Raw genomic sequence first — 144,179 nt, 5'->3', positions numbered from 1 at the left:
ACTCCCACTGTAATGTCTTCGTGTATACTTTGAGGTATCCTCGTAATAACCACATGGTATAACAATTACCCTCCTAGGTATTATTTCTTGGTTTGATGCCAGTGTAGTTGCGCCAGTTTATCGTGTCTGTATGGTACTATTCACGTTTATAAGTGATAGCGGAGAGTTCATTTGAATAAAGACAGAAATGTGCTATGCGTATTAGTCACATGGAAACTATCTTATCACGGTCTACATTCTGTATTGTGTTCCTGGTTCTGTCTGACTGAAATCGTAAATCAACGTTCGAGAGGAAGTTTGTTCGTTTGAGTTATCAGCCATGCATGGATGATACCATAGCGCCACCTACGATGGAAATTATGAATTATTTTGTGAATGTCAACATGCATTACTTTCTTTGAATTAAAATTGAAAAATATGAGGGCGTACTTCGATACAATGCGCAATTTCCATCGACATTCACTTTACATTATGCTTTATGCGAAAATAGTCATTATGCCAAAGTACTGAATTTTTTAATAACAGTAATCACTATCCCACGTCATCATACGCTATTGATAAATATATACTAATCACTCGCAGACAAAAAAACACGTACGACATTGACATTACGTCATCACGATCGTCATTTGTCAGAATTCATAAATTGACAGCTGGGTTGTGTCGTGACAAACATCGAAAAGCTACACAAACTCAAAACAGTCGGATAAAGGAACGTTATAAACTGTTATCGAGGCCAATGAACGAATATTATAGACCATAGATCGTATAGATCATAATGATTTTGGCATTGAATTAATGACGGTGAATTATAATTATTATATCAGAGCTACATTATGTAATGTTACCTCGGCTGACTGCTTGTGTGAGTAAACATCGAATAAAGTGGGACGATCGGTAACGAACGAATGTGTGTATTTCTTGTGGACGAAACCGGCACCTCCACGTGTAAGTATCATCCGCAGTTCGCCGGAGTCCCCTTTCTTCGACGCCCTGTTCACAACACGTGACACACATATTATTACGTAGAACGACACTTGTAGTTAAAAAAAAATTGTCAGGCTACACCGTCTTGTGCAGCCCGCAAATGTACACCAAGCTACGGCAGTTTTTTTGGTTATTGAAGCACTATTTGGCATTGATCGAATACATTAAATGACTCATTGAACAAAACATACATGACTTCTTGACTGTAACTAAATACTATAACTGACTGTCTGAATAGTCAATATTCCAACTGTGGATTGAGAATAACCTTTCGGGTACAATAATAAAAAAATAACAACTTGGTGTAACCTATGCGAAAACTACCCGTAGTTTCGTTCTGTGTCAAAGTAGGTTCTGAACCACAAGGCATGTACCCATAATTGTACCGTCTCTCTCAGGCTGTTATCGGGCTGTTAGCAAGTGTAACTCTAATAATAATAATAATAATAATAATTAATAATAATAATAATAATAATAATAATAATAATAATAATAATAATAATAATAATAATAATAATAATAATAATAATAATAATAATAATAATATTACACATATCATATATCTCGTTAGATGCAAGTTACATACTACAAAGCATTTTTGGTTCTTGACATTTAATTACATAGTTGACCTTGCTTTGAATACGTAGTATATATCGGATTACATCATTACCTGTTCTTCGATTCAACGGTTACAATTAAAAAGAAGATTTGAATGTAAACTAATGTGAACTTCGCTGTAAAATAACAAAGTTGTGTTTCATGTGTTCAACTTTTTCTTATTTCCAGTCGACTATCAATGCTATATAAAATTGTTTTGTTCAATGACGGAATGATGGTATAGTATAGAGCGTTGTCGAAACGATTAGATAATCAGATTTTTCAATTTTACAATAACCGAGTTACGGTCAACATAATTTTGAATTCAATAGTCAAAATAAGGAAAGTGTTTTTTAAATAGGACGAGGCTACTATATTCCCGTTTTTCAAGATTGTATTATTATTTATTCCGCAACTAAAAATGATTTGAAATCATACATGACAGCGCGTGAAAGCAGACATTCTGCTTGTAGATTACTAGTGTCACGTGATATACACTGATAAGTATGATTAGAATGAATAATGATATAGCTATTAGAGAAAGTAAAACTGATAAATTACATAACCGAGAAAATACATTGAAAATGCTTTCAGAATCACAATGGAATTATAATTTATAGAATAATGAATCATTTTGTTTAAATACATTTAGTAAATTATACACATGGAAGAAACATACAATGATTACTTTGCAATAATAATTATTTTATATCGCGATTCGAATTTTACGTGAATACTGTACATTTCAAATCATTACTGAGTCGATTTCATAGATTAATACCCCCGCGTGTAGTTGAGTTTAATCAGCGACCTTATGTTAATAAATTGATATGTTTTTATTTCGTGTGTCATAAGAATGTACGGTTTTATAGTTGATGGAGATAAATCGGCTACTCTGCAAATTATTCTTAGATCTTAACAAAAATTGGTTAACTGTAATTTATAAGTATTAAACTGTGAGACTTTTTTTCAATTCACTTGATAAATATCTCGAACAGCACGTTTTTGTAACTGTTTTATTTTGTGTAATTGATGTTAATATGATGAATTACCTCAAGCTTAAATAGAATAATTGAGATATAGTATAATAATGGCACTATCAATCATTTTCGAACAGTTGGTGACAAGATGTATGCAGTTTACGCAAAAATATGCTTTTGCTGTATTCTTTTGTAGATACACATGATTGAAAATTTAACCAATGTTTTGTAACGGATTTGTTATTCATACCCAATGATGACACAGTATAAAATATTTTTAGAAAGAAACCAGAAAGCATATAGTGCTGGGGATAATGCGCATATGTGATGCTGAGGTATTTTAAAGCAATATAAACAGAAAATTTAATTTAAAAATATAACTAATATTCTCTTTTTTTTAACGTAGTAGCTACTTAAACTAACGATAACATATAGTGCAATGTAGCGGGACATTATATGTACATTCTCATTAACCTTCGATAGTTGCGTCATTGCGTAAAAATCAATAAAACGTAAACCCATCCTAAACTTATTCTATTTAATACCATCATGTGTTTCTGCGTTACACGTGACACTATTTTATATTCGATTAGGTCTCTGGTTTCGAATTTCAAACTATTTGATCGATATACTCTGTAATTTGAACCGAATCATGAATATACAACACATTTACATATCCACCATCATAATAATAATAATTTTGAAAAGATCAATTGCTAAACAGTACCTTCCAGAGAATAAAACAATGAGTACGGCTTTTCAATATCGTATGACTTTGCAAAATAATTCACTCATTGCTTGAGAATTCCTTTTTTTCTATAAGAACTTAAAATTGTATTACTTTCTCTTCATGTATCCATAATCGATAAACTGCGATTCCCATTAATCGCAATCAATAATATGCTGACATGCATTAATGTGAGATGCGACAAGTTCCATGTTATGCAAATATATTTATTGTACCAAAGATGCACACTCATTCTAATGCCCACGTGTTGCTGCACTGTTGCTATGTGATCAATTTGAAAGCTATATACGAAAAGCACCACCAGTAAAATGCCATGCCAATCAAACAACTTCAATTTCGCGTGATTCAATTAAAATGTCTACGAATTTTGCGAGTCGGAAAACGCTGCGAATATTTCGTAGCTGTGTACATTTTATGTAAGGTCTTTTTATGTGCTTTTTCAAATTGCCATCCCCACAAATGCCTTTGCATCGTACAAGGTGGATACTAGCGAGACAGGTGAAGGCGAAAATACAAAGAAGAAAAGCTGATACATGTGTTGTCTTGACCGAGATTTTAAAAGACATACCAATATCGTTAAACGAATATTATTGTTCGACGGCGAAAGCCATTCATTTTTTTCATCCCATATAATAATATAGTGACAATGAAGCGACAGCGCACCTTACTTTAAAAAGTAGTAGCGATGGATCTCCGGGACCCTAACCACTTATCAAATTGCAAACAGATGCGAAAATTGTATTCATTTTGCAAACCCACTAAAAATTGCACATTTTATTAAAATTTACGGGCTTGCTCGTGCCCTGAACTATCAATTTGCATATTAACATAGTGAAGTATAGTGCTTACTTGCATTTAGTGAAACAAACTGTCAACAAGCGACCTGTAAGTGTGCCATGTCAATCAGAAAACACGACTTGGTAAACCTAAACACATTTCCTAAACGTAGTTTAGACAACGTTTGAAAAATGGTTTCAAACACCAAACTAAGCCTAAACCTAAACACATGTCCTAAACGTAGTTTAGACAACTTTTGAAAAATGGTTTGCAAACACCAAACTAAGCCTAAACCTAAACACATTTCCTAAACGTAGTTTAGACAGCGTTTGAAAAATGGTTTGCAAACACCAAACTAAGCCAAATTACCCATTTTCTTTATACGGGAGAAAGAGAGAACAGTTTTTGGATTCGGTGAAAATAATAATTATTCCTTTTAAATTAGTTTTAAAAAGTGACATACTTTTTTATGCATATTTCTTTTCTAATTCATGAGAACTTGGGTAGCAAGAAACCAGACTTGTGTTGATGAACCTAACAACAAAGAAATGCTAACGACATAACTAACGACATTATAGATCACTTTACTAGTAGTTGAAAAATATAACTTGATTAAAGTGCCACCTGGGGCCGTTAAATACAGCGTGTGTGAAATATACATTGTTTGTTTACTCGAAATTCGAACCTGAGGACTGCGCCACTATAATGAGAATACATGGCGAGCAACAGATCTTGACAGTATGACCACGTGGGACACTTTCGTTAAACCAGATGGGCGGTTATTTTAAAACTTTTTAAACACATACAACATACCACTTTCCCAGAAGTAGCGAGTCTGGGGTGAAAAAATACGACTGCTTTGTCATGGCGGGAAAAACAAACATAATAAGTTTGCTGATATTCGATAGAAGGGAATTTTATGTTTGTGACGTCGGTTGGACGTTACATCTCATATTCGGAATGCGCGCGCATGCAAAATGGCGCATCTTCGACTTCCGTGAACAGGATCTATGAAAATAAAGGACAGTACCTACTGCTACCCGCTAATTGCAAGTTGAAAATTCAATATCGTTTGACTCTGGAAACCGACATGTTGTTGTCAATAGCCACGTTCTGACAATTCTAATTAGGTGAGTTATTAATAAAAAGTAAATCTGACTAAACATACAACCTACAATTTAATTGATTTTGATTGGAAACTAGTGCGAAATCGACACATTCGACTGATTACATGGATAAATTGCACTATGCCAATTTGGTTAGGTGATCTCATTAATATGCATAAATGCGATTCTGCACGAACTGCTATAGCTATAAGCATACAATCAAATTTTTATGAAAACTTTGATGAAACGGTGTCCGATGCGCATATCCAGTGTACATGCATTAATTGTTAACAGTATTCTGTTTATTTGCTATAGTGTTTTTACTGAAAATATGAAATTCTGAATAATACAAGAAATATCATGTGATTTTATATGAAACATAAAAGAAACCACATTCCCGGAAAAAGACATCACCCGTGTTACGCTTGAAGCTGTTATGCCAACTGCAATATCATGTAACATAGGCTGAAATGATTTCCGAACTGACTTCAATGTGATCTGCTAAAACTTGTACTTTAACGGAAATAACTATTTGGTATGTGACCACGTAAGACGCAATAATCATCCGAAGAAAGATCCCGGATGTTGCCACACCCGTCCCATTTGATCGAACACAAGCTATATGTCACTGCGCATTCTATGTTCGACGGCGTAAGGCCATGATCACGACTGTTTATTCGTAATGAGAACCACTGTAGCCCGGTATGGACATATTAAAGCCGATTTAATGAGAAAAAAACAAACTGGGACATCGTGACATACACAGCGCAGTTCATTTCATATCCACCAAACGACGTACAAGCACGTGATCACGAAGCGGTTGATTAGTTGATGACATTTCCCATCATGACCGCTTTCTATGCCTTAATTAACTCGTAAGCTGTCATTAATTTTCAAGCGTTTTAATAATTAACTGGCCTGAAATATTGCAATTTTAAGTATTTTTAAGCATGAAAACGTTACGCAATGACTTTTGACGAAGCACAGTCCCACAACAACCGGTGTTGAGGGACTGTGTACGAAGTAAACGTTGAGTTAAATGTAAGCGAAAGTGCACTTGCGTGTTCGATTTTTATTCATCAAATACTGCTATGTTTTTATTGACAAAACAACGCACTGATTTTTGAGAATATAATTAAGGATTGTTAAAAAAAATTCCTAAATTGTCACTTTAATCATGTACCTTGTCTAGTTTGCGAGGGCGCTGTCACTGACACCGAATGGATATACTCGTGTGCTGGGCTGACGTAAAGTGATCTGAGGTGACCATAGTTCTTGAATCGACAGATGACTATAGAAATGAAATAAAATAAAATAAAATAAAATAAAATAAGTTTATAATTAAGTCCAAAGGCCATTGTAAGTACGATTTCCCGATTTTGAAAGCCGACAACTGAACAACTGTGACTGTCATATTAACGTCCCAATTACGTAAGATTCCCCTTACGTAACAAGAGAACGCAGCCTTATTAATTCTGTGAATAATGGATTTAACAAAGCTATAAAGACACTTAGTCTTACCAATATTGACACACTATTACTCCTGACCGTATACACGTCAATAATTAATCTAAGACCCGCCAGTTGGATTATGATGCACTCCAAAAATAGCCTGAGTAAATGACATATACGATTAGAGATTAAAATAAACCTACAACGACACTCAGATTTCGAATTTATGGGGTTGTCACAGGTCGACCGATATAGATATTGATTAAGAATAGTTCTTTCCTCTGTGTCTACGCACATTTTTGGACGTCATTGCATTTTAGAGCTGATTATCATCCGTGAAGAGGGGCCAGTTATTTTTCAACATATAACATTGCTTTTTTTCTGGAAATTGGAAAGCACGGGATGCTTCGTTTACTAACGTTTTTTTTAAATCAATTTAATTCAAAGACGTTACGTCATTTCAAAACGAAAAATAGCATTTAGTAATGTGTATTGCATTTATTACTGTATGATATATTATGAATGAAAAAGATCACGATTTCTAGCATTCATTATCAGGATTCTTGTAACAAAAACATTTGTCTTCGCCATATTATAAAGTAGGCAGATTACACTTTATCTAGTATGATATATTATTTGTTCAATAATAATTATGATGTGACTATTTAGAGAAAGTATTTTCTCCTTGAAGAGTATCTTTTGCTGAAATATTTTCCAAGGATACTGAGAGAAATTCACCATTCTTTATACGCAACACCCCGGAAAGACCTAATATAGTACCTAACATAGTGAGATTGCAGAAACATGTGTAAACTAGTTTCATTCAAGTACATAGACATGAAATTACACAAGGTGGTCTCATATGGAAAAGTTAGTGTAATGGATATTACTAGTATATCTAAAGTTTGGATTCTATTGTAACAGAGAATACAACGCTTTCCACTCTGTACCCCCAACATTAAATAAAGATTAATGATTTGCCTCTAGCAGGTACAAAATAGGACACAGACAACAATCTGCGGAATACCCTGCAATAAATGCCACCCTGTAGTCCATTTTGAATAATCATACAAAGGAGATGTTTTTTAAAGTATAGATGCAGGTTCGTCGGCACTCGGAGTGTTTTTTTTTCTTTTTTTCACCCAGACACTCTTGGCTAGATAGTGTTAAAATTTCGGAGCTCTGTCAATTATAGTGGAACATACTCAAAACACGATTTAAAAAAAATAGGAAACCGAGGCACGCGTATGTGATTAAAAGTCCCGAAAGTTTGTTAACGTGGCTCTTTGATTGACAAGTCACGGTACAGCGGTATGTGACTTCATGTCCTGGCTCCCTGATTACTTACCTCAAGCGCGATCAACTAGCCTTGCAAACTACATAAAGTAGACAGACAAGACGTAGACGCTTTCAGCATGCCAAGCGGAATGAAAAAAAAAAACACAGTTGTAAATGATAAACTTTATTCAATGGATCTTATATTGATGAGCTAATTCACGGTGTTCTGATGAATACAAGTGACACATGGCGATATGACTAGTGTAAAATATCGCATAATTTAAAAATGAAAAAAACTTTATTCATTTTATTCCGTATTATCCTCAATCAGAACCGTGCTATTCAATACTCATAACCTGTACACTGTCAATGCCATTTGTCATAATTTGTAGAACTTTTGTAGAACCAGGATTTGAGAATCCAATCCACTATATCAATATATATAGAGAGATTGTAACATACTGTTTTTTTTTAATAATACAGAGTTGTACTTCATGGCATTTTGAGAAAGATGTTTTGGCTGCATGTAGATGAGCTTCCAACGCCCACTTAACTATTCAGAACACTCTACTGAACAAGATTATACAATCGTTTAAGCAAATTAAACGCCGATTAGTATCTTATATCTATCTAGGCCCTCTAACGTTTTCTTCTTATCAGAATACAGAATAAAAAAGTTGCTACACTGTCATACTATCTGATATTGGAAGCGATCATTAATTATACATGGAGATTACATAAATATCATGAGTGCATCCAATAACACAAAGTTACATCACCAATACAAACATAGTAAAAAAATAAATAATATGATTATAAAAATGAACAATGTAAAGCAAAGAACACATCAAAGAATACAAAGTGAAAATAATAAATAAATGTAAAATAATAAAACGTCCGACAATACACAGTTACTAGGGAAAACAATAGAGATCTTAGAACCCATAGTGACAAAATCAATATAAAACAATACAACATCCGTGAACGCACAGTTACATAACTATAAAAAACAATTGAATTCCAAGAACGCACAGTTACATAATTATAAAAAACAATTGAATTCCAAGAACGCACAGTTACATAACTATAAAAAACAATTGAATTCCAAGAACGCACAGTTACATAACTATAAAAACAATTGAATTCCAAGAACACACAGTTACATAACTATAAAAACAATTGAATTCCAAGAACGCACAGTTACATAACTATAAAAACAATTGAATTCCAAGAACGCACAGTTACATAACTATAAAAAACAATTGAATTCCAAGAACGCACAGTTACATAACTATAAAAAACAATTGAATTCCAAGAACGCACAGTTACATAACTATAAAAAACAATTGAATTCCAAGAACGCACAGTTACATAACTATAAAAAACAATTGAATTCCAAGAACGCACAGTTACATAACTATAAAAAACAATTGAATTCCAAGAACGCACAGTTACATAACTATAAAAAAACAATTGAATTCCAAGAACGCACAGTTACATAACTATAAAAACAATTAAATTCCAAGAACGCACAGTTACATAACTATAAAAAACAATTGAATTCTAAGAACGCACAGTTACATAACTATAAAAAACAATTGAATTCCAAGAACACACAGTGACATAACTATAAAAAACAATTGAATTCCAAGAACGCACAGTTACATAACTATAAAAACAATTGAATTCCAAGAACGCACAGTGACATAACTATAAAAAACAATTGAATTCCAAGAACGCACAGTTACATAACTATAAAAAACAATTGAATTCCAAGAACGCACAGTTACATAACTATAAAAAACAATTGAATTCCAAGAACGCACAGTTACATAACTATAAAAAACAATTGAATTCCAAGAACACACAGTTACATAACTATAAAAACAATTGAATTCCAAGAACGCACAGTTACATAACTATAAAAAACAATTGAATTCCAAGAACACACAGTTACATAACTATAAAAAAACAATTGAATTCCAACAACGCACAGTTACATAACTATAAAAAACAATTGAATTCCAAGAACGCACAGTTACATAACTATAAAAAACAATTGAATTCCAAGAACACACAGTGACATAACTATAAAAAACAATTGAATTCCAAGAACACACAGTGACATAACTATAAAAAACAATTGAATTCCAAGAACGCACAGTTACATAACTATAAAAAACAATTGAATTCCAAGAACGCACAGTTACATAACTATAAAAAACAATTGAATTCCAAGAACACACAGTTACATAACTATAAAAAACAATTGAATTCCAAGAACGCACAGTTACATAATTATAAAAAACAATTGAATTCCAAGAACGCACAGTTACATAATTATAAAAAACAATTGAATTCCAAGAACGCACAGTTACATAATTATAAAAAACAATTGAATTCCAAGAACGCACTGTTACATAACTATAAAAAAACAATTGAATTCCAAGAACACACAGTGACATAACTATAAAAAACAATTGAATTCCAAGAACGCACAGTTACATAACTATAAAAAAACAACTAAATTCCAAGAACACACAGTTACATAACTATAAAAAAACAATTGAATTCCAAGAACGCACAGTGACATAACTATAAAAAACAATTGAATTCCAAGAACGCACAGTTACATAACTATAAAAAAACAATTGAATTCCAAGAACACACAGTGACATAACTATAAAAAACAATTGAATTCCAAGAACACACAGTTACAATAATCAATACAAAAATCATGATCGCAGTGATAACCAATAATGATGGCCATAACGTCCAAGAACACACAGTGACAGTAACCAATCAAAACATAGAACATTAAACAGTGCACAATGACGTAACTAATGTAAAACAATAGAACAAGCAATAACGTACATGTATATGATAAGTAAAAAGTAATGTAGTAATCTAACTGCCTATATTTCGGCAATCAACTATTTCATGGTATATTTTGTTCATATGAGGGTGCAGCGAATTGTATAACTAGTTTGTTTGTTTATTAATTGTATTTAGTTGTGGCAACTTTGCAAGGCTTTACCCGTGAGACGAACCCCTGGTATTCACGTGGTCGTGCCAACGACTGCAGCGATTAGCTGGTCGCATGTTTACTCTGTCACGCGTTCGAGTTTTATGATAGAGTTTGTAATATTTTGGAACGACAGAATGAGAGAAGGGGGAAACGTGGCGTGACCTCAGCTGACGGTTTAGATGAATAAAGCTGGACTATCTGTAATGAATTAATGTGTATCCCTAACGTTGGATCGAATTTGGTATCTTTGCATGTGTAAGTGTTAAGGCTTAGTCTTTTCCACGAAACGAAACCCTAACCCTAACCTTAACCTTAAATTTTGAACGACTTCAAACATCGCCACGTCACAGAAATAAATTTGTCGGGAATATTTAGTTTCCACCTCTTTTCTGCCTGCTTTGCAGCTCGATTCATTTGTGCTGACATGACGTGACAGCCATTTTGAAATTGTGGCACTGGTGGCGCTATTCATTTCGTGTTTCACAGTGTGAAATTTTCTCAGATATTATTAGGCCAATGAAAAAAAATGCGAGTACAGTACCAGCTTTCGGGATAACAACTTATTCAAAATAATGACGCCTCAAATCAAATAAACCAAATCAACCAGAATTGTACCATTTCAGATATACCGAGCAGGAGTGCAAATCACATGAATACTAAATCATGTCGATCCGTGACCAATAGCAACCATCGAATAATGTTTGAGAATAATCGATAATGTATATCACATAAAACATGACCCTTTAGCCACTTTTGAGTGTAACAAAGTAATTTACATTTTATTACCATCTTGCTGCCGAAACTTTCTGTTAATGAAACCCATATTTTTGTAATGAGGTCAGTGTCTCTAGCAGTGACTCGGACAGTATTAATATTCCTTGCATACCATTGGCTCAATGTAGAAAATCTTAACTGCTCACACTGAGTGCCAAGCAAGGATTAGCATAACGCTGTTGAAAACAAGAGTAAATCGGACAAGACGAAAACACCGACAGCCTATTTGGACTTAAACCATGACCGTGATGTCACCTTCTTGTGTTATGCTGTATCACGGAGAATAACCCCCCAACTAAGGCCAGTACACTCTCCAGAGGGAGTTCAAGAACCACAAGGAATATTTTCTACTAGACTTTAAGACCGATGTTGATCTCCCATGACGACACCCGGCCTTAATACTGAAGTTAGAGTGCAACAGTTTCTTTGATTAAAAAAAATGACTATTTTCTAGTATCAAGACACGAACTCGGTCTCCTTCGATTATCGAAGTTATGCAGCGACAACTCTACTGACGGAACTAAGTAGGCGAGAAGTGAAAAATATAACAAGTGGGCTGTGATTACACTTGCATATATCAGGTGTGTCTTTTACTTCTGATAATCACTCAATTGTTCATCTACACAAAAAAACTCACAATCATATTTATGCAGCAATGTTCAACCAGACAATATGTAAATTTAAACAGCAGCCAGTGCTGAAATAGATCAAGGATTTCTAGAAATCTGTCTATCATGGCATAGCCCATTTCAATAAATGGGGTACAATTTAAAAAATAAACTCCATGGGCAGGAATGAATCTTATATATATTAAAACTTGTAGTTTGTAATGTATTACAGCGTTCTGTGTTGTGTTATATTAGTTCAGTTATTGAAAACGCGTAATATTGTGGTTTAGAAAAGAGAATCGCCTCCCCCTCCAAGTGTATGACTTTAGAATCGCCGTGACAATGCGTCCCACGACGATTCTAAGCCAGAATCTGCTCGGTGTTGATCGGTCTCAATTACCTAGGCACATCATACATATTAGCAATACAGGCATGATGAAATAGAAAGCCACGTGGATGTACAACAGAATTACGTATTTGGGTAGGTATATTTCATTGATACGTGCAATACACTAGGTGCGATCAACTATGCAGCGTAATCCAATAATCTATCTGTCCCTGTGTGCTCGATATGATGTGTGTCGAAACGTGATTGTTACTCAGATGAACAGACTGAGCTTTAACGAGCGGAATTAAAGCCACTGCTTATTTTTTTTTAAAAGACTGACGTGACAGAGATATCAGCATTCATCCTACGGAAATCTACTGTTTTGCTATTGACGCCTGGTTTTTAATATTCAACGTAAATTGAAGGCAGTAGCATAGCATAAGATCGATAATTTATTGCTCCCATGTGCTGATAGTTGGAATAAGCGAATGACACTTGCATGCTTGCTTGTTGCGAGGCCAATAACACTCTCTACAACAATCGGATAATAATCACACCGAGCGTAGGTAAATGTCCGCCCGAAATATAGCGGATATCATGTTAAACGGAACATAATACTTCAATTCTTAGCGCATGATTCGTCCTAGAAGAATATCAATATTAATTTAACTGCGAGATCTCGCGAGTTGCGTGAAAGACGCCGCCGAACGTCTGCCGAAAAAATCCAACGATTTGATTTTAAACTCCAATTTCTTTATTTCGTAGCCCACAGTCGAAGGCCAATCTCTGACAGGGGAATATTGAGTTTGAATACCCTTACTTCATTGAAATTGACCATCATCAAATGTGTACAGCACATTATTAAGCATGGAAGAATTCCAAAAAATACTTTTGCGCTTGTCGAATCCCACGCGATGTTTGTCGCCACATGTTTTTACGTTCGATTTCACGCATAACGCGGGATCTCGCAGTGAACGGAAAATGGTCTATTATCAATACATTCATTAGAGAAACGCGCACAGACATTTTTTCTGTTTGATTGTATCCACCGCTCCAATGAAATCACATTTTCGAATAGGATGTGCGCAAAAATAATAAGACCCGTACTCGAGATGAATAATGTGTCGCTGTTATTACAATATAACGACCAATTTGACAGTTCTTAACATATTATAAGTAATTGATGCATATATGTAATTAATTAGCTCATTTATTCAGCACAGGTCATTATGAATATTACCATTATTGTTGAATATAGGTATCACACAAGTATTGAAAAACTATATCAAAATGTTGTAGTTTTCTTAGAATATTACATACAATAGTTATTCGACAAACACAATCAATGACCCACCGATTGACCTTTAATGGAGGAATTAATATTGTCGATTTAAAAAATATAATGATTTTTCTTTACCGCTGTCTGTTAGATGGAGTTGATTGATATTAGAAATCAATGAGGAACTGTATACGCATTGTGATACGATAAAAGAACTACTCACGTGAAACGATTGTCAGTATGACTGCGTTTGATAGGATCTAAATCAGTTTCATTAAAGCCATTGTCAGTGAAAGCGATTTGGGGACAAAACTATTAATGAGAATGACTACTTACGACGTAGGAGTCATTAATGTGCATGTACGCAGGTGAATTCATTAACTTGCAGCCAAGTTCATCACATCTCATTGTTTCTTGAAAGATATTCACAATAGGCCTGAAATTGGCTTCCACAATTCCAAATAAAAGTTTATTGTAAAGATAAAAACTAGTCAATATGAAGTTGAGCACGCATGGTCGAGAATAATATATCGTTCCATGGTATTTTATAAGCAAAGTTTTTTTTTTTTTTTACGAAATGTATCAGAGTTAATATCCCAACTGTTTTTAGAGGTAACTTTTGCAAAATAGTCAGTGAACCTTCAAATAATTTTGCAGATCTGTCAAAATGATTGTTTAGTTGGATCTGTAAACTAGTTTATTATGTTAGGAAACAGTTAGGACATCTTAAATTTGAAGTAAGAAGACCTACACTATCTGACAAGATATCGCTTGGTACAGGGTAACATGTGGACGCGAAGAATCATCTATGCATTAGTTGGTCGGGACTCTGCTCTTACTAACTCTACTCCCGATAAGATGCAGAGTGTCACCACTTCTTAACAAAAACACACGTACAAACATTTCACATCACAAGAATATCGAATTTTGATAGATAACATTCTATTTTTTCTTATATGCGCATGGTAACTATAATACACAGGTAATGCTATAACTGTCATAGGAAGGTTGTTTGCTGTGATATTCGGGGATTTCAATTAATCCGATTTACAATTTGTGATACTAGAACACCTGAGCTCAATAATTTATTTAGCTTCAGATGATAGAGTGATTTAATTTCATTGCAGATTCGTTATCCTTATACTGGCGTCATGTGCGATTATTAGTTTGTACTTCTATATCGTATAAACACGGTCAACTGTACAATGAACATTACTACTGTACCATTGGTAGTATTTTGTTATGGTTAACTACATGCGACTATATGAAGTTTTACAAATCACAAAATATAAACTTTTTATTTTTGCCTTAAACTGTCAGCTGCATGTAAAGTTCGAAATAAATGTGCTTAATACATGGTGCTAGTGCGTAATGTCACAGTATCGACAAGACATAATAATATTGAAGTGATACCGGGCGCGCTGGGGGTAAGGTAATTTAAGGTAAGGGGTAAGGTAATGTAACCTGCCACTGAAGAGAACGATTGGTATGTGATTGTAGATGTGTTTATACTGTTTCAACAAACGAAAGAACATTGATGTAAACGTTAATAATATCTCACACTCCAAAGTGATAAACCCATGGGCATTGAAACTAAGGATATCCTACAAATGTGAGACACTCTCGCATCACTTCAAAAAGATTATTATACTGAAGAAACATAATACTGTGGTTAAATGCAAGACGGTTGTTATACAAACGTATTCTCATCCACTAAATACACAAATACCAAACAGCTAGATACCAGACAAAAATTCACAATTTTACGAATCAGTATGGACGAATACGGATTTATTCATCAGAATCTGTTTGAATCCTCGTTCGCAAAGGCGAAGATAACCACAGTTTCCAGGATGCGCTTGGGTCCGGGTGGTGGTGCTTCCGATGCAATAACAAACTTACGATATATTCTGAGACGTGTTGCGTGATTGTACTCTATTATTACCAAACCAAAGGTTTCTTTCAAAACCGTTTCACTTACGCAAATGAGAACAGAATGCGGGAATCCATGGCCCCCATCCCGATGTGTTCACACTTCCGGCGTTTACGGATGTAATAATCATAATAGACCACTTTGATCGATGCACATCACAAAGCGAGACTGGCCGGCAACTGGGTACAAGCAAGACGTCTGTTGTCATGGAGGCAAATACAGACATGCCAGCCTGTTCATAGAGCTCTATTTTTTTTAGCTTCATTGTCTCGACTGTTGGTATTCGTTAAAAGAGAATCTTTTTTTGGGATTAGTACATCCACAAAGAGCAGGAAAAATGTAATACTAAAAATATTAAAAATTGAGTTTGTCCAATTGAATGCTCCGCTTATCAATGGCCTTTAGCACAGGCTAAGACAGGTTAAGAACGGGATAAACCTGATCCGTTTTTGAGAATCAATCTAGATCATTAGCACGAGCTAACGAAGTGTACGCTAACGCTTAGATCGGATAGAGCGCCCAAAACGCCAATGTATTCAATTTTCGTTTGTTGATTTACTATTCATAACTATTCATTTCGGTATGGCCGATTTTATGCTTCACGAGAAGCCTGGAATTGATATGAGCTGATAGTATGGGCTGGTTGACAAAGACGGGACCCTTCAGAAGAGTTGGTGAAGTCAATAAGTCCGGGTGCAGAGCCGAAGCACATCACCATGCATGTTCAAATTGCATCCCACATTGGGTATGGCGTGCAAGCGTAATTCCGTATATCTGACTTCCCCGGAAAGTGGTATATTCCACAGATCCACAGGATGTTGCACTACTTTTAGAACAATTTTAATTTAAATATATAGTAAACTGTTGTAATATTGTATCACCGCAATCTGATGAGAATACCAATGCACAACTTGCAACTGTGTTGCGTTACCATCGTATTGAAAGAGCCGTATTCTTTCAGCATGATATCTACAACTCCATTTAAGAAAATGGAAACTCAATAACTGAATTCAATAACATCAAAAAAGATTCAGCAAAATAGTTCTGTTCAAATACAAGTAGGACGCATGATTTAATTGCTTAGCCTGTTTGTTTATGTGTGTAAAAACACAGTTCCTAATGATTCTAATATAGACGAGGAAATGTTTTGAATTACAATTGCACTGTTTGAACAGCTGATTAGGATGTAAAAAAGCGAAGCAAATAAATGAAAACGTTAAACACCGAGAGAAGTACATGTACAATCAACTCGAATTCGTTTCTGGGTTGCAAATTACATCTAGGGAGTGAGTGAATATATCCACCACAACACGTAAAGTAAATAACTTTATTGACAACGAATCATAAACATCACCTCGCTTCTCCTTCAATGCAATGCAAAACAAATTGCAATGCCCTGTATGTAGTGATGGACCGTGTCACGAATACATATAGAATAATGGCGCATACAAAGAGCGATTCAAGTGTTGCTGAACTGTCTGTGTATCGTATTAGTCTCCGTTTAATAGCAAAATAAATTGAAGTCCCACAGCTTAGCTATTACAATTTTGATGGGTTCTATGGATTTATAGTCGAGCTTACGTGGTGCCGAGTGCTGAATACTGAAATGGAAATGTACTACGCGATACGTGAACTGGTATTGATTGAGCTGGCGGTGGTGCTTTTTTGACGCATCACGTCGTGGGAATTTAATCATCACATTTATGTTATGATTCCTGCTTCGCTGGGCGGCGGAGTGGGTGGGTTGGTGTGAAGGTGTGGGTGGATGTGTGGGTGTGTTTGTTTGTGGGTGAGATGGTTGAGCGTCCATAACCCCAACACGTATAATCCATTGCATGAATCTCCGTGCCATCCATGTGAAACTACGCCTCGTTCGACTACAAAATTACAATATGTCTTGCACAATACCGATTTATTTCTAATATTATCACTATATATTTTTTTCTGAAATAACCCTAGGAAAAGGGGGAATATTACGTGGATCTTATTTATATCATTTTCACTAAAACGGACGATACCACGGCGTGTCAATGGTTAATATCGTAATTCGACAAATTTGGTAAAATAAAAACGTGTTGCTTAATGAAATGACTTCGCACACCTAATTAATGTATATTAATATGACTCTGTTTCATCTAAAAGTCGGTCAGTAGCATCAACATATATAAAAGATAATTAGTCGAGATCAGTTACCATATCAGATCGTAGTTATGAATATATATTTGAATTCCATACATGACACGCAGAAACGTATATAAAATATCATCCCTAAGTGACACCAAATCATTTGCACATGTCTGCGTTTACTAGTTTATCATACCTCTGATAAGACCCTATGCTTCTTTCCTCTTCATTACTTGATAAATCAACCCAGCTTAGACATGCCTACCTAGACGATGGACTCGATGTGTTCAGTGTTATTATCACGTTAATGATGACAGACACATGAATTCCCCATGTGCTGTTAAAGAAGATATATTGTCAACACGTGTAATCAGTAATTAACTTCTTATCAGCTACGCGGCAGACTTCACGCTCGTGGGCGCCAATCTCGATCGACGATTACTCCAATATGTCGAATACTCTTCCCGATACAATATAACAGTTCATATGTTCTCAGAAGAGCAATCATTATCTTTCCACGGAAACATATTTTCTTTCTTTCTTCTGGGCAGCGTCGTGTCAAAAACCTTCGATTTGTTTGTGGCATGAGTCCCACAGAAACAATGTTTCGTATACAAGTCCGGGCGACCACCATAAGCGCAACTCATCAAGTTACGATAAATACCGACCATGTGTACTGCAAAAATCGTCAAGTTTGTCATTGAATAGTGTATGTCAATACAAAAACCTTAATTAATGTTGCATCAAGTTGAACAAGTTTTTTTTTCGGATTTTTTTCTACCGTATTTTCTTCTGTTTCAAGCGATTCATCATCGACAGTAGTATATGTATGGCTTGAAACGTTCTATTCCCTTAATGTTATAACCGCACAAAACAGTATTGACAATTAAGTATGTGAATGCTGTCGTTCGTTAGAACTCAAGATTAGTGTTAAGGCAGAGATTAACTCTGATAATTCCTTGCCTCATAGGCTTAATCTGTGAATATACTGATTACAGTTCTGAGCTGCGATAAATAGATATTGATGCAATTAACACGCAAGCACGTCGCAACGATTCTGACATATGTTTTTTTTTAAAAAAAAAAAAAAACATTTCTTTTTGTAGCGAGAACAAATATACACAAGTCGGTGTCCAATAGTTTAATGTAGTTTTACAAGAGAAAGCAAATTAATTAAATAATCTGTAATTGAGACATTCACTGAAAGTTACTAAGTATGATTTTATAACAACCTATACAATGTCTGAAAGCTTAGATATAGACAAATATGGCAGTACATATGACGAACCAGTGTTTGTATAAGTGATTACCTGATGGCAAATTCTGCTGCAATAGTCATTTAGTCGTAATTGACAAACAAAAGCAGATACAGAAACAAAACCGACACGTGCTTGTCTGGCATATAGCATTTCGAATGTCCTTTGCAATTCTTGTGTCATTCATTTGACTAAACCTTGTATTTATTCCCTGTTGTTACCTAAATATATGTCGCTGTTATTATAACAAAGCGACGCGACATGACACCATGAACATCAAAATCATGAACATTTGTTTTCTTTGACCTTGGCTGCGTCTCACTCTGTCTCTGATTGAACTCAGATAAATGTGTTTTGTAATTTATTTACGTAATACTCTTTTTATCGAAATTATCACAAAAAACAAAACAGATATGTCATTTGCAAGTTGAAATGACCAAAAATGCATCTTCATTTCTGGACAACCCCATTCGGGGGGAATTCCGTCACATGGGATTGAAAATTGAAAAGCATTCAGCTTGGATTGCAAACGTTTTAGTTTATTATTCACTTTTTAATGAATTGACAGAGAATCATCTTATTAACCTTTTCAACATAAGCTTATCGCGCAGTCTTGTGAATGTCCAGTGTATAATTATATTGCCACTCGTCACAATATATAATTAACTGTTACATAATATTACTACTTTTACGATTTACAATGGTTTGGTGCGTACTAGTCTCGATCATAACACGCCCCCCCGGAATGACACAGAGATGGCAAATATACAGAACTAATATATAATGCTAACCGAGGAACCTAACAAATTCATATGTAATTATCAGAACAATCTATACTTGATTTATGACTTCGTACCTAAAGTTCTATATACAACTGTATTTCATCTTCGACTTTGCATATACCATGACATTTGATAATAAATTAGGGAAGCATATAACCGTAATATTATGCGTCAGATAAAAAATGAAATAGATTACATTGCTTCATCTACATGATTGACTGCGATACGCGATACCGTATCATTTGGCATCGCAAAGAAATTGCATTATTACAATTCAATAGATTTAATATTTAAAGGAAGATGAAACAATGCATATATTGATTGGTTTCTGCTATGTTTATGCAGTTTAGTATAACAATATATTCGAAAGAAAGAAACGTTTACATATAACGTTAATATATTCTATTTATTGTTGAAATATATTGTTTTCCTCAATGTATGAGGTTTGATTTGTTTTTTATTTTGGTTGTACATTACTTATGCATATGATTTTTAAATAATATATCTGCAAATTAATCTGGATGCTGTATGGTGCAAATAAAATATCTGTAGATCCGAGTTTGAAGCAGCGAGAAGGTGTTTTTACAAATGAGGAATCAACTATTTCAGAGCAGACCTCAAGTAGTGTTAGGAATCGAGGAATACTATATAGCGTCACACATGAGTATGCTGCCTTTTTTACACTTCACTGCCAACTGTATAAAGAAACACCGTATTCGATATAATTTTAATGAATACCATGCCAGGTTTTACGCCTCTTAAGTTCTTCATTACATTTTCACTATGAATAAAACCCTATTTAATCCCTAATGTTCGTATTGCTCCATGATATATGCTATCTGTTGCTGTTATAACCAACATGTATACCAATTCATTTACTCAGAGGAACTGATTAGTATAAAAATATATATTCCAGTCAAATACGTTTTGGAAAAAAATATCCATTATCCACTTTACAATGCTCAAAGCTGTTTATGTCTCTACCATTGATCTGCACCTGTGGGCAAAGAACTTTAATGCTCGGAATTTACGTTTCTAAATTAATTTGCCCAAATGGAATCTGCGTTAATGGGCAAACACGCCGACATTTATGATTAGATTACTGACATGATCTTATGAACAGCGATGACTTTGTCATTGTGAAATGAACAATCTGTTTGCATGGAATACGACAAAAGGTTCACTTATTGGTTACTGTGATTATTAATAAGCAAATCCACTATATACTTTATAATACATCTAACGTCTTTAAAAAAACGAGAAGTATAACAGTGCTATATTTACTATAATATTTTTTCCTCATCAATGCTGGTCGGAAAATCAAAGGTGTATTCTATGTATAAGCAGTACGAAAGGAGTTCTAATCTCTTTATATAACACGGGACTTAGCGCATCTACAACATTTTAAAATGTTTTTAACGTAGACTAGATTTGCTAATGAAATTTTAGTCAAGCAACATCACTACTCGAAACACCTCATTGAAAGAAAGGAGAACCATGGGTGCCTTTCACCAATACAAGCTGTTACAACTTCGGAATACGTGTATTTACATATTATATTACAAATATAACTGAACTAAGTAATATAATACCAGTGTACCTAACAAGGCGCAAAACTGGATTATATGTCTGGCCACTTTTCAATGAGAATGCAGAAAGAAATGAAAACATTAATGATGCATTGTGGTAGATATGTTTCTTAGTATATTTCTCCCTTCCACTTTTTCCTAGTAAATGTATTGTAACTGAATACAATGCTGACGGAGATACATACATATGACATATAATTAAATGTGAATTTAATCTGGCGAATTTGCATTCTTTTAAGCATATTCATATATTAGACGGTAATTTAATAATTACCTATCAGTATCATACACTTTTTCTTTGAAATTCGTTTCGCAGCCCATGCCATGTAATAGGCGATACATTCATATTTTATTGTTGCTTCAAGTGTCCAGTGATTTTATTGGAGATTTATTTCATTGTGCTTTTCACACACCTAATAGTAACGTGGGTTGGTAATGAATAATTTAGATGACCAGAGGGTAATACCTGATCCAAATAAATTCAATTAACGCGATGACACACTGCTGATATCCATTTATACTCCGAAAAGGTCGGATGCTTTCATCTACTTTTTTTTCTATAGTGCCGAAAATTTATCGCGCGGGTACGCTCGTATGATTTATGCAAACATCCGTGCTCTTACTCAACATGCTTTGACGCGTGATCAACCACGATGAAGAGACAGCGGTCACCGAACAATGCTGTTATCGTTTACTGACACGCTACACGTTTTTAAAAGATTTTGCTCTTATATTTCGATTAGCCATATGTCTACATCTCATATACTGTAAATCGTATTTGATAGAACAACTTTTTAGGAGTTTTATTGCAAAAGAATAAGTTTAATTTTTCCGCCATACTATTTGATCAGTTAATTGCATGTGCACATTCTCACAAATAAAAGTCATCAACGATTAAAAAATTGCCGTGACTTTTAGTACTATTCCAAAACGACCATTTAGAACCATTAATAGTACACATATAATTGAGTTAAACTTGTTAAACAACTCATTGTCTGCTATAGTCTGGAATGCAATAAATTATACAATTGTTTTGTATTCTAGATAAGACATTCGTGGGCAGCATAATATACATCCATTTCAATACAGAGAAGCGAAAAGGCCAAAAAGAGGTCTCGTAGCGCTCTCGTTCACAGCGAGATAGTGGCAGCCATTTGTCTCTCTCTCTATATATATACGGTATTAGAGGAATTAAGACACAGCTACATGATCATTGACAAATTCAACCTATCCCCTCTACATATACTTTGTATTGAGCACTTTTGTTTTGGAATAATAGACTCTCATATCTACACTACACTACACTATTCACTCACAGTTCAGGAAGTGACGTATACCAATTGCTTCACTGTGTAGTCGCAAACGAGATATATAAACATTAACTACATTTCTAGTTTTTTTTCTGGTGGTGTTTCACCTCGGTTCAATGTGAAAGTATAAATGAATGGCATACGATATTTCAAATATATCTTTCGACATTACAAAAAGTTAACCTAAGATTTCTTTGCGACAATTACAAATTGCCATTCCATTCACCATTCAAACACCGTTTACGTACGTTTATAACTAAAAAAGGTGTTGAACTTGATGAATTGACATTGACGAGCTTAATCTATGCCTAATGGGTTTTGCACCTTGCGTAAGTCTGTATTACACGCGCAACAAACACACGTCTCGTATGGAGGATAATTATGTGATTCTAATTTCTTGTGGAACTCTCATTATCGCATGCAATGACGTCACTCTGCAATACATCTGGGAATCTAACATCTATTCCCCCTGTGATTAAATGGCTTAACTCACTCGAAGCTTTGAAACGTATTTTTCTCGATAACATATTGTGTTTTTCAGTCGCTTACACGACATATATAATATGTTCACCCGGCAGACAATTCCCGCTGCTTCCCGCCGATAACAGGCGTTATGAATAGTGATACGAGCCATGCACAGACGGTCTGTAAGATCAGCAAGGCGGCGTTGTTCCCTGGAGTACGATTCATCCATCTTGTCTGAATAAGATTTGCATAGTCTTGGAGTGTTGTAAAAGCATACAAAACGAAGACGGAACGTAATTGTGTCTCATCTTTAGGGTAATCAACTTTGCACAAAGTATGACTTAAGTTCTTGCGATCTCAACAAGGTGTAAACAAATTTAAAGCCCCACGACGGAGAGTATACACCGGTCCATTATTATGCCCCGTGGGCCTGACAGCCAATAAGATTCATACACGCATTGTATTCGATTTTCTACCTCCCGGGAAATGTCATTATGATATCTTCGCCATTTCATTCCAGATCTTTAGTTCTTGGAATCATTTCTTCGGAGATATCAAAGCTTTTCAAGAGCTCGTGACTTGTTATCACAAAACCCCAATTGGATGATAGTAAATCTTTTAGATCAATTACATTTAGACGATCATCATCTTGGTTTTAATGCAAAATGGACAACCATAAACCGTTTTAGACGTTATCGACAGCACATGCGTTGAATATTTCGCTGATAATCAGCTGTTTTTTATTACATTTTAAAAATTGTGCACAAAAAGACATTTAATTAACATCATTCGTTTACGCGTACGCATGCGAAAAACTGATATACAAATATGGCCGCCATCGTGGTTGCAGATAATGTCGTATCTAATACAAATCGACTTGCGTCAAAGAAGACAAAGTGTGCCAGAAAGAATGCACTAACTCATTTTAGCGATTACTTGTAGCAGAATTTCATGTCTGTGTTTTGAAGTACGTCTTGTATGATGTCTAAACATATTCGTAGTATTCTATTGTTACAGTAGTTTGGAGTTGCCAATGAGCGCCCTCAACTAACCAAGCTCATGTCCATAAATGCATTTACCCTATGACATATAATATACGTGCGCCACTTACAGTTGTTTGAGGTATCGTTTAGTTTGAACTCATCGTGTGAATATGTTGATTATTATTATATTGAGTTCAGTTGGCGATACTCGTGTGTTCGTGGTATGAGCACATTGGCGTAATAAGTTTAAAGTACTTATTTAATATTCAAATATATGTATTAACTCATGGATTGAAATCCAATCGGACATGCTATTACGAATACACGTTTTGTAATTCAAAGGATCATGAGAAAGATACATTATTGATAGACAGGATGGAATTTACATACGAATGCCACTGAAGCGACAAATTGATGTTTAGCATGGGTTAAGCATTTGTTAAATTACGTAAGGTGTAAATCACAAGCCTTGAAATTAAAGCAGCAAAAATGTGATCCTCACACTTAAAAATTGGCATCAACCGGACATTTTGGACGCCTTGCTTAGGGGAGTAGAAACTCCAATACACGAAATACATAGCTGTTCATACATTGATTAAGCTACCTGATAAAATCCATGAAAACATATCTTCTAAGTATATTACATTTCACATAGGCCGTTTATAGGATTCATCAAGCCATCGACACATACACAGTAGGTCGGGTTAGCTTTGCCTTTGACTACTTGCGTTGGAATGTCAGATAAAGCTGAGATTTGACTTAGGTACACGCGATATACAACTATAGCCCGACGTTTGAAATGCGCGAAGGCCACATCTAAAAGTCTTCGTAGTGCATTGCGACATACATCCATAAACCGATTGCAGTTCACGATATTAGTGATGCCGACTGTTCCACGCATAGATATAGGTTGTGTGTGTACATTGATGTACGAGTTCCATTAAAAGATAACTACATGTTCATCATAGTGTCACGAATGATATACAATTAGTATCAGTTATGTCATATCTCGATATCTAAGTTAGTGAACAAGTATTTTTTCTTGTTTAGATCTTTGAATGAATCAGGTATTTGAAATCATTAGCCATCTCCTAGTTAATGGATCTGGCATATTGATCATATTATGGAATGTCCAGCGCAAAGGATCACGGGTAGTATACAGCTAAATGCCCAATGCGGTTGTTCAAACTATCTCGCTTTCTATCTCATATAGCATTAGCCACCGAGTGATGGATGTGCACATTAAGTGGGTGAGCTGATGCACTGGTGAGTCTCAAATACTTTGCACAATTAATGTAACAATCCTATATCTATTCGATACTTAAGACGACCAATTTGTGAATTTTAACACAAGCGAACCACGATCCGATCAGTTTGTAATTTTTCATGTTCAACGCCATTGTGTTGTATAACTAACAACGGAACATTTTCGAGGCGAATAACATATTATAGCGTGCTTTATTCACTTAATATGCTGATGTAGAAATTTTACAGAATCCAGATATCAATCAGGTGAAAATTATTGTTAACTTATACACGTGTGTTCGCTCGGTAGACTTAGCTTCATATAAGTAACTGTACTCAACTATTCAGAATTGCATTGTAATTATACGTAACGAAAAAAAATAGCGCAATCGATAATCATATTTTAAAAGCGTTAAACGAGTTTGACAGGTATGTGTTTGACAGGTATGTGTTTGATGAGTAGACAATATTTATCACATTCAGTATCATGTAAGCATTAAGTTTTATTAGTCTACGGAAAATCCGAAAACCATTTAAATTCATTAGGCATATATATTATTGGAATGGTTTACCACTAAGGCAATTTGTCATGATTTGTTATTTATGCAAATTGCCTGATTACGATGCTGTGTTCGTACATTTTCTATCTCCTTCTAAACTAAAAATTATTCTTGTAGATGTGTGCGTGCTATTCCTAGCTATAATTAAAATGATTTGAACTGAAACATGTTTAATATACTCAGCTGTTTTTGCTTTGGCTAACAACGGTGAAAGCTTTATATTACATATTTAGTCGTAAAATTTCTCTAGTAATCGATACTGCGATTTAGTACCGCAAGCCTTTTATTTTCAGAACGCCGTATGTAATTTTTATCACAGCAGTCAAGCAATACCATATCCAAACAACCATGTTGACCAGAATGATATTTTGTGCGTGTAATTTTCGCTAACCATTTTTTTCTATTACCGATCATTAAAGTTATCGGTAGCGTAGAGAATATCAATCACAGTGACAGTGAAGCATCGACATTAACGTCAACAATACTTCTTATTAATACGGAATGAAAAAAAAGAACACATTTCATTGTGTCTCATAAACGGATGTATAATGAATGCATATGTGTATCCGTTTTGTCTGTCCTCCCGCCTACACTGTCATATTAAACCTTTACGCGTCAAAGTCAACTTTTGTAACCATTCATTAAATAAAAACCCATTAATTGTTTTCATATTTTCCCCATCATTTACATAAAGACCTGTAACTTTTAGAAAAGTATGACCATATGGTACAAAATTACAACAAAAAATACATAAAAACAGGTAAAATTTTACACCAAAGTCTAGGTGGGGAGAATAATGGCGCTCAAGGGGTTAATACATCGGCGGTACGCCAACTGCTCGACAATTAGTTATCTTTGTAGTAAACACCTTCTTATTATTTATTTAAAATATGGAGCAATAATGAATGAATGATGAATTAATGGGCACGTGTTCTTGCGATTAATGTGTCTGAATAACAATATGATTTACTAAACTAAGAATCACATCTACGATATTTCGATATGATTTCTAATTCACCCGCAAGTATACGGTGAATAAATTGCATGTTACAGACAACTGTGTGCGTCCCGGTTGTAAGTCGATTTCAACTAATGTACGTGAGGGACTGTTTTAGTAGACCGCATTGGATTCAACTAGCGAAGCCCGCGACTGAATTACTTTCCGTTACGTCAAAGGGAGTCTGGGAAGTGACGCTAGGAGTATGTTTTCTCACAAGCCACTATTAAAGACAGTGAAAGCACCGGCTTTGATGAAAGACAATACAGAATGCCTTGACTTTCTGTAAGGAAGATAACAAGAAGTCGCTCTTCGCCCACGTAACAACGCGATATTCGAATATGATCAGGCATAGACAAAGCTAGTGCAAGAATATATATATGTAGAGCGTTTTTCTCCGTTCATGTGCAACTATCTATCGACGTATGCCATTTTTGTACGTAGACGTGTGAACGTTCATTTCCAATATGAATCCATTTCGACACGTGAAAAGCAAAACACTACCGCTTCGACACTAAACAGCAAAAGCAATTATACAACACAAAGAATTAAAAAAAAAAATGCCACGCGTTTTCAGAACCAGATCTTCTTTCAATCAAATACATGTTCAATTAGAATAAAAGGAGCTTTATCTAGTTGAAAAAATGGAATGGTGAAACTTCGCCGGCAAAATGCGGGCTTTGAACACATACTCACGCAACCGGCGCACGCTGGATAAATATGATGACTTGAACGACCCTGTTATCTGATGAAACATGTAGCAGCTGACATAGTAATCAAGAATAAGACCAAGGTCCGCGGTCACGTATACTAAAAATATTCCTAGTGAATATTTGAACTTTAGATTTCAAGTTAAATTTCATTAAAAAATCTCAATCTTTAATTTCTCCGTTTTTCAAGAGAATTTGCGTTTTCCCAACACAACCCAGGCAATATAGCTGCACTTCCTACATGTTTTGATCAAGTGAATGGTGCTCCGCTTATACTGTTTGTTGCCTTGCAATGATAGCAACAATTTTCGACTAAATTACCACTTGTTTTATTCATATGAGAATTTCTCCCACTTATTCAAGTTCAAATGCAGTGTTATTGTGCAGGTGTGAATAAATTGGACTATTATTTTGCTATGACGCCTGAAACACATATTTTAAAGCACACTGATAACATACAAAGATGTAATTTGAATAAAAGTCTATAATTTGCCAAAAGTATAAATACTTAATAACACCTCGCTTACAATGTGCACCCTAAGAGTTTCATGGTATTCATACCAGTTAAATAAAAATACATTACTTTATTTTGTCGCGTTTTGAAACACAATTCCACGTCAGACATGATACCATTGCTTGGAATGTGCATTTAAAAATAATGTGTACTACGCTTGTGATTAATGCTCTTCGAAGAGAGTATCAGAAAAGAATGAACATGAGACTGCTGCATCAAACGTTGACGTTTGCCCTTTTTCCAATTTAAAACAGGAATCAGAAACCATAAAAGCGTCTAATTAGTCACCATGACAGTGATGGACGAATGATATCATCTTTAAACTTAAACTCCATGTGCACTCAAAAGTGAACAACACAATTTGCGAAATCATTCCATAGTTAGGGCAGTCTCTTGGATCTCGGAACATGCCATAAGTCACTCACGCGCTATCAATGACATTTAGATCGCTGATTAGCGGGCAAATTACAAAGCCAACTAGGGAATATTTTCACTCTGAAATTTTAATATATGGAAATGTTGAGATGGTAATATACGACCACATTCATTTATGACGTGTTCGGAACTGCGTGCTGTTCATCTAACCCGGAGTGTGTACTGATAAAACATGTACGGAAGCATCCGAAATATTTTAGTCTTATATGATATTAAATTAAATTCTACTCTATCCAATAACCTACACAATATTAGAGGAGGCTTCCCACAGTAGGTCAACTGACAATATTGATCATCATAGAGGATTTATTTGTCGGTCTTTTAAAAATAATAATCGTAAAGTTCAAAGGATGACAATTACTCAAGTCCTGGCGTGAATTACCCTGAGTAATTCTTAATATCAAGCGTGCCTTACAACATAACAAATCATACACGTATCCCGAAATGGTGATCTTTAGAAATAGTAAACTTAATACTGATATTTGCATTTTTTTAAAAAAATGAGCTGAATTTTCCTTCTGTAAACTCTTCTCACTTCGACATTTTGAGCTTGACTATAAACTATTATATCTCGGTAATTACATCCAAACCGTATTGCTCATTATTGGCAAGGAACATTTCTAGCGCTTCACAGCCTTCTTCAAAACCGCAACGGCGCCTTACATTTGTTTATGCAATTTAGCGCAATTGTGAGAAATTAGAGAAAAATCACGCGTCACATTGTGAGACGAGAGCGCATTGAAAAGAATTCAACCCCCACAAGTCAGTTTGAAAAAATAGACGGAAAGTGGAGACTTAAACAAAACTCAATGACCAGCCAATTTTCTTGAAACGCTATCTCTTTTTAATGGAGACGTGGGTGACTGTTAAATACGTATTTGGGACTCGTTAGCTATATAATATACAAAGAAATAAATGCCCATAGTTTGCGTCATACAGTTAACTTATAATAGGTGCATATATCTCTAAATAGCAGTGAAATGTCACCTACTTGCTTACCATTAGCTTATTTATTATAATTGCGCTCATTCACATTCGTTGAATCATATGTCTGTAATCGTCCATTAAAACCCAATTCAAGCCCCGTCTTAATAGACTTCCTGTCATTTTATTCAAATTACAAAATGTTGTTACGCGTATTGTACAATAATCACTGCTAGAAAGAAGAAAGTAAATACAAAACTCTATATCTTCGTGTATGTCTCTAGTGTATGCTTTTAATTGTAGCGACTTTTAACATTACGGCTATTATATCACATGAGAATTGACATTTGTATGGATATATATGTTATCATTTATATGGCCGCACCGTTAATTATTTACAGATGCGCTTTTCCCATCTGCAATCGATTTATTTATTGATTTGATTTATTGAAAAGAAATTTTTGGCAATCAATCTATGAAACCTTGACATTTAAAAATGTGTACTTTCTTGGATTCAAATATAGGTGCCACTTCGTCAACGTCTTGGCTGACGTGTTTATAACCACGTATACACATTGTCTAATCTATGTGTATCCAACTCCGTAACTTTTTTCAACACTGATCCGACACATCACATGTACACGTGTATATAACCGAGATAGGAACCGCGAACGGTGTGATTTAACATTAAACAGCTTGTTGTAAAGCATGCGATTCTATAAGAGAAACAAAACTAAATAGTTTTGTTCATGCTTCTATTTTTTGGTGACTTTGTTAAACCCGTTACGAAGAACGTATCCGACTGTAAGTAGTCTGCTATTCAATTATATAAAGCATGGTATTCAATGCGATTAAGAAAAAAATGAAAAACATATATTAGAATTGACAAAACGTTAATGCAGACTGAGACGTAAAGTTGGATGTATTCATAGTTGACAGCGTGTGACTCTTTGAAGAGTTGAACTGTATACATATGGTAACAAATTAAAGGACGATGACGTTTTGGTTGAGATATGAACTGTGTATTGATCATAGTTGTTTGTCACGTATTTTCAGGCTCGATTAGCGTCATTTTGTCGCTGAACCACAGAAAAAATAGAATTCATACACTACAATATATATCACCACTAAATAATTGTTGCTATTGTTGTTTTGAAAGAATACACGCTACTGGTCACTGGTAGCATAGTGGTTGTCGCTCCAGGCACACGATCGGTAGACCCAAGTTCAAATCCTACCTTAGGCTGAACATCAAAGGGTCAACCCCTACCCTGGGTGAGTGTGCCACAGACTCAATGGGAAGGCCAATTCCACTGGCCGAGATTCATTCACTAATGAATGCGACTTTGCGGCTGGCTCGGAAGATGAATTCTGATTGGCTAAAAAAACAAAAAACTTGTGGCGTTGAATGCAAATTCAAACTAGCTAATCATTTACAACCTTCCGAGCCAGTGCAGATTAGCCCCGACTTTGGGGGAACTTTTGTTAAGGTCCGCATGTGCTTGTGTTCGACCGAGCCTGGTTGACGCCCGGATAGCGCATTAAAATTGCCATTTGACAGAGAGATGGCCACACAGCCCTGTCATGTAGTCCCAAACATGAATATAACTTCTGTGGCAAATGCACTATGTGTCAGCACTAGCACTTGCAATTTGCACATACAAAAACAAAGTCAGGAGAGACAACGGTGACATTTAATGTTCAGAACTGTCGCCTGGCACAAAAAAAAAGAAAAAAAAAGAATGCATGCTAAACGAGGTGCCTCAGATAACCCAACAGTGGTATCATATAGTACACGTCTTTATGAGTTCTGCGGAGCTTGTTAGAAAAACGATGTTTGCTCCGAGATGTTTGAGACAATCATAATCGATTTTAACCTCTGATCAGTATTCCTGATTACACGTGAGAATGTTCTCAATTTTACTATCCGTTGTCTGAAGTCTACAATGTGCCAAATTATCTACCGGCTAGGGGCAGCTATCTGGGATTATAGGTCACGGGAGTATAATACAGCCGATGATTAACCTAGCAAAGTATAGTTAAGCTCGTTATGATTGAAGATAGCATGCGCTAAAAAGGTTAGGAAATTGACGTCAAGACAATGCCCCTGATATGTATATTGTGTCTGTCCTCCATTCAACATATAATGAACAATCGGAACTATCAGTGGAACATTAGGAACACGTACATATATATATAATAATATCACTATTACTTCAATAACTGTTCTCATTTCTACAAACATTTGACGGTTTGGTCATTGCATCGAAGGCAATCTCTTCTGAATATTCTATGAACATCCATTATTAATTGTTTGGTATAATAAGTTTTGAGTTATAAATGAACAATCATTCCCAAAATTTCTACAATGACGAGCAGGCTCACATTTCCAACAAAATATAATCGATTAGTCTGTGTCAAGGGCAACCCTTTCTATCTATTTCAGACTCCATCCTTACGTTTTTGAAGTATAAATAAAACGATTATTCCAAAAACTACTGTCACTATGTCAACTGTATCCATTTCTGTACCGAAATCTCATCGATGTTCTCCATGTTCATGGCACGCCCTCCTGATAATGGCATGAGAAACCATCCATGACCGTTTGAAATAGTAATGAAAAATCATTCCTGAAATTTCTGTTTCCATGGTAACCATATCAATATCCGTACCAACATTGAATGGGTTCGTGCCCGCATAAAGGGCAACACTCTCAGAAATGTTATGAGAAGACATCCATAACTTCTTAAGAAACAGTTGAAAAATCACCCAGAAATTGATGTAGAGAACATTCAATTGGTCGTGATTGTATCAATTTCAACCTTCTTAGAATCCGAACATACCTTCTGCGTTATGAATAAAAAAATACATTCCCAACATTGCTGTTTCCCTAGTAACCGCAACAATTTAATGAATTCGTGCTTGTAGGGCAACTCCTACTGAAAATTATATGAGAATTCACCCTTAACCTTTTGAATTATAAATGAAAAATCTTTCCCGAAATTGCCGTTTCTATGGTAACCGTAACCATATCTGTACCAAAATGTAATGAGTTTATGATTGTATCAAGGGCAATCCCTCGTAATAATTCCATGAGAATCCACCCATAATTTGTCAAAATTATCCTGCGAACAGACAAACAATCAACCCAACCAACAAACCACCGCTACCCATTATATAATCACTTTGGCGGAGAGAATGAATGTCCGTAATCGAAGTCTTAGAATTTCGAAAGACGAAAGTGAAAATCACTGAACTAGTGTATACGCTACGTGCTAGAACGCGAAATCTCCGCCTGTTGCAGGTTGGTTCAAGTTCAATTTGCCCATAGGTTGCATGTTCTTTAAAATCATCCAATTTGGCAATATTGAATACACTTTCGGGCAGCGAAAAAAAATTAAATAACAGTAATTATAAAATATTTTCAAATTTTAAAATGGTTGAAGAAATGCGTTTTAACGTTGCTTGAGAACGCCACGGATATACTCAAGAGCAAACAAGCTTCTTGAGTTAAACATACGGAATGTGACTATCAGTAGTGTCAATGTAAGGTCAGTACTTATCAATAAAGGTGTTACTGCTCCCCTCCTTTCAAAATGCTCTTTTAAAGTGTAAAAAAATCTTCAAATTAATTTGCATAATAAAGGTTCAATGGAATTGAATGTGATTGACTGCCTGGAGTGCAATGCATATACAAGGCAAGTGAAATTTTATTTTAGTCAGTAGTCACGGTTATTACTATACTCGTGGCGGTTTTTCATTTGACATTATATTTCAACTCTGTTACTATTCGTGACACTTTTGTCTCATTGTTTAAGGCTTGAATAGGTATTTGCAATGCATGTCCATAACACACAGGATGACATTATTCACATACTAAACGGTTGCAACCTGCTTTTAAATTAGGCCATTCAGGATCAAATCAGCCGAACAGCGACAGCACTGTTATGCGCTTATATACAAACATATAATGTTAGATATCTCTACATACAAATTATTTAAATAATTATTAATTGAAAATAATACTATTAATCACAAGAACAATATTTACAAAAATAACATTTAATAGGGTATTTGCGGGAGCTGAACACAAAAATGATGTCCGTTTGAATGACAAAGAACTTTTGATGTTAGGCCTCCATCTTGAAATTGATATTGTTCTAACAATAATATGAATTCTTATTCAGTTGCAATCACAAATTTGTTTATAGTGTTATGTACATAAAAATATTATCAAAAATCAAATAATTTGTTATGTTCATACTCATGTTTTCATATTTTTTACTAGGAGTTGCGCACTCTGGCGTCTAGTGATCGTAGCGTTACTAACTCCACGTGGTGATGCGATTGTCATTTATAATATTCTAACACTGGATCGGAGTAGTTCAATGTTCCCCGAATGCACAAAAAATAGTCGAAATCAGGAATGCCCGAAAAAAATACCCAAATATGCAAACAACTGACAAGAAATGTTTCATATATTGAACAGCAGAACGAAACTACGAACTAAATAAATACTACAATAGTTCACCGGGTGCTTATTATTGATTTGGATGTGTACGTTCTTAATTTCTTTTTGACAATATATTTTAGAAATATCCATTCTGTATTGTTAGTAGTCTCAGCAAATTTCAAATACTAGAAGGAAATATATTCAAAATAAGATGTTAGAATTGGTTTGAAAAAAAACTTGGGAACTATAATTTTCATTTTTTTTCTTTACTGACAATTTAACAATGTATTATAAATTAAAATAGTGTTGTTTACATTGAATATTTCAACGTTTCATTATTGAATGTCGTTTCCCATTGTGTTTGGAGTGACAATAGAGACACATGATAAATGTGACCTCAGTTGATGACCCCGCAAAAACGTGTGGTGCCACGTGTCGCGAGGTGACAAATACCATTGTTCACTAACATTCACTATCGTTGAATTTGCGCGCATAAAAATGACGTTCATGTAACAGCTTACTGAAGCACGAAATACAATACAACGAAGTATTGGGTGAGACTAGTGTCAAAATGAAAGATTGTTTAAATATGCATATATCACCTGTTCTGTTGTCATTCATTATTATTATGTCATTTTTATATTATTTTATTAGATCATTATTTAATCATTATTATGTTCTGTTTATGATTTCACAATTAATCTGATAAAATACTTCATAATTAGATTACGCAAGGGAGGTTATCTATCACGTCTTTTTCTGTTACATGAATTAAGTTTCAAAATCGGGTTACGTTAATGTGTTTCAAATTCAACTTTACGACATATTTCGTTCTTGACAGCGTTGTCACGTAAATACGGCCCCGGCGATGACCAAAGATCCCTGGATGTTGTGGCACTTCGAGGAGATGCTGGAAGCAGCTGAACAGCGCAACAGCGTGGCGGCCCACACAACTCACCGACAACTACATCAATAATTATTTATACTACATGTATATTTCGTACTCACGCCCAGAGAGTTTACACATACTAATAAATAAATTTACCAAAACGTCTCATCTGTCCGTAGATTGCAATATTACATTACTTGCTAGAAATTCTGCATATGGCCTCAAATACTAGTAATGTTGAAATAATAATAAAATAATTTCGTTATGATAGAATAATCTAACGATAACCAAATCAAAATGTAGACACGACATATTTATTGCGAAATAATGACATAATAGAAGAGTACGTTAAATATGGTAAAATAATAGTTAAATAATGGCATAAATAAGGTGCAACGAGACCGAATAATGATAAAGTAATGACATAAGAAGTTTGAAATAATATAATCAGGACATTCCCCCAATATTGGTGAAATGAACACACAACATTAGCAAATAATAATAATAATAATAATAATAATAATAATAATAATAATAATAATAATAATAATAATAATAAGTGAGTATATTGAATATTATTCCGCTCTCAAATGCGCAAACCGTAAGATCAAACTTATTTATATTATTATTTAAACAAATTACAAACGAAACTTCATTCAAGGATTTCTGGTATTATGTAATCATCATGTTATAAATCCAGTTATAAATTTATTTTTAATATGTTTCTCAGCACCGGAACATATGTGTACCGACATCCATTAAACGTCAGAATTATATAGAATAGTGACAACGACGGTAAATAATCGTGCTAGCTCTGACAGCTCTGCCTGAGATGACAAAGAGTGCCATTAGTCACGTGAGCCAGAACGGCACTGCGCGAGATCTCGTCATTAAAGGAACATCCCCTATTGTATTTATCTGATAATTTACACAAGTAATAAGCACACTATTTCATCCAAACTAAATAATATAATACTAGTAGTCATTGTACAAATAACAGGTAATTATTCCTAATTACCCATTCGCAAAAATATGAACTCAAATTATATGAGGCATTTTCCAAAACATGTTTTAACCTTGCCCGTGCTTGAATTTTGATTCATATACCATTTATTACAAATTGAATTCTACCAGATAGAAGCTTTTTTTAGATTTAAAAATAAATGATAACAGGTAGATTGTATGCAGGCAACAAAAAAATATATACGTATAAATAAAAAAAAAACACAGTAAGATATCTCGACATCACATAGCAATGTAAATTGTGCTCCACTGGTTGTAACTAAGATGCACCTAGCCACAGAAATATTTTAATTAACAACTTCTATAGTTGTGTAATACAAAAGTTACTTGCTCCAAACATGGATGATGTATCTAATGATTTTCCGCTGAACCATCTTTGTCTAGACATCCCGACAAGGAAAAGCAATTTGAGACATTTCGACGTTAAATGCCCAACACTTATTTGTGTCAGACTTTCAAATACATGGGTTTAATATTAAAATACGATTTAAATGTTTAAAACTGAACATCCCTAAATAATCCCCAAACATCGTATTCGACAGGATTTCCCCCCAATTGATAAGATATGGATGCCAGCAAGGTTTAGGCTGGGATAAACCTCATTCAATTAGACGGTGCGAACATATGTTTCGTGTATTAATACCGCACGTAAATCACACAGAAATAAATGCATATTTTACCGTTACTCAAATAGCTATAGTAATTGTACGAACGGGGTAGAATCGAACATATGACTGATATAAAAAAACAGAATTCTAAAAAAAAAATCAAAGAATTTTGTTATCTCTTCGCCTGAACGAACCTTGCTTCGAAACAACACGAAATACACTGAGCGTGCGATGATTGTATGGCGTTATCACAGGTAAGTATCTGCGAGTAAAACATGTTTTCCATTAATCTGAAATCATGACCCTTTTTTAGATGTTCACTTGATACACTCTAATCGAACGACCTGATGAAAGAATTATCTTTGATCAGTGTATGAACCAACATCCATTAAGAAATGTGGAACAGTAGTATGTAAACGTAAGCAAACGGTCAATGTCAAATCAGTGTTCTTGTCAACCATGGATCCCCTCAAACATCGACACATGTTCAAATAAAAAAAAAAACAGTTTTCTGTGTGCATTGTACACCAAGTCCATTGTTAATTGAATTATGATTATTGAATCATCCTAGCATCTTTTAATACAGCTATCGCTTCAGACTTCGAGTCGTGTATAAAGTAGGTGATGAATCGAAAAGGAAAACAAGAATTCACGTGAGTTGAGGTTTGAAGTGGTCCGCTTGTCAGGTTATAATCGCCAAGTGTCGATGTCATGCAATGCATTATTCAAAGTGTTCACGGTATTTTCACTTCCATTTGTCACCAACCAAATCGATGTAATAATATGAGACATACCCTGAAAGAAAGCGTGATAACAGAAAACGAACAATTTCCGGTTTTACTCCAATTATTCCCCGCGTTAGTGGAATGCACAAAGGTTGCCATCTTGAATTTGTGAATCGGTCGATATACCCTACTTTCATGTCCAGTCACATACTGATCTCAAGCAATGTCATGTCCGGTCTGCAACATGATCAGTGATTTCGGTAATTATCACTGATTTTAACTTTTAAAATCATTGTCAAAACTTAAACACACTACTTGGAATAAACTCGAGTCCATATTACGCTGCTGTGCGAAAAAGACATTTCGATTTTTGCCACTGCGTGGATCACGGACGTATTCGCGCACGTGGATGTTCCGAGAACTTAGCAGCCCACGCTAAAATGCACACGAAGGGTTGGGAAACATAGTTGACATGACAGTTTCTGTGAATACAAACTCCAAGGAGGCATAATTTATACAGGATCACCTGTGACAGCGCTCACACAGAAATCTAACTGTAACGTTTTAGCAGAGAAATCAATGCGACCTACTGTCTAAGCAGCAGAAGTGATATACACATAATTTACTTTTTTCACAATTAATGTATTTCTGTTAAATTATAGGAAAATACAGAAGTGTTTAAAGTGTCTATTGACGTGGATATTTGAGGAATCGGAATGTGCATAGTTTGGTCTCGCGGGGTTACGAGAATGACATAACTCATATCTCGGTAGATGGGGTACTAAGTCGGGATGACCAGCGCACAATTCCGGAATACTACGAGCATTACAGTTTATGTCGAACAACTCTGTAGAATGTACATAGAATTTGATAAACCAACAAAAAATGTGAATTGCTTCTTATAATTTCTCAATATTATTAATATAACTTAGTTGTAAATGGTCTCCGAGACATAGTTTTTTTTTTTGGGGGGGGGGGTTAGCTTATCGACTGGTGTTCTCTGACATCATCACATCCGCTGTTAGAAATACAACGGAGAACATTCGGCGCGATCCACGGAAGAGAATATTAAAATAAGCACTGTTTGAATGAAAAAAAGTCGCGCTGTCACTCACATACAATTTCAGTTGCCATTTGCGTGTAATGGTATATTACCAGGCAGGGGATGAATGATAAAGTACGATGCCTGCACTGCCAATGCGACTTACTATTCAGAAAACAAAAAATGTCTATGATCTTTGTGAATGTCGCTAATCAATTATGCTTCGTTGTATATATGGCACAGGTGCGCCAGACTGCATATTTCACTTTCTACACAATCGTGCTTTTTAACCCCTATACGTATATATACACACAGACACACAGACACACAGACACACACACACACACACACACACACATATATATATATATATATATATATACTGTAGAAGGGTTAATTATTAACTGGGTTTTATTTTTGCTTATTTCGCTGACTGGAATATGCGCTAAATTAAAACCCAGTGAATATGTAAAATTTAGCATAGAACACATTACCTAAATGATAAAACTGTGAATTTAAATCCCACTGAATATGCCTGAAATGGTAAATCAGTGAAATTTAAACCCAGTGAAAATTAGTCATTTTACAGTATATATGTATGTATGACGCAGACTCTTCATATAGTTTGAGTCATCATAGTGCTAACCACCATCCAAGTAACTCATTTTAGCGACATGTTTGCTCCGTACCCGCACGTAAAATTGCACCACTTTTACGACGTGTGTTCTGATGCCATAAAGCGATAAAACCAATTCGGCAGTACGCAGTAAAGCACACGAGAGATTTGAGGTCCTTAAGATCATATACTGCTCCGTAACTTTGGGTTTGTACAATCGTTCCGTGTCACGCCGTTTTATTGTATTATTTTACGAGCGCAATGTTATTAATTGTGTAGTCTGAAATTACTGTTAGTATGTAAATTTACCGCGTGAGCCACTACGTAAATCGCACATACCGGTAAATACTATTCTTGGAAACTTCGATCGAGAATGAAAACAAACAAACATTCACCTGAATTCTATGACTCATTATTTCAGCAGTCTAATATACTCGATATATAGAGTATGTATCTCATTGGTTCATATGGATATATGGTTACTTTCACTTCTGCCTTGATGGTCTGACGAAGCGGAACCGCAATTTAGGGTTCAAACCACGAACATTCATCAGCGGTTCTTTTTTTTCTTCAAAGAGATCACTCATGATGATCAACAAGCCCACGTGACTTTCAGATAGATCTCAATTTACCTATGATTACGGAAGTATCCATGCGATTATCTTGGATGGTTATCTCAGATCATTAGTTACGTGACGTATAGCGCTTACCATGACAACTGTGGAATGAAGAATCATACCCAGACATCATTTGCTGACAAATCATATGAAATTTGTATATACAATTGGTGGGCTGCTAGGGGTTTAATAAAACTCAAAGAGTTCTTGTTTAGTTCGATACAGTAATGCAGAATGTTCAATTGTAAAGTTAAATTATAGCTCACAACAAGGGAAATGATGAGTTGTATCCTTGATTCTGTACTGGCATCACTAAGTTCTGTTTATGTATTCACATAGTGTATACATGTTCCCAAACTCAATTCTTGACTATTTATTCATTTTAATTGTGATTTTTCATTACTTTACAGCGCAATTTTGGTAATAAGTATATGTTGCTGTGTTGCGGCGCATATATCATTTCCTCGACGGAGACCAATGACTGTAGACAGCGGCGTGTGACGTCGGAGCCTCCGTGGTATATATGTGAATACGAACAGAGCACACCAATTAGAGTGGGGATTACCGATACCTAGAGCGTATCACCGCCATGCCGCACATAAACTATACAGCCGTCGTCACCATGGTTAACTCGTCACTATTAAATACTAACAACTGGAACTGTGAGACGGTTTTGTGTTCGACGGGGTCCTTACTACCTGACGATCTCGGACCGAATGCCACTGACAGTTACACCGGTCAACATCTGGGCCCAGAAGCTATAATCATCCCAACTATATTCGCTCTCATTTTCATTGTTGGTGTGATTGGAAATGGTACTTTAGTACGCATTGTTATTATGGACCCTTCGATGCGAAGTGTACCTAATATATTCATAGCAAGCCTGGCTATGGGAGACCTTCTACTGTTACTTGTATTCGTACCTTTCAACGCCATTACCTATATGACTACGTCTTGGCCGCTCGGCGAGGGAATGTGCAAAGTCATAAACTGCGTTCAGGTGGCCAGCACCGGTGTTTCAGTGTTTACGTTGACGGCGTTGAGCGCCGATCGCTACCAAGCTATTGTTAACCCGATCAACAAGAAGGCCACGGACATGGTGCAGCGTACATACACAGTGGCGCTTTTGGTCTGGGTGATATCGATCATGTTAGGCATTCCGACATTAGTGTTGGCAACGCTGGTTGAGTACGAAAACCTCGATGGTACGACTGTCACATACTGTCAAGCTATTCCCATGGGGATGACTGTCACCATCCAGCTACACACCGCGTTGATGTTTGTGTTTTTATATCTGGTGCCGTTGGCCATCATAAGCGTGTACTACGTTCTCATTGCCATTAAATTAATCGGAAGCACGAAACGCACAATCGGCGAAAGTCTGCGGAACGAGAACAAACAGCTTCGTGCGAGAAAACGCGTTGCCAAAGTCGTGCTCGTCTTTGTCCTTATATTTGGAATATGCTGGTTACCATATCATATTTTTAACATGATGTTGTTTTTCAGTAAAGACACGAGGTACATGGAAACGTACGGCATACTCTTTCTCAAATTCCTGGGCACAATCATGGCTTATGCCAATTCTTGCGTAAACCCACTGGCCCTTTATTTCTTGAGTAACACGTTCAAATCCTATTATAACAAATACATCTTATGCTGCTTCGTGAAAAATAAACCCCGAAACGGCCCGGCGAAAGAATACAGGAACAATAGTTCTTTCAAACGTTCGCCTAGCCGTACCCTGACACGACTAACGCAGCGGACGATGGTATATTCTGTTTAAGTGCATTAATATTCCAATCAGCTTATGACCAATTTCGATGATATTAAGAAGTTTAATTACTATACATTCATCTAAATTAGTTTAGTGTTTTAAATATCATATGACGGGGTTGTTACTAATTTGACTAGACATAATGACACACAATCATACTAAACAGCGTCTTCGTTCCAGCAACCGTGATTTGTAGTTTTAGTATCGGTGAGATCCAATATAAGTAATACATGTATATACTGAATCTTAAATAAATTATATTAAACCATCAAAAGTGCCCTCATGACATGAAAGAGGCGACGAAAAGTGATAAATCATTTCGATTCATGTTTTATGGTAGTGTGATTACGTAAATTATTTAACATCGTGCAGAATTAAAAAAAAATATATTATTAAGCACAAATACATTAACTTTAATAGTTAATTTGGTAGTCACGGTAGTAAATATCAAAAATGTATTTTACTTTTAACTTGACTGCAATGTCCATTCCAATTTAACGAAACGCTGAAATTAGCATACGCGTTTGTTTTGAAAGAATTGCGCCTGGTTATACTTCATTGAACAGAGCAAACATAACACTTTATTGTATTCAGTGCGAAGGCTCATGCATTATATATTAACGATGATTGTATTTTAGGCCTCGCTGATTTCTGATAACTTAAGTTTGACTTTCATTGCGTATATACGGTTGAATATACTCACCGCTTCTGTACTTGACGGACTGTGTCAATGAGAACACGATCAACATTCAATAGAAAACAAATTGCATTTTAATATTAATTGAGATCGTTTTGATTGCGAGAAGCCGGAATCGATCTTGTGTGGATCAGCTTATAAGGTTAGTGGCGGAGAATTTGATAAATCCACCACACCACAAATATACACAAACAATCACTAATCATAAAAAATGCGTTATTTTGATCATGGGAATGTTTCAATACAGACAGCGAGCGGAAAACAAATCACCACTATTAATGAAAGCATATATATATCATAGCAATGTTACCACAATGCAAAAAATGTTGTTACAAGTATTTAGTCAATTCAAAGGTAGTGCTACTAACTGAAAGCAACAGTGTGCATGTGTGTTGGCGTTACCGCTTGTGTGATTTCACTTCCAAATTATTTTGCTAGATGATTGTAAAATATCGTGCATTTGAACCGCAGTTCCAGACTTCTTAAGATACATTTACTTTTCACGGATGCTCGGGAACGTTAAGATATGGTCTGCATTATGAAATAAGTAACTGATTAAAATTCAGGCTCAATATCCGGCATGTCATTAACAAAATTACTGCATTGTATAAATTTATAATTGTAATTGCGATGGGGATAACCATCGATATATTATATATTTTTCGTGTCATTGTTATATTTCAGGACCCTACTTTTTGTAAATAATTTACGGACGCGTTTTTCAAGACATCGGAAGAGAATACGTCTTAGATGAGTTTTGTGTAAGAAAAAAAAAACCGCCATCTCTCGTGTATCTGACGAGTTTGAGTACAGAATAGTAAATGATAAGAATACAGTATGAGAATATCATTTCACACGGACAAACATTGTAATTGATCGATTGTACACAGGGAATATGCGACTCGCGTTCTCCATACTGTAAGATGATGGGACACTGTTTAATTTCTGGTTAAAGTCATCTTAATCACTGAACTGAAGCGACAGAGACGTACATTAATTAGCGTTGCTGCAGGGACAGGTAGTGACCGAAGTGACCCTTTCTCAGATGGCAGCTATAATTGCCATTAACTGACCTACGTTTGTTCTTGTACGTTATCAGGAAATCCAATACGCCAAAAAAAAACTTGCTTCGTCAAACAACGCGTCACGTGTGGCGCACACGTATTTAGCTGCGCAGTTCGACTCAAGGGAATCAGCGTGAACATTCGATCGTGGATAACGCAACTTGTGGATGGATCGCGGTGTGAAAAATGTCAAATGTTAGCACATTTTTCTGTAAATAACATATTATATTTCGTATATATATGTTTTTAATTTCAAGACTGGACATTTTATCCATATGTCGCGGTGACTTTTCTAGAACGTTATCTTGCAGGATATGTTAATCCTCACATCCGATATATTTATGAAATTGACGATCTATAACCGTTACGTATATGTGATTTCGTTTCATTATTGCATATATCCTAAGGAAATTAAGTTTTTTTTAAAAAAAACGTGTCTGGTTACTTTGTAGTGTGTGTAAATTTAAAAACAAAACAAAAAAGCACAATCACAACCTCATGTAATTAAAACGAGGTAACCGTCACCTGCGCATGCGGCCAAAGCGTACCGCTGTTCACAAACGAGCGTCTACCCATGAGTCTTCGCGTTTTTAGCGCGCGTTTTTATCGTTGTTCGTGATTCAATTCCCGCGCGTGCGCAGGTGACGAGCTTTCCAACTTAATCACAATTCACAGGGTATTACCACTAGATTTTAAATTCAAAATTCTCATTAAATGTAATTGTATATATCTTTATAATCATACATTAATCTTTGAAGTGCCATGTTCATTTGAAATAACATTTGCTAATATTATGTAATGAAATTAAGTTACTGTAGTTTATTTAAAAATATTCAAATAACTTATCATGTTTTTTGTTTTACAAAACTTTCGAGTATTTCTACATTTCTCACCTTATCAATGACTATTTGTCATTGACACATTTACTATTGTTGCCGTATTTAAATGATCCACACGCATGTTTTTTTTTTCATAGTTGCCCTGTATGATATTAAGTTCGACATAATTGCATAATTGTAATCAGTAATTTGATACGTCACATCACTGAAATATAACCTCTTCTTGAACAATAGTGTTTAACCGCTAACTGAACGATACTGGAAGTTTTTTTCGAAGAATTGTATAGTATACGCCGCCATTTTAACGACACGCTTTCTCTTTAGACTTTATGATCGACTTCTCAATGTTTGTGGAGTCATTTATTTTGACGCGAGATATCTGCGTTGCCTTATCTTTCAGATCGGGAAATGATCCCAACAGTTTACACACATGGCATTAACGTTGATGGCATTTGATGAGCCGTTTGTTTTACCGTGTAATCACGTCGATTGAGATCAATACACATGCATGACGTCATGTCATTTAAAACCCTCAACCCGCTCCTTAAACGTGCATAGCTTTACAAATCATACACTATATACTTCGATGCGGCGCATATTTCACTTTTAACTTCAGAGAATTCCAATTTGAATCTACAAGCGAGAAATGTAAGGCTAGCGCACGAAACGGCGCGATGCCAGTGTGTTCACCCGTACGTGGCATATGTGACGTTAAAATACAAAAATCCATTGCATTTGCACAGTGTGTATTTAATTTGTATTAAGTGCTGGCATAACAGTGGAGTCCGCCAGGTGTTTAAATAGCCTCTTTGTATGCGCTTCACATGTTGTATTGTCAGTTCGTATCTATTGATCCGTAAAGGTGTGATTGAACTATACAACCTGTATTGCAGCTCCAGCACTTCTCAGCAACATTAAAAAACGGCGAAGTTTGACAGTATGTAGACTTTATACGGACGTTATGAATTGTATTTAAATACGGAGACATGACAACTAGAAATCTTAGTATTTATGACGTTGCATTTTTTCTCAATATTAAAATTATGTGTTTTCCGCCATAACATGTGTTTGTTATATATATATATATATATGTATGTGTGACATATACTTCCAACTGACTTTAGTTTATCGCGTTCGATGCCTACATAAGATGAACAAATGCGCAATCAAAGTGGAATACGAGCTCACAAAATAAGATTCAATCAATGAAACGATTCTCCATGGATTTGCCGACGCAATTTTAAGTGCCCCATTTTTAGTATTGGCGCCTAGAATTAAACTAATAATTTGCAAAATACATTCCAAAAGACTCTGTGAAAAAATATATTCGCTCGTACATAACGATTAAAAAAATGAAGCCATACGAACATCTACACAAAGTATCGGAGTACTGATAAATACAAAGCGTTTATCGTTCATATTTTAATGTAATACGTACGAGGCAATATTGATTATTCAAATATTTGTTATTTATATTATAAATCTGTACGTGTATGTCAATAAGTTACAATGTAGAAAATGTAATTTACATAAAATTCAAAATACTATTTAACTACGAGGGCGCTATTTCCAAAATGGCGATTAAAGGAAAAGTGGTACAAGCTACGTGTATTGCGAGATACATTGTGATTTTAAACGTTCTTATACCACAAGATGAAAAAGTAGATATTTTAACACAAATACACGAAGACCGAAATAATGTAGTGATAAGCTTGACTAACTTGATTTGTACATCAGCGTGCAATTATAGGTAGGTACTGTATACACAAAAATAATAATATGTAAAGATGTAAATTCTTTTTGAAATGTACGATTTAAAAGCGCTTTACTTTCAATTACACACATGTCACGATTGTAAACTTGTTGGTATATCACTTTCTGAGTCTTATTCCAGATCATCCAATACCATACTAAGTATTTGATAATTTTGTAAGCCTCATTATCATACATATGTCACCGTAAAGTTACAGCGTGCCTTAATTGTGCGGTATTGAACTGATCATTTTCATCCTACCATATTAGGAAATGTGAATTTCAAATATGGAGTGATTACGCGTAAGCGTCCTCTACTGATAAAAACAAACATGGCAGCCGCCAGAGTTTAACCGAACTCTACACAAAGGAGTTCGCTAAATCTGTTCTAAACGTTTTGGATTTTGGCATTCCCATGATCTATCCTTGGAGGGAAAAGATGTCTTATAATAGCGCAAAATATGTACTCAGTACTACCGCTGTACTGTCTTCGTGCATATTTTTCGGTATCCTCGTAATAACCTCATATTATAATTGGATATTTTCCACATAGGAAATCACCCTAGTGTGATACTATTTTGTACTGCAAATCATATTTTTGAAACATCTCTCGTTACTATGGAGCGATTTTATTAATAATAAACAGCTTATACTTTTTTAACGAACCAGAACACACGGCAATGCTGTTCTCACACATTCATATATTGTAATTTAGGACAACTGATAAAAACAGCTTCCAATAAACCTACCCAATTTGTGAATATATTAATACAACGGATCTCCAAAAACTTACATAAAAATAGTTATCTCACTAACGACCTGCAGATTGTCACTAATACCATCATAACAGAGTGTGACGTATTGGTTAGCATGTACTCTTAAAATTAATATTATATTTATTCTCGCCCACATATACATGAAAATGTTTGGACAAGCAAATACACAATGTACGACATGTTCTATTATAATAGTTCCATAGATAAATTAATTGAACCATGTATTACGAAATGAGTATCTATCAATTCATTTCAAAGAATTGTATGCAACCAGCTGTCGCTGTGAAATTACTTCATTAACCCTACTATTTTGCAAGGCAATGATGGTATACATTCAATATTATATGCTGTGTTTTGTCTACATGGTGACATTTTCCGTCAAACATTGAATTGCAATACCCTTCCGTCGTAGTTGGCATGTTACGAATATATGCACAAAACGAGAATAGGGGATTTTCTAGAGTTCTAGAAAATATTGTAGTAGTAGTTTGTTTTCCCGCACTCTTTGACAGCTTCCCTGAAACCTCCTAAGTTGTATTTGATATTAATACACCGGATCTTAAACGACTGATTTAAGAAAAAGTTGTCTCACTTACGAACTGCTGGATATCACTAACATAATCCTAACAGAGCTCGATGTATGTGCAAACTCATCATCATTTACTTTTAAGGTAAATATTACAATGGATAGTCTTATTTATTTGCTCCCATTGATACGGAAACTGATTTGACAAGCAATGTACGACATGTTACATTGTTACATGGACCTATCATCGCTACATTAATTGAGCTATATACTAAAAACTAGAATCGCCTTAGAAGACTTATGTCAAAAGAGATGTATACATGTCAATTACTCAATTAAACCTACCATTTTGCAATGTAATGGTGAAATATATTCAATGTACATAATTCAACAACTGCATGGGGACATTTTCCGTCGATCGTTGGATTGATGTATCCTTCCGACGTGGCCAATCTGTTTTGGATAAATATGCGGAAAACGGGAAACAAAACCTACACAGTGTGTGTATTATAAAATGTGTAGTTATTCTGTATACTCTCACATTGGCGACAGTTTGCAACTAATAGGCCAGGCCGTGATTTACATTATTATCTGACAAGAATAATTTATATTCAGATTAGTTAACCGCATAGTTGCTTTCATAACCATGTAAGTATACCCAAATTTGTAATATGCATATTAAAAAACACAAGAACAGCAGTTTGAATATACTTATTAATAAAGCTTATGTTTTCATTTACTAAACACTCTTTTATTTCGTATATGTATATGTATATGTATATGTATATGTATATGTATATGTATATGTATATGTATATGTATATGTATATGTATATGTATATGTATATGTATATGTATTTGTATAATGTATATGTATATGTAAATGTATATGTATGGTTTAGACGCACATTTGTTCTTTTAAAACCATAACTTGAATGATGTAAGTTACTTGGTATAATCTATCTGTGAATTTGATCGACAAATCCTAACTCATGTTGACTACTAAAGACAGGGGCAGTAATAGTACATCGTAAAAGTAAGCAAAATTAACAATAAAATACACACATATTTGTATACATTTTTAAATATATTAGGAGTAGTTTGTATGAACGCAGCTCGTTTGATATTTGTGAATCTGTAAATCTAATTGGTCATTTGCGACGTGCCACTTAGTATTGACGCTGACGACTAACAAGCTGGTCACCTTGCTGTTACCTTGTGGAATTCCCAAAATCATTAATATGTTTTATAAGCAGTTCGATCAAATTTTCAAGAAGTAATCTTGCAAATCAATCAGCTTTCGTCTCACGTACAGAGACTTGGAAGGGCTTCACGTCCATTGCTATTTGCACCTAATTTGATACACATTCCTTACCGGTGGTTGCCTGTTTGAATATTGTTGTATCCTAGTTTTCTGTGCTGTGTATTATCATTTGAATATCGAAGCTTTTCATGGTTTTTAGTTCAGTCATTTCAGTACACAAAATACCCAACATTGTTTATTTTGAAACACACTTTTAATTAAGTTAATAAACATATAAATATATTCATGAATGTTTCCTCGACAGACTTTAAAAGCTGACAATGTTTTTTCGAAGAAATGTTTTCAATATAAAAAATATATGTATTAGATGACGAAATTAAAAAAGAAACGGACAAACCCAAATACGTGTGAAAACATAAAATTCGAACGAACGCACGTGACAATATGCGACTGACTATATCAATGCATATGATAAAATTAGTTGCTGGCGGTGTATTTAATTTTATTATTTTTACATTTTTGCTAATGCCGCGCGCATATGCGTCATTCTGAAATGTAAATTATAAATATGTAAATTGTCCCATTTGTGTTATTGTTTGAAATACGTGTTCTGTATTGACGCAGTATACAACGAAAATCCATAATCCCATTTTGGGTTCAATACATATAACCCCATTCCCAATTTACTACACCCACGGAAATGTTAGTGTCAATTGCTCATCTGACCACACACTAGTACTTAGACTAATTAACTTGGTATTATGTGTTATATATGCTGGTGTATGTTTTAAGTCTATGTTGTATGTTTGTATGCCGCGAAACGTTCTTGTAATATCCTTACATTTGTAATATATTCGTATAGTAACTAGCATTATACACTAATTGTATTGTTTAGTAACTGTATATTAGGTAATACGGCAAGTGGTACAACATTTCAACATCAGTCTGCCTCATAGTGTATGGCCTGCTTATTGCTATTGAGAAGGGCACCCACAGAACTCACACTGGATAAGGGGGTTATTTCACTGCTAGAATGGGGTAGACAAGACAATAATACTGGAAATGAAATACACATACACCAAAATATCAAGTTAAAGCTTCTGGCTTTAATATCTCTCAAAATAATTACGAGAAATAAAGCACAGAAAAATGCAATGAATAAATACACTGCATTGGTGAGAATCACAGTTCCAGGATATGGAAATTGATGACAGTCAATGGCTTCTGCAACACAACGACAGAGAAATACATTCCTGTTTGCAGAGAAATGCTGCTATTGTGGAGGGCACCGCTGAAAGCAGGAAATCGCAGAGCAGTTCATACAAGTCTCACTGAATGATGATTGAAGCCTGTATCACTTGCAGCAACACACAGAGTACTCAGTTTAAATGGTGGACCACAACAGTCCCCAGTCTAACCAATTTATAGGCGTAAATGTCCCAGAAAGACATATTTGTTTAACATTTTGTGTCCATGTCCGTATATCCACTTTAATACGAAGAAAGCGTGCGAAACAAGATGAACGTGAAAATAAATGTGCAATCTGAAATTAACAGAAGAGACATTTTTTTATAATAATCAAGATATGAAATAACAATTAAATTGCCATTGTATGCACCTATATGAACATCGGGAATGAAGGAAATTGTCTGAGTACACTACAATACTTCATTAACAAGGTGTATTTTTATGTGTCCACGTGGTTTGATAATCAGAATATATCATTATTTTCTATATTATTATTTGCTGCTTGTCAACATTTGGCAGATTTACGTCGACGTAAAATTGAATATCATATTGTGCAAGCGTTGATTGATCTATGGTTGAAGTCACGGCAACATTAATGCATAGTTGTCAATAGAACGAGGGTTTATTAAATTTTGTATAAATGAATTATCCAGTAAAATCTCAATGTAAGCATGATGTTTGCTGATTCTCAGTTTAACCAAGTACAATGTCGAGTATATTCGCAATGCAATGTGGGATACATGTCGTACATCGGAATATAACTAGACAACAAATCCCCGTATCTCGAATACGAACACGATTTGTATTAAAAGAAGAACAGCTCTTGTGGTATTATGGCCGAATAGTTTCCCTCCTGCATCTTCACAATATGTGTCGAACCTGGGCGTTTAGGGTTACTATGTAGCTAAACCAAAGTAATATACCGATAAATAATGTCACATGTAGAATAAATGTAAGTCTATGTTGTATGTTAAATGTCAGAAAAATACGGTCTTATTAATAGAAAGACTGTATTTATTTGTTTATAATGTTGTGTCCATGTCCGTATGTCGACTTTAAGACGAAGACAGTGTGAGGAACAAGATGAACGTGAAAATGAATGTGCATTCTGAAATTAACAGAAGAGACATTTTTTTATAATAATCAAGATATGAAATAACAATTAAATTGCCATTGTATGAACCTATATGAACATCGGGAATGAAGGAAATTGTCTGAGTACACTACAATACTTCATTAACAAGGTGTATTTTTATTTGTCCACGTGGTTTGATAATCAGAATATATCATTATTTTCTACATTATTATTTGCTGCTAGTCAACATTTGGCAGATGTACGTCGACGTAAAATTCATATCATATTGTGCAATCGTTGGTTGATCTATGTTTGAAGTCACGGCAACATTTTCCATAGTTGTCAATAGAACGAGGGTTTATTAAATTTTATATAAATGAATTATATAGTAAAAGTTCTTGTTGACTCCACGACGTCTTCAATTAACCAGCAACCCGAAAATCTCAATGTAAGCATGATGTTTGCTGATTCTCAGTTTAACCAAGCACAATGTCGAGTATATTCGCAATGCACTATGGGATACAGAATCGACGTTGACATTTAGCTTAAGGTGTGTAGTTGAACTTTCCCAGCATCAGTTCTGCCTGCTCACAATCAAGCAATGGTGTTTTTGTTCGATAATACATTTATAGAGATCAATGAGTATCACTTTTTTCAAATCTAACCTAGCACACCAATGAAAGTGGAGATCTATATTTCATACGGCGTCATTGCTTCGCATTACAGATATTGTACTATACGCATTACATTCATTTATTAAATAATTACACGGAATTTTGCATAATAATCATTTCGGAAAAATAATCAGCGTTCGTCAAAATACCATGACGTCAAGGGTGTTATTCAAAAGAACAAATTGTAAATGCCCAAAAATGTTGCAACAAAGAAATTACTTTAGTTGGGTGTTGGTTGTTACTTATCGACAATCAACAGTATCGATTTACCGTTACACTCACTGTCTTATGCATTTCATAACTGTAACTAACTATTCACTGGTACTTAAGTGTGTGCTCAAACATTCACATCATCCCGTTTCGCGTAGTTCCTGTTAGCAACAGTGGTATTACATACGTACGGAAGTTAGAAACTTTATTCAGAAGTAACATACGACAACTTTGCGGGAGATTGCCTAATCAATGGTTATTTTTGAACCAATATTTGATTATGCTCCACCAAATTCTGTAGTATGCTCCATTCTACTGATATATCGTATTTAAGCCCGAAATGGCACAATGTTGCGTTGAATCTTCTGCCAGCGGCATACAGCAGAGATGTAGAAAATAAGCGAAAGAATGAAAATAATTTCTAGTCACATGACATCCGGAGTTGAAATAATTGCGTATAAAGAGATATAGTATTCGACTTAAAATACAATAAAGTATAACCGTCGCACTGTGACGTCATATGTTTACATCTTTCACCAACCAGCATGCGAATGTCTGATATAACATATCGCCCATTGACTAGCATTAGCTCCATCTGTTGGTAGATAACATTCGCTATCAGCTGTTTTATTAACAGAGACACTCCATGCTTATTTAATGATAACATCCTCGAACAACGCTTTGATTTTGCCAATATTCACACATTTTTACCTGATTTTATTCATAAATTATTACGCCCATAATACCGGTAATGAAATGTCCAGACAAGTAATTCATATTTTATGGCCAATGTTTTCAAATATATATCAAAATCGGGACTATACGATTTTATTGTTAGATCCACCGTGTCAGCGTTGCACACGGCAGCTCCACAGGTTAACCCGTAAATTCAATCATAAATTACAAGCTAGTTGTCTGTTATTGTTATTTGCATGTGTTTCTTGTCTTTCTTTTAAAAAACTATGTGGCTCTATACAATTGACTTATTGATTATTTTTGTCATTATTATTAAAATAATGTTTATTTTTGCGTACTGAAATAATCAAACCATCCACAGAAGGATTACACCCGTCAAAACGGTTAAAGCTGCTCGCAACATTGGTCTTCGGTGATTACTGAAATTTGGTGAAAATTACACCGCATATCATATACCTGCATATCCGACGCATAGGACTCATCCACTACCAACGTGTACCGAAGCACACATGTCTCAAACCTATTCACACAGTTATAAGCGCTATACTGGATTAATGACGTATATATGCATGTGTAATGGATAACAAACAAGACAACACCGAATTGGAATGCAGAGAAAATACACTTATACAGGGAAAAGAATCTTTTTGGTACAGAGGAATTAGACATCTTCCATCGTATTTTCGTGTTTACCATCTGTTGATTTGCATGAGACAGTTTGTTACGTATTATATATTTCATCAGAAGAAATATGAGTCACTACCCCGTGTTTCAAAGGACCTAATGGTAGACAGTTGGCAAAAAAGGTTATTAAATATAATATCAATAATTACAGTAAATTATGATTAATTATTAGATCCATCCATAACTGCACTAGACGCAAATACTGTAGATGATGAGTTGGAATTTATTATAATAGTCTGTGATAATCAATAATGAATAAATGGATATTTTGTGCGAGATAACGTTAATGAAGCATTAATAGCACTAATAATTTCTTATAGGTTTAGTAGTTATATGAATGTATTGTGATTTCAACAATACGTGTTTATCTGAACAGGCAAATGCGTCATCTACTAGTACTTCACAAGATTAAATCTTGTTAAACAGTAAGTCGCTTTTGGAATACCTTGATATTAAAACCTAAGCATACAAGTGTGTGGTCACCTGAGATGATTTAATTTTTATGATAGCACGTTTTCTGAATATCTTTCATTTGTCTGGATCGACCATCAAATTAGGTAGAGTACTCACCAAATATTAGTTTATTGTTACAACACGTGCCATGGTATAAGGTTAAATGAGTTGACTAATAACGGCGGTCGTGAATGCACATCATATGTCACCGCGTTCATCTCCAGTCATGTCATAAATGGAAGAATGGTCCCTCAACGACCTGAGCTTTCCCCCGAATTAACCTAGCCGCTGACCCCTATTTAAGAACGCCGACTACAACAATGATGCCATCGTTATGAACATGGACATGTTAATAGAAATCATCGTCAATATACTGCTGTATTTCCGTAAGGACTCCAACCGCCGTGTATTTTTCCACTCTATGTAACTTGAGAAAACACACACACACACAAAAACGCGAAATTGACATTTATTTTTTTAAATACAGATCTTTGTGAATTTGATAATTATTGTCCAAATAATTCTATTAATTTTGTCAATATATTTATATAACCCCAGTCTGAATGGGGTTTATTGAAATCAAGGGTTAAGGGAGTTCCATTTTGATAGAAATCGACGACAACTTAACACTTTTCGTTGCATCAACCAATTGACAGCATTGTGTCTCAACGCGCCACCTGTAACAAGGAATACGCAGTGACGACCTCGCCAATCATTTTTCCCAAGTGTATGTTATATGTTCTGTCAACGAAAAGAGGCCAGTTTGGAAATGTCAATTACCTTCCTATAGGTATGATTGATTTTATTGTGCGATATAAGAAACGACATCACGCTGCCGGGGTAATCACTAAAACATTTTACTATCGTATTACTACTCGCCTATAAGATTGAAAAAAGTCGCATCCAATTACATTTAGTTTTTTTGTCACAAAAACCAACAATGCATTGCGTGTAGAACCACTGATGAACTGTTGCCCTAAAGAACAGTTAGCTATTCTACAACAAAAGATCACCAAATTATCAAATTTAACTTATTCATGGTGTGTCTGATGACACCAATAAGGTTTTGATAAGAGTCGGAATGAAATCACGCAGCTATGTTCTAGTCAATAATCCCCCTCTGCACGAATAATGCCGACCCTTAATGATAAATGGCTCAGGGTCAATAATCAAATAATGTATATGTACGGGGGTGTTGCTATGGTGATCAGTGTGGAAATGAAAAAGCTTATTTTCGCTGAAGAATGAACTTTATAATACGACTTTTCACTTGTTGATGCCTTCAGATTTTAAGACACATAAGACAAGTAGTGATCATTAACATCTAACGTCATTTGCGGTTTTTTTTATGCAGGTGATAATATGTCCGCTCACGCCAGCGTGTTGGAGGCTCGCTCATAGCTAGTTTACTATGTGCATTCAGTAGTTGGATAGATATATATTTGGGAAACGATTTCAGTGATCATTGCATAACTGACTACGAACGAGACAGTAGAATGGTATGACGTATGCGAACAATTATACCACGTGATATTGAAACTCGCATGTCGTCTATTTCAATAATAATTTGCTCTTAATTATACCACGTGATATTGAAACTAACAAGTCGTCTATTTTAATAATAATTACCTCGAGGCATATTTATGTACGCTCGACAATAAGTTGCTCAGTTGTATCGCAAGCAACTTGTTGCATGTCGTGAAATTGCTACAGCTGCAGTTTGTCATCCAAATTGACTGGACATTTAAAAAACAACTTCGTTCGTATTGGCAAGATTGCCGCGACGTGTATTGCTCACTCGCAATGATGTAAGAACGGAGCGTGGTCGTTTACGTATTATACAATCAAGCGTGGAGGTAAAATCAAATGGCCACTGTAACAGCAAAATATGATTTCATGGCATTGACTCGATGACCTCGATCTAACATTATCGGTCATGTAAGATTTCAATTTCGAGAACGGCACGCTTCTAAGCAATTTACAGCTTATAGTGATAGTAAGGATTTAGAGGTGAAAATAAAACATAATGCAAAGATTGAGTGAAAATTACTTCCATAACCCCAACTGTTGATATGGGTTATAATGTGTTACATATGCTTAAAAACGGAGCGAAAGTCGTTACCGCGTCATCGTTCCTAGATTCTAAAATATGTTTGCGCACGTTAACATCGAATTAGCCGGATTTTACATAAACAGTATTTGAGTATCATTTCGCACAATAGACTCATTTCACCTGTATGGTGCATTATTTTTAAAGCATTATATTATTTTATTAAATTTAAACATCGTGATAAAGCGATACGAGGTGTGAATGTAACTTTAAATACACACAGGTCTGTATTCATCGAGAACATCCGGGTATTACAATAGCACGATAATACAAATACGTCATTGGCTTGGGTGTTCTTAGCAACGGCATAGAGTGGGATAATCATCACATATCACCAACGCAGCTGCTCAAAAAGAAAAAAAAAATGATAAGGAAAATGAATTTGTATTTAAATAATAGACCTGTAACCGGATTCGAATTCAGATTCAAGTTTAAAACCATTAATTTTGCGAACTCATTCCTGCCATGCACGCTAGGTATGTGACTCCTATATCCGGTTGGTTTGGAATTTTAATTACTGAATTGAGATATTCAGTCTAATCAGGTATCGTCATCATCTAAACGCGTATAACTACAAACGAAAAAGACGAAATGGTTAGATTAGAATTCAATACCGATCGTTCACATTAATATATGCTGCTGCCAATTCTGAATTGACTATAATCGACTTAAAAAGTGGGCTATTATGTTACAAACATAGTGTAGAACTCAGATATCGCGAGACAGACTTCACGAACTCAGCCCAATTGATTTGACTTCATTGTATGTGTGTCTCGGATCGAATGTCAATAGGTCCCACGCGCTTACCGCTGATGTATATACAATGGACTGACCAAGACGTGTGTAAGGATTACTCTCGCTATCCTGTAACCTTGAAAAAACAAGTACACTGTAGCTGGTACATTTCCATGACAGACCATTTCAACACGTCTAATAACCACTTCCGTTAGCAATTCCACGTTGTAATAGGTATTGTCACTATACACACTCACGCTCGTTAAACGCTGTCATTTACGTCATTTAACAGTCACAGTGCGAGTGCCACGTGTCAGAGTAACGCTGACTCACAAGTTTCTAGTTTGATCCGTGACTCCTGTCGTAGATATGTGCGCTGATCTAAGTGTCTTTGGAACGTTCATGTTGATGATGAATATCTTTGTTCCAAATATTATCATCCTTCACAAAACAAACGCGCCTGGTTTTCCCCATATTTTGCAAAACTTCGTACCATGACCTGTAGGCAATAACACAGTTATGTGGCGCTCAGTGGCTAGCCCCTATTACTGTGTGCTGCAACGTCTCGTTCGCATTAGTCGATCGGTATTGCGTTCTGTCGGATGCTTGAATCGAACAACACGAACAAGATAAGCAATGTATCCGAAGTTTGTCTGCATTTGTAAGAAACGTTTGAACAAACACACGATGATTCAAGTTAAGAAGTCCTTTGAACGTGTTTTTTGCATGCATGTTTTGCTTGTGAGCATCATCGACTCCCAACGTCCGCTGCGCCCTCAATATCAGCGGCTCTCTGCATGTAAGATTGCTATGGGATTATCATCAAAGATGTAATACGAAATACAAGTAGTATTATGATTAACAAAATTGGTATTATTATTTGTATTGACTTTCAGGAATATGCAAATTATCTGTATTCTCATTACAACTACGTTGTAGATTTCAATAATACGACATGTGAAACTATATTATTGACCAACGATCAGGCAATGTGAAAACGCTGCAAATTTATCAGTTATACAAATTTGCCGAAAATGCATTTGTTTTCAAATACTGTTATTGTCTGACTTGAATTCTTTTTTCCCGGATATATCAATTTGGCCAGGAATTTATAGAGATTACCCAAGGTTCGGACAACGGATGCTGATCCATTTTTATTATTTATAAAAGAAATCCTATGATTATTTTTTAGACAGAATTGAATATTTTTCAATGAAAACATCCAATTAGTCGTGTGTGTGTTTCATGATGCCTCCCATTACAGATAATAATTCGATGCGTAACATTCGTACATGTCCAAACAATCGCGTGGTTAGTGTAACTACATGAAAATCGTTTAACAAACCAAATCGAATTACGTATATACGAATGAAAGTCAGACAACAATTATTGTTGGTTTTGTATGTTTCTAGTAATAAATTGTTTATTTACAAATCTCTGGTCCGTCTGTTAATGGATATTTTACCAGCGCAGTAATATTTATGTACATCATACTTTGCTTTCGGGAGCGTTTCGCCCAAACAAATTATATGCCTGAAACAGTCAATGCGCCACTATGTCTGATAGGACAAAGCGTACAACGAATTAAGAGATCAGCGAAACCTTATTATTTAGGGCACATATCAAATAACATTGTAGGAATGATATTAAATTTTATATCAAAATGTCTAGACAATAATAGGCATCAAATTACGTCATATATATGGGAAGCCATGCATATATTTTATATTGAGTTTGTTTTCGTGCTCGGCATATCGGGATGTATTAATAAATTGGTATTACGTGACAGATGTTGACCCATTTCTACACCGATATGTCAAAACGTATTTCAAAATGTATGTCGGAATGGATGAAATGCTTTTTATCAAACATGTGTTTCTAATATGAAAGTTGTTATAGAACGCTAAAAATCATTTGAAGAAATTAAAAAAAAAATATTGGGTCATCATACTCAGTTTGAAGAAATTATATTATACATTGGAGTGAATATTAGGACATTTTAACAATATTCTAATGCAGGATGTAGCTTCTTAAAAACATGGCACTTTTAAGTAGTAAGGGGGACGTTGTGCTGTTCACTAGATTGTTGTGAGAACAACCTAGTTCTGAAAAAAAAAAACAGTCTCCTTTTATGAAACGAGTATTTCGGGAACAAAGAAACTAATAAACGGGTACTGTTTGGAACAAAGAAGGAATACTTTTCAAATAAATGCACAATACCCTCCGCTATCGATGATTAGTGGACTGTTAGAATAATGGAGATGAGCCAAAATGTAGTATCACCGATAAACTGTGACACAGTGGCGGGATCTATATAACAAAACAACTGTAGATAAAGTTAACTCTTTGTTACAATAAACAATACTTTGTTTTCTCTGGGCATATTTAGAGTCAAATAGGAATATCAAGATTTTTTTTTAAATTGTGTAATTTAAAATTAAACCAACAATACTTTCAATTTACAGATCGGAATATTCGAGACGTAGTAAACAACAGGTTGCCATACCAATTCCACAATTTTACCTTCAAACCCATTCCCATTCCTATCGCAAGAAGCATAGTTGTAGGAGTGACCTTATAATTCTAAAAAGTCAAAGATATGGTAGGATATAATTTACTATTAAGTATGCTGCAAAATGATAAAATAATACCCCACTAAATATTATAGAAATTCAACATGAATATCATTTTCAAAAATTTAAAAGAATATATTTGCACTTGTTAAGGAATCGGATTAGATTAGTTGGTTTGTATTTATTTTCCATTTTTTTTTCATATTCCCAAGAAAATAGTAATATCATCAATTATGTTTATATTTATTTTCACTCTTTTTTATTTTTGTTCTTTTTGTCAGTAGTTATATGAAATATACAAATAAATGTAAACGACTGACAAGCTGACCTATATGATCAAAAAAGAGTACATATTGCAGTTAGTTGCCCCTTAGAATGAGTGAGTTATTTGGCTGGTTACGCGTTGCCTGGCGACGACAGTACACGATTCGTATCACGTGATGACACGTTTCTTTTAGCGATTCCAAATTTCCAATGTACGAACAATTGAAAACTACGTTCATTAATGGACTATATGAAATACAATGCTTGGCTAACACTGAACGTTTTAGTACATCGCTGTATGGGTAGTATTAGTACAACGTGTAATACATGGTCGTTGTTTAGTTTACATGGAACTGATTACGTTTATATAGTGTTTTGTCATTGTAACCAGTTAACAGCTTTCAGTTTTAAATATGCCACGCCAAACATAGCATGGTATGTGAATACTATTCAATCCAGAGGCGTATTGAAAATGTACGCCGGGAAACAATTATATGACCGTGATTTTAACAGTAGAGTCGAACATATACACAAGACAGAACTTGACAGGTCAAAAACAAAACAACTAAACTGTCAATAAACAAGTTGTTTTCTGATTGGCCTAATTGTTAGGTATTACGTTTGTCAGTGTCTTAATGGTCTTAGATAGCTTCCAACGCTCTATTTTCCGCACTGAATAAAATTTAGAAATTTAAGGCTAATTTTTGTTTTGAAAAATTTGGGAAAGCCGCCAATGACAATCGCCGACCTCTATGTGTATATGGAGCGTACAATTACGTTATATTATATAACACTTCAATTTAAGAATTGGTCAAATCTAGCAAACGAATGATTTGAGAATGAGATTTGAAAATAAATTACAATTTGATTGATTTTATTAGAATATTGACATTAAACGCTACCAAAAACAGTTTGGAAATAGGTCATGCCATAGTTGCTGAAAATCATGTTGCAAAAAATAATATAAATCACTTAAACAATACCCCCGTTTTATACTAGTACCTTGATGATTCTCGTAAAGTTTTGAATTTTTTTTTATTTCTCCGATTCGTTGATATGAAATATTGCCCCAGCATAACATTTGTATTCATTCGACGTCAATATTAAATAATATACGTCTCGCAGAAAGAAATTTATTAATAGTTTTATTTAATCATTTTGTACCGCTAAATCTACTACGTTCAGATTATATGTACAAGTTTTCTATATCATAGCAAATTTTAATATTCCCCGTGTTTGCACCGTGGAATGAATTAAATAACGTTATTTAAAGATAATATGATCAAATACATATTATATTGGCGCAATCATTATTATATGACGCGTTTCTCCTTGGCAACGATTGCTCAATCAGAATCTGCCTTACTATTCATGTAGAAAACGTTCCTTTGACGTACCGCGCCACCTTCGGAGTACGTGCTTGGATATTCGGGGTGTGAATACACGCCTTAGGTACACCAGCGTATTATATATACGAATATGTGTCATTGTATAGTGCATGAGAATGTACTCGTTTTGGGGGAAATGTACTTTATTTTGTAGTACTAACATTAAACATGTGACTCATAGCTATAGTGTCTGCGCAAAAGATGTGACGTAATTCAATCAATGTACTGTGAATGACCGTCTATGATACACGTATCTTTACATTGTACTGAAAAATGAATTTTAAAGAGAATTTTTAAACATAATAAAATCTTTCAGAATTATAAGATAATCTTATTGGACGCTTTATATAGGCACAGCAAACCGTAGCACAATTCAACAATAAAATGATCGATCACGTCCGAAAAATCAAATATGTGAATTCGGTATTCAAAGTAATATAATTAAATGTGTACGTGCGTTAATCGGGTAGCAGAAGAAGCATTTAAAGTGCGGCATTAGGGTATCAGAAATAAAATGACACAGCGAGCCTCAACTGACATATGTACAACTCCGTTCAAATTGTTCAATTTAATATTCCACAAATCAATTAGGTTTATTTGTAAGTTTTCACCGTACTAGATGAGATTACAAGGTGCCTTGAATACAGTTTTCGTAATGGCGGATTAAAGAAATATTTTACTTTCACAAAAACACACTGGGCGCCCATAAATCTTCACACATTCATTTACAACACTCGTGCTGAATATTGCTATCGGTGGACAATTTGTCTGCATTCATTTTCAAGCCTACGCCAAAACACATCATCGTCCTCCTTTAATGAAATATTAGACAGCCTCAAACTTCCAAAACCTTTTATATATTTTTACCGCCATACGGTAGACAGCATTCCAAACCCTGCGGGAAAAAAATGAAGAAAAAGATCTTAAAAGCTTCTTCATATAATAGGTGGAAAGGTTCTCTGCTAGATAATATACTCTCGCATCATTACTGTCTCTTTAGATTTATCCGTCCATGGTTCATTTTTTGCCAAAGGAAGAAGCGAGAGGGTGAAATATAATTTGGGTCAGCATAATTGATATCAGTTTGTTCCCCGCGAGGTTCAGTGTGCATTGCCCAGTATAGCGGATTGATTGTCAAATGTCATTCATTAATATATCTTATTTTGTTTCGTTGGTATTACGGTGACCGCATAACTAATAATGTGCACTGCCCTTACTGTCACGATACAGTACGCCAGACCCAGACAAATGTATTGTCTTCTCGCGAAACAGTGTCGATCTAACTACTGTTCATATAACTCTAGTGTTAATTGGTTGTACAATTATTTTCTATATTTATTTTCCAATTGGTATTTTGCCATGCATGTGTTACGGAACTGGGTCGGCATCACCCCCGGCACAACGTCACATGTGGCCTGCCCATTCATCACGGGTGACTGTGTTGAAACTTACTATTATGTTTTATTCAATTTATTGGTCGCGATTCGTTGTTTTAAATAAGTCAGGAGCTTTGAGTGACCCGTAAAATCGGGTCACATTAGTTCCTTTATAAAAAGGACTTGTCTTTGACACTATATGAACGCACAGCTCCGGTACTTTGATTACATGGGTGCTTGAATCCGCCTGGCCTTGGATGCGTTGTATCCGATGTCAGCTTCTGAATAAAGACCTACAATCTACGGTTAGTCTCAATTCTTAAGTGTGACACGTGGTCAAATAATAAATCGTATATATATATTGATGTGTCAAACAAAACAGTATAAAAAATATAAAATTAAACGTTTGAGGTTATATTGTGGGAGAAATCGTGTACCGCTTCCTTTTATACATGTGATTATGCAAGGCGAAATGTTATTTGAGAGTGCGCATTTTCATTTGAATAAATAAATAATTCATTTTGTGGGGAATCGATTTATTAATAATATAAACGAACTTGGATCAAATGTTTTCAATTAAAGTTGGAATTTACGCCAATGAATATTCATGTTAAATGTGATTTGTATGGCGTTTCACTGGGACTAATACCTAATCATGATTTCCATGACAGGATACTACTAGTTGTTTTGTTAGAACGGTTAGTATCATTCTTTGACGAGGAGAGAAAAAGCACAACCCTTACAGGCTGACCAAAATGTCGGTATGTTTTCTTGAATAGGAAGCGTCATTCAACACATAAGAAATTTTTATAATAATATATATTTTAAAATAATTCGAATATTTGTTGTCAACACTTTTATTCTGTTACATTATTCTGTACTTTATTTGATTGACGTGTATGAGAATTTTCTAATTTTCCAAACCCAAAAACATACATATTTTAGATAAAGTACACAACCGGATGCTTCACAACCGGACGTAACTTTGTACACATGTACGACAAGGTAACCAAATATTAGTAATATGATTTTTTTAAACGTCTCAAATGTAATTAATATTGTACGATAATTGCAGAAATCGGGAATATTTCTGTAATTGGAAATCACCTATTCAATATCTGTAGAATTCTATTGACAAACTTTTGAAAGTATTAGCTCTAACGTTAGTTCCGTAGCGCATGACACGTATAGTAAGCTTGTATCTGATTTCAGAAATAAACTAGCTTGATTTGAACACAAATGTGAACATTTCTATACACATACGCTGTTATTTGCGCTAAGCATTAGTAAGTTAAATAGATGGTGTCATCTGTCTTGAATACGATTGAGTTTAACGTACGGATAACACATTCTTCGTGTATATATATATAAACACTTTATAATTGGCATAATGTTCAGAATTGCCAGATACAGTTTATTTCGACATTATAAAAGCCTGTCAGCATTGATTCATATGTTTTGTAATATCTTTAAATTGACAACAATGATACGCAGTGAAATTAATCAATTTTAATCAATATAATCTGGCAGGATACGAATCGATAGGACAGTGCTGTGTGTACGTATGCGATTAGATGACGGCTGATAACTGTGATACACGGAGCCTGTATGGTGACTGCAGAGCAGCTATAAGTATGCTAACACATTTGAATGACTGCTTTATCAGTTTCCAACAAAAGAGGTATTTACACATACTGGGAGTAAACAATTTAGTTCTACAGTTTAGTATGATGATACTAAAATACCGCGGCAGTGTCAAACCGACGCGAGGGGCGCATGTGTGAGCGTTGTGAGTACGTCTGGAAAATGAAAATGGGGTATTGGATACATTTTTGTATCTTTACTAATTAAACTGAAGACCAATTATGAGAATTGTAACTGAATTCTCAGACTTCTAAATTTGGGGGATATAGTTAGTTAGTTGCTAAGCACCGTATTATACAGCGCATATGGAGTTCCCGCGTTAGTTTACTATGATACGATTTCTCTCGGGAAAATAAAGGCATATCGTGTTTGTATAGCTGCTTTGTCACAGTAGAGAATGTATTACATCAACGGCTAATCATGTTTTTTTCTGTACGTAATTTAATTGATTTTTTTTGTCATCGGAGAAACGGAAATGAGCCGTTTTTGTGTGTGTGTACTCTCTGTCAATGTTACATTATGTTATTTACTCACCCCTGTATATTACTCAAACAATGTTTGTCAGATCCAATAACATATTCAGATATTATATGGCCGCCAATACATCCAATGTGAATAAGCGACAGCCGACGTTTTTAAACCAGCATCTTTACAAACTTGAGACACATCTATATTAGTTTATGGTATTTACGAAAAGTTGCATTGCGATTCTATTGACATCACCCAACGAGAGATTGTCAGTTTAGTCGTTAAAATACTAGCCTTTGTATGTGTGTAGAAATACATTTTGGAGATTCGAATTGCGCATGTCTAACGAGTCACTGCTATTTCAAGCTGTCTATTTGGAGGTGACAATGTACTATATAGAATTGTAAATAGCGTCTGTTCACAGTGGTGAGGTGTATTTCGCGTATTTAGAATTTAGAATTGTTAACAGCTGTGCGGGCTGTCGTCATTATGCTGGGCGGACAGACCATCAAACCATTTCCTCCCTTTTTTTGTGTATTTTGTTTGATAGTTTATATCAATGAACATAATTTTCTATTGGCTGCCGTCTCGACGTTTGGTTTCATTTTGTGAAAGGTTACTAAACTTTACTTTAGCGCTTAGTGGGTTAGTCCACAAATATAACACAGCGATAATAGACTTAATTACTTTCTATCGCGTTATTATTGCGCACGCTAAATCAATAAAAGCACATAGATTTACATGGATCTTTATAAAAGTGATTTTGCCAACCGTTCCTATTGAACCTTTTCAGTAACCTTCTCTTTGAGAATAATGTACAAAACATACGATTACCTCTTTTGAATAACATTCGATAGTTGAGTGTGCTTGTTTGAGTTGAAACATGTTTTGATAACTGCGTAGTGACTAAGAATGAGTTGTGCACTTGAATATCTAGAGAATAACTTGAATCTTTTATAGACTCGAGTATGTAAAGTTCTTCTTAATTTGCACTGAGGTCAATATCTCACTATTTATTGTCTGGTACAGTTTATTACCGGTAGTCATGATTTGTATGGAGAAGGTATGCCCGTAGTTTAGTTTCTAATTTTGTTGTTAGTGAACATTACATGCAATACTGTAATGGTAGATTTAATTCGATTTTGTCTTTTTCCAAACTTGCAAAAGCCGCCACGAAAAGTACACTGGGTTAACACGCACTCCATTCCAGAAATCTTTGTGTGTTTTAGATTGAATATAATTTCGTAGATTGCAAAATTATATTTATATTAAAATAATCACATTTAAATTTTAAAATCATAGTGTGTTGATAAACATAAAAAAGAATCACATGATATATAAAATGAAAGAACTAAAATATAATTATTGTTCAACATTTTTAGTCAGAGCGCCAATTCTCGAAAGAGACCTAGCAAATAGATTCGTTTAGCCCATCTACTGGCAAAGATTTGACTATTGTGATAGTACTAACCTTGGGGGATATCAACTTAGTGGCATTAAAACTTCTCGAGTGTGGATAGGGTAGCAGCAGGGCAAATATAGGGATAGGATATAATGATGATGATAATCACAAATATACAATGTCATCGTTTTTTTCCCCAGTAATTTGAAGTATAAATAGCACACGTTAAACTTCTGTTCTAGAAATACTACACACCAATCTTTGATTTACCGGAAAGATAGCTCTTCAGATTAGCTGACAGCTGTGTTTCTCTTCTCTTGATCTAAACTTCCACAGCTTTAGTTTAGCTTCATCTGTTGCTATAACATCATATCTATCAGATACTTCATATTTATCGCTGTATAGTATTTCGTGTTCTAGTGAATCAGAAAGCTCACATGATGTTTCAAGTTCCAAGTAGATATTTCATGTCTATATATATTCATTCCAGAAACAAAACAAAGTAGATTTCGCAGCTGACTCGAATTTGGTTAATAGGGAATTTAGAGTGGTTAGGAGAGCGGACAAGTTTATCTATGATATCTTTTTGTTGTAACAAAAAAAAGCTTTTTTGTTTTAGCTTGAGTATGATATTTTCATCTAAATTTCCATTACTGTCCAGCTACTGACTGAACTCTTGCCAGCGTAATATTTCACGCGCTTCTACTGTAAGCTTGTGTGCCCTCACGACTCTATTGTAACGGGCTTGACTTATCTTGAAAAAACAGAACTTCCATAAACACCAGTTTCTAACCACACATCTTCTAAACCACATTCTGCCATCCTCTTGCCAATAACAGCAAAGCAAATATTGACATGGTGAAAACCCCCAAGTCTAATTACTAACTAATCTACCTTTGAAGAAACAGCACAATGGACTTGCTTAGCTTTTGCATGAAGGTCTTCATCAAATGTAATTACCAGATTGTCTTGGCTTCTGAATGTCTTCTCAAGGTATGTAAGACATGTGTACACAGCTGCCATGTTTTTCACTGATTCTGGTATCAAAGGTGGAAAACCTATTCCAGTAGGCTGTAGAAATGATTTTTTTTACTAGTGCATTAAATCTACTCCGGCCTTGCACCAGCTGTTGTTTTACATTCAAGCATCTTTTCCACTGTGTTTCTTGCGAAAATTCAAGCCAAGTCTAACTGACGAAAATAATTTGAAAAAAAAATGTTATTCTGAATAGTATGGATAAATGGGAATATTATATATATTGTACAAGTGTTTCATCATTCTTGGAAAAAGAAACATGTTCTGTTACCATGGTAATGAGTAGTTATGCATTGATTTATATTTGATGGTCACATCATTAACTTCATTTTGGTACCAAACTTGGATGATTATCCATTAATAAATTGTTTGATATAATAGACCATTTTCTGCGAGAATCACGCGTTATGCGTGAAATCGAACGTAAAAACAGGACAGACAAAGGTCATAGCGCCGTAGTCGCGTCAAACATCGCGTGGGATTCGACAAACGCGAAAGTATTTCGGGGACATTTCCATGCTTAATAATGTGCTGTCCACATTTGATGATAGGCAATTTCGATTAAGTGAGGGTATTCGGAAGCAATATTTCTCTGTCGAAGATCGGCCGGTCAATGTAAGCTGCGAAATAAAGAAATTCTAGTTCAAAATCAAATCGTTCGATTTTTGCGGCAGACGTTCGACGCGCGTCTTTCATGCATCTCGCGAGATCTCGCAATTGTTCGGAAAATCACCTATTGGAGAGGCTTCATCATTGTCTTCATTTGTTGAACTGGCAAATTGACTTCAAGTTGTAACTGGAAATATAATAATACTAGCAAAAGTTTGGTATATATATATATACATATATGTATGACAGAGCATCACAACAATGTTTGGATCATATATATCATAGTAAGTTATAGTAGAAATAATTTTACCATTTTAGAAAAATACGTTTACCATGGTAACGAGATTATTATATTTACTTCAATTTGCATACATTTCCCTGCCCACGACCTCCCCTTACGCCATACAGGACATATAATAATATAATAAAATAAAATTGTTCCCTCTAAATAAATATACTCATCATTTATAAAATTCATTTCACTATTAAATTCTCATAACCCATTTTTTATTCTGTCTTTACCTTTTCTGTCTTTAAGTATATATTCTATGGGTAAGAGACAAATTAAGAGACAATATTATTTCCGATGTTGACTAAAATTACATGATCATTTTTTGTGTGAACTTGTTGTTGTATATAGGGCCAACGGCCTACAACACATGTAGGATTTGTCGGCAAGTATCGGACACATTATTGCGGTACTGTCGTTCTGTTAGATATAATAACATGTAACCTATATTACGAATCATTATAAAGCATCGCTATCTGCTAAATAGTAGACTTAATGGTTATTTCATACATACGTTAGAGGCAACACTATTGTAATGGCTTGAGTGTACATACAAATTAAACTAATTACTTGTGTTTTATTGCTGCTTGTATTCAGTACTTACTTTCCCTTGCCTTTTTTTCCAGCGTCTCTTTGCGAACCTTCCAGCCATATATGCTTTCCAACATATTTGTAAGTATCATGGCTTTATGAATGTTATAAACCAGCAAAATTGCATATTTATCATCCCCCAACATATGCTACGATCGATTTATTTAACTTTAGATCCCAAATTTTAAATTCATTCAAAACGAAATACTTTTCTTTTGACATATTTATGATAGTTTTGGCTTCAGTGTGAATGAGTGATTCCGATTAATTAAAAAACAAATTATTTCATTATGTTAATGGCTAATATAAACTAATCTGTTATTTTATTTCATGGAGTGTTCTAAGGAGATTGATCATTTAAAACCTGAATATTAAAATATTACTACAAATACGTCATTACATGCTACATACATATGTAAATTCCCAATTCATGTTAACATATTTATTGTAGTTAAGTCAAATGAATAAATGAACAAAAGTTGTATTGTAACCATGAATATTATCGTCTTATCCTAAATCGTCCAATTTAATCTGTTTTTTAATTAATTTCTTTTGCATATATGACACTTCTTTGTTTGCCCTTGTGTAAATAAATGCTGGAATGTGCATGATTGGAATACGTAGCGTATTGACGCCGAAACGACCATTTTGGATTTGTGTTAATTAGAAAAAAAAAATGCTCGAGGGTGACGGAGTTATATCTAGCGGATTCCGATTCAGGACACCCTGGAGACTGTATATCAACCAAAACGCCTTGTATACAGCTTATTGCAAAGAATTCCCATCTGGCGACAAGATTATTCGGCTCTGTCTACACAGCAATGATTCACAAATGGATTGTTCATCCAATCTCCCTATCTTATTAAACTTTTATATTTATGCCATAATTTCAACGGGAGAATTGAGTAAGACTTGTATATTATATATTACAGCAATATCTACTTACATTCAACAAATGATGAGTAAAATGTGCTATCGGGGATATATACATACTAATGCAGTGTGTAGACTATTCTTTCGTGTCAGTTACACAACTGGCGTCTCCATGAATTGGATACTTCTGTAGTTTACCGCAAATTTTAACCCACGGCGTCTCACAAGTTTCCAAAAAACAATTGTCAATTGTTCATGAATTCGCAGAATTATCTGGGTAACTTGAATAAATACAAAATGGCGACGTTCGCTCTAAGCTGAATGAAGTTAATGGCGTAAGCTGCGCATGGACTCAATTCATGATCATATGTCGAGATACAATTCGTTTTTTGTGATTGTATTTGTTTTACTCTAAGACAAAAAAATGTACCGCTGTAAATAAATTTATATTAATCGACTCTTGGTATATATCGAACAATTCTTGTAACCTGGACCGTTAATCTACCAAGAATAAATTTAAAGTTACTTAAACATTTTAAAACGTTTAATTTTTTTAATTGAGTTTCATTGTGGCTTATGGGAGATCGTAACGATGGTCTTAGCAATAACATTATTAAATCGTTTAATTGATGAATTCCCAAACCACCATTAAAGGCATTGATAAATCATTGAACATATGTGCATCTTCATTGAGAGACCTATACCTATATATATATATATATATATATATATATATATATATATATATATATATATATATATATATATATATATATATATATATATATATATATATATATATATATATATATATATATATATATATATAAAACCCCGCCGTCGACGCCGAACGTGGTATTTAAAACTCTCCTGACATGTCCGTGAAGGTTCGACGTACTTGCCTTTGGTATTAAGTGTGGGACAATTCAATCGAGTGAAGATAACATCACCAATGTTCTCGCATAGTATACAGTCGAGTTTAGTGGATGTGTATACTTGTTTTAACGATCCCGACGCTCCTTTAGGTTACTCCCCATACGCCATTTAGGTTAATGCCTCCGGCAGAGTGCAGCGCAATATCTAGTGCTTTATTGATTACCATTTCCCGAGATGATATCTTCTTTGTCTGAGATGGCAGCCTTAGAATCGTGACCCTATATTGCGAGATGCAGCTGCAGAGAACGACCATGTTTGCGTGCTATCAGGAAAGTAAGGCTTCGTTAGATTTAGATTTACTGACGACACTGGCAGTGCATCCAACGGATGATTATTTTGGTTTAAAGAGTATTTAGAGAGTTAGATACAATAAATCTTGTCGACAGACTGGGTATGGTCCCGAACAAACAATATGTCCAACACCCGTGGCCACTCGAAAAGATTGTTTTCCATCACAAATATTTCATACCGAGTATAAAAACAAACAAAGCTTGATGACTTGTGTTTAAATCAACTGCTATATAATACTTTTGCAACAAAAACTTATTTTTCGCTCTTAGGGAGAAATGTCTTAATGTCTAAGCTGAATATTGTATCTATAAGCGGATCCACACATGTATTATTATATATTCATGAGTTTTACACTTAAACAATCACGTGAAAAAAATAACGTTTTCTCTACAATGGGAATTGGCAAGTTGTTTTCTAAGACATGAGTGAATGGCGCACTTCCACGTCGTGGTACGTACGACATTGTTCAAATATAAAAATAGGTAATTATTGGTCATGACTGATACGCATTTAAAACATAAATGCTCGTGGCTGTTATTTTGATATGGAAACTGTCATGAAAACGCGCATGATATCAGGCATATACATGTTATACATGTTAACTCATTAAAGGAAGCTCTCGCCAAATTTTGCTCAACTGAGCATGTTACTGCGCACATGTGTTACGGAAGCAAACTTCCCATTGTATATGTTGCAAATTCAGGTCTTTTTTAAAATTGTTTTTTCAATATTAGTAACATTATTCATATAAAGATATAAGGAATTACTTTCACCATGGAAACCAGTGTAAAAACGCTACTTTCACCATTTGCAAGATATTTTTTTACTTGAAAGTTATCCGGTCCGTTTTTTTTCTCAATTTCTGTATCAAAGGTTGAGCCAAACTATTTTACGAAAATGCGCATTTACGAGTGTATTGACACGCACTGGACACACCAGACACCGTATCCTGATATTTCAGGCTGTGTCACTCAAACATTCTGTTTTGACAACTTTGCCATTTAGTATACTGTACAATACTTTATTTTAGCTGGAGTTAATTTTCACTGATTTTTGACAAGTTTAATGTAAAATATACTAAAAAAGGTACATTCGCTGGATTTTATTTTCACTGAATCATTCCTTCAGCGAAAATAGCGAAAATTAATTCCAAGCAAAAATAAAGTATTCTACAGTATTACAATTTATACGATTGAATGAATTACATTGTATGTTCCTGTTTTCTTGACGTCTCCTGTTGAGGTTGGTTTGATCCAACTTGTTCTAATCGCTTAACAATCTCCAGTCGCGCATGGCAAACCGGTGAGCAACCCAGCTGGCAATGTTGTTGTTTTTTGTGTTCGGAACAATATGGCGATGACAGTGACCAGTGATAACAGTCATTAAAAGTATGGCATATTTATCTTCAATTCAGCCCGAGGTTCTTTTAAAATATGTGTTATTATACACCCGGCAGCATAAACAGCGTGATTGCGTTGGATATTGGACGACAAACGTCATTATTTCACGTATCCACTTTGCAGCCGCGGCTCGAGGGCACGAATGACGTCTGTAGCAAAAACATTGGTATCTCGTTGTTAACGCTATTGTGCACACAATTTGATCGCTCGTGATTTCTTGTGTAATTTGATATATCTTAGACAATACGAGCAGTGCTACAGTCACTGTTTAGTGGGAAAGTTTACGTGGGAAAATACCGTATCAGTTTAAACACAGATGTGTGTACAATGCGGGCAATATACTTTTAGCCGCGATAGTGTGGGATTATTGGAATGGACAAGAATGCAAACGTGCTTACTAATGTCAATTCTATAAATATATCATGTTCTGTTTTCAAATTAGTGAATGAGCAGCGGTCTGTTTAGCGTGCATATTTAAATCTTGAAATCATGGAGGCAAATCGCCATCGAGTTGAAAGCATTGATATATTTTGCTAGCACTGTTTTTTCGTAGCTTCCGCATCTGATGTATTAAGCCTATGCTTTTTTTAAAGTAACGTCCCAGTCTATACTAGTTCACTTGGTGATATCATGGAGGTAATTATTACCTCCATGGTGATATGCTAATCTGTGTAAATTTCATTGCATTTAGGCACCCGATACAATTTGGTACTATCTTGATCAAATAATTTGCACATGAAGTTGGTGCATATGCAAATTTTGCATTTGTATACATATATCTGGTTAATTAAAATAATAATACATTGTATAGCAGTAAAATGGTGCTAATACACGTAATACGATACATCGTATCCGTAAAAAGACATGAATAACACTCGTATTCTGGCAGCGACTGCACGTTTGAAGATTCGTTTAGTAATATACCCGCATATGACGTGATAAGGCAACGTTCACACTGCTGATATGAAATGTGACACCGTTTTATCACTGATCCTGGCTATATCCCACAACACTTAATGATGTCACGAACGGTGCTCGGGTTATCTTCGTGACTGTGTTATTCAGTCACGCTGGGATGCTGCAATCCATGACTGCTGGTGGCTAGATATACATCAAACACATCTCTGTTTGACATACGCGACTCATATACTCTGACCAATACCATTTCTGTATAGCACTCTCAGGTGATTTTAGTTGAAAGTCATTGACCCACTCAACTGTATATTCCCAATAACTTTTAGTTGGTGTAATCTTTTGCAATTCCCTGGGGAGGTCATACGGACAATTACTCGTAATGCGATGAAGTAAGCGTTGCATATCACGACAAACAAGGTGCCTTCGCCGGATACACGACTGGACAATTTGTGAGCATTTGACGATGTGGTTGGCGATTAACTTTAAGTGTGTATTCGTGTCGGAAATATAACCAGTTATTATATGCCAAGATTATAAACATCCAGGATATTATGCGGCCAAGTGAAGCGTATGTTTACCGTTATCGCTTGTACGGACCGTTGCTAGGAAAAGAACGTCTGTTCCAGATTGCGGTGTTCGCAAATGTTCGGATGGAACGGTGATATGAGTGATTAATTTGAAGAGTAAAATTTATGTATAATCATCTGAGAAGCTTGCAATACAAAATACAGCAGCATGAATATGAGCGTCGGCCAAATAATTTTCTGCGCATGTGTACAAGCGCCCGTAATCGACTATAAAAGGTTATTCGCGGAAAATAAAAAAAAAATCGTTCGAGTGCGATAATTAGCCACAAATTATATCTTTATCATATGTGCAACGTTGTGAGTAAAAAAAAAAAAACTGACCACAGATAAATGGGCGAGAGAGGAAAGAACAGGGCCGAGACCTGTTTAAATGGAGACAAGTACAGTGTGCGTACTTTGAGAATTGCACTCTTTACTCTGTTGCCATAGAACGTTCAAAGTAAACAAGACGTCATCGTGCTGACTTCTGCACTATTAGCGTTCTTGGTTTGTGCCGAAAACGAGTCACAATTTAACCGGAGTCGAAAAATAACACAGGGTAATAGTATAGCGTGATGTAGATTAAATACCGCTAAATATTACCGGAGCTGAGATTGAGTCAATGTGTTATATTAAATATGAGGGGTTGTCTCATATGTCACACTCGTAATATCAGGCACGATTCATTGAATAAAACTCAAATGAGGATTTCGATAGAAAGCTCATAAAACCGAAGGTCGTGCTAAAAAATTAAAAGAAGTAATTTGCACTTCTATTAATACTGTTCGAAATAGTAGTTATCGTATTATTATCGTATCTCATATGCCTCGGTGTTGGGTTTTCGTTGAGTCTGTCCACGTTCGCTCAATTTATTATATTACATATTTGATGCAGAGTGGGTAATTGGCGGCAACGTGTGCTATGGCATAATCCATTGCATTATTATATAGTTTTGTCAATTTCTGCTCACCTTGTCGATTGTCGTTTTGAAGTACGCGCTGTATTTGAAGATGAAAAAAAACAATATGCGAAAATCACTAAAATGTCAGAATACATACATTTATTTAGAAAGATATAATTTCCATTATAATAAATTAGTCACAAACTAACTATTAGGTAAAATTGAAATTAGTTGTTACTGCAAAAAATGAATATTGAAATGTACTAATCGCCGCAGTCAGTCAGTCAGCCAATCAGCCAGTCAGAAACATATGGCACTTACAATTACGTCATATGATCTATTGCGGCCATTGTGCTTGTGGTTTTTAACGTCGAGACGTGTCTAGATAATAGAACATTTGTTCGGAAAACCAACGAAAACGCCACTTTCGTATTGGCTATAACTGTCCATAATTATGTGAATGTGCCAAACGTTAGAAGTCATAGTGCAATTGACAAACATCGCATGCGCATGCGTCATTCTATATCAAATATATACATTACTATAGCAAGCAATGAACATTACCATCATTGAGAACACCATATATGGGAATATAAATGTATATTTAAATTTGTTGTTCCGGGATAATCCGATTAAACACAAACGCCCACAACGTAAACACATTTGTAATATTGTATATTGGGTGCGATTCACTCGATTGCTCCAACAATATTTTGTTGTTTAACGCCCTAGTTTATAACTTTCACACCGAGTATATTAGCATATGCAATTTACAAGGCGGCAATAGAGCTTCCATGCCGTTAACGAATAGCCGCGCTCTAACGTGGCTTCGTTGTACAGGGCTAATACGTGTCGCTGGCATGTATGGATAGCGAAGATGTGATACTATTTGGTCTATCATCTGTGATACCAGCAGCTATATAGGCAATACGTGTTGTCCAGTGGATTAATCACACTAAGATAAACGATTTGTAATTAAAGCGCCTCCCTGCAAGTAACTCATCTCCCAGATGATATTTTGCGAGCAAAATATTTCTGATTAACAGTATAGCGCCCTTTCTCAGTAACTGTCACTTTAAATATATTATGACTAAGACGTAAGATAATAATCCTATAATCTCGCTATAGTCTCCTTAGAACATGTTTACATCCGGGACAACTCTCCTACCCATAATGCACTAATACAATAATGCACGAACAACCAGATTTTTAGAAAAACAATAGTTGTGATAAAACTAAACAAATAGATGCACACTAAATTTACAAAATTAGCTACATGAAACAGCGACTTGTTTGGTTTTTCAGAATACGAAATATAGAAATATTTTTTTTACTCATATTGAAACTGTAAATATTATACATATATCCAGTGTATGACGTGTTGAGGTGGTAATTTGGCACCGACAATTCGTCTTGCTTACGCATGAAAAATATATTGATGATCTGTCTGTGTTATTATACACAGTATGTTCCGTATATCTTCTTTACGACTAAACAATAAAATACATACAACATATATTAAAGAAAGAAATATTGACTTTGCGTAATCAACATGGACGAGCACTCTTTCTCCTCCGTTGAGAACTAATAAAGAAAACTTTTTTTGTGTGTAAATGCAAATGTTTATACAATTTCTCAATTTATGGTCAACAAACAATATTGATATATGTATGTTTGAGACAGACAGCGTTGTTACTATGACAAAAAGTTGAACAAGCAACATGTTTCGTCAATTTAATGCAAACTATACAATATAGTACTCTTTGGAAAAAAACACTCTGGTTTGTTTTGCAGATGACCACATGCTACCTGATTTAGATAGTGTGGTATAACTGTCTATCGTAGATAGGCTACCGTTAATTCCATGCAGACAGACGTGTGACTTGTGAATATAATTCAACAAGTGCACGTTCTCAGACAGAGTAAATTATTGTTCGTTGCGTGGTGCGACTGACCATGTCACGACTTGACGAGTATCGCATGTTGGTATGTTCGCGGTATTTCCTCGCCATCATTTTCTTGCGATGTTTGGATTTAAAACAGCACAAGATGTATTTCTTGTAATATGTCTTGAACGTGTTACTCAGAAAATAAAGAGCCAGGGGATTCACACAGGAATTAGCATACGCCATAACGGTACCTAAAAACTTGAAGAACATCATTCCGTACGTCTGCATGTAGGTCGTGTCTGGACTGAAAACTAGCATTATGTTAAACAAGTGATGGGGCAACCAACATATGCCGAAGATAAGTACAAATACAAGCACGACTTTAGCCAGCCGTTTTCTGGCTTTCAGTTGTTTGGTATCGTTACGTCGATTTTCCCCGATAAGGTGTTTTGAGCTCTGTATAAGCTTGATGGCTATGAGTACGTAGTATACACTGATGATGCTAAGAGGTACGAGGTATAACACGATGGCCATGGCCGCTGTATGTCCTTTTGTAACCAAGGTCATGTACATCGGAATAGCTTGGCAATAATAGACTGTTGAGTTATTGGGGAAGTAGAATGGAACCACCGTTGCTAGCACTAGAGTCGGTATACCCAGCGCAATGGCGAACAACCAAATAAGTATGGCTACTGTGTATGTACGTTGCATCATGTCCGTTGCCTTCTTGTTGATTGGGTTGACGATAGCGTGGTAGCGATCGGCGCTCAACGCCGTCAGCGTAAACACAGAAACGCCGGTACTGGCCACCTGAACGCAGTTTATGACCTTGCACATTCCTTCACCGAGCGGCCACGATGTAGTCATATAGGTAATGGCGTTGAAAGGTACGAATACAAACAGTAGTAGAAGGTCTCCCATAGCCAGGCTTGCTATGAATATATTGGGTACGCTTCGCATGGGTGGGTTACAGAGAACTATCCGCACTAACGTACCATTACCGATCACACCGACGAAAAAAATGAGCGCAAATATAGCCGGGATGATAATTGACTCGACGCCAAGACCTTCAAAGAAGTATTCGTATTCGTAAGTATCGTTGAATGTCACATTCCAATCGCAGCAGAATTGTTGACTGCCATTGACGTAGGTAATACCTAGACCCTCTCCGTCTCGCGTCATATTGGCGAATGGTAAATCTGGCACATAATTCTGCGTCATGGTGATGTGAAAGAAATGGATCGGTATACGGTACTATTTCAATTCAAGGATACGTCGATGAGGTTCCTGCAAAAAAGACACATATAAACACGTTTAGTTGAATCGTTGACCTTAATCACAAATTGGTCTCATAAACACGCTAATTGATTACAGCAACCGTTAATGTTAATGTTTCTTATATCAAATCACGATGTAATAATACGAGATTTGAATTCAGTACACCATATCTCACGTACATACTAGAAACATTGATAGCAGGAATTGAGTCTGGAAGTGACGTGTCTGCATCTTGCGTGCGCGTGAAGAGAACTAAATTTGTCTGTAGGGTACATTTTTTATAAAAAAAAATCATTGGCGCATAAACTGAATAATATCGTCAAAAGAAAGTGTAAATCGACGAAACTGATAAGAATACAAGTTTATGCGAGTATCGGTCAAGGAACTTTCGCTTTGATAGCCGTACTGCCCAGTACTTAGCGTTAAAACAATAGTAGAAATATTGCATGGAATAACACTTCTTTCAATGGTTATGCAATGAAACCTACAGTGTAATTGGAAATGAATATATACTATATATTTTACGGTATATGGAGTTATTTGTAATATAATAGACATTTGTATTCTCCACATATAAATAATTCATTTATTCCGACTTTTTTTGTTGCTAAGACACCTGTGGGCGTAGTATTGACATTATAGTTCTTGAAGTACAATTCAACTTACAAACACTTTTCACTCATATCTTGAAAAAATAAAAATGAAATCCTAATTTACGTATAACGTCATTAGCCTAATGAGTACAGTTCTAAAAGGTGTGTTATAAAATAGTATTAGTTTGACTACTGTACTCAGCCATTGATTATGTAGGCGACGCACGTGCACTGGACTAAGTTATATGTACCCTATAACTTGAATACGGGTGAATGTACATGTTCAATGACGTCATTCGTCATCGAATGGCGAATCGTATTGGTGGCCTTGTACAATCAAATGATTGACACGAGAGTGGAGGGTGATTGAACGATTGGTGCTGATTAATTGTCCACAATTCTCTGGTCTCAATTCTACTTGCTGTTGCCCCAAATCAGTTTCGAAATATATGCTTTCTCACGTACACGATAAACAGTCGTGACAATACAGATGTGCAGCGTTCAACCATTGCCGTTAGAATTCCTGTAAACGACAGTAACTATATAGTGGCTATCTAGTGCGTAATCACTGCATGTGTCACGTGACAACAGTGTAGATAATACAGACACCCGGCCATAAAACCTTATTTACCAAATGATTAAAGATATGTCACTACATACATAGATTCTGAGAGATGAACGTGACAAGCTGTCAACAATATCGAGAATGGCTTGATTTTTGCGCCAACAAAAAAATATTGGTTAAATATTATGAACAAAATTGTTGGTGACCTCTTTTCACAAAAATAAAGATGATTTCCGAATTAATACGTATTGTGAATTATTTTGAATCCGTCAAAATACTGGATATTGGGATGCATTTTTATTTTGTTCTACATTCAACCGTATTTTCGTGGTTAGGGTTTCAACAAATGCAGCCACAAATCATAATATTTGTATTTGACAATTTCAAAACAATTCTGCCACAATTCCCGCTCCCCGAACTGATAGCGTCTGCGCGTTTATCGCGGGTGCGCTTGCGCTACATTCAGCAGGCGCACACGTGATGATAAAATAAATGCGATATTAACTATTACTTGTCTCTTTATCTTCAGTTATAGAGTAATATTTTTCATATTTTAGGAGGTATTTAGTTAAAAAACTATGTCACGGTGATATTTACTCAACGAAACACACACGTATCACTGTCTCTTTTCAGTTCATTTTCTCTAAAACAAATCCACGTTTTTCAGTTGTAATGCTGTAGAATATTTTATTTTTGCTTGGAATTTATTTACGCTATTTTCGCTGAAGGGATGATTCCGTGAAAATAAAATCCAGCGAATATACTTTGATTCCTATATTTCACATTAAACTTATCAAAAATCAGTGTAAATAAATTCCATAAAAAAAGCCCAAAAAGCCTTTTCAGCGAAAATTAATTCCAGCGAAAATAAAGTATTTCACAATATATATTTTGTTCTGCCTGCATATTTCGTACAACCCACACTCACTCCGCTGTCTTTTAAAAACTTACTTTTCCCGGGGGTTGCATGTCTATTGTTATTTTGACTTTTCGTATTCCTGTTCTACTCTCACCCGTTGCCCAGTTGGTTACGAATGAGCAAATAGAATTTCATCGCGCCCGTCCGTAATTTGGGAATGGGGAATTGACGTATAATATTTTAAAATTATTTCTTTCAATTTCTAGTGAAAGGTACGTGTAGTAAATTGTACGGAAACATTCTTTATAAAAGAAGATACACCTATTAAAAGGTAAAAACACCAGCTAGGTAAATTAATGCCAACAATTCACGTGCCGTTTGTCAGTGTGTTCTACTGCAACCGGAGAGTTTCTAATAGCTCATTTTTACTCTTCAAAGGGTAAACAGTTGTAACCACAAAGTGCTTACAAATAAATCAACCTGACTTGTACATTTAAAGTATGACACGACCAAATTTTACTGACATAAACTGTGTGAATTAAAAACAAAGAACTCACCCAGCTGTGACTAAGCCGTGGAAATAAATGGTGAAATTGTAAAATTGAATTAAATATATTTAGTATGTCATGCGTATTTATGCTGCAGCTGATGGTAACATAACATTTATCTTGTTTCTTTTTGTTTACTAGTCTCTCTATGAGTTATCGGTGTTTTCACACGTTGTGTCAATAAATCACGCACTTCGCTGATTTTTGTAAAGTACTGTAAAATCTTTTATTTTCGCTTGTAATTTTTGCTAAAGGGATGATTCGATGAAAATACAGTCCAGGGAATATACCCGCTCTCTATATTTTTCAATTAACCTCGTCAACAATCAGTGATAATAAATTCCACACAAAACACCCAAAAAGTCTTTTCAGTTAAAATCAATTGCAGCTAAAATAAATTATTTTACAGTAATCCCGATGACGACGAGAACGTGACGTCATGTACTACTCCGGAATAGTAGCTACGCGGCGTGATTAAATCGGATATGTATATTATTGATGAATAACAGTTCTTGTACCTCACCATCGTAGATGACATTCTACGTGGAAGTAACGCGATTTACTCGATCCAGCATTTTACGGAAAACAAATAGTAAAACGCATCCAATTGGTGATTGTCCGCCCTCTACGATAAGTGGCGACGTCGTCATAAAACATGCTGCCAATTATCCTTTTAAGTAGTTTCGAAAGTGGAAATAATTATAACAAACCCAACTATCGAACGTTGAACACAATTTACAAGTCCAAGCACACAAAACAAGCAAAGGGAAGGAAGATACGTGAACCCCGTGGTATACATGATTGATTGATTATTGTTATTATATTCGATTAAGAGTTCTATGTTGATTAATGTACGAATTAAATGTCGCAGTGCTGATAATTGTTTCTCTCCAGTCGCCCTGTAGTATCAGTGATTGATTTAGAAAAACTCCTGGAGCCAGACGCAAATGAATTACCCAGCAAACTAGTGAGATAAAACCCAAAGTTTACACAGTCTTGTCAGTAGCTTTGTTTTGACTCTAGGAACGGTACACGTGTGCTTGAAACTATATTATATGACGCATTGTTTCTGCACTGATTCCTCCACACGTACGGGTAATTTGGTTGTATCTTGATTACATTACATTACATTAAATTCATTACACTACATTACATTTTTCGACAAAATTTATGTTTGAAATTAGTTACTTGCTACCATACGATACTATGAGGTTATTACGCGGATACCTCAAAGTATGCGCGGAAACAGTACAGCGGAAGTATCGACCGACGCGCAGCGGAGGTCGATGCGACAGCGTACTGTCCAAGGATACATCATGGGAATGCCGAAATAAAAAAAAAGTTTAGAACAGAATCAGCGAACTTTTTTGTGTGGAGTCCGGTCAAACCCTGATGGCAACAATGTTAGTTTTTAATAATAGAGGACGTTTACGAGCATAATCATTCCATATTTGGAATTTGTATTACCTATTATGGTAGGATGAAAATACCCCATAAAATACAGCAAAATTATGGCACGCTGTAACTTATGGCGTTACGGTGACAGATGTATAACAATGTCATTCAATTCGTTCTTAACCGAAGAAAAAGTGAACGTGACGTTAAAGGGCGGTGATCATCGCAAACCCAACTATAGACAAACAATGTATTTTACACGCGTTGCGAACGTCGATATATGAGTCCCATATCGAAGAGAACGCGACGGAACGACCACCGCCCTTTAACTCTACCGGTTGCATCTAAAAAATACTGAACGGGGGGCCTCATTTGCATATGTTTCATTCAACCTTTTATTGGTTTTATCGAATTTGCCTTTGTGAAATAACCACAGTGTTCTAACCTTTTCTATATCAGACATTCTCAAAAGGCAATATACATTCTTACAATAGAATTCGCACCGGCTTTTGTCAATTGATTATATATATATCTTTTATATTAATTCTATTGTTCTAAGCGGTACACCTGTGCGCAGTAAATGTTTTTTTTCGCATGTACCTAATTCTGCTTCCCTATATGGATGTCCATGCCGTGTTCAAAGCTGTCTGCCTTCGATGTTTCGTAATGATTTAGTCTGAGAAAGAAGTCACAAAATAAGCTGCATTTGAGCGACAATCGCTTTAGCAGTTCCCACTACTAAATGCCTACGAAAAGATTTTGACATCGCAAAGTTGACTTTCTTGTCAGAATCTTGTGAGTTATGATTTGCTGATTATATCCGTGGAAGTTTGTGACGAGAGCTAGGCTATGGTTTTAAACGTATATGAAACAATGCATAGTAATCGCCAGACTGTTCAACTTCTCATTACTCTATTGGCATTGTAACTTCTGAATTCATAATATCCGGGGAATCCCCATGCGACAAAAATACCATTTCTGACCGAAGTCATTTTCAATATAAATATTCATTATATTTATTGATGAATTCGTTTCGTTTTTGGCAATGATAGTGCACCGGGTAGATCAACTTGGGAGCACTAAAACGAGTGACATAGTGGAAACTGTTTATAACTTCTAGCTGGCGTTATTGTCGGTATAAGATTCATCGTTACTAACGGCTTTGTAGAATTCTGACCTTGAAACTCATTTCGTATGTGCACGATAGTCCAGTGAATATAATATAACCTCGTCGAATTGGCGTGCGTTAAATTCAAGAACACGAAGTAATAAGAAAAGCCGGTTTAATCACTAAACATTCGGGAACCGTTGTAACATTCACTGTAATATGAATTAACTGCAAATGACGTCATCAAAATAAGGCTGCATAACAAAGGTTACTGGGATTAATACTCTACATTTATGAGTATACACGCGCCTGGAATCAATAAGCTGGTGAGCGTATTCGTCGCGCTAACCCCGTGTTTCCAAACACACAACACGTAATGATTGTTACTTTGTATGCATATTTAAAATACTCACAGTAATAATTACTGTAATCTGAATTGCCATGATAATTGAATGCGCACGCTGTGTTTCGTGGTGTATATTTCTAATGGTCAACCTATATTTTTCCCGGTATTTTTGTTCCCGATGATCATTTCACTGCAATAATCGTATTAATTAAGGAGAGGGGGGGGGGGGCATACCGCTTCTAATAACTTATGTGAGCCATCACTTGGAGACGGTGGTTTTTACAAGCGATTTCGATTCACGTTAACATGCATAATACAAATATCCATCCAGGTAAAAATGTTACACTGCCATATTTGGCACTGTTATTATACCATGCATAAAATTTGCATGATTATATGCATTGTACGTACTAACTCGGTGGATGACGTGTCCAGAGGAAATGTATATTCAAGTTACTGAGTACCATACCAATGCCGTCATTTGTAATTTATCTTCAAACACATGTGTGAAATGAGCAAAAAATCGATCCGCAAATGGCACTCCCTTATTCATATCAGTAGAGAGTTTGAGCATTGTTTTATCTCTTTGTTGTTGATTTGTTGCACGTATTTTTCACCAGGTTACTGAACCCGACAAACCAGTATCGTATTTGCAAACAGATTGTTTTGTTTGCACCAAGTTCACGCACGAATTCCGACTAAAATCAAATTAAAATTTCAACTTTATTGATAATATTCGCAACTGTTTCGTATAAAGATGGGGAACGTGGTGAAAGCCTTTAATTTGATTTTATCAAGAATTTCATTCAGATTGTAGCTTGACCTATTCCCCTCCAATTGATAGGAACTATACCTGATGTAAAACAGAATAAGATGCATAAACATAAAAGATACCACGCACACCTGCGGCATCGTTAAGAGCTTTGGCCGAAGTGAATAGACTCCCACAGATAGAAGTGGGTCGGCTATAGTCACAGATTCTAAGACATCGGCAGCTGGTACATCGAACGACAATGCAAGGTCATATGCACTTTTGGGCAATTAATGCAATATGTTCGTGTAAATTGCGTCACTTCCGGTGTTTCCTCCGGTAATCAATAGTACCGGATATCCGACTACATGCGCAACAGCTCATTACAAATAGAGACGTTCGCTGTAGTTTAAGGGAATATTTCCGGTTACGTACCATCATTACCATAGCCGTTGAACTATCTGAAGGTACATGGAAAAACATTTGTGCTGATGTGAACAATCCAACTTGGTGTTGCGCTCACTCATGTGGGGGTGCATTTAAACACAGCGTATAATGGAAAATGACACGTCGAGCAACCAGTGGTAAAAGTTTCACCGGTAGAACAATGTAAATGCTTTATCCCATTTTCAAGGAGACTTCTTTTCATTAAATATCATTTCAGACAGAGTAAGTTGACACATTGTTATCGGAGTGATCTCTTTTGGCAACCAATATACAAAACACAGTTTACCATGTGATTGATTATAGCAGGTGTAGCGGGTAATTTTTTTGCGTTTTCATTATTAAAATCTCTGTGTATATTGCTTGAAAACTATCGAACAGCACATCAATAATTGATATGAAAGTTCTACCTCTTATAAGTAGGATTCTTTATTATATGCATAAATATGACGACTCGATGTCACTCGTATAAGATTCACTTCGTCGCAAATAAGAGCCGTTGGCATCACGAGCAATAAGAGTTGCCCTCGCCTATGCAAGTCTGTGGACACTTAAAAGTATGGCTCTAATAAAATAACCCAAATCTATGTTAGAATAGTCATACAATTTACAAATTTTGTTCCATCAGTTGCATGATTGCTCATTTTTTTAATAGATATATATAGTGTGATCAGTAGTTGAGACTGGAACTTCAATTTGTATCAATTGAAATGTTTATCTTCCTGACATGTTGCCTGTTCTGCTCCGTTAACAACTCGACTGTTAATGTCGTTACCTATGTGGCTACATTGCTTCTCCCGGACGTGACGTACGTGCAGGGGCGATTGATTTTTTTTTATAAAATCGCGCACGATGTCACGATTCACTCAATCACCACACCGACAGACAAACTATTTTCTGAAAGACAATTGTTTTTTTTTTTTAAATTCTTCCACGTCAACTCAATACTTGTGATCAAGATACATACAGTTAGGTAAATGAATGGATCACCTGTTTGACTCGCAATTGCTAAGTACGGCTGGCTGAATATTGTACGTAATGTTTACGGCAGTCTCGTCTAGTTGCCCTTCAGGGATAGCATCATCCTAAGTAGCGTGATTAACAATGTAATAATCTAGTACGTAGTTGACGCATGCGTGCGGCAGTTGTCTAGCACAAACAATCAAACAATACCATATATGGTATACTTTCATGTGATTACTATTTTGCGACCCTGTGGGTATTGTTGTTAATGCTCAAATCCCCGTGTTTTCTATATTATATATCAAACTACCATCGTAAAACATATAGCCACACTTGTATCATACAGTATATCGTACTGTTTCTGGTGGTAACATTGTAAACACACCGTATCTCTGGAATCCATGACTTTTCAAAGTTATCTTATCCTATCATGTACATGCTTTCAGTTGTGCAAACTAGGCGGATACGTTTGCTAAATTATTTTGATTTCTCTGTGTTTTCAATCCATAGCTATGTGAATTATACAGTCTGGTGGGTTGTCAGGTACGCGAACAACTGTTGCTTGATTGATGTGAACCACAAACATACAAGTTTATATCTAAAATATCTATGTATACATGTAAAAAAGTGGGTCATATCTGTGCACATATATACATACATATTAATTGTCTAAGTGAGTATCCCTTATTCCTAGATGGACAGCACTCCCTTGACGGCACTCAACAACTATTAAATAAAGCATGCATCGTAGACGTTTTCAACGACTCAGCTGTACGGCTTTAACGGACCCTCCATAAAACCTTTGCAGTGTGAATACTCAGTGTACACGTGATTCTGTCTATTTCCCTCGTGGATTATTGAACATTATGTAAACCGACTCAGCCACCACGGACCGTTGGCTTTGTTACACAAGTAAAAGCGATGCATTCAAATACATTTGCATCCCATTTTCCTGTCTATCATCGATTCTTTAGAAAGTGACTGAACATATACTCTTTCACTTCGTCTGTTCAAATGGTAATGCGTGTATCGATCAAACTATCTCTGAACCGATATTGATTCAACTAATTATGGAGGGTGTTCGATTGGCTACCTCTTGATTGATGAAAAACTTCTCTTCCCGTGTGATTGCCAGTGCAAACCTATTTGACCAGCACCGCCACCACAATGAAATTGCATTTCAGGCGTGTTTTCACCGCACGAATGGGTAACACATCCCAACCCACCTATACCTGAAAACGTGTGTGTTAACTGGTATATGCCGTACTGTTCGTATAGGCATGGGCAATCGATTCTGAATACGGTTAGGCTAAAATACATATGACATTACCTAATAACTGAAAAGGGGAGATTCTGCCTACACGTTTCAACGTGACAATTCTAGATTTAATTTGCCTTAACCCTACAGAACGCGATTTTTATTATCCTGGCAATCGACAGGACTGTCAGTTTGACGAATCGAGTAACATCTTAGTAACCGTTATTCCGCGATGAAATTATTTTCTTTTGTAAATTATAACTATTTCACCCTTGACAGTGCATTTACGGAAACATCACTGTCAGGTATCGATAAACTATTTTAAAACTTGTTTTCCAGTAGGAATAAATCAACATAAGATCCCCCTGATAACAAAAATACGCAAATGATGCGCGTAGTGAAAGTCTTGTGGAGTTTCACCACAAAATGGCAGCGTGTGGAGTTACTTTCGGTGTTTTGGCCGCAAGGGTTTCTGGGAATGATGTCTTGTTATTATATCAGCTTTAAATGTGTTATATTAAATTCTGTTCTGAATGTTATTTGACTATTTTATGATGTACATTATCACTATAAAACCTGAAATATATGTTTTTGTTTTTTTTCATTTCCAAAACCAGTAATTGTTACTCATGTATTCTGCATTAATGTTTTACTGTTATGAATGAAAAGGACGAAGTCTTCCACGCATTTTATACCTGCCAGTGTCGATGCCAGATGAATAACTCATTATTTAGTACTATTTAGTATTAATTGTTGTATACGTTTCTTTTTGACAATTAATAGCCCTTAACATCAAATCAGTAGTCAAATCAAAGCAAATATGACTGATCAAAATATGGCACAGTTTACATTGTTGGTTTGCTTCGGAAAACGGCTAGAAATGTCATTTTAGGTCGTTAACCTCTTTCCACTGCAACACACATCTCAAATGCTGCTGACGTATTCAGCGCGCCAAGACCCACAAACGTGATAATCAGATGATTGATGGTTGTAGGTTTAATCTAGAGTAAACAAACCTTTGTTTACAGTTCATTAAGAGTTCACACGACGGTAACAACCAGGGTTCGTATAACCATTTATTTGAGCATGGTAGATAAAAACCGTAACCTTGATAATTTAATATATGTGGCATGTTTATCCACCCACGCTAGTACGCACTAAAAGCGCCAAAACCGTCACGCAGCGCGTGTTCGAATTTCATGTAAGCAAATAACGTATTTAACACGCGTTGTATACGTCGCTATGGGCCCCATGTACAACATGGCGCCGTGCGTCAACTGTAGCGTTTTAATTCACGGAAGTGTATAAGTTCCTTAGGTTCATAACTCTAACCCGAAACTGTATATTGCCCTCTTGAGGACACGTAAAGTTATCTTGAAGGGCATATATTCTTATATTGGTGAAGTGGATAGTGTCAGGGTTATGTTTCAGTTTAAAAAAAACCGTTTCGATTCCCGAATTATTTCAAATGACCCCACGTCCACAGTCGAACATTCGATATTTCCGTGTCACGTACTTGATTCACTTCGCGTCTTCAGACCTACAAACTACTAAATAGGCGAACTAAATGATAGTGAAAGGGATGTGTATCTCACAGGCTACAAATCATCGTAAGTCATTCTTTAACCTCCTTTTCATTAGCCGCCGCACTTGTTTATCTTATGTGCGGCTGTCCGTGCGCAGTGACTACACCCGGTCGTTCGCACTCAGAAGACAAAATAACGGTGTTGTTCATTGTTGTTATTAAATATACATGTGTGTGTTTCTGTTAATGAAACAACTTATGGGAAATGTTGACGAAGCAGATCACGAGTCTGTGTTGTTCAGCGCGCGCATTTTTTCACACATTTGCATGCTGGTTAGTAAAAAATGTAAACGTATGACGTCACAGTGCGACGGCCTATAGCGGGCGGTGTAAGGTTATGTTATTTTAATGACTGTTAAAGGTTAGGGCTCAAGGATAATACATGGTTCACATTCATACAAGAAGTCGACATTATTTATAAGCGCATATTTTTTATTTTGCTTCAGGCGATAATACTGATAAATGATTGGTCACTAAGGCGTATAGCGTACAGGTGCGAAATGTGCAAGGACACGGAGAGATGGTTATTATTCGGCACCTCGTTATCGTCAATAATTCACGGTTTGCTGCATGCAGTCATTTTTATGATATAAATAAATCTACCTTCCCACTGTGAGCAAACGTATTACAAACGGCGGCGGGAGCGGAGCAATGTCACTGTAACGTAGAACAGTGCCTCGAAGATAACACATTATCAAACTCAACTGGACAAAAACAGTGCGTAAAAGTAATTGTCAAACGAATGAGCACTGTAATTAACCGTTAATACTAATATTTGTACTATCAATCATCAACTGAAAGTTGAAACACTAACTATAATTATTCCGTGACCAGTGACTATATAGAAAGAGAATTACTGAAACTCGCAGTTGGGCGATCGATTTTATGGGTGAGCGATAAATACGTCTTTCGATGGGTTGATATTGTAACGGCAATGAAGAGCTCAAAACCATGGGCGAATGTATCAATTTTCTAACATTCGAAACGACTTATGTATTTCCTACTAACTTCAACTCCCAGCAAAATTGTGTAACCGATTCGTTGCACTGCCAGGCAAGACTTATATATAATACGAAAAATAAAAATCTACCTACCAAAACAACGGATATACGATCTGAGCCGCGTTTCTCAATGCCTAGCATGTAAATCAAGCAAAATATACGATGTATACACACATCTATACACAACGATACCAGAATATAGAGGTATACTCTCATACGTGTGTTAGTACTACTAACACGATATGTATGTTGAACAAGAGAGCTTGCCAGAAAGACGATCGGGGGATTCCGGTACGACTCATAATGAGGATGTAATACGAGAATAAATTACTATCGCCGTTATTAAATGGACAGTTTAGAAAGTTCACATTGTTATCACGTGTTTTTTAAGTGGCGTCGTCAATCACCCATTGTGATCACGACGTGGGGGAAACAAAACACATCAGTCTTAATCAAGAACCAAAACAATATTATACCCCGAGATTCACTGTTTTGGGTATTATTAATATTTGCAATTCATTGTGTATCGGCTGATACAAATAAATCGAATCATGGCGAATAGTGCTCTAACACGCGCGTCGTTGTTTTATAAATAAAAATGCTGTCCACGGCTTTGCATTGGTTCAATCTAAATGCGACACATTCGAGGTGTAGGTCTATAATAGAAGTAATCACCACACAAACCCGTATAGGCTGACGTAGTTTAGATAAATGTGTTGATGTATTGAATGGAGTCATGTAGCTATTATACCACGTACACGTATGGTTAACCTCAAGTCGAAGAATACACCTATAAGATCTATGTATGATATACAACTTAAAAAAGATTTTGTGAAAATATCAGAGCAATAATTGTTTACTTTAACATGAGTAATAATTTGCCGAGTTTTCAGAGCATGCCATGCATGCCAAAGGGCGCTTATAATAGCTTCAATGTCGTTCTGCCTCTGCATTAATGTAATAATGGTCAATTAGTCAATTCATATTTGTAGGTCAGAGTTATACCTTTATAGCAGGCATGTCGATCAATGCCATTCATATGTGCCGGGATTCGTTGCAATAAAGAGCCGGAGTTGATGCTTGGTTCGAATGTTGTTTGATGACTGTTACTAGGTGCATTTGTATGGCGATAAAGCATATTTCACTGTTACGGTGGACGTGATAGATTTATTTATCTTAATGGAACTTACACGCAAACGGACACCGAGATTTTGTTAGATCGCGAATACCACAAGATTTGTTTTGCCCCTTAAATATTGTTTAATTCTCTCCAGTCACAAGGTCCAATGCTTCACATATCATGCCACATATCATGCCACATCGTTCAGTACACACAGTGAGGGTACAAAATGTAACATTATTTGTGGAGAAAAAAGGTGCATGGTTATTTCGCTCTTAACATATTACGGCGATTATTTTGAGTCGAAGGACTATCGTCTGCGACGACTTTTGAATTATTTGTAGGCATCAATAATTTATAGCGCATGCAGATTTTATCATTTCATTGTCTCTCCAATAGCGAGAACTGTTATATAGTTTATAGTGCCTTATATCTTACTGTTTAATTTGCTCAAATAATTTGTGTATGCCGGGGGCAATTATAATAACATCCATGTAATTCTGACATCATATTGATGAAATTCATAGGTCGGATTTTTATGTTTTCAGCGGACATATCGCTCAATAAATTCTCGATACGTCGATCAATACATTTTCGATATGTTAGTCAATACATCCTCGAATGAAACATTAAATACTTATTCTTCATATCATGAAGATTATGTAAAAATGAGATAAGCGGTGATTAATTATTAGGGAATCATGAATATAGCGGATTAACTAATTGAGCTACCTTAGATACAGTCTTGAATATTAAAATATTGTTATATGGCTTGAAACTTCACTGAGTGTCAGTCAGTTGTCAGCGACGTTGTCTAGGTTACAGAGGTGTTACTTATAAGTCGGCGTGTCAGTGACCTTGTTTGTTTCCTATTTAAACTTGATTCAGATTAATTTGTCAATTTCAACAATGCTGATTGGCTAAATATAATCGTCATTTATTATCATTTCTGTAGCTATGAAAACATTATACCCGTCTCAATATTTTGATAACACTTCATTACGCGTATTCCGTAAATTATATGGCAACCGCCAATTACAAGAACGCAGGTGTCACTAGTTACACGCGGTCTGTGGGCGTAGAGTCAAACAGCCGTTCATTATAGGTATGAACACGTTCAAACATACGTAGAATTATGAGCGCGATGACAAAAGCCTTGATATTAGAATTCACATAACCCCTTATTGAGAACCAATTACACTCACGTCTACGGACCACGTTAAACTTAATACTACAAACTATAAACCCACACTGCAATTAGTCACGCAAGTTATACGTGCGAGTGAGCGTGACTTCTTATACTTAACGGTGGCGAGTACGCGTGATGCTGTGCACAATCATACAGCTGCGAGATAAACAACTAAACACTGTTCGTCGCCATGTCAGCAATGTCAAACTCTATCCCTCATATCAAAGTACAGATGGATAAGAGTTGTCGTAGGGACCATCCATTAAACGTTTCAGGTGTTAATACGTTTGAAATAACGTCGAGATTTATGGCGAATCACGTCTCGTAGCGCTGACAGAAAATATGATCTACGGGTGTATTCTCATCGGTGTGCTTTTCATAAATCAAAAGTAAAAGTGACATGCCTCGGGTGGCAATTCCTGCCTACACAAAAACAGTTCGGCATCCGTGCAAATCAATAAAAGAAGCTCGTGATCTTAATGAAAGTTGTATGTTACCATGGAAACTGCAAATTATGCGTCGCGAATCTGTTTAATGGACAATTCATGAGACTGTCTTATGTGTTATGTTCCCATCAAATCATGATTATTCGTTTAAATGAAGTGACAGTTAATTTAGTGGCGTATAGGTGTAATCTTATAAACTATTTCTCACTAGTTGGAAAACCCAACAGTGCATTACACGCGTTTGCCTTCCCCTGCTGCTTTACAAATGTCACGAACCAGTCATGTTCTAATAGTAAAAATATAATTCGTAAATAAAATAAAATAAAATCTCGAGTTACACCGCTTAAATTTTGATGACGTTTAAAATATGGAATTTTATGTGACATTTCAACAGCCTTGATTGTTTTCTTTCAACGCCCCCTGATCAACATGTTGTATTGTGCAACATGTTTATGAATTTTTCTAAAATGTCTTCGTTTATTTTAAATCCAGTAGACGTGATTTACGTATGTATACTCTCGAATTGTATGATTCTTGTTTTATGTCCATTACCTCCAAATTCAGTTTTAGAAAAAAAAAACCCCGAGATTCATACATACATAAAAAATACACAGCTTTGAGAATATGTAATTATCAGAGCTACAACGCTATACTTATACGTATACGTGAAACCTACATATAAGTAGTCGGACAAAATTATATACACATTACGCATTCATTACTTAAATTAATAATCTTTGAATCTTACATTATATTCTTTTAGAATATATTACAGTTTGTTTCTAATGATTTAGGTAGCCTTAATCACATCGCGTGGTAAAATATACCGTATAATAAAACACTCATAGCAGACGTGCTAGCTATTTTCTTTATGTGTTTAATATAAGTATTTATAAAGATTTAAACGTCTTCGACAAGTACCAACCAGCGGCGAACCTATTGACGATTTTTTTTAAAGACACCGAAACCCCCCATCTCTGTTAATGTATTCTGTTGAGAGCTGTTTTCCTCCTCCCGTCTTTTTGTTTCGTGTAAATGTCACGAAGCGGCGACTTGTGTGTCAGCTAAAGTCCTCTAGGTAAAGCATATACAAGTACATGCAAATGTTGTTTTGTTAAATGCCTCGATACTCGCGTTTATTGAATTTTTTGATGATTGAATTTTGTATTCGGTAATATGATTTATCAGTGTACCCAGCATAGAGTGCATCATTAAAGTTTTAGATCACCGTTGCCATGGTTTCCGCGATCTATGCATCCTAACAAACGCGGAGATGCAAAGTAATGTCATTCGGATTTCATGAAATATATTATCTACGATCTCACTTCCAAACAAACGATGTTTTACTTCATAAAACATTATCTCTTCCGCAAATAAGTTACAACTGCGTTCCCTAAGTGGCCTTCACTCACGATAAATAATTCAATGTCACTTGGTACGATGCCGACATTCCTTGTGAGATGGAGCTGATACAAACGATATAGAAACTGTCAAGACATCCGCTAGAGATAAGACACTATTTAAAGACAAGAAGAAAACGTGACTTGGTCGACAGATCTGATGGTTCATTGAAGGATTGACACCCGAGGGCACACAGCGAGATTATCGTACAAACTACATTGGTGACATTTACAGAGACTAAGTTAGTTGTATTGCTTCGGGGTTGCGACAACTGTGTGTCTACGGAGTCGAAATTTAGAAACTTTATAGCTGATATTATATCTCCATATACTTTACACTATTAAGTATAAGTCGCGCCTCCTATCGACGAAGTACTTATGTGACGTAAATGAGCGTACAGAGCACTGCTCACAGCGTCGATCGGCATCTAAAATGACCAACAATTTCAAGTTAATAGCAAAGTTTTTCAATCGAGCAGCGGTGATTACGCAGTGACAGTGACGTCACTGAAGCGTCTTGTAGCTGGAGGTCGCGACTGTTTGGGACTGTGTATTAAACCTAGCGTAAAATTGTAAAATTCAAATCATTTCAGAATTTGTCATAAAACAAAGAACCAAATCACGTTTTATTTTTTGTTTTAATTTAGGGCATGTATTATACATAGACGTATTTGCGTGCACGAATACCGGACTACCATGAATGTAGTCGACATTCAAACGCTCACAACTGACTATTTATGATTAATCGCGATGTGATGTGGTATGTAGTATTTTATGCGCAGCTGTGTTTGTTTGTCTTTATTTCTCGATTTACCGGCGATCAGAGTCAATATGACATTGCTACAGGTCACTGTGACCGGTGAGATATCTCGTTGTGTTGTGGTTTGGGTTCTCTGTTGTACGTTCTAATTTTTACTCCACGAGCTGACACATATTAATATCAGCATGTCTCATAGTAGGTGTCTTGCCTCTGTGATGGTGGATGACATAATTGTCCCAGTGGGCAATCCATGGTCTATGAGTTGGTTAACGGCAATCTCTGAAATATGTGCCGTTCAATCAACTCTACATTTATAACGAGGTTATCATTTTTTTAAAAATTAAAATGGACTGTCTTATTCCATGAACATGTAATATTTTGATATTTTTTTGACAAAAAGATATGTATGATCACTCATGGAAAGAACCCTAGAATTTATTTTGTGGTTTATAATAAGATACTTGTATAGTGACTTATCAATGGTGAGAATTCTATGAGTGTTTAATATAACTAAAATACAGATTCAGGGGCACTCGGAGACCAAATAATGTTGTTTTTTTAATTCTAGACAGTGCTAAAAAACAGACAATAACACTCAAATGACCCAGTTTTAACGGGCTGATGATGAACATTATTACGGCATTAGATAACAAAATAACATTGAATACTACTTTACAAAATTGCAATCGATAAGTATATGTGGAAATATAGCTATAAGTGCCTATGTAATTTACACCGGATGAATGATTATGTTAATTAGTCTTTTTTCATTACAGGTGATCGGCGGAATGGAATTTGAATAGCTCTCAAGTAACTGTTTTTATCATTTTCTGTAAACAAAAAAATATTACACCTTTTTTCCAAACACACAACATTTATAAATTTGAAAATTCGACAATAAATGGATAATACCACTGGGGAAAGTGTAAAACATAATTGATAGCCTGCATCTGTAACTTAAAACCAACATATATATATCTACAATAAATTTGTTCTCTGCATAGTGTTGACAATATAATATTTAAATAGAAATGGTTATAAGTTTTACTTGATACACGTTATAAACGATGGCGCACTTTCTGTTCCATTGCCATGTGAAATACCTGCCGAGGTTTACGTTACGCGAACAAAGACGATGAGTTATTTCATTTTTATATTTTTGTAAGCAATATTTTATTATACCCATTTCTGCTATCGCTAAGGGTATTCATAAGCCGTTACACTCGTATCATATGTTGGTCATTAACACTTTGGAACATGCTTGATTTTCTGATAAACAATACCTACTAGGCATACATTTCGGAGAACATACTGAAGTCGTTAATAATATAACAAGCAACTTCGAAGTGCGTGAAAACGTGGAGATCAACGTTACACTGGGACACAGCGCCTACTTGGCCCGGGGTTATAAGAGACCTATCGCTGAATATTTCAATGGACTCTGTATACTCAATACGTCATTGTTAAATTTTATATGATATCCTTGTATGTATATCAGTTGTACATATTTGCAAATAAATCGACAAAAAAACTCAATTATTTAATTCGACAGAGATAGATTAGGTGCCACGTTGTTAGATTTCCCTTCAGGAAATGTAATGCTCATAGCCTATTATATTAAGTGGCGCTATTTTCTGAACAAATTTGTATCGTGATTTATATTGATTTTAAACCAAACCAACTGTGAGTTTAGTTCGACTTGACTGCAGAAGGTGCTTGATGGTCAAATATGCGTATTTTTCGTTTGTTTCCCTTTTTCCTTGTTTTTGTTTAATTGGTGTGTTCCAAGGGATTGTTTTTCTTGACCATTTCCAGGGGAAGCCGATATTGCACGTGGACGTGGTTTATTATACCTGCTATTAGTCCAAACACACCGGTACCCACCTCGACGAGGCGAAGAGTTATTGATACGAAGGAATTTGATACAGTATATATTGGCATTGGTTTGTAATTCGCAATTGTTTGTAATGAAATGTGTAGCATTGTTACGAATCGACATTAGCCTTTCCTAGGTATCACGTGAAATAATGTGTATATTATGTACTATGTGCATGATTGACAACACTTAATCTGTGCTGGACATAACGTAATCCGTTATATACTATATTCAATCTGGTTCAACTATTCCCTTCCACCCTCCTATGCACGTTTAAACCATTCACAAAGCCTCATTGGGTCGGGATTCTTAAAAAAAGGCTTTATTGTTTGAAATTTCTCTGTTATTACGGTGATGATTTGAACTCTATCTTCCAAAATATCGACTATTGCTTGTTGTCGACTTTGTCCAATAAACATTAAGCAGAATATCAAAGAAACGCAACTCAACAGCGGCCCCACCTACACACAATGATTCGATCGCCTCCCTGAGCACCCCCCCCAAATAATAATTTCAAGTAGACATGAAAGTTTACGAAACATCTTAGACAGATCGGTTACATCGAAAGAATTATTAAAAGCGTCAATTCATTTTGGAGAATTACCCGCAGAATGATGTTAGCGAAAATGTGACAAATAATAAGTTGTATTTTGAAAGTTCGAAAAAAAAATCTGTATTACGTAATCGTTGTTCCAGACAAGATTAGTAGTTAGATATCCGATATGACGTAATTGGTTGACGTTATTACGCATCGAATTTCATAAGTACCGTGCAATCGGTGCACATTACGTAATGTTCCCATCACATAACGGATTTAGAATATGTACCACGAAACCGTTATAAGTTTGCTTTCAAACATCAGCCCTGACATTTAACAGTGTATCTAGGCGTTTATCATGTTTGATTATAGCATATTAAAAGTGACATAAATTGTCAAATGTCAACATATACGACTTAGCAAGTGTAGTTGGGAATTAGTATGATGTTTACATACAGTTGTATGCCACTGTGTGTGCGTAGAAACTGTTGAGTATTGAAGTGCATGGCAACAAACCGATATAATATGTTAGACTGAATTACAGTCCGCGAGCCTGGACAGAAATATGTGACGCTAATCAGAGCCGAGCCGAGCATGTGCTGAAGTGCGTCTTAGCTGTATCCAACCGATTATCGCTTTCGCGTTGTCAGCCTAGGCATCCGATTGGAATCTGTTATCCATTAAGACTGCTGAGATTATTATGTTTCTCGTTTCTTTATGAAATTGATCAATTCACTTCGACTGCCGATTGGTAGGTTTGGTCATTTCTCTTTCATATTACTTCAACTAACATATCACATTACATAGAGCTATTGCTATAAATCGCATGTTGCGAGGCTAGGCTTTTGTCTTAAGTAATTCTATATGAATCATCGATACCGACGAGGCGAATGGGACAAAGGTGCCGGAAAAGAGTTCAAACCATTTCAATGTTTTTTTAAAATACAGAAAACGATCGATGTGTTCGCCGCCTGAAGACATCCGGGTTTGATTGAAAAACTTTGCGTAATGTGTTACATTATGTATTGTGAATTGCTTCCAAAAGAAAGACGCGGTTTTCTGCTAAATGTTGAGCGTGCGTGAAAATGCCTTAATTTAGTTCTCAAATTTCAGTTTTTTTATCGTTGTCAGTTGTGGTTAGTTGTACCAGGCTGCACACCAAGTACATTTATGAGTTGTGAGAGAACCGCCTTCAAGTTGGCGCAAAACTCTAAAAATCATGTGTTTGTTATATATGTACCGTTCTTTCACAGTACACTTTCAAACTATGTCAAATTTTCAACATATCAGACGAATACAGACTGTTGCATTTTTGTCGGTCACGGACCATGGCACGACACAATCGCGTTCTCATACAAATAGCGACACACATCACTGAGTACCGCGTACATCATCAGTCACAGACTGTTACATGTGACCTCCATCAGTTACGGAGCACAACGTCCGTCGTCGTCCCCAGACTGCAACAATATTCAGCTTTCGTTGACCACAACGGCCATTGACTGCTAATAACGTTATGCGCAACGAATAGTCACATGTATCCATTTGTCATGGTATGCTGCGGATTAATACATGTGAATGTGCTCAGTGATCAACTTGATCAATGTGATGTACAAAATGTCTTCTTCACAAGAAACATAAAGCGTTTCCCAAAAATAATAAAACAAAAATATATTTTACTACTTTGCATTCTACCACATTTAACATATGGCCCAAAAATCAGGGATAATTACCTCTCTAGCTCTGTTATGACATTTGAAGTCTCCAGATGAGTGCTATGAAATTAATACTTGTCGCCGGCTCATCAACTTGCCATGTTGATCTGTATACCAAACTACACTGGTAACCACTATCACTTAAGGTAGCGGGACTATTATTTGCATACTTGTTTTCATCTTCTAATTGTGACTAAATGACTACAAATAGACCCGGGAAAGTATATATTTTTAGAATCGCCAGATTTCAAGCTTTTCACAAGTGTATTTTGCATGCCGGTATCTGCATTCTACGACGCGTTACTCAATCAAAGGTGAAAAATTACTTTTTCTGTAAAAAAAATAATTACGCATTTATGCTGGTGATAAGAAGTATTTTTGACACTTTTCCTAGTTGTTCAATAGTCTGGTAAATTGAATGTGTCTGGTCAGTTTTATTCAAGCAACGCGTTTTAAAAAAATAGTGTGCTGAATTTCAATTACTGTTTTAGTCGCATTGCCCCCAACTCAAACCACAACTCGTTGTTAAATAATCGATGAAATAGTTTGTCTGGACACATTCAAGTTCCTCTCACTGTCACCTTAAAGCTGTGAAAAGTTGGTGTTAATCCGACGACAATAAGTATACGTTATTTTTTGTTAAAGACCTTGTATTTTGTAAAACATAAACTCCTAGAAAACGTCCATGAAGTAACAGCAAAGATTTTCAAACTTGTTTATCGGCACAATCAATTTGTTTTCCCACCAAGGTCTGTTTTAACATGTGTAGGGACATCCAAATGTGTAAGGCTATTGGAAACCAAAAAATGAAGGAATGGGATAGCTATAATTGGATAAATTCGTCATATGAAAACACCAAAATCAATGATTTTTTTTCAGTGACTGTATGGCCTTGTGTCTGACACATTCATATGCAAATGACTAATCTGTGAAACAAACCGGGGCGGAGACAAACCACCACTCAAATGTTTGGAAACACTCATTGTGTGTCAGATAGCTACTGATAACACATCCTAACATTGCTTTGTCTTGAGTTTATCTTTGAAACTTATAGGCACACAGATTAAACCTGTGTTGTTGATTTTGGAAAACACTACTGAGGCTGCCTTGCTTCCCTTCAGAAAATCTACATTTTAACCAACTTATATGACATTCTATGTTTCGTTGACTTTATCACATGAAAGTTTATAGTGCATTTCATCAATTAATAAATAACTGTGAAAATCGTAATTTTCAACACAAATAATAGTCTCGCTACCTTAAATTTAAACTCAATCGCCTTATCTTGATATATAAATTGTAATCTAGTAGAAGACTGTATCATCTCTTTATTTACACACTCTCCATTCATCAAACCATTTACGAGTACCCAGAGCTCGCACTGAAATATACATAAACGCTCTCTAGCTGTAAACGGATTAAAGACGTTCAGTCAATCCTGATAAATCAAGCACAACACTTTCACAATTTGAGAAAACGTGTCAGGAGTGATTGTTTTCAAAACTTTCCTTTGTGTTTTTTCCTTTCATTATATAGTTGTTGTATTACAATTTTTGTGGCTTTAACATGTCTGCTATCATTATATATTTGCAGCTAATTATGTAGCTTTCTTTCATGTATTTTAGTAATTTTGCTCCATGCAAATAGAATTTCCTGCACGATTTATCGAATATTTCAATATAGATCACCTATATAATACGACTTTACTTTATACACGCTCTGAACTATGGTACTATGAATGGACCCAACATCGCGCTAACAAGTGGAATGACAGTCACTTATTCTTTTAGAAATATACACGAACCACGTGTCATATGCCTACCATATCATGTCTCAGGGCCACTTAGCGACTACGCTCTTGATATTATACGCACATTGATTGTTTAATTTAACAAAAAGCAATAACGGTTATATCCAACAGAGCTATGTTGTATATGGCTTCGATTCTACGCTCGTCGTGATACAAATAAGATCGATTATATAGACTAAATGAAATTGAAATAATTGATGGTAACAAAGCGCTAGTTTTCAATTTATTTTTGTCAGATCAAACTCTTAACAATCGTTATTTACATGAGCATGGTTGACAATGAAGTTATTAAAAAAAGATCCGCAACGCCACTGTAATACTTTACATGTATTGATTACTAGTATTGAACTCGCAAAGGATGATGACAAGGATAAAAAAAACGAAATCAAATTTTGTCCACGACAAGCACAAGCACAGTCCCTAGTAGAGGGACTGTAATTGAAGCCTTGCATGCGAAAAGTTTCATCCTTTTGCGTCATGGTTTATCTTATCGCGATTGACGTATTGAACATACGCGGACTATGACGTCATTAGTTGCTGATAATGACATAAAGGTGCTAATTATGTCCCAATGACTGTCGATTAAGTCTACACGCTGTTTGGTGTTTTCGTAAGAAGTGAATGTTATCTGGTATTCATATTGTAATTCACCTTGAAATTTAGACCACAAAATCACAGCACTTGTTTTCTTCATCGTCTATCAATGGAGTTTTATTTAAAGAAAGTGCATATTGAGAAATAATAAAGTATTTCCTATGACAACGGCAATTATCGGAACTAAATTTTTATCTAATCTGTTCAATTCTTTTCAATGTCTCCTAGTACCCCCCAAAGCCGTGTTGCCGACATTACCTAATCAGTGTATGTATGAAATTGATCTGCTTTGCCAGTCGCCTTCAGCATAAAAAAGGTTTTAAAACAAGTCACATCATGAGAATTTTGTGACTGAACGGGTTAATTACAGTATAGGCACTGCTAATTCTATTTTACCACCTGTCTTACATTTTACGGGTAAAAATGTGTGCATACTAATTAGTTAAATAAGGTTATTAATTGATATATATTTCCCAGTTTAGTAATAATTGATAAACCGAGTAATTTTGTATTTTGTCAAGAAAACTGTAAAGTTTATTTTCATTAATAAAAGATTAAATCCATCATTTCAATCAATAGGAACAATGAATTAATGTAGTTCACGTAATGATCGCGCTAAGACGTGTAGCTTGTTCGCGCACACGTAATCAGATTGTTTAATAGTATACGGGGAAAGTAATTTTTTAACTTCCTTCCCTGTCATCAATACTTTTTCCGGGAATTTTATTCTTTTGTCAATTGTAAACTGGTCTTTTAAATTCAATTCGCGGGCACGGAAGTATAATAACAGTTATTTTCAACAAGCTTATGATTTGATACCAATTTCTACTTCAATTCATATTTGTTTACCGAAATTTGATGTACTATAAATCAGCATGCGTTGTTCTGGAAATAGAAATTTCAATACTGCTATTAGTTTCAGTTCCCTTCCCCCAAAGATTAATCGTCGATAAAATATTCACTGGGAACAATCATATTCGGCTGTACGTTAAGTCAGCTCAGTTCAAATTATACCGGAAATTACTAGATTTTGGATTCAATACATCCATATAAATGCATTCGCTAGCATTATTATAAGTATTGATCTGCTTTAGAAAAATGTAACTGAAATGCTATGAACAAATAAAGCTGACTTGAAATACTGTTCACTATACAGACCCGGTTAGCATGACGAGCATTAGACTCAATAAATTGGCGAGCTCCGGGAAATGGCAAATAAAGTGGAGATACGTCGTCTGTACAAAATGCGATATTACTCAATAGAGGTGAGGACGAATGACGACGGATCCTTCAAGTTATGAAATAATTTATACGAATAATGTTTTACATTATTAGGGATGCTTATGCAATAACTAACTTGCCAATTTATAAAGTTAAATCCTTTAAATTCGTTTGCCGAATAAAACTGGTATATGAATCGGGAGAAGGCTAGCTCATCTACAGTAACTGTTTCAATGTGTTTACTCGAACGCATACAAGTTTATAATAATATGAACCGTTGTCATTTATTTATTTATTCATCGAAGATTCATCGGATTGAAGATTCATGTTATATTAATTAATAATATTAATTAATTATATGATTAATAATATTAATTCTTGTCAACGGAATAGCACAACTCAGGCTTACATATGCATTGGGAGAAATACGTCAGATGTATCGCGGAAACCGTTTCTTCTTGCGCCAAGAACAACTAGATATTTTACGTGCACTGAACACATAAATAGTGCACATGACCGACAGGTTTACGTCTCCTATGAACGGACACAATTCTCCCAAATACGAATGCCGAGAGCGTAACAAGTAGACAAAAGGTATACCTTTCCCACTACTTAGTGTGGAGCTGAAAATGGGAGTCGAACCTACAGTGTCTTTGATGTTGAGAGGACATTCTAACAATTGTGTCACACATCGGGTAGTCATGGTTTCGCGGGGATGATACCGTGACTAGATTATATGCTGTTTTGTTATGTAAAACCTAACCTGCTCTGGAACAAGTAAAATAAACCGTTTGCAGCGTATTTCCTACGCGCTTGATATTCTGATAAGTCAGTAGACATGTTTTATTAAGTCACCGGCCGGTATATACAAAAAATGGCGCATTCTATGACGTACTGGGACGGCCATCAATTGAACACACTGCGAGTATAGCGCAAAGTCATTACATAAAACCTAATTTTGTTTAAAAGAATATGAAAGTGCAAAACAACAATTATCCTATATACCGCTAAAAAATGTCAATTGTAGTAATTGTTTAATGTAATATCAAACACCACGTCAGCAGGGGTTAATACGAATCACGACACAGAACGTACCTCTTAATAATGAACGATCGTCGGTAACGTAGGAATGGGTAAACATAATTGAAAGACGGTAGACTAGTTTGATGTGGTAATAATATTAATAATATAGTAGTCGATTATTCTAATATAATAATCAATATTAATGGCGTGGAACTAGTGGTACGTTATTTTTGTTGCATAGTATAGAAACCATGTTGCCGCACCAGTTCACTTTCAAATTTCATATTGTAATAATGTAACGCAATATCCGATGGCACGTGCATTGCGATTTCTATAAAATAACAGGTCACAATCTTTAAATTACTTACCGAATCGATAACACTGGAGGCTATTGAAACATAGATTGGTTTCGCTATGGGAGGGTGTGGGTGTTCGTTCAAGTGACGATCGTGAAAATACAAACTAAAACCTGTCTGTCGAAAATGGACTCGCGGTGCGAATACAACAATATGGTTGTTGTTTTTTAATTTAAGCCATCTGTAACCACGCAGGGCATTTGTTAATCGTATATGTCAATCTATATTCAAATGGAGCTCGTTTCCTACGCTATACGAAAAATTACACTTATACCCGATATTATTCCAGGTGCAACGCATAGAGCAGTTTCAAACTACGTGCCGTTATATATAGCGACCAGCTTAATTCTTCGATCACACAACAATCGCTTACGTCGGGAACCGGTTCTATGTTTGGCTCAAACCTCGAACAGTTTATCGGGTTTATGTTTCCAACTGTGTTGCTAAAGCACGCCACCTTACGATGCATTTATGTTGTTCGGTTTGTCGTATTTCCATGTAGTGTGTGTTCTGACAGTTGTGATGCGAGTGATAAGACTACATAAATTCAAGTTCAAGTGCGGGAGTGACAAATTAAACGATTGAACACGGATTGTCGCAATTTATACATACATCACGAGTGCTTTTCCGTGAACGTTAGCTTGTTCCAAACTAAAGATTTGCTAGAAGTCGTTTGGAATAAATATGACTGGTATTTTTTTCTCATACGCTTCAATCATCGTAGTCGTTAACATTTACTCGCACCCGAAAAATAACCGTATCTTTTTGAATTACCGATAAAAACCGTTAAACTGCTCTCAAACGTCAAATAAAACATGAGATTAGCTTATAAACTTATCAACAAAAATGATTGAAAAATGAAAATGAGTACTGAATTAAATCGTCACGTAACCCACCTTGTCGAGAAAGAACAGCTCTCTCAGTGTCGCAGTTAGCCGAGTGGATGGAGCATGAAATGACGACGATACAGGTAATGTTCGTTTCACAATTTCCATTCAAATGGCGATCTCATGAATAATAAATGCGAAATGTGACGTCATACCCACTTTTGGTAATAAAACGCCTCGTTTTGTCGCACGGGAAGTGTCACAGCCACGCATGCGCCAAGAAATACAAACATACGTGTATGATAAATCTATACCTTGCGTTGATATATATAACTGTTTGCTGTACTCTTTGTGTAACTATAACTGCTGTTTAAACTACACGTTTTTAGTATCAAGGTAGTTTATCAATTCTGGGAAGTGTGCATCGCGACCCCAACCCGTTTTCTTGTAGCGTGTTTTACGATTATAACACTTATACTCAATTACAGAACTACGATTTCAGTGTCAACATACGGGTCATCTTGAACGTAATTTACATATATCCGGTAATGCATGCAACTCATTTATGCTGAGTGATTATTGGTAGTAAGAGATCATGTGTATTTTACGGTCACTTGTCTCACAACTTACATCCCTTAAATAAAGTAATACAGACATATCTGCCCACCTTGGTTTCAATATACCCCTATCCTAATTATAAGTGGCATCGTCCGGTACAAAATCAATGTTGCCAAGGCGACGTCGATAAAGATAAAATTGGTCATAAAATTGGGTCTGGAATATATCTACGTTGATGCTATCGGCATTTAAAAAAAAATAATAAAAAACAAACATTGTTTTGGTTGTCTATTGAATATAAAACGAGTTGTCTGCGATAAGCGATCGATATTGATCATTTCGACGGAGAATGTAGGTAATGGTTAGGTTAAGAGACACGGAAACGTCTTAACAACTAACTATTGTTTTTAGAAATCAATCACGTATCACAAATTCTCATCTATGACTGGTAGGAACAACAGATTGAATAAACAATTGTAAGATGAACCACACGAAACAGAACAATCCTTTCTCATATAGAATGTAGGCTTTGTTTTTTTCACTTGAATTTTACAGTAATTATTATTATTATTATTATTATTATTATTATTATTATTATTATTATTATTATTATTATTATTATTATTATTATTATTATTATTAATGGCATAGGCACTCATTAATTCAGAACAAGTTAGCCGGTTGTTTTTTCAGATTCTATATATAGTTATATAACAAAAAACTTTCCGGGTCGCTAAGGCAGGTTCTTTGGATATTATCGCAGCTTGACTACGGATTATATAACAGTGTATAGTCAAGTGTGACAATAAATATTGTTGTTATGCCAATTCCCATACGCTGGCAGGTAAAAACAGGCAATTAGGAATAAACAAAACTAAAAAAAAAAACATTATCTCCTACCGAAGATTTCAAGTTCATATACTAGGAAATATTTAATTTGGTACTTTAAATGCAATTGTGAACAGATCGGATAGTTATTAGTGTCCCGTCTGTAAGTATTAATCCATATTTATTGAATATATTAGGTAAATACGTAATGTAATTTATTCCGTTATTACGAGTTTGACGTACCATGTATATGATGTGAATTTAAATACCTCTAAAATATAAAGATTTGAGTGATGACCTTAAATGTTAATAAAATTGACCTAGTGATATACATACATCTTTGACATTTCAACATACTGTCTTTTATTTATTATTATATATCTATCTATCGGTGCATCTATTATATATTGAAATCTTTCACTACGAGTGTTGTGTAAATCAATCGACTATGACGGACGTACGATATGGCTGTCATAATTTCGATAATTCAAGAACAGTGTATACGATAGTTGCGCGAAAACACAGCTAATGATCATAGAAGATAACGGTGCGACCGTGCTTTCAATTGGTACCCCCATTAACCAATGACGCTCTAAAAGCGTTTATTTTTTAGACTTGAACGAACAGCGGAACAATATAACTGTGTCTTGCATACATTTATAGAGAAGCGACAAGACACTGTGAGTCGAGTCTGTTGAGTATGTACAGCGAAGCATTTAACTCAAATATAAGAGCGATTCATTCAATAGTATACAACGCATGTACACGGCGATTGTATTTACTGTATTACAAATCTCGATTCTAGATACGCTCGCTTCTTGTTATGGAGCCAGGTGCAAACATCGCCTGTCACTTATAGAGCCATATTCCCACTACACCCGTCAGGGATCATCCAGAGTCGGAAATCTACATTAGATGATGTAAATTTCATGTGACGACATTATTCCTCCTTATGCCGCGGGGGAACGTTTTATGTGATATGAATTGTCAATAGAGTATCTAAGAGCGAATATATTTGGAAATTAATCATTAAAGAATTAAAAAAGTTTCAATATTTGCGGAAAATTCAAAAACATCGAATTATGCTATGAATAAATCTGTCGGTCAGTTTCAATTTCAAAAACAAATGTCTTATAATAGTTGTTATCCATTCATTATATTATACATTCTTTAAAAAAACGTTTTATTTCATAGCACATTAACATAACATTTGCAACAATAAACTCGTTCGCGGCAGCAAGATTGATCCACCACTACTTCTCCATGTCGAGTGATCGATTCTTATCTGTTTCAGGGTCAATTTTTCCACTATTTATAAGGTCTTCTGCCGTGACTTTGGGAGCACATTTATTTCTCGTTATTTTTCAACGCACTCTCGGTTGAAAGATATAGAGTGGTATGCTAATGTAACTGATTAAGATACACATGATACGACATTTTCACAAACCCATGAAATCCCATGTTCATTTTTAAAGTTTGTCATTCCACGTCAATGTGTTAACCAATGACATTTATCCTTTCTGTTGAATTACGCGAATAATGTCTCCAACGTCAAGTGTTTAACAAAATCGTCTCGTTAGTGTTGTTGGGGCTTAGAATTCCTTTGTTCATTTGACTGCTTCATGATATTCTGTTACAATAACACAAGTATTATTGACTGAACTAAATCAACTTATTTAACACGACCGTCTATAATGTGCACAAGATATTAATATATAAGCTCTTTGCAGGCATCTATAAAAGTCACGGTGTAACGATGTATTTAATATAACAATGTGATTCGAAATATTATGTAACTATTTATTTGGACAAAAATCATTTCATATATCTGCATAATATATTTGGTTAGATTCATTGTCATACATTCTTTCATACTTTCATACTGTAAGGGTGGAATCCATGAAATGAACAAATTAATATTTATCACCACAATTTTCTAATGATTCGTGCCATCCATAGTACACTATATAACTACATGCAATTCATCATATGGCAGCGAGCAAGATATGATCTGTTTATCGAGAAAATAATAACCACGTGTTTGTGACCATAATTCTTTACCCGGGATCCATGAACCGCATTTTAAAGTCAACGCAACTGATTTAACGGCAGCTAACTACTAATAAGTAAACTGATATGGCTTTACTAGAATGCTGGAGCTGTGAAATATATATGCACCATCAGAGAAATGGTGGATAAGTTCAAGGCAGACTTGAAATAACGTATAGGTCTTCTCTAATTATCGCCAGCTATTATATGGCATTTAAAAGAAATGCGGGTTTATGGTGTTATCTCTGAAATAAAGACATCGTTCAATGCAAGTCTTACTGTGTTCTTAATTTTTCTCATTTCCTGTCTTTGATATCACCAATTACTGCTTACATAAAAAACATTCATTCATTCATTCATTCATTCATTCATTCATTCATTCATTCATTCATTCATTCGTACGACCATGCATTCATTCGTACGATCATTCGCACTAATCCTTGCAGCTCATAATTGCCCCTTCTGTTTCCATTTTTTTCGAGTGTTCTTGGATGTGCTCTTGCGTTTTCCAATTTCCTGACAGTGACGTCACATTCTTACTAAACCCTGCTGTTATACAATCTCTTTATATATGAATTGTTTCTAACGGAAAGGTCATACATTATATTAGCGATTTACGCACAGTTTATTTCTTTGTTGTTATGCGGTGTAATATATGGTCATCATCGGTAATTACAAAGAGTATCGCGATTAAGTGTCGTAGCAACGGTAAAGTCGCTTTGCAGCTTGCAATTAAACAAACCAAAACCAGACGAGTCATTCAAAATTAAACACAAGTTATAACTAGTGATCCAAGGACGGTTATAACGTCTAGTACACGCATGTACAAACGCCAACTTGACTATCAATTCCGAGTGGCGACTCATGGCCTTCTCGTTTACGATACATACATGTTTAGCGAAAAATTATACATTTAACTAATGCAATATTAATGACATATGATAAAACAATCAATTCCATATTACCAATTTGCATTTATTTAATATAATTGTATGCCTGCGATGATTACTGAATGCATAATTGCAAACATACACAATGTTGTCAAATAAAATATTAATATTAATCTTGCCATTTTTTTCCTGAAACATTCTGTAATTGTACTGTTATTAATATTCGTATTTTGTAACAGTTTCATTAACGTTTCGTTACTTGTTTTAACTACACGTATGACATATATCCATGTCTAACTTGTGCTGTTGGACTTCTAGCATTTGCTCACGGGTCATGGGGAGTAATGTCGAATGAAATTTACATTTGCATTTATTCTTATTTCAGTCCCGGCAGCAGATTCAACAAAAAGTCTGAATTGAATTGAATTGAACTACCATAGTACCATGATGATAGGAAGATGACAACACAGCCCTGTCTCGTAAACCCAAGCATTGAATGTTTTCTATGTGTTAACATCCATACATGACCATGAAGCATCCCAGGGACGCCAACTGTGACATTGAATGTCCGGAGCTATCGCATGGTACGAAATTGACAAGGTGAATTGTGCGGTCATGGTGTAAAATGAACGAGAACATGTCATATTTTAAAATTATTTGATACTGTGTGGTGACGAATACATCGGACAATGATTTATTGTGAATTGAAAATATCGTTCTTGTAGCACGCCTCTGAGTATTCGTTCGATGTCATGCGTACCGGCTATTTTGGTACGTACACTAACAATCCCTGCACATGTGTATCAGTGGTTCAGATTTTACATCTAGCGAATATTGTTATGTGTGTCTTGCAACCTTAATATGTTTAGTTTATGATAGTGAACAATATATGTGTTTCGTCCATATTTCATCTTCAACATGTTGACATTGTGACATGATATTATTGTTGCCTAGCAATCATACCCCTGCCTGTAGCAACCGGCTCAAAATTCCAGGAACTGCTTGACGAGCGCATAAAATATTATACGTTCATTTGCTCAAATGTGTTATTGCAGGCTGGCAATTGCATACATTATTGACAATTAAAGTGGCAAGTGGGGTATTGCAGAGCACGTTTCCCGTATATCCATCCATAGAAGAAAGGACGCCAAGTGAAAGCATTAAGACCACTCAGTAAAACACGACAACGAATCATTGCTATTTTTAGTGAGACCATTATTGAAATCTGGAATAATTTGACTGCAAGTGGGTCATCTGATCGACTGATAAATGCGGTCCTATGTGGCGAGGGTTGCGATCCCCGGAGACCTAGCACGCTATACATTACTTCCGCGATAACATTCACCGACGCATCTATGGTCGAGTTGGTCTCTATTTCTATTTGTGGCAGAAGTTTGCAAAAATAACTGATTGACAATTTTCTCTTGGTCACGTTCACGGCTTTAATGCATTCATCCATTCCCTAATCACATTTAGATAAATTAGTCGCCATAGCAACCTATTGTTTGAGTTTGTTCGAATGAATCAATTACTTGTTTTGGACTATAGCTTATGACGCTAAAACAGATACAATTCTCGAATCATATCCAATTTTCGTTAGAAGCATGTGATCAACTTATTTCATGAGATTTTTATCCATTTACTATTAAATCCAATAGACTACCAGTCGTGCACAATGAGTAATTTCCGACATAAATCACTTCAAAGTGCTGATCAAGAGTCAAATTATCGCTCAACAACAATTACAAGTCAATTCTCCACCTAAAATGTCAGCAAATACGTTTTTTTTTTTAACTTCACATGCGATCTGATTCTAACTCTCGATTCAATGTCACAGCATATGACTACGCATTTCGCCGACGGTCTTGGTCAAATAGACCGCACAGTCGGTATGACGCACCAATGGGACACAGGTCAACTCCAATTACACGGTTCAATGCCCAATGAGAAGCGTTCGTGCATGAAAGCATTCAAGCCCATAGCTGTTCTTTATCTCGAATTCTCGACTATTTGCTATAAATTTATACTTGAATGGATCTTTGTAGAATATTAAATTGTGACCGTCGATTGACCTTAAATAGTGCGATATAGGTCTCAATAACATTGACGGAATTCCGCTAGTTAAACCTGATTAGGATTGTCGAATGTTGGCTGTTAGCAGCGGTTTTTTAGGTGTCACAGACCTAGAAGTCATATTTCGAGTTTATTGAAATCCCAACCGAAAACAAACTGTTTTAATAAATATTATACCAGAATATTCAAGCCTTAGATTTGTTAATGAAATATTTAGTGGAGCATCAATCAGTTTTGACGCCATGGACTGACATATCGAGTAATCATGTAAGATCAACTTTTTAGATATTGCTAAAACCAGTTTAGTTGAATCCACTTATTTGTTTAGAATTTGAACTGCTCCAATGATATCGTTTATTATTCAATCCTTAAAAATCCGACAAACTACTTTTACATTTGTTTTTAATGTAAACATGCAGGTAACTGTATTAATGTTTACATTGCCGTCTGTAGCGAGTTTGATTAAGAATTTTATTAACGTATTGACACTAATAACTCATAATAGTGAATTTGTTGTCTAATTAAAGACTCAACTGCGGAACGAATCAGGAAACGTAGTTCATCGGATATAATGGATAACACAATCGTTGCACCTTACACGAATCATGGACGTGGATAGTGTTCGCTTTAGCCACTAAATAGAGAACGTTGAAAATATGTTTATATATACACGGCGATTTTCTTCACACGGTTGATAGATTACACACATATGAGATCAAACAAACAAATATCAGCGAATCTCAACGACTTGACGATCAGTAAGCTGCTGGGATTATCGATCAAGCAAGTCAACGTCCATGGATTACGCGTTTGAGGGACTCGGCAATCAGAAAGTACTTAACATCATATACATGTCTAGGATATTAACAAGTATGTAAAGGTCTTGCTACGTAGCGCATGCGTCACGGACGGATGTGACGCGTAGCTCATATATGCAGATGGAAGTGATAGCTTGAACGGAGAAAAGGATACGAAAAACAAATACGAAAAGTAAATTGCAAAAAGGTAAATGTATTTAACGGAATCGTGCTTTGGAAGATTAGGTGGGTGTCTTTAATGGCGTGAATGTTGCAAGAAGAGGTCTAAAACGGGGGACCGGATAGCAGAGAGTTGGGAATATTTCCTTGAAGGTGCGAACGTAGCGAGGCGAGATGGGGAAAACTGGGCTTCTTAATATATAAGCTTCGTTAAGTCTGATATTACGCCTACTGTCTAATCTGAGTTTTGCTTACAGGTTATGCTTTAATCTGGTGTCCAATGTCCGGGGTCCGGGGAAACGCTGCGGGCGTTAGGCAAAATTGAGCGTGTGAAATTTCCCATTGTTTCTGTATATAAATAACCCAAGTCAAACAACTATAACGTGGACAAACAACATTCGAAACACGAACCGTTGCTACAGTGATTGATGAGTTTAGGTATGATGTTTTAAATATGAATGAAATGATTGTTTCATTTTCACACAGCCATTGCAACGTTCCCTTTATTTAAGTGATTTATGGTCTGCGTCTGTCACCACACCTTGTTCTTACACCCGCGACACCGTTCGTGAAAACGGTAAACATTTTTTTTGTTCATGAGTGTTGGTGGTTTATTTGAATATTAACTCACACCGTGATGACTTCAACAGAATGTAACAGAGATATACAGTGACTTGAATATGCGGAAATATCGCCCAGCACACAAATTATTATTTAACAACAACAACCTGTTAATTTTTATTGTAAAATTGCATATTAGCGATTGTGTGTATATATTGCGCTGGAACCTCGTTGCCGAATAATTTTTTTTATCAGTTTAACACTACATGTAGTCCGACGTAATATAGTTGACTGAAGGACTGCCCAGTATTACGTACTAACATGATTCGGTCGGGGTTGTGCGCTTAAATAATATATTATCTCATTATTGTGCACATTCCCGTGCTTGTTCTTGCTCCGTATAGTACATATTTCTATAATCTCTTTGAATTTTGTCTGTAATACCAGGATTTTTAGTAACCCAAATAATTATCCGTGGATGTTTTACGTCGTCTTTCAATTACATACAAAATACAATCTCATCTGGCTATCGCGAAACGACGCACAATCTCTACATTATAGCCTTGGCTAACACCTCGCTCATTTGCAACGTTCGGGTAATAAAAAAATATAAAGTATGTTAGCTTTGTATTAATCCACGAGCTATAAAATATTCCCATATATTAGACACGACAAGTGATACAAATCAAAATAGCCATACTTTTATCGACCTCCTAGCCTCGCATAAAAAGCTTGATAAATCACCTGAGATAAAGACACAACTATAATCATATTCAATTTGTATGATGTGGTTCGAGCTAAAAAAATATTCATATTCTGACATCACTTTCAGGGTTTTACAAGAATATTATTATTTACCAAGTAAGTAAGCCTGCTCTATGCATGCCCCCGATGTGAAGTTCCCACAAATATAAAGGTCATATTTAATACAATTACCTCATTTCTTACAATGTGAACCATTTTGAATATGTGCATTTTAGGGACATGTTTTGTATTAAGATTAAGGTCAAGTTGTCATGGCATGTTCAAGTCTGTTGAAAAATGAATTATCGAACTATTTTAAAAGCCATTGGGCTTGTTGAACAAATTGCTAGAGTCATGTTTTTAATGGCTCTCGTATAATTTGACAAAAATTACAGATCCTTGCAGTGGTTGGTTACTCCTTAATAGTGCATGTGACTCTGGCATGCCCATTATAATATTCATTGTTTTTTTTGTCTAGCGGCAATGACGTTTAGCGCTGTACACAACTACATTCATGGGTTTGAGTTTTAGTCAGGGTTCTATATTCACAGTGGAGGTTCCGTTCGATATTCAAGGAAGAGTTTACATTCAAGGGTCATTTTTTCAACGGAGCGGTTTTATTTAGGGTTTCATAATCAACGGAGAGGTTCAATTAAGGTTAGATATTCAGAATACGGGTTTCATTCAGGGTTCGATATTCAGAAGAGAGGTTTCATTCAGAGTTCGATATTCAGAAGATAGGTTTCATTCAGGGTTCGATATTCAGAAGAGAGGTTTCATTCAGAGTTCGATATTCAGAAGATAGGTTTAATTCCGGTTTCGTTATTGAAAAAAGAGGGTTCATTTCGGGTTCGCTATTCAGAAGAGAGGTTTCATTTAGGGTTCGATATTCAGAAGAGGGGTTTCATTTAGGGTTCAATATTCAGAAGAGAGGTTTCATTTAGGGTTTTATATTCAGAAGAGAGGTTTCATTTAGGGTTTTATATTCAGAAGAGAGGTTTCATTTAGGGTTCGATATTCAGAAGATAGGTTTCATTTAGGGTTCAATATTCAGAAGATAGGTTTCATTTAGGGTTTTATATTCAGAAGAGAGGTTTCATTTAGGGTTTTATATTCAGAAGAGAGGTTTCATTTAGGGTTTTATATTCAGAAGATAGGTTTCATTTAGGGTTCGATATTCAGAAGAGGGGTTTCATTTAGGGTTTTATATTCAGAAGAGAGGTTTCATTTAGGGTTCGATATTCAGAAGAGAGGTTTCATTTAGGGTTTTATATTCAGAAGAGAGGTTTCATTTAGGGTTTTATATTCAGAAGAGAGGTTTCATTTAGGGTTTTATATTCAGAAGAGAGGTTTCATTTAGGGTTTTATATTCAGAAGAGAGGTTTCATTTAGGGTTTTATATTCAGAAGAGAGGTTTCATTTAGGGTTTTATATTCAGAAGAGAGGTTTCATTTAGTGTTCGATATTCAGAAGAGGGGTTTCATTTAGGGTTTTATATTCAGAAGAGAGGTTTCATTTAGGGTTTTATATTCAGAAGAGAGGTTTCATTTAGGGTTTTATATTCAGAAGAGAGGTTTCATTTAGGGTTTTATATTCAGAAGAGAGGTTTCATTTAGTGTTCGATATTCAGAAGAGGGGTTTCATTTAGGGTTTTATATTCAGAAGAGAGGTTTCATTTAGGGTTTTATATTCAGAAGAGAGGTTTCATTTAGGGTTTTATATTCAGAAGAGAGGTTTCATTTAGGGTTTTATATTCAGAAGAGAGGTTTCATTTAGTGTTCGATATTCAGAAGAGGGGTTTCATTTAGGGTTTTATATTCAAAAGAGAGGTTTCATTTAGGGTTTTATATTCAGAAGAGAGGTTTCATTTAGGGTTTTATATTCAGAAGAGAGGTTTCATTTAGGGTTTTATATTCAGAAGAGAGGTTTCATTTAGGGTTTTATATTCAGAAGAGAGGTTTCATTTAGTGTTCGATATTCAGAAGAGAGGTTTCATTTAGGGTTTTATATTCAGAAGAGAGGTTTCATTTAGGGTTTTATATTCAGAAGAGGGGTTTCATTTAGGGTTTTATATTCAGAAGAGAGGTTTCATTTAGGGTTTTATATTCAGAAGAGAGGTTTCATTTAGGGTTTTATATTCAGAAGAGAGGTTTCATTTAGTGTTCGATATTCAGAAGAGGGGTTTCATTTAGGGTTTTATATTCAAAAGAGAGGTTTCATTTAGGGTTTTATATTCAGAAGAGAGGTTTCATTTAGGGTTTTATATTCAGAAGAGAGGTTTCATTTAGGGTTTTATATTCAGAAGAGAGGTTTCATTTAGGGTTTTATATTCAGAAGAGAGGTTTCATTTAGTGTTCGATATTCAGAAGAGAGGTTTCATTTAGGGTTTTATATTCAGAAGAGAGGTTTCATTTAGGGTTTTATATTCAGAAGAGGGGTTTCATTTAGGGTTTTATATTCAGAAGAGAGGTTTCATTTAGGGTTTTATATTCAGAAGAGAGGTTTCATTTAGTGTTCGATATTCAGAAGAGGGGTTTCATTTAGGGTTCGATATTCAGAAGAGAGGTTTCATTTAGGGTTTTATATTCAGAAGAGAGGTTTCATTTAGGGTTTTATATTCAGAAGAGAGGTTTCATTCAGGGTTCGATATTCAGAAGAGAGGTTTCATTTAGTGTTCGATATTCAGAAGAGGGGTTTCATTTAGGGTTCGATATTCAGAAGAGAGGTTTCATTTAGGGTTTTATATTCAGAAGATAGGTTTCATTTAGGGTTTTATATTCAGAAGAGAGGTTTCATTTAGGGTTTTATATTCAGAAGATAGGTTTCATTTAGGGTTTTATATTCAGAAGAGGGGTTTCATTTAGGGTTCGATATTCAGAAGAGAGGTTTCATTTAGGGTTTTATATTCAGAAGATAGGTTTCATTTAGGGTTTTATATTCAGAAGAGAGGTTTCATTTAGGGTTTTATATTCAGAAGAGAGGTTTCATTTAGGGTTTTATATTCAGAAGATAGGTTTCATTTAGGGTTCAATATTCAAAGAAGAGGTTTCATTTAGTGTTCGATATTCAGAAGATAGGTTTCATTTAGGGTTTTATATTCAGAAGAGAGGTTTCATTTAGTGTTTTATATTCAGAAGAGAGGTTTCATTTAGGGTTCGATATTCAGAAGAGGGGTTTCATTCAGGGTTCGATATTCAGAAGAGAGGTTTCATTTAGTGTTCGATATTCAGAAGAGGGGTTTCATTTAGGGTTCGATATTCAGAAGAGGGGTTTCATTTAGGGTTCGATATTCAGAAGAGGGGTTTCATTTAGGGTTCGATATTCAGAAGAGAGGTTTTATTTAGGGTTCGATATTCAGAAGAGAGGTTTCATTTAGGGGTAGATATTCAGAAGATAGGTTTCATTTAGGGTTTGATATTCAAAGAAGAGGTTTCAATTAGTGTTCGATATTCAGAAGCGAGGTTTCATTTAGGGCTCGATATTAAGAAGAGAGGTTTAATTTAGAGTTATATTTTCCAAGGACAGCTTTTATTTAAGGTTCGATACCCAAACAATAAGTTTCTTTAAGAATACTATGTTCAACGAAGAGGTTTCATTTAGGGTACGATCTTCAAAAGAAAGGTTTTATTTACAGTTAAAAATGTTACAGAAAATGTTTCTTTTAGCTTTCTATATTCAATGGAGAGTTTTTAAATTCGGTACACACAGGAGAGGTTTTATTTAGGATTCGATATTCAAAAAAAAGGTTTCATTTGGGGTTCTGTATTGAAACGGAGGTTTGATTTAGGTTTCTGTATTGAAACGGAGGTTTCATTTAAGGTTCTGTATTAAAACGGAAAGTTTCGTTTGGGGCTTGATAATCAAAGGAGGAGCTTCAATCTTTATTCTTCGATATTCAAGGGAGAGAGGTTGCATTTAATGTGCGATAAAGAAAGAGGTTTACTGTAAGAAACAGTTCTCAAATAGAGTTTTTGTTGAAGCTCAATATTCACTGGAAAGGTTATATTTGGAGTTTAATAATTGAAAGAAAAGTTTAATTTTAGGGTATATTTAAAAGAACTTGTCATTTAGGGGACAAAGTTTAGTGAATCAAATATACACTATATTTCAATTGCATATCTGTCAACAACTTGCTAAATGGCATTGGGTGCACTTTTGGATAAACATTGCTATTATGGATTCACTTGGTGAAGCACTTTTAATTAGCTCAAGTAATATGTGCGCGTTTCCCGGTATTGAAAGTACATTGGTGGTCGTACTGGCACGTCTAGCCATGTTTAAGAAAGTCTGGTTTAGGAAGAAAATTGTAAAGTAGTTAGCATGTTCGCCTTGTATTATTTCGGGAATAAAGGACGATGCGCTGCCCATTAAATCGTGATGACAGAATAAGGACTGAAATAATAGACAATAATGGCCGTGAGACTGGTTAGTTTTACTCTAATGAAGTAGCCTTGTTAATCCACGAGCCACACAAACTATTCCCATATATTAGACACAGGTGATACAAATCCATACAGACCCATGATATATGTATCGGCCTCCTGGATTATACAAATATCTAGTCTAAGACAAATGATCCAAGATATACAGATAAAATCATACTACACAAATATAATCATATACAATTTGTAAGATAAGTTTTTGAGCTTAAATACAATTATTTATATTCTGACATGTTTTTTTACGAGGAAATTTAAAATAACTAAGCGGGTAAACCTGCTCCATGCTTGTTCCCGCTGAGAAATTCTAATAAATAACGGGCATATTTTTTATTCCTTTCCTTACAATTTGAACCATTGTGAATACTTTAATTTACAACCGATTATACGTTTAACAGGCAGTTCAGTGCCATGTTCAAGTGAATTAAAAAATGAAATATCGACTACTTTATCATACATGCGCTTGTTCAGCAGATTGCTCCAACCATACTTTTAATGTTACTTTCCAATTTCATGCAATATCATACCTTTGATGCGATGGGTCGTCCCCTATAAATGCATGTGTCCGTGACAAGTGCAAGTGTCTTTTAGCGAACACGCCGCGTACTTTAAACAAATATATACAACTATATACACATTAATATATACACTAGATGGAAGCTTAATTCCCGATCCTCATAACAATCAACCATTTTGTATACATTATATTTTCACTTGACCCGTCAGGGTAAACCAATCAATCGTCTAGTTTTTGTTTCCATTGAGATTCTTGTAAGATTGGTCAATGAAATGTAAAACATTGAAAGCTGATGATATATGCTATACGTATAATTACATATATTCTAGTACTATAATACTCATAAATTGTTTCTTGTCAATTGAACTCTTGGTGGGGGACACATACCTCAGGTTTGTAACAATAACAATATGCCGATTGCATATATATTACAGTCAGCCTCGATTGGTTGGTGCCTTGATAGTTATTTGTACACATTTTGAGCTTACATGTGAAGTTCATTTTTATAAATAGAAAAACAACAACATTGAGAACATTTTGATTATTTTGATAATCGATATTGTTTTATTCCCATAGCATCGCTTTCACATACAGGCACAACTTTATCTTGCGATGTGTAATCGCTGTTTAACTCTCACGGGAACGCACTCAACTCGCACGAGAACGCGTTCAACACATGAATAAATACAGATGCAACGAAACCATAGTAAATAAACAAGCACACATATATATATATATACAAAGGGGACAGCGTATATAGGCATCGTAATTATAATGGCGCCTTGCATTTATAACAGTCGCGTTATAAACTAAAAAGGTTGCTAATATAAGCATAAATATGTCAAATATTGTGGTAATAACAATAAATATTAATAATGTCCATTGAACGTGCATCCTAAACTGACCGCATTGGTCCAATATCAACCGGGTGAATTGTCAACAAAGATATTACATCTAACGTCCTTCATTACACGTTCAACCTACCCAGAGTTGGTGGGAATAAATAACACTAACTGGGCACGACAAACGAAGCGTGGTGTATATTTAACAGAGAAAAATGCCAAACACGTAGACTAATTTGTAACTCTCTGTTGCGTATGTGTTTCCCAAGGAGACGCCGGGTGTCGTTGAATTAACTGGAAACTCTTGTTTGTAATACAGACGACGTCAAACTCTTATTTAATTAGGTTGATCTGAATATATTATTCACTCACATATGGGACAGCAATATTATAATATTAATATAATAAATATGGATGTAGGACACAATTCCGGGGACAAAATCCCGACGGACAAAATATCAGGGGATACAATCTTTGGAAGTACAACAACGTGGCGGACAAAAATTCCGATTTTATAAAATTCAACATGACTTGGCGCTTCATTTTAGTGTCTCTCGTTATCCACCTATTGCACCTTCGGATGTGATGTTTGAAAACGTTTTGTTCATTGAATATACATGTATTTCAGATTTCGATTTAAATTTGTACATATACATAACTTGTCTCTTTAGTAACAGAAGTAGTACCCCACCACCACGTTTTCAAAATACAATATGGGTAACTAAGTAATGCCGACTGGTCGAGAAGGAATGTCATGTATTGCGGCATTACATCATAGTTATTATATATATATATAAATATAGTTTACACCCAAGGAACGTGAACAGCATGTTCACTTCGAATTCTTCCCAAGTCTCACAGCACTATAGTGATAGGCGTGCATTCAAAGACAACTCGTATTGAGCGCACGACAGTCAATGAAACGAAATAACTGAAAGAAAGCCAACTTGATTCGATTGCTATTAGCGCGTGGTTGAGCACATCAATACAACTGCAAACAAAGTCTAGTCACAGTCTATGTAATTGCTGTATTCGTTCAAAACTTGAAAGGTTTGCCTCGCCATGCATATCTCTACGTGCTGAAGAAACATCTAACTCGTCCCACGAATTGATCAAAGGAGAAGTTGACAATTTTAATTTCCGAACCCAACAGTATGTTTGTGCAATTTTCCCCATGTAAATGAATAAATGCTTTCAAGAATACATTGCAACTAAATATAGACCCAGACAGGGCGATTGTATGGGCAATTTGTTTGTTTCGATTCATTTGATGTGTTTTAAATATAATAGTGAGACGTCCCTTTAAATTGAAAAACGACGATAAACATAGTATCCCTGGAGTACAATTTTATCACAATCAAATGACGTCATATTTTATTTGAATGTTATATAATCGGTTAGACTTAATCTTAATTTTATTTGTCACAAATTGGTTCTCAAGTAACCCTTTTGCATTGCATAATTTCCATTTTCCGTAACATAATCCAAAGACCTTACCAACTGTAATATTATAAATGTCGTGTGAAGAATATACGGGGTTTTAATTCGAGTTTGCAGTTCATTCAGGGATTTTGTCACATAGCATAACGTATGGAAACCAGGTCGGTGCCAGTCACGAGAAAGTAATAGCCTCCGTTTATATTTGAAGAAACTAATTAATTCGGTTATTCTATAACTCAGATAAAACTTAATAAAATACAAGTTAATAGAATCCCGTTGTCATTTACCGCGACTGTCAGTTACCTACGTACCCTCTACCTCTCGTTTTCTTACAATAAAAATGAATAAAATGAACAGCATTAATATTTGCAGTGTTCACTCCTCTGTTCAAGATGTCTTCGAATATTTGCATACCGTTTAGATGTGTTGTTATTTTAACTTTCGAAAGGGAAAACACAAATGGATTTTTTAAGTAAGACATATCTTGTAGTACGCACAATATTCGCTGTGCAATCTGAAATCACACAGATACGTGATGCTAAATAGCTCAGTTTAGATGTATGACGCACTTACAAATTAGCGTGAACAAGAATACACATTCAAGTGATCTTTGATAAGAACGTAAATTATTGAAAAAGATTACAGAAAAGAACGCTCAGTTGAGCTACTTCAAAAAGCACTCGAAAAAAAGCTTAGGATGAAGACACATAATATTATTAGGCGGTTAAGTTACCAATATAAATCGCTCATAATGGACAAGAGGGTTGCACGCCACTTTACTTGCTCTTTGTACGTTTTATCAAAATGACAACCCCATCGTTATCTACGCACTGCCAGGTAAATAATTTTAGAATTAACAATTCAAATATTTGTAAATTGTGGATTAAAGTATTGAAAAACCGTTTATTGCTTGCAAAACGCTTAACAATAAAGGTCTTCACCTTTTTTAGAATGTGTATCTTGCAAACATCACATTACGTATGTATATGTATGTTTAGCTAAACAAACGTCTTTTACACCAACATAACGAATTATCAAAGTATGTCCATGTCTTACCATGTACAGCACCCTGTTAGTAAGAACAAATGCAACCAGACTGAATACATAAACGCCAGAAACTAAGTAAGACGTTTAATGGGGTTTCAGTCTCTGTCTGTTGTATGTGTGCAAGGCATGGTTATAGGTAATACAATGTTCAGGTTTAGTCCATTATTACATATCTGTAACCACGCTTACCAGATCGTACACTTATACACATTATCCATAGGCAGATTGCATCTTATATTGGCAAACAATATTCAAGATAGAACACGTGTCACGCCGTTCCATGGAACAAAAGAAAATAATTCCGTGATCAAAATGTTTATAACATCCCATAAAAAAAAAACGTGTTAACCTTCTTATAAAAAACGCCCAAAACAGAATGATGTAAGGAGGGTACAACCCCTTGCTTAGTTTGCGTGATATTGAGTGTCTGACGTCTATTGGGATGGAAATGTAGGGTGGCTTTATATAATAATTTTGTTCCCACGCTGCGTCGGGCAAAGAGTGATAGTGGGTCACAGTACAATGTTTTTGGGTCATGTGACCTATTGTGTGTTGTTGTTTATATTGTACATTTCCCACACGTTAAGCGTGTCCGAAACTAAGACCGTTCAAAGCTTTAGATTGTGGATTGTTTTGACTTACGAACAGACAGGGGCTGAGTGACACTGACATGGGCACTGGGTCCCCTGTGTGCAACATACGATGATATTCTACCATAAGCCCAGACTAGATTCAGTTCAGAAATGTGGATTCACAGTATGTATAACAAATGTATAATTTATCGCTTACCTATCACCCAGGGTAGAGTGATTGAGGCGTGAACCCGGCTTCCTTTTGCAGCTCTCGTTTGTCAATTTTCTATTGAATATTGTCAAAATTATTTCTGACATAGTTATGGACACATTTAAGTGTTTAACTTACACCTGAACGACATAAACAATTGGAAGTTATGACATGGAGGAAAATTGCTTTTGTAATCAAGATGCTGAATGCGTAACGAAAATGACTATAACCTAAATTTATGAATACACAAAATTGTATTTTTCATTGTAAAGAATATAAATATGCTCATTACGATACAGTGCAACGAGGCATCCGTATACATATAACAGTGTATACACTTTTGCCAATTGCTTGTAAAAGGGGTAATCATTTTCCCATTTGTGCTGTTTCGGAAGCGGAAATAAAGTGCTGGCGACCCACTCATATCGCATTTCCATCGGCAACACTCAGAGTACAAGACGGAGCTACTTGCTAGTCGAAATGTTGTTTATGAACGATATTGAACAGTAATATGGATACAGTACGCGCGGCAACACACACACAATGTGTGAGCCTACCCAAGATCGGAAGAACGCAGAACAAATTAATATTTGTCATATTAATTATATTCATACGTAATGTAATACGTGGCCACCGTTAATTTATCTAGACTGTCGCGTGAGTGCATGCCATGCAAATTGGTACTGACATGTCTAGACTCTCATTGATAAAAATAACTCTCCCATTGTTAAAAATGAATGTCCGCTCCGACGGTAGGTTTTGTAATTGGCTTGTACCCAATTTGTTTGCCACGAAGTTCTGCTTGCAGCTTGGATACCAGTCTTGGCACGTGCTGTTGTAATCCTAGTTGGTATCGAATTGTTAAGAGCGTTTCTACAGTTACTTTTTTTTCTGGAATTTGTTTACAAACAAGCGTCTGCCCATGAGCCTTTGCGTTTTTAGTGTGTGTTGTTATCGTCGTTTGGGACTCAATTCCCGCGCGTGCGCAGGTGACGACCCCTCTCGCTTTAATGTTTTACTTTGTTGTGCTTGCCACCATTCTTGTATGAACCTTTTGAAAATTTGATTAAGTATTTGGTTGTTTTCCGTTTTTTGATTTTTAAAGACCAATTTCAACAGTAAGAATTTATTTTACGACTAAAAAGGTGTACCTACTTTCAGGATTGCTGGGGCATTTTTCCAATGGAAAATCCCACGTCCCCTCCGTCACAGCAGTGACTAGGACAAGTTTAATTTAACAAGGATTTTCCAAATGCAAGATGAACATCAGTTTTTTTATTTGTTGCAAACTAAAGCTATAGCTTAGTTCTCACTAGTTTTTCATATATTTCGCCATATTGGATTATACATCATGTGCCTTAATCTAACTAGCTTATCGAATAAAAGTTTTCGGCCGCGCGTACAGTCTGTGAATGCCACAAACACGAAAAACTCTACACACCTCAAAACAGGCATGACTCAAATAAGTTGAACAAATCTGGCGCCATCTTGACTAAAAACTGTGCAATCGTACTGTTACAACCACGCACACTGCGATTAGACGGGTTAAGAAGAGGTTACATGCAATCTACGCCATTTTGAGGATACATAAGCGCGTTATCGCTAGAGGGCGGGCTTTATAAGAAAAAGCGTATTTACACCGCTGCCTAAATATGCATATGACCTATCCAAATCAGACGCTGCATCATTACAAATATTATTATTGGGTCAACTACTCCCATTGCAAATAACAAAAACTGATCTTTTATTCACACTGAAGCAGTGTGACTTATAAGACACATGTACGCCATCCTTCAATATACTCATATTGGCCTAAGCTTCGAGCCTCTTTGCAAAAATTGTGCGTTTGGAAAACGAGACCAAACATTCACAACAGAAGATCAGAAAGTAAAAATGTCAGATATTGCGTGTAAAAATACAAATAACACAAAGGGACCCACCATTTGCAATGAGACACCGCGAATAACAAACTTGAGTCCATCATATGCACTGCAACCTCAAGAATACCAGAAATCCACTGCGAAAGAAATGTATCTAATAATATAGAAATAACACAAACCTACTATTTGCAAAAGACCGCTACGACTAAGAATGGCATACTATGCACCACAGTAAGAATTACAGATATTATCACTACAGAAGTAAGAAGAACATAGATGCACCCATCAATTGCATTGTAGCAGTAATAATTCCTCAACGGGTTCCAACATTTGAGCAGCAGCACGAATAACACAAGCCGATCCGTCGTTTGCACTGTACCATTACAAAGAACGATATAGGTCTAGCATTGTTTCGAATTTACACATTGCACACAGATGGTTGCACTACAGAATTACGAATAGCAGAATTGCAACCGCCATAATAACACTAAAATAAATTCATCCATTTTAACTGAAAATGCTTTCACAACACGTAATACTAATGGTAACCACACACTGAAGCACTACGACTATCAGAAATGGTTCCACCATATGTACTACAGTAGTATAATTACAGCGACGGGTCCACCATATTCACTGCAGCAATAATAGTACTATAAATAAATCCATCACTTTTACTGAAAATTTTATCCACTGTAAAATACAATATTACAAATATACACTAAAGAACTAGAACTAACAGAAACGGCCTACTACCATATGCTCTACAGCTACTAACGGGGAAAAAACAATGAGTTGCAACTGTGCGTTTAACAAATATGGGTATATGTGTCTTAATTAAATATGTAATCTGAAATAAGCTAAGGTGTTTTCTTGGATTTCGGAACACTAAGTGAATAATCCAACATCTGTCAGACTCAAAGTGGGGATTTATTAGTCTATCCAATCTAAAAAGAGTATTCAGTCTATATCTGAATACTATAAACTTAGCTCATTCAGTTATGTATTTGATTGTTGTAATTGTTTTGTTTCCATTCGGAAATTTCGCCTTGGTATGTTATTTCCTTCATATGGTAATGTTCAATGGTTAAATATGTTACACATGCAAGGAACATTGTAAAGAAAACAACATTCTACTGTGTGTTGCAACGTTGTATTTTCAGAAATTTGGCAAAAATTGTTCGTTTTTTTTAGAACAGTACCATAATTGAACACAATGTTAAAGCAAACTTAACATTTTTGATTGTTTTTTTTAAACCCGATTTTTTGTAATAATTTTTTTAACGAGATTGAAATTTAAGTTTCGATTAATAAATCAATTGCATCAATTAATGAGTTATAATTATACTAACGCAAAAAACATATTGTAGATTATATCTCTCTTTGTTTCTATGTCTAATAAGACAATTTGTAATTATTTTTTTAATTTTAATTTCCGATACGTGTTTTAAAAACTAAATCATAAATATTGAATGTGTTTTCGTTAAGACATAACTAATGCCAATATAATACAAAGCGTGTAATACAAATCAGAATTTATTTTAAACAAACATTGAAATGTCAATTAAATGTTTGTTCTAATAGTAAAAGGTAATTAAAAGAATAGGATAATTGAAAATGATACAAAAAGAATATATTATTATTTTACTTTTAAACTATTACAAAACCTATTATGTTTTGTAATAGTTTAATATATATGACCAAATAGTAGCATAAACGTGCATTATGAGAAACTGGGAAAAGTATTTACTTGATATCATGGACTATTGGTAATACAAACTCAGCAATAATGACAAGGCAAAGACAATAACGAAATGTCGAGCAGTGACAATATAATGACATATTGAAGTAAATAAGTGGAGCGGAAACATTAACGCTAAATAACTGACGTAATGCAACAATTTAAGTTGTCCAGTGATGCATGAAAAGAGCGGTGCTCAACAAAACAAGGAGATGCAGATTGTGAAATTGTGAGTTATTAGAGGGATAAATTCAGATATCATAGTCCAGGCTGCTTTTTTAAGAGCGGGAATGGACGGAATATGCTGACAGGAAAGCAAACAGCAGGTGGGAAGCAAGATCACGAACTGGACATCGTATGGAATACAAATAAAAAGTGATAGACTAATAAGCATGAGTATAGGCACTTATTTGAATGGAAATTGCAAATAACAGACTTCTTTGACGTAGGATTGTGATACCATCGTCGTGATCAGTTGGCAATGATGACGGTTGTTATACATAAATTGATATACATAATACGTTGTTGCTTGTTAATGTACTTGAGCATTCGAAACGCATGCCCAAAATATAACTATTGCATAATTTGAACTATAAACCTGAAAAAATACGTATAGGAAACTATACAGTAAAGGTCAAATGAGGGGGATGATGGGGTAGATGAAGTGATGATAAAATGACATATTGCATTGTAGAAAATAACAGACGTCTGTCTGTGGCATAGATTTTTTAAGTAGTTAACGCGAAGTATATGTGTTTTAATGCACTTTTTATGTATTTCTAATCGGTGCTGTTGAAAGCAGCTGATCGGAACATTTACAGTTTGAGGTTTCCCAATTTCTCAAGTTGCAGAGTGTAATTATGTGACAGTTAATTTGTAGATTTCAAACAAGACGTATGTGTTTCATTATAAGAAGCATAATACAGTACTATATAGAATGATACTACAATAATTAGTCAACAGAGTTTGAGATCGTTGCGGGCATTTAATGGAGGCGAACAGATCATCACAACGTTTTGATTGAGGGGAGTTTCATAATTTTCGATTCATACACAAGTAATCGACGTTGTTTTGACCTATTATTTAAAAAAAACATTTTTGAAACAATTTCAATAATATTTAAAGTTAAAGTGTGTTTTGAATAAAAAATATATAGTATTTATAGGAACGTCTCTATGGTTCATAAGTATCTATAACCACATATAAGTTTTCAATATGTGTAACCGAACCAACTATTCAGATATGATACTTTTACCATGAATACCAGTGACGGGGAGTAGATCACAGTGTATGTTATCTGTTCATCCCTTTTAATGTTAACCAACAACTTGGAAGTTTGATTGTTTTTCAAATGTACATTCGCTTTCAAATTAAATATGACGTGGTCTGAATTTGTGAACTGAAATAAAACGACAATGCAGTGCGTGCTACATCGTCATAGTTTTACTTTATATTGGTATGGTGTGTATAAAATACGTATCTGCCATCCGATATTTGTTGTATAGTACGCCAACCGTAGTGATGCGTTCCAGGTGTTCGTACGCTTAATTTGTTATATTGGATACAAAAGAATTTTAAGAGAGTGGCAGAAAATTGAATCCCAATGTCTGCCTATGTCCCGTAACCTGCGTCTGGGTTTTACGCCAATAAGTTGTCTAGGAGACACGGACCACAGTAATATTATAGTCACAGTAATGTTATATATTTACTGGAGAGGAAGCTACAATTTTGTAGCTATTTTGCTTCATTTTTATTCGATCTTGCCGCGAATTGTGGTTGTTTGTCGTATTCAGTGTGTTTTGAGAGTAAATATAATTATAATGTATATGATATTTGTTGAGAAAGATTGATGTAGGAATGAGCCTAGAATCAAGCCGCGTGCAACTCAATGTAGTGCTTTGATGAGAACGCATGGCACCAACGAGTATAAAAGAAGTTCTACATGAAGCATATAGAGCATATAAAACCATTCTGTCAATGATCTTGAACACTTTCAACTTATAAATTAGTGAAATGTCTTCAGCTCTACGTAGGTACACTGCGATTGATCTTCATGTTTTTTTATTCGGAATTATTCCGTATGAATGCAAATTCTCACCCAACAGCGGTGAACATACAGTTTTAATAATGTTCAAAACTCATCGTCAAACGAAGCAACGTTGCGGTTGACAATGGGGCTATATACGTATATAACGTCAAATTGAGTAATTTGTATCTGGAATTATAAAATGTCAAATTATTGTTTAATAAGTATGTGACATTATATTAAGTCGAATCATCATCTAAACCCGGTATAGAACATTTCTAATTATGAACGAATGTATACAGTAAGTCTTGTGGGGATTAATATACAATTATCTATTCAAATAATGTAATGATTGTCTTAATTAAAATAGTTATAATGAGTTTATCATATAATTTTGTCATGTAAAGTGTATATACAATGGTGAATTCTGTCATTCTCGTTGCGCGTCATAGGTTTACAATGTGAATCCGACGTCGGGGACCACTTCTTCGATCAACAATTGCTAATCTTGTAAATGAGTTTTACATTTCACACCTGTGCGCGATCTGTTTTGAGAGCATATAAACTGAAAATTATGTCATTCTTTGAATGAGAATCTTGTGACATTTTGTGTTTACAGAAAGCAGGGTCCAAAATCATGGAAATTAACGCATAATTACGCGTTTTGAGACGTTTGCCACTGTGTATTTAAATTCAAGTTCTGTGTCATTTCAATTACGTAATCAAACATTTTGCAAAGACACGCCACATGAATTTATTTCAAATTATATTTGAGGGAGGTTGGAGTTCAGCGTCTCAGACAGCTGCTCGTATTGTTGACCCCACTGAATATATTACTTGTATTTTGTTAATCCATTAAAAGTTACCCGATTCTGAGAACACAGTCTATACGATAATGCAATTTACTCTGACATATGGTGGGCCTCAGTATTGCATTATTATTACTCTGTGATATGATGTGAACAGGCCAGTTATATACGCAGTCACGTGGCCAAACACAAACAATGAAATTTACACGGTGTCGCGGTGCAGGCATGTTTTCTTTTAAATGAGGCAATATTGTGAAAACGTTGCTATGAATAAAAGGCGGTAGCTATGTCCTATTCATGTATTTGAGTTGATTGTTGATGATAACCAAACAACCGGTAAGTTATGTCGGATATTTCTAGTCTGGTGGCTGAACAAAATAAATGGCGAAATTAATACAACACGTAATGTTCGTATTTATTTGTGAAGCTATTTTAGATAAACCGACTTTTGCTTGTTGTGCTTTGGTTCATTGACAGTCAAGACAATAACTACATGGTACATGTGCCCGAGGAAAATGCAGCAAACGAAACATCATTTGAAAACCTTGCACACGGCGTTGTCGCGGTTCAATTTTCCCGCACAACCCTTTTGAAATTGTTATCATGTCATTTTCGTTTGTTAGAAAAATATACATAATTCCCCATTCGCTGAAGGTTTTGAATATTGTTACATACTCGTGTGGAATGATTTGTAAAAGGAGAGAAAAATTGACTTTGGTGCCATTCCGAGGTTGTGTCATAAAAAAAAAACGGAACTCTAGTGGGAAACATCCACAATTTGGCTATTATATAGGACACTATTAATATGTACACACAGCCAGCATTGTGCATAAGCCATTAAAACAACTTTTGACATTTAAATCAAGCCACATTTCGCTGAAGCACCACTGTGATACATAATACACACGACACAACGTATTCAGGTATCGAGCGATAGAATGAGATATTCGTTAACGGCATAAAACACACACGCAGTAATTATGTACAAATCATAAAGAGACTGCGATGCTCGGGCTTCGGATTTTCGTGACGGTCAGTTAACCTTACATCGTACTTCGCAGAATTGTTCCCGATCAGAGCACAATAAACCAGCCAAGCTTTCCCTAACGTCTGGTAGTTATGATACTGTGTATGGAACGCGTATTTAACCAGCCATTTTTCAGTTGGTTTATTTATATATAATACCAGAGATTTCTCGTTCCCTGCTATGCGTATATAATAGGCCTGCGCCTGTTGGGACTGATAAATGACCCGGGGTCAGGTCATAGGTTGAGTTCACAGTGTAAAACATATTGGTCCTCTTTATTACCTTGATTGATGGCTATCCAGAAATTAAAATACCAGCAGCAAATATAGCTCCTTTTAAACTGGTTGATTTTCAAATCTCCCAGATGTATAGGTATACATGCGCGACAGCATAGCGCGATGAAGGAAGCACGGTCACAATCGTAGCTCAATTTGCGCGCTCTTCAACATTTAATTAGTGACAAAACTAATGACGTAACAATATAATTAAACCGTACGATTGTAAGAATAATTGTCATTGCGTTTCTGAATGACATGGGAATCGCGAGGGTCTCATTTAGTTTAGTATATGTGTATGTAACTACGACGGGGTCAACCACGTAGTGTAAGAATAAAACGCTGATACTCACACTTAAACTTCAATGCCAGTCCCTTGTAAATAAGCAAATAGGAGATGTACGCCAGTAGCTTCTTACCTCGCACAAGTGGGCCTTCTCAACGGAATGGGTGACGCACTGCTTGTACACAGCTATTTCAAGCGTTCAATCGCTGGAAAGTATTTAACATTTCACGAGATTGCGCAGTAGTAAGCTTTCCGGATATTAATGTCAAGTAACCGGCGACGCCTAGTAAAACCCCGTGTTTGTATGATACAACGCACGTTGTTAGCTGAGTCTAGATTATACTTTTTATCCAAAAGATAGATTTATTATTTTTATATTTCAAGTAAGTGTTGTCATCGGTATGAACAGGACTGTGTTCGATCTGACCGAGGCTTACACAGGTGGCGTCGGCGTACCGAACTGCATGATATATATTTTTTTAGACAACTATTTCGGAAGTGTAATAAGTTTCCTCCGGGTCATCAACAGAACATGTAGCGTAAATATAAATCAACGAAATGGTTTATATGGTGTCGTATGTGCTGGGAAAAAATAATTGACTACTGCGTTATTCGCGAATTATGCAAACTATCGATGATTTGTGGTAATTGATTTCCTGGCTTTTGGAATTACGCCGCGTAATATTGTGATTTATTTATATGTCTCGTATATATTGATTCTTATGCATTGCATAACGGGTATTTTTCAAAAATATGTTTTATTACACTATTAATTCAACAAATTAACAACGAGTCGGTCCCTCGTTTTGTCAATGTTCGATTTATGTTTATATAAAGTATATCTCCTATCTGATTTTTTCAAATTTATTTATTTGCAACGGTTGCAATGTATTGAAAAATTGTGACAAAACCACTGGAAATCATTAATCTATTTATGTGTATTATAGCAGACATGCGCACAACAATAATACTGAATTAGAACGCGACCTATTATACAAATAAGTCTGGTAGCGTGGTAGTACAAATATTAGACATTTATTAGTTCAATATTCCCCTTGACTACATTTGTCCAAGCTGCTTTTTTGATATGAGAACTAAACCTTATGATTTGCAATTTAGCTAGATATAATTGTAGTACACGTGTTATTAATAGTGAAATACGCAGCTCAATTATCACGTCAAGATGAAGTGATTACCCGCATAATAGACCACATGTTAACAAATCGTAACTGTGTAATTACAAACTGGAGTAACGCCGAGACATTACGCAACCAGGGAATTATATATCTGCGACGATTTGACAACAGTCACAGAAATTGAAATGTTACCTACCCTACCCTACCCGACCCGACCCGACCCGACCCGACCCTACCCTACCCTACCCTACCCTACCCTACCCTACCCTACCCTACCCTACCCTACCCTATTCTATTCTATTCTATTCTATTCTATTCTATTCTATTCTATTCTATTCTATTCTATTCTATTCTATTCTATTCTATTCTATTCTATTCTGAATCGCAATCACCCAATCACGATCTAACATATTTACGTTGCACGTGTTAGGAATCATATTATCCATCAGACAATTTCGTGTAATTAAATAATGAGATACTATAATCAAGCCTGTCCATCGTTGCATGCGTCGCGCATGCGCATCCACTTCATCGGTCTTTGAAATCGGACAAACAAACGCATGCACGTGAGAATACTTCAACAGTTTCTCTCGGTGTTTTTTCTTCCGCTATTGATGTTAAAAAAAACACACAGACTGGTACCCAATCGTGAACAAGCCATACTCATTCATACGTAGCACCGTTATACGTCCAAGAATGTAGGCGTTGTTACGTACACTCAACAGCGGGTCATTTGCGCCTTACAAAGGGTGCACGTTTCTGTCTAGCAATCAACAACAACTGAATAACGAAAGCGCACCGTAGACAATCGTGATTTCATTTTCCACTGTTGACCTTTGGTCCAAACGTATTCTGTCAATATTCCCCGTGTATGTTCACACTGTAATGTTTGCAGGAAGTGGTACATATACTATAGCTTCGTGCAGATTATATTTACAAACCGCGGCAAAGCAATTCCAATCACAAACGAGATGTGGTCGTGATTAATTTCAAACGCGCGACACCCTCTGATGGGTCGTCATTTCCCTTCATGCTTGTGGGCATAGTGCATACATTTCACACTTCATACTTCCTGTACGAAGTATACTCAATTTCCTATACCGAGTTCCATGATTATGTTTTTAAATTATAGCGAGCAGAGGTAAACGTGATAACTTGTTGTTCACACGTTTGATTTCTCGCCGCTAGATTTGCTATAACTGACGCTGGGCGACATTGAACCCTATCCCGAAACCGACACGAATGCAGTGTTAAAATATAGCTTCGAACCATATTAATGAGACACACAGTATAACATTACACAATATCACACACTCTTGTGCTTTTACCAATAGAGAAACACAGTATTAAAACTCACTCTGATTACAAAGTTCAATAACATACTTTTGTGACCATAACGTCGCTGTGAATGCGTTTAATCCAAAAAGCTCAAGTTACAAAAACGCAGTACTCATCATAACGATAGGTGATGGTTTCACTACTGCAATCGAGCTAGGAAACAGTTCTTTACTAGTACACATTTATTTAGATAGTCTGTATAGTATTTTTATATTCGTTAGTTTTATATCCAATCGTTTATCTCTACATTCATGTATAATCATTTTGCATGGATAGTAACTTTATTCGTTGTATTAAGTTAGTTGAACACGCTTGCATCTGTATGTCATCACTGTTCCACGAGAGCCCGTGACGACGTCCTTTCTGCTTCCTGCTTCCTGGCTCTTGAATTTGGTCCTTGAATTGGATACTTCCATACGCGTACGCATTCCTTTGGGACTATTAATACCAGCATGCTTAAATGTATACATATTTCGACCCGTTTCCATGAGAAGACAGTTGGAGATTGGCAAACACGATTGGAGATGACACACACCTGGAGTTGGGATACCCTTCGAGACACTGATACTTGAAGTGAAGTTTCGGATGTGGACAGAACATCACCATTAGTTGTATTTGTACCCAGACCTCTGAATCGTGTAGAGAACCCATAACCGTCTCGGAATATAGCATGTGTAATGAGAACTTTGTGTATTCTTGGGCTGTATTATAATATTATTTAGATTTAGATTTTGATTTAGATTTAGATTTTGATTTTGAATCAGATACACGACTCAAATGTGCAATCTTCAAGTCGAAAAACACATGGTGATGAACATGATCATGTTGAATGCACTACCCTGATAAATGTGCCTCCGTTCCCGGTCAACGAGTCATTTATATATTGTATCACATTTAACTGTTATATTCTGGCGACACGCCAAGTATAACCCTAAACAAAATAATAGAAAAATGTATATACTTCACTTTCGCTTTGACATCCGGATATATTGCAGGGACATTGCTATTTCATATTATATAGTACGTATTTTTAAGCAGCGATATATATTGTATTATCAGCTGGAACCCACAGGCCAAAAGGAAACGGGGCCGTCCAAGAAATACCTGGCGACGGGACCTAGAGGCTGATGTCCGGAGGTTGGGCTATACCTGGAGGAAAGTGGAGCGTCTGGAACATGACCGGCCTGGTTGGAGAAATCTTGTTGGTGGCCTATGTCCCAGGAGGGACGATAGGCATTAATAATAATAATACAATATATTATCTTATTCATTTTGGGCGATATGATGGGACAGTGAAATACTATATTATTATTGATTGTTGTTCATGTAAATAGCTCTTAGAAATCATAGTGACGATGATTTTGTATTTGCTGTGTACTGCCCATAATACCATAATTGCATGTACCTATATTCATAAGTGTCGAGTGTCATTGAATGGAGTAGCTTTCATCGATCTTTTCTGGGCATCCATACAGCGAACCACACGATCTTGTTGGAGAAAGTACATGGTTATTGAACATATGATATTGGTGGACTGATTATTCACCGCATGGTTCGTTATTGGGTCCGTTTACGTTCAATTCATGTTAATGATTTACCAAGTTGTTCTGAGTGTTCACCTGACATGTACACAGCTGTTTACACACGTTATGATTATCCATCTATAATTACTCTGAAGTTAAATACAGTAATAATATATCAAATCTTAGCAGAGCGGCGGCGCGAATTGTGCATGAGGGGGCGAGATCTGCTCATCATACCTCTCGCCGAAGGCGCGACTCTACTAGGGGTCAAGGGGCATGGTCCCCTTAACAAATTGAAAATCTATACTCTCTGAAACGCTCTATTTCCTGCATTTTGTGGAGCAAATTTTGTTGACACACCCCATCTCCCCCTCCCCTTCTGTGCCACCGCCACTGCTTAGCTCTAAGTGACAATCAAATCGTTTCAGTTTCAGTTTAACTAACGATCATTCTAAAATTGTCTATGTATCTATGTATCACTGTTGACAAACATTTGTTCTGGATACAATGCGTGAATTATTTATGTACTCAACTACCGCGATGTATTGGTGTACTATGAAAGACGTTTTCATATATCCCTTGCCACCCACGGATTATGTTCGACTATTGCAATACAATTTGGGTGTAATTGTAATAACAAATTACACAAAGTATAAAATAGCGCCCTGCGTTTTAATTTGTACATCCATATAAATGACATGCTGAGGGCATTGACATAAACAGAATCACATATCATGCGAGATGCGTTTTAATGTATAGTACGATAAATAGAAACTCTCCTGAATATATACGGCTTCTTTAGGTTCTAACTGATACAATATGTAATCATAATATTGTATATATGTAATCGGTGGAAATCTATTCATCTTCCATGGTAAAGACAGCCCAGTGCGTTACCAAGGTAACTTCGATTTCATTTCTTTACTAGGGATATTCAGCACCCGGTGGTTATAGTTTTGAGACTAGTATGTGCTAGACAGATCTTAAACAAGCATTTAAATAACTAATTCTGTCACCAGAACTATATTTATTGTAATGTATATCGTTTCGAGTTTCTGCTTTACTGTATTGGTTTTTCGGGAGAGCAGCTGTGTTACCATGATAACCATGCTTCAAGAAGTAAGTGAATAAAATAAATAGTGAACAGAACGTAAAGCACAAGGACAGTACAAATCTAGCTTATGCAAATTCCAACTCTATATATTGTCTATGACTCAACATCAGCGGGTGAGATACTAGTGTACTCGACACTAGTGCTGTACCCAGCAGTCTACCATGGGTAGATAATGTACGGCTTTAAATTGATTGAACTGTAATCATTGTAAATGGAGCAAGCGGGACTTCTCAGTACCTGTCACGTATCTGCCAAGTATAGACCCTGGGGAAAGTTACGGATAATGAATAGGCACAGTTGGCCTAATGCGAAAATCAAAATGTGTGAAGGTAACCACGCCGTTGGCTGAGAAATATTCAAAGATTTCCATAATAATTGAACGTGTATGAGGATATTCCGCGATCTATCATCTCACGATTGCCAAGCTTCGGGAATCAATAGTCTGAACATGACTTTGACTAACGTCGCCGTAAATCGAGGCACGGATACGCGTTAAGCGTAACGCCATGTTTCATAGATTTCCACAACATTAGACGGTTCCAATAAGACATATCTCATTACCAGCTACGGTCGGTGTTGTGATTGATTCTTGTTTTTTTGACCCTGACTCTTTTCATATCTCGTGTAATTCCATCAGTTAGCCGGCAATCCACATCAATCATCACTATGCTATAGTCGAGTATCTCGTAATGTTTATTTACCTTCAATTCAATTTAGACTTGGTGTCGCGTTCTTGTATATGTGAATTGGGTTATTAGGAACAATCGCTTGAAAAAACACAACTGTCTGATGACGTCAGTTAATGACCTGACGTATCAGCCTGACGTATTATGTTATCGTTCACAAAATAAATCCTGCATAATGATTTTTATATTTATTCTAAATTTTCAATCAAGAAATGTAGGCAAAATTCGACACCAATCATTGGCGGGAAAACTGATGGCGCGCAGTTAATCGTGTATTAGCAATGGAAATGTTAAATTGGCATTGGTACTTAAATGCCGATCACAATCAAGTGTCAACACGCGGGACTGATTACTTCCGGTTTTTGAAATCAGCGGGCCAGAGACTTGTCCGATTCACTTACTAAAAACTCTAATTATTAGAATGTGAACTCTCAAAATGTTTACACTAATGTGTTGATAACTGAAGTAAAAGTTGTCTCTGTCAGCAGCACCACAGGGTGAGTGGGTACTAAACAGTTAAGCAGATAAAAATATGATAACGTCACACACAAAACATTATGTAATTACTGTAGACTAAGTTACGATCTCTTCACACATGTTAGAACTCTCGTAAACCTGATTTGCTGTATTACATCTGTATATGAAATCAGTTTGATCGTGTTGAAGACATAGTGGTTAGAACATGTAAGATATGAGTAACACGGGGACATACGGAAAGTGACACGGGCGGTAAATTGCGACTTATACCTCGACAACTTATTTCGGACTTATTGGCCTTAGTAATGCTGTTATTTCACGTGAAACGAAAATGTCATTTATAATTCATTCAATACATATGGCATGATATCGAAAACATTGTTTGATTAAGTGCATTTACGCTGTTATACTATATATAGCATCGTATCTGTCTTTTTCCATGTAAAGTGTTTGCATAGTTCTCGATTCACAAGAAAGAATTGTCATCCTCTCCACACATTATCAATAATTGTTAGGATGTCGGGTATTTAACTATTAAATATTAAAGTAATATTAATAATACTGAAAATAATATTAATAATTGAGCATAATAAGGTTTCTTAATAAGCCTATTTGCGAGATTATATATCCATCTTTGGCACTCTGTTATTAATATTACACAGAATTCGCGGGTTTACAACTCCAACCGTTAAATAGGGAATATTACACGATTAGATGAACTATTATGTTAATTGTTTTAATGGGAAGAAATTTCACTAATACAGGATGATCAAGTCGATGGTTAATAATCGTTTTACAAAATATACGAATTTGATAGTAAATGAGTAGAGGGCAATTAGCAAAATTGGATAGGTTAATAAGGTAAATTGTATCTGAAATTGACAACTCAAACAGCATAATTGTAATCACATATTATAATGTACATAGTTTTCAATTCAGATAAAGGTTCATAATTGTCTCTTCATGGGCCTACACCATTGCTATGGTAATATTTAGAACACGCAGAATACGTCTGAATAAAATGATGAACGTTCATCAATTTTGCCAATTGCGATATTAGAACGAGTAATGTTCGGTCTCGTGACGTGAATAGAGTCTGTGATATGCAAATCTGTATTATGCAACAACCAGCTCATGTTACGTAGAGGCCGTAACGCTCTATATGTTTAAATGCATCTATAGTTAATGGACGGTGTACATGTACAAGTAACTATTCATCTATGCAGACTACTTGATAATAGCAGACGGGAAATTTCTATCGTAATGAAAGTTATGACGCAAGACACCAAGAAACAATTCTGTATTGGTTTATATACGTAAATGTTAGACAATGGACGTTTCAAGTAGTGTTTGTACTAAAAAAGTATATTTTCTGCCTTTGGAAAGAATAATAGAATCTCAAATCTCCCTTTTTTCACATTACTTTTAATTGCGTTATTGGAAGAGAAAATAACTTGATGTGTTTATAGTTGATGCAATACGGCTCAACGTGAACGTATTATGCCGCATTATGACAATGCATACTCCGTATCATGTGCTGAATATTTACCGAGTACCGAAGAGTTATAACTCGGATAATAATATAATATGAACAACAACAAGAAGACCATTCACATAACAACATGTACAGTAACACCGGATTCAAACGGGAGCACTCAACGCCTCCCTACTACAGGTGGGCGCGCTAATCACTAAACCATGCATACTCGCTGACCCCCGAAAAGTCAGATTGCCGAAATTGCCGGTAATGAACACGCCCAGAATGTGTATAGAAATACACAAGCTCGAACCGAGGACGATACAAACAACTTACATTATTTTCATACATGCAAACTACCAGCTGACAAAAGCAAAACTGTCGACGTTCGACACTCGCGGATACGTGATGATGTCGACACAAACTCCGTAGCGATTTTACTCTTTCAAACTATTGACGTACTCCGTAGGCGAGATGATATTAATGGTACTTCCGGCTCGTGTCTCATGCATCGCGTCATTGAACAGTTTTTCTCTGATGATCTACGCATAATATCAAATCCGATAACGATTTATAAAACCATTTAATGTACAAGTACGTATACAGATTTTGGATTCTCACGTTGATGTTCTCTCATTTCGAGCGGCCAGAGTTATAATACATTGTCCTTTTCTTTTCGTCAACGATATATCTGCCAACCACGGTGAACAATCGACTACTTAATTTGCAACCTCTCACCACAGTTGCCAGTTGCTTGCCACTTTCACGACAAATTAAAATGTCCTTTATATCAATGCTTCTGCAATTTAAATGGCATGTAAAAGAATAACACAATACAAATTGTCCCAGTTACTTTGAGTCATGCATTTATTTGAGGTAAAATCGTTTATATATTATTTTCTGACTGATATCAATCTTTCAATAATTCACCACAACTGTCACATATAGTCGCGTGAGGTATAGTTGTGGTCTGATGAGCAGCAGATGGAGAACATTTGCGAGTTACCTCGCCACTTCTAAAATGGAAAATTCTCAAATATGTCAACAGTCGCTCGTACGAATTTCTTGTAAACAATGTTTGTACATACATTGTATTAATTACATGGGTCAGTTGATACTTAAATGGGTAGGGAGGTGTCCCTGAGTGCTCAAAAGTGTGACCATTTTTATACCTGAATAGTGGCAAAATCTATACCCATATTTATATCAAAGTACCATTTCTGTCACCACTGTTTATTCCAAATAAAACAGTTACCGTCTGCCTTTACTAACTATGAACGCATGCGCGTACTCAGGTTTCACTGAGAAATGTGCGCCCTCTTCTATTCCGTGTTAAATCGCACACAATGCAACGTAATATGAGGTTATTATTAAGACAGTACAGCGGGAGTATCGACCGACGGGCAGCAATAACCTTACTATTTTACATCTTTTCTTCCCAGGAATACATCATGGGAATGCCGAAATCCAAAACGCTTAGAACAGATTTGGCGAACTTGTTTGTGTGCCCGGAGGGGAGGGGGGGGGGCTCCAAGTCAGACCAAGTCTTACCCATTCTGAAGTATAGGTTTTCAAAATAGGCTCTAAACACGTACTTATTTTTGTGAAATTATACCCCTTTTCAAGTGCAGAAACTTAAAATAGACACCCTATATACATACTAAAATCATACTGTTTCTAAGTTGTGGTAACATCAATTCATGAGATTCTTTCTTTTCACACGTCATTATCCTAACACGGTACGCGCATATAACCGTCAAACTATTTAACACCCCTTTTACGCGTTTTTTTTTTCATTTCAGCTTGCGTATTATGTTTTATTCAGAGAACAGCCCCTAGGTTTGTGTGGGATCCGGTCAAACCCTGAAGCAGCCATGTTAGTTTTTTTATTATTTAGAGGACATTTACGCCCGTTATCGTACCATATTTGGAATTCGCATTTCGGCGTTTGTATGCGCTGCATGCTAGGCCACTCACATACGATGAGTGAAAGTTATCTGACGAGACACCTACATCAAACAGAAAATCGATCAATGGCAATGGTATCTTACAATAAGTGAACAAAACAAAAACAATCATTAAAGCGGGAGGGTCGTCACATGCGCACGCGCAGTAATTGAGACCCAAACGACGATAACAACACACGCTAAGTACGCAAAGGCTCATGGGCAGACGCTTGTTGGTAAACAATGACACGCTATGTTCATCTGACGCATGCGTTAGTGACGACTCCCCCGCTTTAAGTATTTTTTAGACGAACCAATTGTACTACAACCTGACGCATCAATGTGTTACTTAATCATAAATAAATAAATACTCACTATATTCGTCAACTTGTGCGTGTGTGTGTATGTATGGAAGGGGGGGGGGGTAAACCATAATCACAATGTAACCGTATCCGTCCCAGAGATGCGTGTCGTATAAATAGTTGTTCACGCCGAACTACCGGTAGCGAGGAGCTCCCGTGGTGTCGGTTTGTTGAAAGAACACACGATTTGTGCTGGTTGTGTTCTATTTGCCTTATTAATTTTACATATAAAACCATCGGCAGTTAGTTTAAACTTTTTGTCAAATCAAATGTTATTGAATGTACAGAACGGCAATTCAGAAAACTGTGCATTGGTTTACTCAATCGGTCATCGTATTGATGTCCGTCAATTCATAGCGCGCGGTACTCACAGTGAAACAAAAGCATTCCCTTATTCTTTATCAGTATTTATAAATTTCGCAATTGAAACTGAAAAGAGAGGTTTCAATTCGCCGATTGAATAAGATTTGAACCTTTTCAAATAACGTCATTGTACTCTGTACTCGTTGATTAGCTTGTTCGATTCAAATACTAGTGAAATTTTCTAACTGTTTATAAATTAAAGGAATACCCTTGTTGCACCAAGAGTACAATATAAAAGCTACATTCATTCGATATTACGTACACTATCGATTGGATGCATATCATTTCTCAATATAATACATTTCTGTCAGTAAAAGTCAACGGTGTGTCAATGACCTTACACTCCACATGGTATTAACTCAATTCGTTGAATTCAATTATTCATTTCCGCATGCTGGGCAGAACCACCGGGTCGTTAAATTAACAAGTTGCTGTTGTTCAGCGCATGTTACGTTTCTCTAACCTTTTTAAAATCACCGTGTTGTTTATTTCACGAGGCATCGTTACACGTTTCTCTCTCGTTGTATGAGATTCATTCTCACGCCTGGCTTCGTCTCCCGTGTTTGAATGCCTCGTTGGTATTTATTTTACATGTTTTCCCTCTACAATATCTGCGGTACACATGCTTCAACAGTGATTTGCACCGACTACTCAATATCCCATGCATGTACGCTCCTGTCAGCTGGTTTAGAATACATGTTTTACTTGTTTTATAGGTCTCTTGTAAAGTACGAACAAAATATGTCACTAAGGGAAAGCGCATAATAATAATAATAAAGAGTATTGGCAGTCGATTTATTCGATATATGTCTGGTGCGACGCGTCAGTCACGTGACAAATGTATGATTACACGAAATGAATCGCGTCTGCATTGACCAATCATGAAAGGAAATGAACCGGCCCGGAGTAGATTGGGTGAATTACCCCACTGTGAGCTTCGACAGTTTGCACGTCGGGGCTCAACTTTGCACGTAGTAACTGGTATAAAAATATTCGATGGAAATATGTTGGTGGATATTAGTTTAATTTTGCATCTAAAACAGCTGTTCTGATTGCCGTGTTTGTTTATACACAATAAGAGTAAGATATAAAGACGGTTTTTATTCTTGTCCATTGATTTTGACCAAATAATTTAACTTCACATAGTTTTAGTCACTGATTTGATTCCAGTTACGTTTGTTTATTCGTTCATTTTTATTATTATCAAGTATTGATAAACGAATATCCAATTGATACTGAACACTTCCAGTCAAATTTTAACTTCACAAAAACCCACTCGTACGGAAACAAAAATGCGTTTAATTCGTGTACATTAACATGATTTATGACGTTTAGATGACACGACATGATTATCATTGCTAATACACTGTGAATAATTACTTTGTTAGTGATGCGGCAATAAATAATACCGCGTAATGTGGTGGAATGAATGCTTATAAACGAAGACGTTACAATTATTTCACGTGTCAATGGAATATAGTATCAATAGACCACATTAAAAGCGAAAGCGCCAGATACTTGTTTTCGCCTTTCAAATTATGTTACAATCTCTCGCGTCATCGCGCTTACTGTTTCAAGCTTAAGTGTCTAAGTTTACGAGAACAGTAACCCCTTATCCTGTTTATGGTATATTGACAATCACAAAAATATAGAATTATAATAAACGACAGACAAAAAACGATATTAAAAGGTGAAAAAAAAATGTTATGGCCATCTCTCTCTTGTCTTGGCCGCTACTTGCATATAAGCTGTATTGAAAAACAATTATCCGGCTTCCTGTTAATTTGATACATTCTTTTCAATAGTGGAATATACACAACCTACACGTTTCATTCACTTTGCAGTGCTGTATGTTTTCTTTCTCTCCCTTTATTGAGGATATACTTAAAAGTCATCACCATAGCAACTGACAAACAAAAGCCAACCACTAAACTCAGAGTTTGAAATCTATCCTTTGTTCCATAGTGATATCCAGCGGGATATATTCCAAACGTCTCTTCAAGGATGACATCGACCCGTTCCCAGACACACATAAAACTACTACTACTCGCGTAATCCTTTGAAGGGCAATGCATTGTGTTTCTTTCCTGGAACCCATAGAACTAGAAACGAGCTTAACAAACCCATGGTATACTGAGCAGTTATATGTAAGATTACCGGATGATAAAACTTTTAAGCGACACTGACTTGCCAAGATGGCGCCAAATAATATCTAGAACTAACGGAAGTATTTAAGGAAACACATTTGAATGTTTTCTGTTACAACTGCAAAACACAAGTGAAATTGTTGAGTGATCCCTGATATATACGACATCGCAATTACATAAAATATAAAAGGTAAAATCATTGTCGACATCAATTTATGGCCACCATTACAAAGAGTATACCATCAGTATACCGTCACTTCTCGCGCAAAGTGTTGTCCAAGGTCATAGTCGGCGATTTTAGGAATCAGTTGTGTTCTCGCAATAGTAGAAGATTGAAACATGTCTGTAGTTATTATGAGCAGTAGCATAATTTATGAATAATTTATCTCGGGTTTCAATTCACTAAGATTGTTGTTAAAAAAACAAAAACAAAATTATATATTGGATGTTTATTGGTACATCATATATATATATAGCATAGCATGGACACACGTGCTATACTAAAATGTGTGGTATACAAAACAATTTTTTCCCCTGAAATAACAACTGAATAGGTTTGAGTAACCCACTTACTTTTCTAATCGAAGGTTTTTGTTAAGAACGATCTCAGGTTCTAAATAGAAACCATTTGATCATGACTCAAAACGATATATAACGGGCGCCACACATGGAGCAGGATGTGTTCACTCTTTTCGAAACACGTGACATCACTTCATGTAGACCGAGATGTTTTTAAACCTTTTTCTTAATAATGTGACTAGTCAGTTAATTGTTTTGTACTTGTAGATTTTTTTACGATTGCTGCCAGCGTTTTTTATTTTGATCTTGAACTTGGAAATTTATCTATACGACTATCTATGGTTGGGTTTGTAATTTATTTTAACCTTTCTTATATACACGACTGAAATGCTCTATAACGCGCAAAAACATGATGTCAACTTTTCGTAATAATACTCACTCACCCACCTGTACGCATTAGAAGGACAAACGAAGGACACCGTTCAGGGTTTGTTGAACTGCGTGATGGCATATTTCAAGCTGTTCGTAGTTTATTTATGATTTTAGAAACTACTGACAATTGTGAGTCGAATCGATTGTCAACATTCGCCCCTGGAGGTGAAACTGAGAATGTTATTATACGCCTAGCTTAGGCGGACATGTGATTTGCCGAAACACGAAGAACTGTTGCTGTTAGATTGCCAACCAAAATGTTACATACAATTCCGCCATAATGGAAAAAGTAAATACCACTCGTTCGTCGGTGTAAGATTATTTTATGAAAATAGAACTGTCTGTTATATATTGAATTTATAAAAACTATGGTGTCAGCAAACCAGCAAATTAATTTTCTTATTTTTATTTGGAAAAGCGTTATATATCGTAATATCTAATCACATATACCATTTCGATAATCAATATTAACTTGTTAACCTTATAACATTTGAATCATCAATATACTTCATTGCAATACTACTCTATATGAGACCCAATTTGCATAAGGATAAACACCTGATCTGAGCAAGGTGTTGAACGGATGGGTATTGCTCGAGGGTCAATGTCTTAGCAAATATTGTTTCTAATGGTAAGATACAAGGGTTACTGGATAGTGAAGTTAGTAATACGCTATGACCTTTATCTAGTAACTAAAATGTCTATAAAATCACTGTAGTTTGCCCTTACTTCACAGAAGAATAACAGCAATAACAACTGTAAATTCATTATCGTCCTGCGAATGGTTAAAACACAAAAAGAATATGATATACATTTGTTATTCCGATGCAATTTAAATGTAGGGGTTTAGTCACGCTACATTACGTTTTGATCAAGGAGTCTGTAAGTGTATTGCAGTTGCAATCTTTTACTAATGAGCTTTATTATATACGAATGACGTCACATTTAATCGATATAAAAATAATTCCCAATTCGTGTAGAAAATTGATTTTAGACGCAAATGGTCACTAAATCTCCCAAACCTATGTTACTATGTCATTTGAACCATGGACACGGTGACAGGAGACATCATCATATGATGATGATATATTAAATTCGTAATATTAGACATACAGTCTGAAGGCCAAAAAAACAATCAGGATAAGGATTCGAGGGTTTAAGTATGACGCAGAAGAGTCTAATTAGGCTGATTATGTGGTTTCCTTAATCTATGCAGTTTATCATTTCATTGAAACATACATATATATTTTTTCGACAATGTTACATACATTTTCAGTGTCGGTCCTCTAGTCATACTGTAAAGCATTATAGCGGTGTTATAGATTATGCCAGTGACTGCCTTACTAGCAAATGGAATACGTGATTGAAAATCCTTGAACAACTCAAAATGCATAGCTGTGTATTGCATATAAATAACAAGACATTGTTGTTAAATGCGCGGCACGGTAATTTTCTTTTTTTTTTGGAGGGGGATAAGCGACTCTTCAGATGCATGTACCTGTAGAGGAATATATAAAGTGGCAACATATTTCGGAGAGGGCGATGTTCATCTGTTCAACATTACATGCT

The 144,179-nt window shown here is 35.6% G+C and overlaps 2 protein-coding genes across 3 annotated transcripts; one reads left to right on the top strand and one right to left on the bottom strand.

The window, feature by feature from the left end:
- The first annotated feature begins 40,331 nt into the window (after positions 1-40,331).
- On the top strand, positions 40,332-41,525 carry LOC100374357 (neuromedin-B receptor-like). Its single transcript, XM_002730976.1, has one exon. The coding sequence runs from the start codon at positions 40,332-40,334 to the stop codon at positions 41,523-41,525; it is 1,194 nt and encodes a 397-aa protein (XP_002731022.1).
- Positions 41,526-73,977: 32,452 nt separating this feature from the next.
- On the bottom strand, positions 73,978-129,243 carry LOC100329043 (neuropeptide receptor 7). Of its 2 annotated transcripts, none has more exons than XM_078010249.2 (2): positions 129,158-129,243; positions 73,978-77,016 (listed from the first exon to the last, which is right to left on the bottom strand). In XM_078010249.2, exon 2 carries the CDS (start codon positions 76,948-76,950, stop codon positions 75,754-75,756), a length of 1,197 nt encoding a protein of 398 aa, XP_077866375.1. In that variant the 5' UTR covers positions 76,951-77,016; positions 129,158-129,243; the 3' UTR covers positions 73,978-75,753. The 2 variants fall into 2 exon arrangements, with proteins under 2 accessions (XP_077866375.1, XP_002731023.1); XM_002730977.2 differs by lacking the exon at positions 129,158-129,243 and adding an exon at positions 103,368-103,427.
- Between the last annotated feature and the right edge of the window lie 14,936 nt (positions 129,244-144,179).

This window comes from Saccoglossus kowalevskii, chromosome 11 (genome assembly GCF_978046115.1).
Source record: "Saccoglossus kowalevskii chromosome 11, keSacKowa6.1, whole genome shotgun sequence".
NCBI lineage: Eukaryota > Metazoa > Hemichordata > Enteropneusta > Harrimaniidae > Saccoglossus > Saccoglossus kowalevskii.
This window is presented reverse-complemented; position numbering and strand designations above follow the sequence as displayed.

Excerpts from the sequence above, each read along its gene's own strand:
- LOC100374357 (XM_002730976.1), top strand. The coding sequence starts at position 40,332 with ATGCCGCACATAAACTATACAGCCGTCGTCACCATGGTTAACTCGTCA.
- LOC100329043 (XM_078010249.2), bottom strand. The coding sequence starts at position 76,950 with ATGACGCAGAATTATGTGCCAGATTTACCATTCGCCAATATGACGCGA.